The sequence below is a fragment of the Lissotriton vulgaris genome, chromosome 4_1 (genome assembly GCF_964263255.1).
Source record: "Lissotriton vulgaris chromosome 4_1, aLisVul1.2, whole genome shotgun sequence".
NCBI lineage: Eukaryota > Metazoa > Chordata > Amphibia > Caudata > Salamandridae > Lissotriton > Lissotriton vulgaris.
This window is the reverse complement of record NC_141691.1, coordinates 1,902,218,734-1,902,362,912: the sequence shown is the minus strand read 5'-3', so window position 1 is coordinate 1,902,362,912 and position 144,179 is coordinate 1,902,218,734.

Below are 144,179 nucleotides of genomic sequence, written 5' to 3'. Positions count from 1 at the left end.
GCTAAATCAGCACAATCCCATTCCATCCATGCCCTCCATGATGTTTAAGTTCAAGACACCCCACAGAAAGACTAGGCCCATGCTAGACTCAAATACCCCTGGTGAAAAGGCCACAAGTACAGCCCCAAAAAACGAAAATCACTGAAAAATCAGCACAATCCCAATCCATCCATGCCCTCCATGATGTTTAAGTTCAAGACAACCCACAGAAAGACTCAGTCCACCCACCACTGAGTACCCCTGGGCAAAAGGCCCCAAAACAGCCCAAAAATCGAAAATTCCAACATTTTAGTTGCAGCAACTGTAATGCCCCAAACAAACTTACTTGTAAAATTTCTAATCCAACATTGATCCAAAGAAAGTCAAAAAGGCCTCAAATCCAAATATCCAGCAGCATCCACAAAAAGTAATCCTTCCAGCTCCATATCCAAATGAAAAGTGACCAGGAGATGGACAAAGCACTGGGAGGAGCCTGCTGGACAGGAACAGGAAGTTGAAGACTGTGGGGCACTTCCTTCCTCCCACTCCCCTCCCCCCTCCCCAAAATGGACTCCTCGCTAAAAAAGTGCAGGCAAATGTCAACCTAAGGAGTTATTAAGATAAAAATCATCATTTCAAGAAGGTTTATGCTGCTTGCTGGTGGATTTCTTGTGCAGAATTGCAAATTTTATATTTTAGCTTGTGCAAGATTGTTGCTACTCGCCGCATCTCAAATCTCGCAATTGCGAAGTACCGCGAGACGTGATCTCGCCGTACTCGCGTTGACAAACTCTCGCTGTGCAAGTTGGCAAACCGCGATGACGTAATCGCGCTCGCCAAATTCCCGCGGGATCACACAGCAAGATCCAAAATGGCGCAGCACTCACAAAACGCCGCGCACCGCAAAAATTGTATCACCAACGCCGCGCGCCGCAAAAAAAATCCGCTGCGTGCGGATTTTGCGGGAAATTCGCAAATCTCGCGGATTGCGAATTTCCCGAAAATCCGCAAAATCCGTGAGCGTAACGGATTTTCCGCCCATGCTTAATTAGGAGGCAAGATTCATTTTGGTCCAGCATTTTTATTGCATCATACACTATGTGAGTCATAATTGATTCAATACTGTGGCCCAAGCAGAAGCGAGATTGAAAATGGTCCAGGAGGTGGATTGTTTGATGTCGTTGCAGAGTTGAGTGTGCACCCATATTTCCAGGAGCTTTGCCAGAGTAGGAATATTAGTGATTGGGCAGCAGTTGTTTAATCTGTGCGGTCCACTTATGTTTTATAGGATGGAGACACCTGTCCTAATGTTAGGCAGTCGGGGATAAGGCCTTGAAGTAGCGACGTATTAACAATCATGGTCCATAGTGGTAATAATAATGATTTGATCTCATTGAAGAAGTTTGAGGGCAGAGAGTCGATGAAGTAGTTGCTGGGTTTCAAAGCTGCAAGAACTATGTGGATTTTGCCTTTGTTGTAGGTTTTAAAGGATGACAATGAGGCATTGTTTTTGAGGGTGAGTCTGGGTGTACAAGTGGGAGGGACAGTGAGGTTGGGGAAAGGAAGGCACTGGAAGAGAGGGTATGCTGCTCCAACGTTCTCTGCAGGTTAGTCTTCACAAATTTGGGATTCTTGAGGAAGAAGGAGGCAACATCATTACAACTTTGTATCAAACTGGATCCAGATTGTGAATGCACAAGTTCAAATAGTTTATTTGGTCAGTTCTGAGCTTAATTGTTCCCATGAGGCACAGGGTCAGACTGATTTGCATATGGCCATGTCTGAACTGGGGTGGCAGAGTGAGCTAAAGAATGGTGATGGATTAAACCCAGATCGGTTGACTGGGGGTGAGTGTTTGATTTGCTCAAGCGCTCCTTCCATCATCCCCTTTTGTATCGCTTTGTTCGCCCTAAGTTGGCAGGGTATGCTCAGACGTGAGTCCCTTCCTTACTTGGCCACTGGATTCAAGTTAGCCTGGCTGATGAGGATTATGAATCCGAAACCGGTCCCAGGATGCTTGTTTCCGGTCCAGGGAAGACATGGCTTGGCAGTTCGGGCTGGGTTGTTCCCTTGAGGCACAGGGTCAGACTGATTTGCATATGGCCATGTTTGAACTGGGGTGGCTGAGTGAGCTAAAGAATGGTGATGGATTAAACCCAGATCAGTTCACTGGGGGTGAGTGTTTGATTTGCTCAAACGCCCCGTCTATCATCCCCTTTAGTATCGCTTTGTTCGCCCTAAGTTGGCAGGGTATGCTCAGACGTGAGTCCCTTGCTCACTTGGCTACTGGATTCAAGATAGCCTGGCTGATGAGGATTATGAATCTGAAACCGGTCCCAGGATGCTTGTTTCCGGTTCAGGGAAGACATGGCTTGGCAGTTCGGGCTAGACTGTTCCCATGAGGCACAGGGTCAGACTGATTTGCATATGGCCATGTCTGAACTGGGGTGGCTGAGTGAGCTAAAGAATGGTGGTGGATTAAACCCAGATCAGTTGACTAAGGGTGAGTGTTTGATTTGCTCAAACGCTCCGTCCATCATCCCCTTTTGTATCGCTTTGGTCGCCCTAAATTGGCAGGGTATGCTCAGACGTGAGACCCTTGCTCACTTGGCCACTGGATTCAAGATAGCCTGGCTGATGAGGATTATGAATCCGAAATCGGTCCCAGGATGCTTGTTTCCGGTCCAGGGAAGACATGGCTTGGCAGTTCTGGCTGGACTGTTCCCATGAGGCACAGGGTAAGACTGATATGCATATGGACATGTCTGAATTGGGGTGGCTGAGTGAGCTAAAGAATGGCGATGGACTAAACCCAGATCAGTTGACTGGGGGTGAGTGTTTGATTTGCTCAAACGCTCCGTCCATCATCCCCTTTTGTATCGCTTTGTTCACCCTAAGTTGGCAGGGTATGCTCAGATGTGAGTCCCTTGCTCACTTGGCCACTGGATTCAAGATAGCCTGGCTGATGAGGATTATGAATCCGAAACCGGTCCCAGGATGCTTGTTTCCGGTCCAGGGAAGACATGGCTTGGCAGTTCGGGCTGGGTTGTTCCCATGAGGCACAGGGTCAGACTGATTTGCATATGGCCATGTCTGAACTGGGGTGGCAGAGTGAGCTAAAGAATGGTGATGGATTAAACCCAGATCAGTTGACTGAGGGTGAGTGTTTGATTTGCTCAAACGCTCCGTCCATCATCCCCTTTTGTATCGCTTTGGTCGCCCTAAATTGGCAGGGTATGCTCAGACGTGAGACCCTTGCTCACTTGGCCACTGGATTCAAGATAGCCTGGCTGATGAGGATTATGAATCCGAAATCGGTCCCAGGATGCTTGTTTCCGTTCCAGGGAAGACATGGCTTGGCAGTTCGGGCTGGACTGTTCCCATGAGGCACAGGGTAATACTGATATGCATATGGACATGTCTGAATTGGGGTGGCTGAGGGAGCTAAAGAATGGTGATGGACTAAACCCAGATCAGTTGACCGGGGGTGAGTGTTTGATTTGCTCAAACGCTCCGTCCATCATCCCCTTTTGTATCGCTTTGTTCGCCCTAAGTTGGCTGGGTATGCTCAGACGTGAGTCCCTTGCTCACTTGGCCACTGGATTCAAGATAGCCTGGCTGATGAGAATTATGAATCCGAAACCGGTCCCAGGATGCTTGTTTCCGGTCCAGGGAAGACATGGCTTGGCAGTTCGGGTTGGGTTGTTCCCATGAGGCACAGGGTCAGACTGATTTGCATATGGCCATGTCTGAACTGGGGTGGCAGAGTGAGCTAAAGAATGGTGATGGATTAAACCCAGATCAGTTGACTGGGGGTGAGTGTTTGATTTGCTCAAACGCTCCGTCCATCATCCCCTTTTGTATCGCTTTGTTCGCCCTAAGTTGGCAGGGTATGCTCAGACGTGAGTCCCTTGCTCACTTGGTCACTGGATTCAAGATAGCCTGGCTGATGAGGATTATGAAGCCGAAACCGGTCCCAGGATGCTTGATTCCGGTCCAGGGAAGACATGGCTTGGCAGTTCGGGCTGGACTGTTCCCATGAGGCACAGGGTCAGACTGATTTGCATATGGCCATGTCTGAACTGGGGTGGCAGAGTGAGCTAAAGAATGGTGATGGATTAAATCCAGATCAGTTCACTGGGGGTGAGTGTTTGATTTGCTCAAACGCTCCGTCCATCATCCCCTTTTGTATCGCTTTGTTCACCCTAAGTTAGCAGGGTATGCTCAGACGTGAGTCCCTTGCTCACTTGGCCACTGGATTCAAGATAGCCTGGCTGATGAGGATCATGAATCCGAAACCGGTCCCAGGATGCTTGTTTCCGGTCCAGGGAAGACATGGCTTGGAAGTTCGGGCTGGACTGTTCCCATGAGGCACAGGGTCAGACTGATTTGCATATGGCCATGTCTGAACTGGGGTGGCAGAGTGAGCTAAAGAATGGTGATGGATTAAACCCAGATCAGTTGACTGGGGGTGAGTGTTTGATTTGCTCAAACGCTCCGTCCATCATCCCCTTTTGTATCGCTTTGTTCGCCCTAAGTTGGCAGGGTATGCTCAGACGTGAGTCCCTTGCTCACTTGGTCACTGGATTCAAGATAGCCTGGCTGATGAGGATTATGAAGCCGAAACCGGTCCCAGGATGCTTGATTCTGGTCCAGGGAAGACATGGCTTGGCAGTTCGGGCTGGACTGTTCCCATGAGGCACAGGATCAGACTGATTTGCATATGGCCATGTCTGAACTGAGGTGGCTGAGTGAGCTAATGAATGGTTATGGATTAAACCCAGATCAGTTGACTGGGGGTGAGTGTTTGATTTGCTCAAACGCTCCGTCCATCATCCCCTTTTGTATTGCTTTGTAAGTAAATCCAAGCAGGCGTTGAAGGTCAACTTTGAGTTGTTGGAGAGAGAGTGTGATCTCGTCAAGTCTCTGGTCTAGAGAGGAAGGAGTAGAGGTTATATGTTCTTGAGGCAGGGAGCGAGTGGGAGAGGGGAGATGGGGTTTGAAGAATTGGAATAGGAGTATCCTGGGCCTGTGGGGGCTAACAGAGAGGAAGGATGGTTAGATGGAGTGACAAAAATTGGGAGGGAGGGAGATGGCTCATTGCATGAAATATGGGAAAATGAGGGAGCTGGAGATATGTTTCTAGTACTATATGACAAGTCGAATTTAACACGTGTCGTAAGGAGCTGTGAGTAGGGGGTCTGCAGAGTAGTGCATGTGCGTGGATGAGTTTCAAGGCCATGAGATTCTGATGAAACGTAACTGGGTGTGAGATGCTGGTTAATGTGTCGCTGCATAGCAGGGGGCTCTGGTAATGATGTTGAATTTGAGATGAATGCAGCGTTTGAAAGACCTTGGGCAAAGGTTCCGACCTTTGTTGCCGTTTTCTTGATGAGAGGGAAAAAATCCTCAAATAATTCTAGGCTGCAGTTGGATGATTGTATGAGGATGATCCCATTGTTGGAAATGGTGATTGTTGCTGCTGATCCATACACTGATGAGGGCACAACCAAAAATCCAAGGCCATGCAGAGTTTTTCTGGAGGTGGAGATCGACAGCAAAGAGTACATGGCTTTTCTCCATTGCACTCTTCTCTTCATGTAAAGGATGAGGACACTGGTTAAGGTTCATTTGTTCATGGAGAAATAGGGATTTAAGACCTGGATCTCTGGCTGGGCTTTGAGAAATCTATGTTTAAAATTCTGGTTGCTTTTTTGACAGATTTGGTGGGTTAATAATGGTATAAGCATGGTGACCTGATGGCTGTAGTTTGGCATCCGTACTTTCCAGAAGATCCATATCAAGGACAGACTCTAGTTTGACACCCGTACTTTCCAGAAGATCCATAACAAGGACAGATTGCAAGAGGATAGAAGAAGAGAGGGGGAGAAGGTGACTAGGGTTTAATCAGGGGAAAGCAATATGTGGAACTATAACTGAAGTGCATCTAATGCAGGCTGCTTTGAGTTCAGGACAGCATGCTACAAAAACTAACAGGGATAGGTTTAGGGCCAAGGGGTGAGGCCGGAGGGTCACCTGAGAATGGGGAGATATGATTCCCTAAAGGATGTCCAGGTGAGAGGTAGCTTGGAGGGTGTTCAGAGAGAGAGAACCTATCCTAACTATATATCATAGGACCTCGTCATAGGTCTTTCAGAAGACTCTAGTTAAAAGTTAAATTAAGCGGACATTAGATTAATATACAATATGGCCAATCCGGGACCAATCCAGGGAACAAAAGAAAGTACTGACAGGGAAGAAAATGAGATTAATCCCCAGAAAGCCTAGGAAAGGAATGAAGTAGATTGATACACATGCAAGAATAGAGGAAAAGGGCAGATGTGAAGTAGATGGCTGTTAGAGAAGTAAAAATAGAGGAATAATACCATTACAAGATGTCTGCCCCATCACTTTTGCACATTACTGCACTATTCACTCCCCCTTTCCCTTTTGGGGCATCTCTGCACAAATGTATTGACAAATGTGCTGTCTTTTGAACAGGATAAAATATATGTTCAACTTGATTAAATATTTTCAGTATGAATGAGTATTGAGTCTAATTGATTTAACAGGTGATGATGATATTTATGTAACATTGTATTTCCACTGGGACCACCACCCTTTATGTACCACATCTTACCTAGGTCCCACTGTCGTGTCTGGCTCAACCCCATTGTTTTGTAACTGCAGAAGTTGGTGTGACCACCATTTAATTGAATACAGTGGTGCTTGTATGGCGAAATAGACGAGGGGGCACCCCCAAAATTGTGGGTAGTCCATGTCAAATGATAATGCTCAAGCACATAAGCTCCATAGATGTCATATAAATATGCTGCCAAAAATGCAAGATAGAATCCCTCAGCATCAGCGTTAATTAGCGCGCTGTCCGCGCTGTCAAAGCATTAGAAGGCAAAGAGGAGGGCACGTAAATATTTGGAAAAAGGGGACCCCTATATAATATAGTAGCACTTGCTATACATAGGGAAGAAACAGAGTTAGGAAAGGTCTATAGCAAAGTGACAGACATTGATTAGATAATACAATTTACGTTTTTTTGTAAATAAAAACCTAGAATGAAACAGTATATTAAGTCCACTTGTGTACAGAAACCAATGAGCAAAATAATTTCTGATAGAGCTTTATTGTTTATTGTTGTTGACTATTTTTCTTTTGTTTTCTACTGTTTTTTTTAAAATATATATAGTTTTTATAAGTGATTATGTGTTTAAATTTTATATAGTCTTGAATTAAAAAATACAAAAGAGAAAATACAAAATCAATAGACATGAAACATATATACAGTGATGAAGGCAAAGCGGTAGACACCACTACGCGCGTTTCGGCTCTTGAGCCTTCTTCAGGTGACCGTCTATTGTTAGAGTTTCAAAGAGTCCAGGACTCACAGTTAGGTGTGGCGTGGATACAAGGCTTGCATTCTAGCATACCGGTGTGTGGTCTTTTGGCGGTCGAGTACTGCTACCAGTCCTTTTCTACCAGGAGCATCACTATTTTCATCAAACCTCACGGGCGATGCTATGACCAGATCATCCTCCATAGTATTTTCCGCTCCTGGGACATCTTTTCTACTTTATCTTTAGGTGGATACAAAATATTCGTGCTAACAATTATACATCATTATTGCTCGCCTCCGGATATTTTATCAACTTGTGGAGATAAATACTCGTTTCCTTCACTATTGCTCTCATCACCTTACCATCTACTGACTGGAAGTTATCCTCGTGGAGGTTCTACAAATGTCAACACAAATAACGATCTGAATCTAAGCGACCTCCACTATACTGTTCTACCACCTCCTTTTCTCTGATGTCATAACATCATATGACAAGCTATAGGACTACATCGTTCCACATCTCAAGATCTTAAGAAGCTGCCTTTACCGACTGACCTTTTATATCCACGCCACACCTAACTGTGAGTCCTGGACTCTTTGAAACTCTAACAATAGACGGTCGCCTGAAGAAGGCTCAAGAGCCGAAACGCGCGTAGTGGTGTCTACCGCTTTGCCTTCATCACTGTATATATGTTTCATGTCTATTGATTTTGTATTTTCTCTTTTGTATTTTTTAATTCAAGACTATATAAAATTTAAACACATAATCACATATAAAAACTATATATATTTAAAAAAAACAGTAGAAAACAAAAGAAAAATAGTCAACAACAATAAACAATAAAGCTCTATCAGAAAGTATTTTGCTCATTGGTTTCTGTACACAAGAGGACTTAATATACTGTTTCATTCTAGGTTTTTATTTACAAAAAACCGTAAATTGTATTATCTAATCAATGTCTGTCAAGAGGAGGGCACGTGCCAGGGGGGCTTCACGACTGACAATGCCCCATAGTGGTCAATGCAGAAAACCGCGGGGCAAGGGCCCGTCCGGGCGGAGGGTAATGAGGATGAGAGGTCTGGTGGTTGTGGCCGGTACCAGGGGAGCAAGGAGAGTGCCACTGTCCAATGCCTCTCCTCCTCTGTAATATTAAACAAATGAGAGGAACTCTGACTTGCTGTGGCAGCTCCGCTGGGCTGAATATCTAGAGGGTGGGGTACGCCAATGTCTTGGCAGATCTGCCTCCTGTTGATCCCCAGCCTCACTTCCAGGCAATCTCTCAACCTCCCGAGAGCCGCACTCACCGATCACGACGAGTGGATTGAGGCAGGTGACCCGCAACCTCACTCAGAGCAGAAGTAGTCCGGAATGATGGCAGGAAATGTGACCTGAGGCTCTGACAGCACAACCTCTGGGACATCCAAGTGTTCATTCAGGAACAGGTGAGTAGATCTAGTTACACTTATATTGATACTGTGTTGCTTAAATATATCCACACGGGTGGGTATACATAACCATGAACAGTTGAACCTTCCAATAGGATCTAAGATACATGGAGGAGAGACAAGCAATGTGCCCAAAGGGGGCGGAGCAGTGAAAGATCAAGTGTGCATCTAAGGCCAGGCTTCCAGCACTGTGTGTGGGGTCCGACTGGAACAGATGAAGGAAGTGGACCACTCGGGTTGCTTGCAACCACCTGCTATGCCTTCCCAAGATTGAAGAGTCGGTCAGACAGTAGAGAATACAAACATACTTTTATCAGCAATACTCTGCAGAGGAGTCCAATCTGACCTGCACCATAATATATCTGCCGTGAGACTGACCCCCCAACAGTCTGCAACATGTAAGGATTCTTCCCTAGAGCCTCCAACCACGCCCACAATGGAAAGTTACCGGCCCGGGCCGAGCATGAACAAAGAAGGAACAGAGGGATGAGCTACCACCTGCCAGATTGGTACATGTAATCTGTAACTCAAGGTTACTGAGCTAAGCCTCAGCGTCTCCTAACATGGGAGCAGAACTACACACTCGGATAGGTATGCAAGGGCCGAATGGCCTATTCATTAGTAAGTCGGGAAGCAGCCTTGAACAGAAGAGAAAATAATATCGAAATACAGTGTTCTGCTGAGGCAAGCACTACTGAATAATGAGGCCTAGTTCGGGCACAGCCAAAGCAGCCTATTAGGGATTACGAAATACCAAATGGAGTCACACTTACTAACTGAAGCCTGCACATTACAGGGATAACTCAGTGGGTTGCATAGCGTGAGTACAAATGGCGTCTATTTAGCAGCACACTGCTTATCTACTATAGCATGAAACGAGTGCACTGCAGGAATGGGAAGATTAAACCTAACACAGAGTTGTTTCTGATGGGAGCAACACAGTGTCCAACACAAAGTGAAGAGTGCCAGTTCCAAGCATAGAGATCAGCACTTTCTTAAAGCTAAGCAGGAGGCATTGCAGTGTCCAGCACAAGTGTGGGTAGTGTGGCTAAAAGTGTAAGAAATAGGGATATGTGCATAGGGTTGAATTGGAACAGCCGAGGGTTTAGGGGGCATCACTGGGTCAAGGGCAGCAAAGAGGTTCTGCGAGTAGGAGCACAAGGTCAGAAAGGAAGCAGCAGAGGTTAAGGGGTATAGCATCCTAGAGATCCAAGAGGTAAGGGACTAGCATAGGTCAAAAGAGGTGGATTCTGTATAGGCTTTTGATCACGTAATCAGGGGCTCCTAAAAGAAGAGCATTACAATAGTCCGTTCTACTGAAAATCACACTCTGCACAATTAAGGCTTTAGCATGCGCTTGTAGGGCAGGGAACCGCTTTCTAAGGCCACGAAGCAGTGCACAGCAAACAACAGCCACTTTGTTAACATGTTTTTATTAAAAACAGATGATCAGTGAAGACAACTCTTAGACAGTCTCGTAGGTAATGGTCAAAGATTTGAGGGTAGTTACATTGGGATTTTATTCACTGAGCAATATAAAAATTCTGTCTTACCCCCATTTAGTTTAAATAAGTTTGCTCTCATACATTGTACAATGTCCACTAAACAAGTCTGAAAAGTTTTTAAAGTATCCAGCTGATTATTGTTGAGAGACAGAATCAGCTGCGTATCATCTGCATGGTTAACTCAGGAATGATTATTTGTTTTTATCAAAGAGATTAATGGCTTCTCACAAAAGTTGAACAGCACTGGACTGAGTGCCGATCCTTGTGGCACCCCATGTTTGATGCATCTAAAATCTGATTGATGCAACAAATGGATGCTTTACAATCCATGCAGTGCAATAGAAGCACTTATCAGTGTAAGACAATGTGGTGGAATGTATGGCATTCATGCCAGCTAATCTGGGAAAAATATAGACCACACTAAAGAGCTGTATTACAAAATTAACAAATATCGAGAAAGGCAAAAGGTCTGGGTTATTTTTGTTATAATGGCAGTAAGTGGGATGAAGAACATTTGCTGTATACTGTAATGCAAATTACAAGACCTACGGAAAATACTTGGCTCTGCTTTAGTTGTACAATTATTACTTTAACATGAAGATGCCTTAGTGAGAAAACCTTTACCCTGAGACATGTGCAGTTCTCCTTTTTAGTGCTTTATATTTTGTGCGTGCTTGTGTATCATGTTTATTGTCTTTTAATGTTTTTCTTGAGTCTATCTGTGTGTTGTGTTTGAGATGTGGTCTGCGTTGTCTTTGCTGTTTTGTTTTTTTGTGTGTTGTACTTGTGGAACTTGCCTCTTTTATGTTTATTTTGCATGTTTGGCTGTATTTTAGATGTGGTCTGTACAGTCTTTGCTGTTTTTTGTGTGTGTGTGTGTGCCTGTGTGTGGTATACTTGTGGGGCCTCATTTATGAAAAGTGACGCATCGCTGCGTGAAAACAGCGATGCGTCACTTTTCACTGCGCACTCCTTACGACATTCCTGATGCGTCATATTTAATGTATGACGCATTATGTCGCAAGGAGTTACAGATACGTCAGTATTTCTGACGTATCTGTAAGCACAAAAGTGACGCATTGCTGGAGTGTGTCACAAAAGTGACGCAACTCCAGCAATGCGTCCTTTCACATGGGGAAAGCCCCATGTGAAAGGGCTTGCGTCAGTCTTACACCTGCTGTGAGGCAGGCGCAAGATTTTGACGCAACAGCGTCCTAAAAGTGACGCAGTGAAATCTCATAGATTTCACTGCGTCACTATTACGAGGCTTTTTGCGGGGGAACGCCCCCTCTGCATACATTATACCTGACGCAGGTATAATGTGGCGCAGGGGTTTAAAAAGTGACGCATCTACCTAGATGCGTCACTTTTTAAATATGGCGCAACGAGGCGCATTTGTTACACCGCTGGTGCGTCACAAAAAGTGACGCACCGCCGGCGCAAAACTGACGCAAGGCCTTCATAAATAAGGCCCGTGGTGTCTTGTGTCTTGCATGTTTATAATGTATGTTTCACTCCATGTCTTGGTAGACTTGTTGTTGGGGGAAATGATGTGGATTATCTTCCGAACTGCATCTCTGACGACAGAAAGGACTGTGAAAGTCTTCAAGTTTCAGCCAAAATCTGCAACCTCACACAGTGCTCTTCTCTGTCTAAGGCCGGTCGGCATATTTCACTGCAAATGTTATTATTCAATGTGCAGGTGCGTGTCGTTGTGTCTGATATCTACGTTTTCGTTGTCTGGCGAGCCCCACTGTCAGAGTTTTAGACTAAATATACTGAGCATTGGTATGCGTCCAGATCCATTCGGAGATCTAGCGCATTGACGGACAGCCTTAGCCATTAATTCTGCTTGAGACATTGGTTTCACACAGTATTTTCAGAAACAAACTTACAGTGATAGGTCAACCTGTACTCTCTCCTATCAGCAGAGATTTTTGTTTCTATGTCCCTTCCCGTAAAGGGCCCAACAAAGCTGCCTTAGAGTTCACAGATGCACCTGTGCATTCTGCCGAGACCTAGGTATTCACAGCCTTTGTCCCAGGAGTGCTTTGAATGCCAGGGCTACTTCGCTCGGAATAATTTAAGAGGGAGAAAGGTCGAACACTGTGTTCTCAAAGAATGTGAGAGAACGATATTCAAAGCTGATCCTTCCATTAATATGAAGTTATTCAGCCAAGCCTGGATACAAAACCTCGCGCATTCGGGAAAGCAAACACTTCCTCAACTGTTCTGAAGCCTCTACCCTCTATGGCACAATAGGCCTCTGTGCTAAGACCTTGTACCTTTGCTATGACCTTGTCCCTGTACTGTGACACTTTTCAACAACTTTGTTTGACATCAAGCTGCTCTTTTGTACATGCAGGGAAAAACATCCAAGCTTTTGACCCCATTCAGTCTACAAGAAAGCTTTTCCTACCTCCAATTATGATTTTGTTGCCTTTGTTTTTGCTCCATAAAAATAGTGATTCACACATTGGCCCAATACTAAGGCCACACTTGCAACTAATCATTGTTGCACCTAATGAAACCTGTGAGCCTGCAGAGAAGAAGAAGGCGTGGGAGAATGTAGGTATTGTAAGTACAGAAACTCACTACTTCCCCTGGGGGCTTGCACAGTTTTTATAAGGATGTAGCACACGGACCCCATCCCCTGGGGCCCAGAGCAATGTTTATGGGGAGGGAATCACCCCCAGGGGCCCAGTGCAATTTTGAAGGGGGATTGGGCAAATGACCCCCACCTTGTCCCAATTTCAAGCCAGGGACCCCATCCCCCAGGGTCCAGCACTATATTTAAGGGGTAGCCTCCCTGGGCCAATTTCCACCCAGGGTCTCCATCCCCCGGGTGCCGGCCACTATATTGAAGGAGGGGGGAGAATGCTCCTCCCTCCCTGGGCCGATTTCAGATCCAGGAACCCCTTCCCTCGGATCCAGGCATTGAAATGAGGACCCCCCCACCCCGGCCGATTTTGACCTCAGGGAACTCCTCTCTCGGGTGCAGTAAAAGGTGGGAGCCCAGGTGCCAACCTATGGAACCCACCATGGTAACATTGGAGGCTGTGGGGGGTTGCCCCTGCATCCCCAACCGACTCCCTGGATCCAGTGGGAGCTGGCATTGCTCCCAACTTCAGGGAGCAGCTTCTAATGCTGCTCTCTGCGGGGGGAGAAATATTTAGTTCTGTTTTCTTGCTCTCATCACTGCGGGCAGGGAAACAGATCTAAAATCCGCTCCCCATAGAGTAAAATGAAGGAGAAAGTTGTACAGTCAAGTGCTGTAGAGTGTTTTGTAGTGGAATTGAGTCCAGTGTAGTAGAATGTAGTGGGGTAGAGTGGGAAACAGTGTTGTAGAGTGTTGTAGAGTGGAGCTGTATTGAGTACAGTACTGTGTTATACAACGGAGCTGTGTAGAGTGGATGATTGGACAGTGGCATAGAGCGAGGTAAAGTCTCATACGATAGAGTACACTGGGGTAGAGTTTAGTGAATTTGCATAATGTAGTGTGGAATAAAGTATAATACAGTGTGTTAATGTGTCATAAAGTAGAGTGGCTTGGAGTGTATTATAGAGTAGTTGCATACCGTATAGTCGAATAAACTCTTATAATTTGAAGTGGCGGCTCCCACAGTAGAGTAAAGTGCTGTATCAGAAAGTATTGAAAAGTCTGGTTTAGTGGAATTCAGTGTTGTACAATGGAGTGTACGGACATAGATTCGACTGTAGAGTTAGACAGTGGAGTGTACGTAGACAGGGTGAGGTAGAGTCTTCTAGAATGCCATAAAGTGCAGTATAGTTTTATAGAGTGCAGTTCAAGAGAGTAGATCAGTGAAGCCGCACAGAGTGCAGTGGCATACACTATCGTATCTTATCTTATCTTATCAAAGTTTTATAAAGCGCTCGCACACCCAAGGGTTTCATGGCGCTAACCAACAGGACACTAACTCTACTAAGGAGACCATCAAACATTAGGCCATAGCCTGGGTTAACAGCCATGTCTTTCAAAGCTTCCTGAATGGAAGGAAAGCAATGCAGGAGCGAATTTCCAAGGGGAGAGAGTTCCACAACTTGGGAGCAAGGGTAGCGAACCTGCGGCCTCCCTTGCGTGATAGCTTATAACGAGGAACAGTCAGGAGAATTTGGGAAGCAGACCGAAGGCTGCGAGAGGGGGTGTATCTGAGCAGGAGTTTCTGAATAAATTGAGGACTGCGAGTGTGTAGGGATTTGAAAATTATACAGGCCAATTTGAAGGTAACACGGTGTTGAATCGGAAGCCAGTGGAGTTGCCTCAAAAGAGGTCTGGCTGACTGCCATCGTGGGAGGCGGTGTATAAGTCGAGCCGCCTGATTTTGTGCCATCTGCAGACGTCTACTGAGTGTGACGGGAAGGCCTAGATAGATGGCATTGGTGTAGTATAAATGAGACAACACCAGTGCTCTTCCTACCTGGGTCAGAGCTGAGCGAGTGAGCATCTGACTGATCTTTTTTATTTTCCACAATTGGAAAAAGCAGGTGGACACAACTGAGTTGACCTGTGGTTTTAAAGAGAGCTCACCATCAATGAGTACCCCTAAGCTTTTGACTGATTTGGATGGCACAGGTGGGGGGCCCAATTTAGATGGCCAGTAATGAGGGCCCCAGAATAGTTGACTTTGCCAAACAGAACCAGTTCCGTCTTGCCCGGATTTAGCTTGAGTTGGTTTTCGTCCATCCACTGGCAGATGTGGAGCATGGTGTTCTGAAATTGATGGATCGAGTCAGGGGAATTATCAATTGTAAAGATGAGTTGCGGGTCATCTGCGTAGTTGAAAGTGGTAACTTTAAAGGAATGGAGGAACTGAAGCAGCGGGAGCATGTAAATGTTAAACAGAAGAGGTGACAGTGAGGAATCCTGGGGGACTCCACAGGTGGTCTGGAGTTTGTGAGAGGAGAAAGGGGGTCAACCGACGGCCTGCATGCGGTCGCAGAGAAAGGATCTGAGCCAATCATGGGCCAGGCCGCAGATGCCAGAGGATCTGACACGGTCGAGAAGAATGTTGTGGTCGACCGTGTCAAACGCGGCCGACAAATCAAGCAAGACCAGCGCCTGAGGGATTCCCAAATCTGCATTAAGACGCAGAGAGTCAAGGACCGCTACGATAACTGACTCGGTTGAATGTGCTGGACGGAAGCCGGACTGGGAAGGGTGTAAAACATCAGACTGTTCAGCAAAATTTGAAAGGTGGGAGGTGACATGCACTTCCAGTATTTTGGCCAGGTACGGGAGCAGGGATATAGGCCTGTAATTCGAGAGAGTAGTGGGATCCGCTCCCGTTTTTTTAAAAAGGGGCAACAAGACTGCATCCTTAAAGGATTTGGGTACTACCCCTTGGAGCAAAGAGGTGCTAAGAAGTCTTAACGCCGAAGTTGGAAAAGCGGCAAATACCGTCTTTAGTATATAAGGGGGGCAGCAGTCACGAGGAGAGCCTGATTTTACCCTATTCAGTAAACATGTTAAAGTTGGGACGTCCAGGGGGGAAAAAGGTCCAGAGATAGGGTGTTGGAGATATGATCAGGGACAGGCAGAGCAAGGGTAGTGACGCTATACTGTTCTGAAGTGGAGTACCATACAGTGGAGTAGCAGATAGTGGAATTGCATACTATAGAATATTGTATAGTCTAATAGCATACAGTGGAGTGTAGAAGTGTGGATTGTCAGAAAGTGGTATAGCGTACACTAGAGTGTCGTAGAGTAGAGTGCCATACACTGGAATAGCAAACAGTATAGTTGGGTACAGTGGAGTTGGGTACAGTGAATTAGTATACAGTGGAATGGGGTAGAGTGGAGTTGCATTGACTTGAGTGGAGTTCAGTGTAGTGGGATAAACTGGAATAGCATATAGGGTAGTGGAGTCCAATGGATTAGCATAGAATGGAGTGTCGTAGAGGGGTTTGGCTTACATGTGAGTGACATATAGAGGAGAGCTATACAGTGGAATATTATAGAGTGCTGTGGCATACTTTGGAGAGGCGTACACTAGAGCTATATAGGCCAGACTGGCATCCAGTGAAGTGCATACAGTGGAGTTGCATACATTGGAGTTGTGAATACTGCAGTGGGGTACAGTGGAGTGGGGTAGAGTGGAATGGCATATAGTGTAGCAAAGCGGCATGTGGTACAAGGGAATTGGGTAGAATGGAATGGAATAGAATGAAGTGGTGTACAGTGGAGTTGCTTACAATGGAGAGTCGTGTATTGGAATGCCAAACTATGAAATAGTGTAGAGTGGAGTGTCGTAGAGTGGAATGGCATAGAGTGGAATATTGTAGAGTATAGTGGCGTAGAGTTGAATAGCGTATAGTGGAGTTGCATGCAGTGTAATTACGTACAGTGATTTGGTATAAACTCCAGTGGAGCACAGTGGAATAGTGTAGAATTTAACAGGGTATAGAGTAGTGCTGTACAGTGTAGTGGATTCAGAAAAGCCCTGATCTTTGGACTGGGTAAGAGTGGTCTGCTTAATTCAGACACTCTGTTCATCACCACCCCCTTTTCTGAATCATTTTTGTCCACCATAAGCGTGGAAGGGTATACTCAGATGTGAGTCCCTTGCTCATTGCACCATCAGGATTCAAGCAAGCCTGGCCGAAGACGGCTGAAATGCCAGAAACCGGTCCCCGGAAGCTTGTTTCCTTCCCAGTATAAGAATTGGCTTGGTAGTTTGGTCTGCCCTGTTCCCATGATGCACTGGGCCAGGGTCAGACTAATTTGCATATAGCCAAGTTCTGAGCTGGGATGGTGCAGTGAGCTAAAAAACGGTGATGGATCAAGCCCTGATCTCTGGACTGGGTAAGAGTGGTCTGCTTAATTCAGGCACTCTGTTCATCACCACCCCCTTTTCTGAATCATTTCTGTCCACCATAAGCGTGGAAGGGTATACTCAGATGTGAGTCCCTTGCTCATTACACCATCAGGATTCAAGCAAGCCTGGCCGAAGACGGCTGAAATGCCAGAAACCGGTCCCCGGAAGCTTGTTTCCTTCCCAGTATAAGAATTGGCTTGGTAGTTTGGTCTGCCCTGTTCCCATGATGCACTGGGCCAGGGTCAGACTACTTTGCATATAGCCAAGTTCTGAGCTGGGATGGTGCAGTGAGCTAAAAAACGGTGATGGATCAAGCCCTGATCTTTGGACTGGGTAAGAGTGGTCTGCTTAATTCAGACACTCTGTTCATCACCACCCCCTTTTCTGAATCATTTTTGTCCACCATAAGTGTGGAAGGGTATACTCAGATGTGAGTCCCTTGCTCATTGCACCATCAGGATTCAAGCAAGCCTGGCCGAAGACGGCTGAAATGCCAGAAACCGATCCCCGGAAGCTTGTTTCCTTCCCAGTATAAGAATTGGCTTGGTAGTTTGGTCTGCCCTGTTCCCATGATGCACTGGGCCAGGGTCAGACTAATTTGCATATAGCCAAGTTCTGAGCTGGGATGGTGCAGTGAGCTAAAAAACGGTGATGGATCAAGCCCTGATCTTTCGACTGGGTAAGAGTGGTCTGCTTAATTCAGACACTCTGTTCATCACCACCCCCTTTTCTGAATCATTTTTGTCCATCATAAGCGTGGAAGGGTATACTCAGATGTGAGTCCCTTGCTCATTGCACCATCAGGATTCAAGCAAGCCTGGCCGAAGACGGCTGAAATGCCAGAAACCGGTCCCCGGAAGCTTGTTTCCTTCCCAGTATAAGAATTGGCTTGGTAGTTTGCTCTGCCCTGTTCCCATGATGCACTGGGCCAGGGTCAGACTAATTTGCATATAGCCAAGTTCTGAGCTGGGATGGTGCAGTGAGCTAAAAAACGGTGATGGATCAAGCCCTGATCTTTGGACTGGGTAAGAGTGGTCTGCTTAATTCAGACACTCTGTTCATCACCACCCCCTTTTCTGAATCATTTTTGTCCACCATAAGCGTGGAAGGATATACTCAGATGTGAGTCCCTTGCTCATTGTACCATCAGGATTCAAGCAAGCCTGGCCGAAGACGGCTGAAATGCCAGAAACCGGTCCCCGGAAAATTGTTTCCTTCCCAGTATAAGAATTGGCTTGGTAGTTTGGTCTGCCCTGTTCCCATGATGCACTGGGCCAGGGTCAGACTAATTTGCATATAGCCAAGTTCTGAGCTGGGATGGTGCAGTGAGCTAAAAAATGGTGATGGATCAAGCCCTGATCTTTGGACTGGGTAAGAGTGGTCTGCTTAATTCAGACACTCTGTTCATCACCACCCCCTTTTCTGAATCATTTTTGTCCACCATAAGCGTGGAAGGGTATACTCAGATGTGAGTCCCTTGCTCATTGCACCATCAGGATTCAAGCAAGCATGGCCGAAGACGGCTGAAACGCCAGAAACCGGTCCCCGGAAAATTGTTTCCTTCCCAGTATAAGAATTGGCTTGGTAGTTTGGTCTGCCCTGTTCCCATGATGCACTGGGCCAGGGTCAGACTAATTTGCATATAGCCAAGTTCTGAGCTGGGATGGTGCAGTGAGCTAAAAAACGGTGATGGATCAAGCCCTGATCTTTGGACTGGGTAAGAGTGGTCTGCTTAATTCAGACACTCTGTTCATCACCACCCCCTTTTCTGAATCATTTTTGTCCACCATAAGCGTGGAAGGGTATACTCAGATGTGAGTCCCTTGCTCATTGCACCATCAGGATTCAAGCAAGCATGGCCGAAGACGGCTGAAATGCCAGAAACCGGTCCCCGGAAGCTTGTTTCCTTCCCAGTATAAGAATTGGCTTGGTAGTTTGGTCTGCCCTGTTCCCATGATGCACTGGGCCAGGGTCAGACTAATTTGCATATAGCCAAGTTCTGAGCTGGGATGGTGCAGTGAGCTAAAAAACGGTGATGGATCAAGCCCTGATCTTTGGACTGGGTAAGAGTGGTCTGCTTAATTCAGACACTCTGTTCATCACCACCCCCTTTTCTGAATCATTTCTGTCCACCATAAGCGTGGAAGGGTATACCCAGATGTGAGTCCCTTGCTCATTGCACCATCAGGATTCAAGAAAGCCTGGCCGAAGACGGCTGAAATGCCAGAAACCGGTCCCCGGAAGCTTGTTTCCTTCCCAGTATAAGAATTGGCTTGGTAGTTCGGTCTGCCCTGTTCCCATGATGCACTGGGCCAGGGTCAGACTAATTTGCATATAGCCAAGTTCTGAGCTGGGATGGTGCAGTGAGCTAAACAACGGTGATGGATCAAGCCCTGATCTTTGGACTGGGTAAGAGTGGTCTGCTTAATTCAGACACTCTGTTCATCACCACCCCCTTTTCTGAATCGTACAGTGTAGTGGGGTATGTATGTACTTGAAATCTTGGAAGACTTTATAGTATGGTGTGCAGCATAACAGAAGTCGGCAACTTGCTTTGCATTGCGAATCAGTACATGTACTAATCAAAGCAGGCCGACACATGGTGGATTTGTATAGTTTGGCAAAAGTTACATAAATATTGCGTTGCCCTTGCAACAATATCCATAACGCAAGGGTAACACAAAAGAATCCCAAATGTATCCCCTAGTGCTACGCTGTGCCATGGCATACAGCGGAAAGTTAACAGTATCCCGTGGTACATAGTGGTAACAACGCAATCTATAATTGGATAATGTCTGCCTTTACACATTTGAAAGGCAGCCATAATCCTTTTAGTGAACTTTTAGATTAGGCCTGAAGCATAGGTAAGTAGTAGGGTTTATTGTTGTTCCACCTATTACCATTTTCTTAAAGTGGAAATAGGTATGTGAATTTAAAAAATATTTTTCTATATATACGAGTTAACGCAGTTCCGCCTTAGTACCCAGCACGTACCAATGTGTTTTACAGCATTTACCTTTTTAGTCATTTTTTCAGCAACGCAGTAATTTGTAGACATTACCGCGTTTTTTGACATAATAAAATATGGAAAAAAGCTTAAAGGTACTGGAGTTTGCTATAGATAGATAGATAGATAGATAGATAGATAGATAGATAGATAGATAGATAGATAGATAGATAGATAGATAGATAGATAGATAGATAGATAGATAGATAGATAGATAGATAGATAGATAGATAGATAGATAGATAGATATGTAGATAGATATGGCTGAAGTGGGCTGACACACTGCCACTTGATGCATGCTGGAGTGGGGAAAGTGTAATGTGAATACAAAACTACAGACTATTGGATGAAGAATAGATAGCTATAGGTAACTATTCTATACACATAAATTAGTAAAATCAAAAGGCCTTGGCTACTACAGGCCTACAGTCTGGCATTGGCTTATAGACTCTTGCCTTTCGGAAACAAGGAAACAAAGATTGGAAGAAAAACACGAGAATGAATAAATAAAAATGGAAAAAAGAAAGTAAGAACAAGAGCAAGCTAGAAAGAAAAATAAAAGAAGAAAACAAAGAAGGAATGAAAGACCTAGGAGAGAAAGAAAGAGAGGAGAAAAGAAAGAAACAAACTAAGAAACAAAGAAAGAACCAGAGAAACAAAAAAGACAAGAAGAAAACAAATAAGAAAATTAAAGGAAAAACAAAAAAGGAAGAAAGAAAATGACAATAAAGTGGGCTAGAAAGGAGGAAAGACAGAGGAAAGAAAGAAGGCAAGAAGGAAAGAGAGAGAAAGAACAAAGAAAGAAGGAAAGTAGTTAGGCAGGAAAGTAAGAAACAACAAAGAAAGACAGTCAGAAAAAGGAGGAAAGCAAGACAGAAGGCAAGAAGGAAAGGAAGAAAGAAGAAAAGAAAAAAGAAAATTCAAGAAAGTAGGGAAGTAAGAAAGAAAAGTTGTATTACGGATAGGGATAGCTCACTTTAAATCAACTCACTAATCTATTTTAGCAGCATGCATAGGTATTATTTATTCCACCTTAACGAGCTGTCTACCTGACTCATAAATTTATACATAATTACACTTTTAATTAGTTATCTCACCAACACCAAAAGTGTTAGCGATTCTATTCAAAATGAACTAGCTTACTGCAGCATGAAGAGAACTGTAATTAAGCTTTTAAGTTTTTTGTAAGGGTCACTGTTGGACTTGGCCCTTTTTGGCAGGTTCATCCCTAAACTTTTTGCATTCTCCTAGCCTTTTCTATGACCTGGTGTTGGTGGTTTTAGGCCTCTGGGCACTTTAGCACTGCTGTCCAGTTTAAAGTGCGTGCGCTCTCTGTGTTACATTGTTGAGATTGGCCTGCCCTCCCATAGTAATGAATTGGGGATTCCCTGGTCAGTGTGTGTCAGTGGTAATTCATGGTATGGGAGCAGCAGAGAGGTCGAGTTTAGTATGTATGGAATTGTGATAATAAATACTGTGCAATGGTGTGTGCAGATTTATTGTGGTATTTTAGAAATGCCACTTTTAGAAGTTGGCATTTTTGTGTGCTATTTGTCTGCCTGCCTGATGTGAATTGCATGTCTGGCTTGTGAGTGATCGGGGCTGGGAGGTGTGTGTGGCTCCTGGAGGGGCAGGGTGAGTCAGCACTAGGCTGAATGGGACATCTGTACTGGGGGTAGAGGGAGGAGTAATCCCAGGACTCTGAATAGGTCTGTGATCAGCCTGGATAATGCTGGCTCTGCCCCATGTGGTGTGTCTGATCCACTGCCCCAGCCTGACAAAGGGGAAGAGGAGCTTGGAAAACAAAGTGCCCCAATTCCCCCCTGAACCAGTTGCATCTGGCTCCCCATGCCCTGTACGACAGACAAAGGAATGTCTGGTATAAATACAGGGGCTGTGACCCCATGAAATTGTTCTTGCTCTGTGCTTGTTCCTGACCTTGCTGGGGCGTGCTGCTGCTAAGGCCCAGGAGGAACCGCTATGAGGTCTTGCCTCCCTGAGCCCAGGATTGCCCCTTCATCTCTAAGGACTTTTTGGGACCTTGTGCGCCCTGTGAGCGCTTTTATTTTTAATTATCCTGAAAGGGGAGCGCTGTGCTTTAATTTCCCCTTGAGAGACGAGCGCTGGAGCGTCTCAGCACTGGGCTGCACGTTGCTGCTGAGGGAATACCCAGTGTAGGGATTCCCCCATGATGGCGATGAGGCGGGAGCCCACCCCGCATTTATGCTGTGACGGCGGGTGGTCCAATACACGGAACACGATGACCCGGGGAGACAAGACGTGGCGCACGCTGCGTTTGACCTAATTTGGGCACTGACTGAGGGTTATCCGCTCCCGGCTGTGCAAGAAGTTTCCTGGATTTTTCAAAAAATGTGATTAGTTACAAGAGCGTTATTTACTTTGAGCAGCACCAAAACTACCAATCCACGTAGTCTCCACCTTTTCAGACTGCCCGGAGGACGCACACACACTGGGGTCTATCATTATGTCTTTAGACGTGATTAACTGGCTAAGGACGGTCACGGGCGCCGCCGGGTCGGAAATATCACCGGTGGAGCGACCTATACTGGGTTTACGCTGTACATGTAAGCCCTGAGGAGTCGTGAACACTCTGTTCCTAACGTGACGAAACACGTGTCGGCTGGTTGTGGAACGATTAATACCTTGAAATTCACGGATACCCAGTGTCAAGGAATCTGAATAATGTTGTTGTCTTTGGTTCGACAATAGTGTTTTTTGTTGTGTACAGACACAAATGTAAATGACCAGTGCGAGTGTGTGCATAGGCATTTTGTGTATTGCCCACCCCGCTTATACCCAGCTTTGACGGGAGCCTACCCGTATTGCCACCCCAAAAAGAGTAAAGAAACGGCCGCCGCAATTGCGTGGTGACCCGGAAGTCAAATGTTGCTTTTGCCTGGTTGTGGGAGAGGCCTTGCGGGCGGAAGAGCCAAGGGTAAGTCGGCTCCTGCTGGGCAGAGCTCCCATGTACCGGTGGGAGCCCTACTTGTGACCGATAGCTACGTGGAGGAGGGACGGCGGGAGCCTACCCCACCTCCCAGGGTGTCCCAGTGAAGAGAGGGGAGGGACGGCAGCTGAGCCTCGTGGGACTCCCGTGGTGAAGGGAGAGCCCCGCTTGTGCTGCACCAGCCTTGAGACCGGGCGAGTCCTGCTGCAGAGTAGTCCCGAGGATTGGGGGCTCTCCCAAAGTGCGCTGGTCCCGCAGCAGACAGGAGACCGGAAGAGTCCAGCCCCACGGAGAAACCGGTGAGTAGGGGCTTCTCCGTTGTGTATGCCGATCAAAGCACAGTGTCCGAGCCGTCCCTCCAGAGAGCAGGCCACTCCAATGAGGGGGCATATTTGTGTTAGACTGCCCAGAGGGGCATGTGCCTTCTAGTTTGGCCTTTCTCACAGCTGCCCCGCCTGACAGAGGGCAGCTGCACCAGTTGGGGCCATTTATTACACCAAGTACCGGAGTGGGGCTTAGATACATTTTGAGGCACATTGTCGGTGCCTGAGTGGTCCTCCAATGCGGGCCGCTCCAATGTTGAGGGGCCAATTTTATTTGGAGAGCCCCAGTGGGGCCCGAGGGCACAGTCGTGCCAGGGACCCTTCCTGTTATTCACAGCTGCGCCGCACCAGCGCGGGCAGCTGCAACGTTTTTGCACATTGGTTCCTAGGGCACAGTGAGTGACCAGTCCCACGTTCTATTGCACAGCTATTTCGTCAGCTGCTACGTTTAGGTCAACAGTTTTTTGGGGGCATTTTTGTTTGAGATAGGAGTGAGGTGCACTCCTCTGCCCTAGCGCAATTGCGCACGTGGATTCTGCTGCATTGGCAGCCGCTCTGACATTTTGAACATGGAGCATTTGAGCCCTCTGAGAAGGCCAGTTGGCCAGGGGGACTGTTAGTTTGATAGGGTGACAGGCCCTAATGTGATTTATGTGGTGCGCAGGAAATGTGATTCATGTACTGTGATTTATACACCCTAATTTATGCCTCTAATGTGGTTTGAATTTAGGAGGTTATTTTCATACTGTGGTTTATGCTTGTGAGGTTATCCTCTACTGTGAGTTATGCCCCTAATGTGAGATATGCTTAGGAGGTTATGGTCTAATATGTTTAGGCTTATGAAGTTGGCGCAGAATATATTTCATGCCTAATGTGATACTGTGCATAGTATGGTTTATGTTGCAGGACAATTCTGAGTACAGTGTTTGCTAGTAATTACTGGTTGTGTTCTATGTTTACGATATGTTCTATATTTACTAAGTTCACTTTGTGATGGTTCTGACAGAGGTCCAAGTGGCCCTGTCATGTATATATAATCCCCTGTAAATATTGCTTAGTGCCTGTTGGCACAGTGTATATTGTATGATTACTATTCTAATGTGTTTTATGATAATACAAAGGATATTATTTATATAACCTTTTGTGTAGTTCCTTTTGTGGTGTGCCTAGAATGTTGTGGTTGTGTGTGTGTTGCACAAACGCTTTACACTTTGCCTCCGGGATAAGCCTGTCTGCTCGTGCCAAGCTACCAAGGGGGTGAGCAGGGGTTATCTTTGGCATGTAACCTCCTTGCCCTGACTAGAGTGGTGGTTTCTACCTGCCTGGTTGGCTAAGGCACAAGCCTTAGCCAACATGAAATACCATTTCTAACAGTCACATTATAAATTATTGGATACTAAAACCCAAACTGTACCCCACCTACGTTTAATCAAAGTGTTGCAACTGTGCTGCAAATTAAACATGATAAAGCCCTGTTTTCTTGGTAGGCAACATTTATTAAAGAACCATAGGTGAAGCCAAGTCCATGATAAAAGTATTTTGCAGAATTGTCTGCTTATGAATTCACATCCTATACTATTGAAGCTTTTGATTTATGTATTATATTGGAATGGACAGATATAATTACTCTTCATTGTGTGAATAGTAAAAAGAGGCCAACTTAATACAGAACAGTTTCAAATGGACACAATCTGGTATACTGTGAAACAGCAGCAGTCATATAAACAAAGGCCACTCCAAAAGAATTTACAACAGCAATGGCAAGAGGAGGATCTCATAAAGCTGGAATGTGGCCAGTAAAATGCTGAAGTTTGTAAAAGTAGCAAATATTATTCTTTTGCAAGAATAAACTCCAGAAGCAACAGTCTACTCTTGAAAAATAAAAGAAAGCAATGGTCCAATGTGCTCAGAGATTTCTTCCTCAGCTTGAATCCAATGAGACATTACTCTGTTTAGAACAACCATCCTTCAGAATCTATATAGGGTGAAGTGAACATCACTATGACTAGACAGCCCTGGGTCAGGTGGGCCATCAGGTCGAAGGATCCAGCTGAGGCTTCGTCATCAGAATCTTTGTGGTTCCCCTATTAGTAAATGGGGTTGGTAAAATCCAAGATCGGAGGGCAGGAGCACCTGTTATGTTTGAGATCCCGTGTTCAAGGACAGATGTGAAACAATGGAGTGTGGAAGAGGGAGAGACTACAAAACCCAGTTAGCCATGAAGTCGGTAGGGCATCCCAGAAGGTGCAGGGTTTTTAGAGCCATGGCTTTTGGACCTTACTACAATATAGTACAATACAATACAATACAATACATTACCATAGAATGTATAAAGCGCACATCTGCCTCTGAAGAGGTGTCCGTCCGCTAGCGGCTTTGAAGTAAAACAAAGAGTTGAAGCAAGTCCAGAACAGGAGACCTATATATCAAACAGATGTGTATTCAGGAGTTTATTTAAGGCTGATTTGGTGAGCGTAAAGAGTTGAAGGGAAGGCGTTTCAGAGCTTGGTGGCTAAGAAGGAAAAGGAGAGACCACAGCCTTGCAGACCATAGGTACATGTAGAAGTATTTGTCCATTGGAGCATAGCGATTTCTCCTGATGGTAGGGATGCCATATTTTATTTAGATCGCAGGGGCCTTATTTTCACATGCTATGTAGGTGACTTTAAATATCATGCAGCTAACAATGGGCAGCCAATGCAGACTGCGTAAGGAGGCCACAACAGAAGAGTGGGCCGGAATCTTCAGAATCAGCCGAGCTGCAGCGCTCTGAATACTTTTCAGGCGGTGAAGTAGATATGTTGGTAGACTGTCCCAGAAGCACCCCATCCCAACAAACCCTATGTCCCTGAAAAATACAACTTCACAAAGATATATCCTCTGCTGAAGGTGAGAAATCCAACACCTAAACCCAACACAGAATTGGGTTTTCCTTCTCAATTCACATATGTAGGCAACCATTGTGAGACTTACATTCTAGACTGGGAGCTCCACAAATCTCCTGCACTTAAACACACCCTAATCTCTTCCATTCACTGACTGCACCCTGACTCAAATGACTCAAATGATGGGCACAACTGCTCAGCAGTGGTACAGATTACATATCTTGAATGTCCTGGTCCCCGAAGCCATGCAAGGAAGCCATAATGTGTATACAAAACTGAAATACTGGTGACTTATTTCAATCTACCATAGCTCCAGAAATCAACTAACAATGTTTGCAGGAGTCAGCCATCTTCATTTAAGTTGATCACTCGGTCTGATTTTCTTGTGAGTTCATGATCTTATATGTATTACCACAAATCATCGGAAGCTAAGTTAAATATTGGTCCACATTTACTAAGAAGATGAGGATATTTATGGTGGCCCATATCAGGCTAAAAACAACATTCTTGGTATTTAAATCGCTACGCTTAATATTTTTGTATTGCTGTACAATTAATGACCATGCAAAATCTGTGCTTTTGTTGTAACTTGATTAAACCGTTCCTATGTAAACTGCTTGTAAGCAGTGGTAATATGTCCTTATATAAAGCACTCCCACACAAATGGTGTATTGTTGACATTACTTAGAACTGCAAATAAATATTAAGGCACTGCCTATTTCTATTCGTGCTTTCTCAGCACTCACCAGTGATGAAGGCATATGACAGATCCTATTTCACACTGAAAGAAAGCCATCCACAGTCACCAACCAGGAAACATACCACTGAGAATCAATTAATCTACTCTCAACATCAAAGAAGACCTTCATTCCTTTGTTGACTTAGGACATCCTGAAACCTAGAGCCAGTAAATCAAGAATATGCAAGGCAGTGGAGCCTAAATGTACTGCATGTTAAACACTGCTTGCTGAATTCCTCTTAATCCACCCTTTCCCTACCTTCATGAAAATATGCTGTTATTTACACAGTCTTACTGGGTTGCATGCAACACAACTACTATACCCTTCAGAAAGAAACCAGTGGTAGGTGAGGTATGAAATGAGGAGGGTATGAGAGGGTATTTATATTGAGGAAGAAACACACATTCTGAGGAAGAGAAAAACATGTTCTCAAGCTCAATATGTGTCCACACTGGCAGTGACGTCACTCAAGCCACATTCATAAGTGACATGCAATCCTTTTCACTGTACTGCTCCTCACAGCACTTCAGCCTGGAGCCCCTAGGTGCTAGCTTCTTGCTTTGCCCCACTACCTTGCTGCCCTACTACAGCACCAAGTTTGAGGCAATGTAGTGCATAGTGGTGTGGCTCGTGGGGCGTCTCACGCTTTTATCCTCATGGGCCTGAGTCGAGCCACACAGCAACATGTTTATATTCAATTCAATGATGGTATTCAAATGTATTGTTGTAATATGAGGCCTGTGCCTGCAAGGATCGGTTGACGAACATTCCAGGCTGACAGTGTCAGTTTCTTCTGGGATCTGAGTTGGCCGGTCGCTGCCCATCGTGGGTGAAGTTCTTGCAGAATAGAGTCTTGTCAATCAGCTTTCCAGCTTCAGTGATACTTACCACAGGCAATCAGGCAGACATACAGCCTTTCCAGGAGCAAAGGAAGTAAAGGGCTTCAAGACAACAGGTGGCCCAGAGTTAAGAAAGGCAAAGGTCCATAATTGACATGATGTGGTTGTTCCTATTCTCTCCTACAATGGCATGTGCCTCTGGAGTGCATTCAACTTGTTTAGGACTGATGTAGTTCTAGTGACCTACTCTCCGACTACAAGAGAGAACGATACGCATCCCAGAAACAGCAGGGTAAAATCTCTGCAACTTCAGAACCCACTCTGGAGCAATGGCATCACTTCTAGTTCCAACTCCATGTAGAATAAGCACTCCTGGCTACAGTGGCATAACGCAAAATGTAGGTGACTCCCTACAGAATATGAAGAGGAGCCCTTGAGTCTCCCATACCTCACAGATATTCATCGGGGCTTCGGCAAAAATAGGGCACCCTGAAAGATTAAGTTGCCACTGAAGGGCTGTATTACCCCCTCCACTGCACAGCTGGGGCTGGAGGGGCCTGCATCACTCCCCTGCCTGGCTGTAGAAAAGCCAAAAACAAGAATAACTCACAAAATGGATAGCTAACCATAGATGGTTTCTTCTAGCTTTGGGTTTGTTTATGTATGAACTTGTGATTGTTCTGTGTACAGAAATTGCTTAATTTGAGAACTACACTCACACATGTTCCATTTTCTCTGTGATCAGTGATGCTAGTATGGCTGTGACAAGAGGAGAAGCGGTCACTCAGGAAAAAACCTGTACCCCCTCACAATTGCCAACTTATCAGACTGGTACACCAACATAAGCTAGTGCAATGGTTAAGCTACTTTCTTCCTGTTCCTGGAAAAGATCTGTAAAAGTATGAGAAGAGAATTACATCTTTGGCTGAATGTACTTTTACAGGTGTTTTTCTTTACACAAACTATCCCAGAAATGGGCGCCAGGCAGTAGTTTCCAGGTGTAATTGTGGGAATGTCATCTAACACCTCACACACGGTTCTATTCACCCTGTGCAGAATTCTAGAAAGGGTATTACAGTGCAGGGGTAGTCCCTTGTGCACACACACACTTTTTTTCTCCTTGGTAAAATATTGAGAAAGCCCTTTCTCTGCATTTCAACCACACGTGAGTGTGATCAGTCCCCCTTCCCATCCTGGAAGGTGAGTTACTCTAGCTCTAGATTGGCAGACATCACCCATTTCTATAGTGAAAGATGGTCAGATTGCAGTTCAAGAATACCCACAACTATTTACCTTTGTGGGCAGTCACACATATCCAAGGCAAACTATGGCTTAGCATACTCTTTCCACTCTTTGAGTGTGCAAGAAAGTGGATTATTAATGGGTGGGTGTATTCACCTTCAGCTAGTAATAATACCACTATAACTAATAGGCCCAGTCATGTCTCAATAAATGAACCCTTGCTCAAACCTTGGAAACTTGGCAATGAGCAGTCAGGTTTAACTTAGGAGATAGGTATATGTAAACCATTTAATATCACCAAAACAGTAACTGAGTGAAAAATACAACACATAATAATGGAAAATATTGTTTTATTTAAAATGACACCAAAATGACAAACATCCAATGTAGGGAACTGGAGATATTAATTTTTAAAGATTAAATATAAAATTGTGCATTCTAGCACCAAACATCTTAAAGCTTGTTCGATTCAATGATGGCAGCTTGCTGCAACATAATGCGGGAAGTCTCTAAAGTCTTTGTCCTTGACATCGATGGCAAGGAGCTCCAGAGTTTGCAGCTGGACAAACCAGCGTGGTCAGGCTGATTCACGGTTAGACATTGCTAGCTTGAATCTCGATGTCGAGCCAGTCTTCTCTTGGAGCTTTTATGCAAAACTTTGCAGAATGTGCTAGTGTCTAAATAAGTAATAGAGGTATCCATAAACTGGGTTGTGTTTATCCATGGTTTGTTGTGAAAGCGAAAACAGTAATGGTCAGTTATCTGGGCGAATAGATGGAGGCAGTGGCTGGAGTTTCTTCTATGCAATAAATCTAATGTAAGTTCATCTTTACTGCATGGAGGATTTCTTAAAGTTATTGGACTTCACACAGATCTTGTAGTTTCTTGGTTCCTTTGGGGGAAGGAAAGTGTACACTAGCTCAGTTGAAGGATTTAGGGGCATATGTATCATCCGTTTTTTTAGTCGCAAACACTGCAATTTGCAAAAAAGCAGCGACAAAAAATTCGGAAAATGCGATGTATGATTGAAATCGCATCGCAAACTTAAGGAATCGCAAAATTTGCGATTCCTTAATTTTGCGTTGGCATTTAAGGAATCACAAATTGCGATTCCTTAAATGCTATGTATGAAGCACCCAAGTTGTCAGATTTCTCATTAAGAAATCGCAAATTACCACCAACTTGAAGTTGGTGGTAATTTGCGATTTCTTTCACAAATGCACTTTTTGCCATTTGTGAAGATGCCGTGTGGCGCACATACATTCCCTCAGGGCATGTTTGTGCGCCATATGCGCACACATGTAAATTTCAGGGGTGCATCAGGGTGTCCTCACGACACCCTTGCATCCTTGAAATTATTCTCAATTTGCGATTCTCAAATTGAGAATCGCAAATTGGGAATAACTTCCTATTCATTCCTATGGGCCCTGTTCCCATGATGCACTGGGCCAGGGACAGACTGATTTGCATATAGCCAGGTTCTGAGCTGGGATGGGGCAGTGAGATAAATAACGGTGATGGATCAAGCCCTGATCTTTGGACTGGGTAAGAGTGGTCTGCTCAATTCAGACACTCTGTTCATCACCACCCCCTTTTGTAAATCGATTTTGGCCACTATAGGTGTGGCAGGGTATACTCAGACATGAGTCCCTTTCTCACTGCTCCATCAGGATTCAAGCAAGCCGGGCCGAAGAGGCTGAAATGCCAGAAACCGGTCCCCGGTAGCTTGGCTCCTTTCTGGTAAAGAATTGGCTTGGTAGTTTAGTCTGCCCTGTTCCCATGATGCACTGGGCCAGGGACAGACTGATTTGCATATAGCCAGGTTCTGAGCTGGGATGGGGCAGTGAGATAAATAACGGTGATGGATCAAGCCCTGATCTTTGGACTGGGTAAGAGTGGTCTGCTCAATTCAGACACTCTGTTCATCACCACCCCCTTTTGTAAATCGATTTTGGCCACTATAGGTGTGGCAGGGTATACTCAGACATGAGTCCCTTTCTCACTGCTCCATCAGGATTCAAGCAAGCCGGGCCGAAGAGGCTGAAATGCCAGAAACCGGTCCCCGGTAGCTTGGCTCCTTTCTGGTAAAGAATTGGCTTGGTAGTTTAGTCTGCCCTGTTCCCATGATGCACTGGGCCAGGGACAGACTGATTTGCATATAGCCAGGTTCTGAGCTGGGATGGGGCAGTGAGATAAATAACGGTGATGGATCAAGCCCTGATCTTTGGACTGGGTAAGAGTGGTCTGCTCAATTCAGACACTCTGTTCATCACCACCCCCTTTTGTAAATCGATTTTGGCCACTATAGGTGTGGCAGGGTATACTCAGACATGAGTCCCTTTCTCACTGCTCCATCAGGATTCAAGCAAGCCGGGCCGAAGAGGCTGAAATGCCAGAAACCGGTCCCCGGTAGCTTGGCTCCTTTCTGGTAAAGAATTGGCTTGGTAGTTTAGTCTGCCCTGTTCCCATGATGCACTGGGCCAGGGACAGACTGATTTGCATATAGCCAGGTTCTGAGCTGGGATGGGGCAGTGAGATAAATAACGGTGATGGATCAAGCCCTGATCTTTGGACTGGGTAAGAGTGGTCTGCTCAATTCAGACACTCTGTTCATCACCACCCCCTTTTGTAAATCGATTTTGGCCACTATAGGTGTGGCAGGGAATACTCAGACATGAGTCCCTTTCTCACTGCTCCATCAGGATTCAAGCAAGCCGGGCCGAAGAGGCTGAAATGCCAGAAACCGGTCCCCGGTAGCTTGGCTCCTTTCTGGTAAAGAATTGGCTTGGTAGTTTAGTCTGCCCTGTTCCCATGATGCACTGGGCCAGGGACAGACTGATTTGCATATAGCCAGGTTCTGAGCTGGGATGGGGCAGTGAGATAAATAACGGTGATGGATCAAGCCCTGATCTTTGGACTGGGTAAGAGTGGTCTGCTCAATTCAGACACTCTGTTCATCACCACCCCCTTTTGTAAATCGATTTTGGCCACTATAGGTGTGGCAGGGTATACTCAGACATGAGTCCCTTTCTCACTGCTCCATCAGGATTCAAGCAAGCCGGGCCGAAGAGGCTGAAATGCCAGAAACCGGTCCCCGGTAGCTTGGCTCCTTTCTGGTAAAGAATTGGCTTGGTAGTTTAGTCTGCCCTGTTCCCATGATGCACTGGGCCAGGGACAGACTGATTTGCATATAGCCAGGTTCTGAGCTGGGATGGGGCAGTGAGATAAATAACGGTGATGGATCAAGCCCTGATCTTTGGACTGGGTAAGAGTGGTCTGCTCAATTCAGACACTCTGTTCATCACCACCCCCTTTTGTAAATCGATTTTGGCCACTATAGGTGTGGCAGGGTATACTCAGACATGAGTCCCTTTCTCACTGCTCCATCAGGATTCAAGCAAGCCGGGCCAAAGAGGCTGAAATGCCAGAAACCGGTCCCCGGTAGCTTGGCTCCTTTCTGGTAAAGAATTGGCTTGGTAGTTTAGTCTGCCCTGTTCCCATGATGCACTGGGCCAGGGACAGACTGATTTGCATATAGCCAGGTTCTGAGCTGGGATGGGGCAGTGAGATAAATAACGGTGATGGATCAAGCCCTGATCTTTGGACTGGGTAAGAGTGGTCTGCTCAATTCAGACACTCTGTTCATCACCACCCCCTTTTGTAAATCGATTTTGGCCACTATAGGTGTGGCAGGGTATACTCAGACATGAGTCCCTTTCTCACTGCTCCATCAGGATTCAAGCAAGCCGGGCCGAAGAGGCTGAAATGCCAGAAACCGGTCCCCGGTAGCTTGGCTCCTTTCTGGTAAAGAATTGGCTTGGTATTTTAGTCTGCCCTGTTCCCATGATGCACTGGGCCAGGGACAGACTGATTTGCATATAGCCAGGTTCTGAGCTGGGATGGGGCAGTGAGATAAATAACGGTGATGGATCAAGCCCTGATCTTTGGACTGGGTAAGAGTGGTCTGCTCAATTCAGACACTCTGTTCATCACCACCCCCTTTTGTAAATCGATTTTGGCCACTATAGGTGTGGCAGGGTATACTCAGACATGAGTCCCTTTCTCACTGCTCCATCAGGATTCAAGCAAGCCGGGCCGAAGAGGCTGAAATGCCAGAAACCGGTCCCCGGTAGCTTGGCTCCTTTCTGGTAAAGAATTGGCTTGGTAGTTTAGTCTGCCCTGTTCCCATGATGCACTGGGCCAGGGACAGACTGATTTGCATATAGCCAGGTTCTGAGCTGGGATGGGGCAGTGAGATAAATAACGGTGATGGATCAAGCCCTGATCTTTGGACTGGGTAAGAGTGGTCTGCTCAATTCAGACACTCTGTTCATCACCACCCCCTTTTGTAAATCGATTTTGGCCACTATAGGTGTGGCAGGGTATACTCAGACATGAGTCCCTTTCTCACTGCTCCATCAGGATTCAAGCAAGCCGGGCCGAAGAGGCTGAAATGCCAGAAACCGGTCCCCGGTAGCTTGGCTCCTTTCTGGTAAAGAATTGGCTTGGTAGTTTAGTCTGCCCTGTTCCCATGATGCACTGGGCCAGGGACAGACTGATTTGCATATAGCCAGGTTCTGAGCTGGGATGGGGCAGTGAGATAAATAACGGTGATGGATCAAGCCCTGATCTTTGGACTGGGTAAGAGTGGTCTGCTCAATTCAGACACTCTGTTCATCACCACCCCCTTTTGTAAATCGATTTTGGCCACTATAGGTGTGGCAGGGTATACTCAGACATGAGTCCCTTTCTCACTGCTCCATCAGGATTCAAGCAAGCCGGGCCGAAGAGGCTGAAATGCCAGAAACCGGTCCCCGGTAGCTTGGCTCCTTTCTGGTAAAGAATTGGCTTGGTAGTTTAGTCTGCCCTGTTCCCATGATGCACTGGGCCAGGGACAGACTGATTTGCATATAGCCAGGTTCTGAGCTGGGATGGGGCAGTGAGATAAATAACGGTGATGGATCAAGCCCTGATCTTTGGACTGGGTAAGAGTGGTCTGCTCAATTCAGACACTCTGTTCATCACCACCCCCTTTTGTAAATCGATTTTGGCCACTATAGGTGTGGCAGGGTATACTCAGACATGAGTCCCTTTCTCACTGCTCCATCAGGATTCAAGCAAGCCGGGCCGAAGAGGCTGAAATGCCAGAAACCGGTCCCCGGTAGCTTGGCTCCTTTCTGGTAAAGAATTGGCTTGGTAGTTTAGTCTGCCCTGTTCCCATGATGCACTGGGCCAGGGACAGACTGATTTGCATATAGCCAGGTTCTGAGCTGGGATGGGGCAGTGAGATAAATAACGGTGATGGATCAAGCCCTGATCTTTGGACTGGGTAAGAGTGGTCTGCTCAATTCAGACACTCTGTTCATCACCACCCCCTTTTGTAAATCGATTTTGGCCACTATAGGTGTGGCAGGGTATACTCAGACATGAGTCCCTTTCTCACTGCTCCATCAGGATTCAAGCAAGCCGGGCCGAAGAGGCTGAAATGCCAGAAACCGGTCCCCGGTAGCTTGGCTCCTTTCTGGTAAAGAATTGGCTTGGTAGTTTAGTCTGCCCTGTTCCCATGATGCACTGGGCCAGGGACAGACTGATTTGCATATAGCCAGGTTCTGAGCTGGGATGGGGCAGTGAGATAAATAACGGTGATGGATCAAGCCCTGATCTTTGGACTGGGTAAGAGTGGTCTGCTCAATTCAGACACTCTGTTCATCACCACCCCCTTTTGTAAGTCTACAATAATGTGGCATCAGAAAGTGCTACCGAAAGACAGATTGAAAGAACAATCCCAACAATTGACAGAACTGCCTCTGGTTATTTCATCGACTTCGACAACTTTTCCGAGGATCAAAGCAACCCCGAAGTGATGCCAGAAACAAAAAAGACTTTTAAAGAAAAAGCAACAGAACTCTTTCAACAAGTCAAAGAAGTATATCTGGATGCACCACTGATTGAGCATTGGATTCTTTCAGGGGTATTTATACTCCTACTATCGCTAATTATAGTTTTAATTTTAGGAAAGTTTATCACAATTGAATGGACACAGCAAGTCAGAACATCAACTTAGTCCTCAAACCACACAGATCATCCCACGTGAAGAAAAGAGAACTGTCAACAGTAAATGTCACAGCCATTCCAATACCCGGTGGGTTGTATGGGAGAAAACTGACTATGAGATCTATGGTCAGGTCGAGATCCTGAAGTATCCTCATCAACTGAAGGTTTCCTTAAGTGACTTTGTAAAACCTAGTACATTCTCTGATGATTGGGACTTTAACAGTATTAATGATATGATGTCTGATTTAGTAATGTCAGCTAGATTCACAGAACATGAATATTTACAGGGTTCGTCTAGTTATGAACAGATGTTCTGTTTTACACATTATGGCGATCATTATTTGCATAAATCTGCACAACCTAGAAATGTTTTTAAGTATAATCAATGGGAACATTGTGCTACACCACCCGAAATCAGTTCTAAAACATTCTTTGAGAAATTCAAGTACTTCTCAGGGTTTAACACCAGTGATGCAGAAACGTTTTATTACAAACTGTTAGATAAAACAGGATTGAAAACAATGCTGACAAACACTAAATTAATATATTCAGAAGCATTTTATGAAAAAATGATGACATTTGGTTTTGATTATTGGAAAAATAACATTGAAACAAAAACCATTTGGGGTACGAAAGATTGGCAGGTACAAGGCATAGAAGCACTATTCAGAACCTGCATGATACCAGAACAAATGATGTTTTTAAATGACACAATTCACCAAACATCCTGTCTTGGCCTAGCTAAGATCAAAGACCTTAACAAACCGTCTATTTCGAAGCCAATACCTGAAAATGCAACAACAGATATTGAGATAGACATAACTAAAATTTTACATTTTAACAGAACACATCCTGATTGGAAAAAGTGGTTAATCTGGCCTACTGACACAAACAACTGTCAAGATAGATTCCTGAATAAAACACAGGGGTTAAAAATGACCAGACAAGACCCTAGATACTCCCAGAGACAACATCCAGGAATAGTAACAACATACAGTGTAGGGAAACTCTGCCTCGAATGGCTAGGATCATCCACACTGGCTGAAATTAAGCAACACTTGTCTTTACTTAAAGAGGGTGCTGATTTGCGCGATTTTATTATGGGACTACGCAAACAGCGTCAAAAGCGTTTCATAGCGGCCAGCATCTATGCTGCATACAACGAGGCTTGGAAAGTCACACAAATTGAAACAGCAGAAAAAAAACGAGAAATTGATCGTATTAATTTGGAAAAATCACTTTCTGTAGTGGACAATGGGTTAATGACTCTGTCCTCCAGAATATATTCGTTGGACAATATTGTATCCTCTGCCTTTGATATAATAGACAGAGACTTGCTAATGTTACAGCATGGACAGTCACAATTACGTTCTATTGTACAATTAGGCTGGACGCTGCAAAATCTTCGTTCAGGCTATGTGCCTTGGCGTTTAATCAACACAACGTCATTGTTGTCCATTTTAACCTTACTGATAAACAAATCAGCTTGGCACAAAAAGGAACAGACTATACAATCCTGAGCATCAAAAAACTTGAGAGATTACCATTGACAATGTCAGAAAGTCCTGCCATTGAATGGATAATACACGGAATTATCACTATTCCGATAACAACTTTCCGATTTAAAAAGTGCCTTGAATACATACCTACTGGCCAGTATGAACGATTAGGTAAAGGTTATGTTAAGTCAGCATGGAAATTACCATACACACATTCATGCTACAGTGACAGCGACAAAAATGTATTTCTTAGTGGTGAAAACTGTAAACGTTCACTAAGCGGTATACTTTTGTGCCAGGGTATTAATTTACACGGAGCCGGTGAAAGTAATTCTAACAACCTTTCATGCCACCAGCTTGTCACACCTGCAACGCAGATAGAGCCTTTCTTTATGCAACTCGCAAATGGGAGTTACATTCTAAGAACGGCTCACAGATGTTGTGCCTTTTGCCAGGAAAAGCGTATCTCGTAAGCGTAACTTCCATGGTCAAATGCTGTATGCAAGCATTGTACCCGAGCGGCCCTGGAGACATAGAGACTCCCATCTGGCCTCGTCTGCATTTCTCTTCTATACGAATTGATACTTTAAGCAAAATGAAGTCTGTGCTTTTGCAGACAACAGTGCCCATCACGTCATCAAAAGAGACGTATGATCTCCTAGTTGCAAGGACAGCTACGGAGGTTCATGACCTTTTATCAACAAATTGCCCCGTGCATTTCGTAGAAATGTTGAGCCAACTCCTTAACATGTGTAGTGCCACAGGCATCCCAGGCATATTTAAGACGATTTTTACGGGACTGCTAACACCATTTCAAGCAATTCTGGGAATCGTTCCAAATTTTGTCCACTCTGTTTTTGGCGGCATACCCCTATTTTTGGGACTTGTAGCAGGGATTTTATTTTTGACCCTCCTGCTTCGATATGGCAAGCCACAGCTCAGACATGACTCCTATGGGAATGGAAGAAACAATCCTAGCAATCCGCTACCAGGACAGAATAACTAGAGTCCTTGGATTGGCCAGGCTGAGAGATCTAAACATGACCTGGTTCCTTTCATTCAGACCGATATGGCAAAACTGCATCTTACCTGCACTACGATGTATGCTATGCGGAGATGAGTGCGTGTTGGACACTTGTCTTGCACTTCCATCAGCAGTACCAATGGATATCGATACTTTGCTCAGTTTGATAACGGCTCACGCATTGTGTTGTCCCCAGCGGCTACCAATCCTGATGACGGCATTCATTGAGACTCCTGTGCTACGGCTAGGTGGTAACAGTGGAGCGAGTGACAAAAGCAACATCACCCAGGTACGACCTCCTGTGAGCATTGCTGATCCAGCCTTTGATGATAGCAATCATTCTCACACCTGCCAAGTTACAGCACTAACGAATTTGGTCGAACTGTCACCTGATTTTGTTGACCAATTCTTTGAGAGCCTGTCTGATATGATGTTCTCACCCGAACAGAAACAATAACTTTAGAGAAGCATTCCGACACACAGCGTTCCCATGAACTCTGAATTCGGCCTTCAGTTTTGAACAACAAAAACAGCTAAAAGCGTTGGAACTCTATTTTCCCCGATCAAGCAATAATTCTTTTGAATTGAACACTTTTTAATATTCATCTTTTTGGCACGAAAAATTCTTTGCTTAAAGTAGAACTATTCATAGAGAACAGAAGCTTCTACTTCTATTTCTAAATACATCTAGAGACATAATAACTTTACACCAGCCTCTAGCACGTTTTACTGTAATGCATTTATATGTGATGAAATTATCTCGCCCTTCCTTTCTGTATTCAGAGATATTTTTGCAAAATCGTTCATTGATTTCATATGCTTTAATTTTTGAATGATTTCTATGCTTCAAAAACGTACAGTACCTAAATTTTCACGTATTACAAATATGCCTATTTCAAATGCATATATGTATTTTGGGGTGGGCAATGTTACACATGCATCTTATTGCTCAAGTTTTAGTAATTTGATGGACATGAATTCGTGGAGTGGGTGTAGCATTCTAATCTAGGACCCTGACCGATACTGTGACCTTATGCCCCTATACGGCTATAAATCCATTTATTCCCTATATTGGCATATCCGATCAAATGCAATATTCAGAAACTCGTCTCTGGCCTCACACGAACAGAGCCACATTTCAGAATCGCTTTCTCTGCCACTTCCTTTGCAGCCAATTAGTGCAATGACATAGCAGAAGTTACTATCTAAGATTCCTAGATTAACACTCCGAGTTCTTCAACAAGATAAAAACTCAGCAACCTGGGAAAACCCCCGCTTGCTATGTTTTGATTAGTAATAGAACTCTAATGAGCACTGATAGACGATCACTTCCTAGTGACATCTTTATTGACGTCTTATGTCCAACAACTTACGTCAAACAAGGCACCTTTCAGGTATAAATATTACCAACGTTGCCTTAAGCAAACGCTAGCTGCCTCAATGCTATCGCTGCTGACTAAGCTGCTGTTATGCTGATGATACCATAGCTGCTATCGCTACTGCTATCGCTGCTAACTAGCGAACGATGGTGTGGTGAACTTAGGAGCTGAACAGCCGTCCCCTGCAAGATCCCAGCAGATGCCAAGCTGCCTGCGGACGCTGCCCCTCCTCCTCCTCCTCGACGCGCTGAGAGAGACGCTGTCTTTTCTCCTGCAGAGAAATCCAGCTCCGGCGTTTCCAGGTTACCCTTGCGGGTGACTGGGATATCGACCCCCTGAAGGAGATACCAGACCTCCATTCTTCTATTCCAGAGGTTTGGTGTTGACTAAACCCTTAGAGAGAATTCTTGAAATAAACCTTGGCAAAACCAACTTAAAGCTACTTACTTACTCCCCTCCCAAGTATTAGGCTTAGGTCAGGTACACTGGGGTAGGCGTAGTTAGAAGCACCAGTTGAGTATTTTAGCCTAATGTATATATGAATGTATATATGTTTTATTCATTTTAAACAATTGTATGGCTAAGAAACCATATCAATGCTTTTACAGTATTATTTCGCAATACTCATCTTACTGTACATACTTTTTATAATAACAAGTCTTGCAATTGTGGCAATTCATTTCTCTTGTACGAGAAGAAAGACTGTTCAATAAATGTTACCCTTTATTGACAACGCCCGTCTCTCTATTTTCTACATATTGTGAAAGTAAACTGCACAACCACTGACTGAGTAAAATAACTGTCTATTGTTCACACGACTCTAGAGATTGACTCTTATCTGAGGAGCAAAGTTGTCATGTTGCACGGTTGTTGGAAAAATGAATCCCTTCTTGGCTGTGCCAGGGAAGCTGATCACTTCCTATTCAGTCAAGAAAGTTTCCAGTGACCTCTGAGCTAGTTGGTAACAAACCCAATTAAGTTCAGCATAGTCAGTAGAGGCCTGGAAGATCCGCACTTCTACGTCGATACTACTGTTTATGTTATTCCAATGCGCAGGGCCTATTGGGAAAATAGGAACTACACTACAGTATCACACAATACAGCAACTTTAATCCATACAATATAATACATGAGAACGCTATATAAATCACATAATTTTAATCTCAAAAGCTTGATTCTTCAATTGATTTTCGTTTGTGATGACTAGTCTTGTCATTCTCCAAAAACTAGCTTGAAGCTGAATCCCAATGCATTTCGGGCTCTATTGCAGTCCTTCATCAGTGGTATCTATAGACAAATACATACAAAAATTGTGTAATCAATCATTGGGAAATATCTGTAAAGAAAACTCACAGAGCCTCACTCTATGCCGGACATTCCTCGACATGAATACCCTTCAACCAAAGTAAGAGCCAAAAGGAAAAAAACTAAAATAAACAATGATATTGGTCGTGGAATCAAAATTCCATCAAGAAGTGATGTGCGTGCCCGCAATTCAAACAAACCACAATGGTAAAGTGACACATCGTGAAAAACTAACCCTGTACATGTGTTGCCAATCCAGTGTCAATCCAAACTAAGTGAACGGCCGGATTCATTTGTAATGAAATTCTGTATGCCCAAGATGTATTAGGAAATACCTTGAAAGTTTTCTTGCACTGTCAAAATAACAGTGATGAATGCCCGCTGTTAATGTCTATACGTCCAAATGTAATTTTGCTAATTAACCGGAATGAAAAAGTGAACAGTGATACTAACACTGTGTCCTGCTGACTATAGTGATAATGAAACCCGTTTTGCTAACGGAGAATCCAGTGAAATTTGCACATTGTCCTCAATGGATGTGAGGAATAAACTGTCCAAAAAGAAGGAAGTAAAGGGGAGAAACCAGAAACGAATCAAAAGTACGTACAACTGAATACCAGCTAAGTATGACCAAATCTACAACAGATTTTGGCTCACCCCAATTAGGTTGTTTCGGTTTCTGCTGACTAAAACTCTGTGTGCAGAAATAAGGTGTGGAAAGCGCGAATGAAATCTACCCAATGGTTTATATACAGAAAGAAATGAGACTATAGGGGTTGTGGACTTCCGTCAAAGAAATAGAAAAAACCCCACAAGTCTGGACAAACCAGCTAAAACAATATAGTTAGGTGAGTGAAAAAAGTTAGGTGATTGAAGAAAGATTAAATGAGTATAATATTGACCGAATAAAAAGGCTCAAGCCGTCTTATAATGGTTGCAGGTCCCGTTGTGTGTGGCAGCCCGGGATGAGACAGCTTCCTGGCCGCACACACAGCCGCACCCGAGAATTTCGCAGGTCTTTAAAAGACCATTTGCATGTTAATGAGGCTTTGTTGTTCTTTCACCCTGTAAAATAGTAATAAATTACAAGTTCTTGATGAAGGTTGAGTAGAAATAATGCAGGGTTATTGCATAGGAAAAGATCTCATCCATCCAGTTCCACAAGTCAGTTACAATTGACTCTCTGACTACTTTACAGTATTCCATCTCCTAGGAGCTACTCAAAGAACAACAGGTTCACCAGTACCTACTCCTTAAAGGAGAACACCACTATGTACAAGTTAAATAAATAAATAAGTAACACATTATTACACATCTTCCTTCCCCATGAAACAAAAGTTGACATGTACAACAGAATTAATCTTTAATATAGTCATTGAGTTTAGTTGGTGCTCTTACAATCCTTCTGCTTTTCCTTCTCAAAGAAATTGAAGGACACTTAACACCAGAATCAAAATTGTTCTTGTTCTTGTTAATATTGATCATAGGATTATTAATGACCACAACCCCATTGAGATTCAAGATCCTAGGAACTTCAGTTTAATTTGCATTAGTGAACACTATTTTAACTTCATGAACTTTTTTAATCAACTCAGAAGATTTGCGACCTATAGGAGCCCTGATCATTACCAGATCTCCTACCTTCACTTGGGTTTCTTAACAGCTTTCTTTATGTCGAAACTCAACTTCCGATCTCGAGCTTTGTCAGCCTCTCTTTTTCTCCATAACACATTAGAAGATTTTTCTCCATTTCTTTTAGCCAATTTCTTATTCACCCAGAAGGGAGTAATAAAAGTGTTCGGATGTATATTTTTAAGAAGAAGAAAGTGAGTACACCCAGTTGTTGCATGGAGTGTGATTCTATACATCTCAACAATTTTGTTAACTCCCTCCTTCCAATCAACATTGTTCTGTTTGAAAAGCAAAATTGATTCTTTAAGTACCCTTCCAAACCTTTCCACCATTCCATTGCTTTCTGGATGATATAAAGAACATCGCTTGTGCTTAATAGAACATTTTTCTAAAAAATCTTCCATCTCCTTAGAAACAAATTGTACTCCGTTATCTGTGAGAAGATATCCTGGGAGACCCTCTCTAGTGAAAATTTCCATTAAAAATGAAATAACATGTTTAGTGTCAATGCATTTTGTGACCTTAATTTCGGGCCACCTTGAAAACATGTCTATAAGAACAAACATGTAAACTTCACCATCTTTGCATTTCACAGGACTCACTATATCAAGGGCTAATTCTTCCCACGGGCATTTGGTCTATCCCTTATGACCATTGGTTGAACTCTTGGTTTTAAAGACTTTTCACTTAACGTGCAAAGAATACACTCTTGCACGAGTCTTTCAATATCTAAATCCATTCCAGCTCACCAATAATTAAGCTTAATACTTTCCTTGCTTTTAGAAATTCCTTGATGACCTTGATGTGCCAGTTTAATTAATTCTTCGCAAAAACACCTGGGTGGAATTAACCTAGTTCCGCGAAACATCAACCCATCAGACATGGACAACTCACTCCTCACATTCCAATATTTCTCTGAGACACGACCTTTCTTAAACTACCCATTATTAACAGGAGGGGATCATTCTTTGAGTTCTTCATCAATTTCACAATCTTCTTTCCATTTTTCTTCTTTAATGCCTCCACACTCAATGGCACATACCCACTCAAACTCTTCCTCATCTTTTTGATCAACATAAACATTGTCTTGTGTTACTAATCTGGACAGGGCATCTGCAGTATAATTGCGTACACCAGGAAGGTATTCAACATTAAAATTATAACCTTGTAAATCCACAACCCATCTTGAAATCCTGCTAGAAATGGCACCTGTTCCTTTCTTGTTAAAAACTTCCACTAAAGGTTTATGATCAGTACGAACTACAAAGTTGGTTCCCCGTAGTACATTTTTTTACTTCTTTGTGGCCCAATGTACAGCTAAAGCTTCCTTTTCAATCACGTAGCAGCGGAATTCAGCTCCCCTAAGACTGCTCGTCAGAAAAAGAATGGGTGGGTAAGCCTCTACTCCCCTGGACTCCATCAGACTCGAAACCAGGCATACACCCCAACCAGGCATACCCTTCTGCTTTCTCACAGGGCAAGAAGCAGAAACATAAAATGGAATTTAAAATACCATGTTATGTTTCTGCTTCTCGCACTGCGAGAAAGCAGTGAGGTGATGCACCTCCGCCCACATGGAGGAATGCCCCCAGGTTTGAGAACACACATGGTACAAAGCATAGAATTCAAATGAATAAATTGAGATGCAAAAATCATAAGAACATACCAATATGTGCCAACAATATTGCTGGGATTAAAATCATACTGCATAATAAGTAATAATGAAATTATAGAAACCATGCAAATTCTACCTTGTCATTCAAACCCCTAGAATTACGATGTCAAAGAATCGTATCCAATAAATCTCACATTGTGATAGTGTCTTAGTTGAATCCCTGCCTGGTAACTGTATCACTGTCTCTAATATGGTGAAATGCTTCTGAGCAAAGGTGTGATTGGCCCCCATCCAATGAGTTGCCATAGAAGAACTCAATGTTCTGGGATCTGATTCAACTTTTGTGCTCAGTAATTCTTGTTCCAATCTGCCTCTCAGTTTTGCCCACATGGGACACTTAATTGCATATATTACATGCTGCGAATTGCAATTTGCTGTAAAATTAAGTATGATGTGTTTGCCAGTCCATGGATGGGAAATGATGTTCTGTACACATTTGAACAGTTGTTGTAAGTTTGAAATCTAATATTGTTTATTCCCAATTTGTGACATCAGTAGTGCACACTGAGTCTAGGATCATGTTCTAGATACTTCCTTTATATAAAATTTGGGATGAGGGTGATGTCCCCTCGCAGGGTGCACACAAAGTGCACGCAACACGTTTACTTGAGTTAACTTTTGAGTACAACATTCACTTTGAGTGCAATTCCACATTCTTATTTTCACTTTTAGAAAGTTAGCATTTTCTTGTCCTAAGCATTTGGGGCTTGCAACTTGTTTCCTGGGTCACATGACTAGGTGCAGTTGGCCTTTGTGTATTGCTACCAGTTAGCCACACAATGGAGATACTGTATGTTGGCAGTATGGGCAATCCAAGTCAGGATGAGGGAGGGCAGAGCTGTGTACAGCCCTACCTGCACTTCAAAGGCTCCCTCTTAAGTTCACTTCTGGACCTGCTGCCTGTGGCCTGATGTGTACTTTAGAGGACTCTGTTGCCTAAAGCCTACTCTATGCTTTCAGATAACTTCCTTTCTGCTTGAGATCTGCTTTACTGCTTGAACCCAAGACATCCAGAGTGACTCCAAGGGCTATTTAGCTGGCCTCCTGATCAAAGCCTCAGAGACAGAAAAGGCTCCAACCAACTTGAACCCGCACATGGACCCAGCTTGAGTGAGTCCTGACCTTCCAAGTGGTGCCTCCCCCCAGTCCTGGTCTCTTGTCAGTGGTGCTAAATTTGCCCAGATAGCTCAAATCCGAACACTTCATACAAAGAAAGTTTCTATCAAAAGTGCTCTGAAATACGATCTGATTGCCGGTCGGTCTGACTTCACAGAAGTTCCCACTACGTTCTTTCCCAAAGCAGCAAATACTGTTCAACACCTCCTTGCTGAAGGGATATTCGGGCCCATAAAGCACTCATTGGGAACAGCTTGCAGCTTCATCCAGCTTAAGAGTTTCAACTTCCATAAAAGCTAGGACATAGAAATCTTCACCACAACTTCGTCCAGCGGCTTCCCCAAGATGACGTCTCCTCCTCGGACACTGGATGCCTTGCTCACTGAACTTTACCTAGCCAAATATTTTTCATTACATATTCTTCTTTGTCCGAAAGTACGCAAAGACTTTTCTCAATCCACCTCATGCATCCGAACCGTGCTCCAATGTGTTTGGTCATACCGTTTGACTTTTCCCCAGTCTTGTACAACTAGATGTCCGCGGTTGGCACTTTGATCTTTTAGGGGCTATTTTACACTTTAAACTTTCAAAATTCATAACTCCGATTCTACCGATTAGATTTTTTGCTGTTTTGGTTTCAAATACGATTTTAGACTTTACTCAATATTTATAATTGATATGGATTTTTTTACTATATCACTGTTTAAGTGTTGCATAATAATTTACTCATTGCCTCTACGTTAACCTTGACTGCTTTTGTGCCAAGCTACCAGAAGGTTAAGCTGAGGTTAGTATAGTGACTTTTTGTGGTTCACCCTGACAAGAATTGTGGCTGATGCTTCAGTAGGGTCCCTCCCCCCTCCAAGCAGCAATCCAATTTCTCACAATACCTTTGCAAAAAAGGCCACAAATGTCACAAAGGACAGCTATCAATAACCAATTGCTCATGAATGTGGGCCAATCATTGTGTGCATAGCAAAACAGGCAATGCCTGAAGGGGCTTAGCTTGCACCCCACTATCCTTCAGTAGCAGCACATAAAGCTGACTCCAGCCAGACATTTTAAAGTACCTAAAAAAGAAGCTAAATAAATGAGGTTGATTCACAAAGGTATTTAGGAGCATGGAACTATTACTAAAGGAGTACTCTTTTACATACTCTTACATATCTTTGTGAATCAGCTGCAAAACGGTCAACTCTATATAAGTAAATCCCTTGTATTTGTCCCGAATGTATGAGACTATTTCTCGAATAGTCCAGTTTAGTCTCATTTTAGATGTTTAAGGCCAATTCACAAAGGCATGTGAGATTTCGAAAAAGAGTACTACAGGAGTACTACTTTAGGTACTGTACAATGCCTTTGTGCACAGGTCCCTTTGTTATGTTATGTTATGTTAATTGATTTTTGTATAGCGCTAATCATCTGCAGGTCTCTAAGCACTTTTGAGAGAGTTGCCAAAGGTCGTAAACAGAGCATGGCTGCACAGGGAGGTAAGTTAAACAGTATCCAAGGCCTCCCTAAAAAGGATCGTTTTGAGCTGTTTCCTGAAGTGGAGGAGTGCTGGTTCCTTGCGCAGATAATCAGGCAGTTTGTTCCATAGTTTTTGGAGCAAGACATAGAAGGTTCTGCCCCCTTTAGATGCAGTATTGCATCCTGCAACGCCAGGCGGCAGGCCTAAGAAGACCGCAATGTGCAGCCCGGAACATAGATCTTCAGGCGTTTTTAATGTAGGTTGGGGCTTTGCCGTAAATTGTTTTATGGGCAGTGCAAAGACCCTTACATTTTGCTCTTTGCTTGATAGGAAGTCAGTGCAGTTTGCACAGCAGAGGGGAGGCGTGGGACCGTCTTGGCAGCTGAAAGATCAGCCTGGCTGCGTCGTTCAGTACCACCGGCAGTTTTATTAATACGTTTTTGGGGAAGGCCGATATATAAGGCATTACCGTAGTCTAGTCTAGAAACAATTGTGGCAGATAAAATCACTTGTAGAGAGGCAGTTGAAAGGAGGGGGACAAGTTTCCGTAGCTGTCTCATGAGCCCTAGACAAGTTTTGAATACTGTGGTGACTTGGTTGGTGATGGAGAGCTCAAAGTAAATTTTTATGCCTAGGCTTTTCACAGCAGATAGTGGTGTGGGGGTGGGACCCAGCTCCTGGGGCCAGAAACAATCGGTCCTAGGGTTGTATTTTGTGGGGATGACAAGGACTTCCGTTTTGTCAAGGTTGATTTTTTGTGAATTGGCAGTCATCCAAATCACTGTGAATCTGAAGATGTCTTGCGCCAGCTCCTGAGCATGAGTGGAGTTGTCAACCCGGAGGAGGAGCGGGGTGTTGTCCGCATAGTTCAAGACTCGGCAATCCATATGGGCTAGAGCTGTCACCAGAGGCTTTCGGTAAATGTTGAAGATTAGCGGGGACAATGCGGAGCGCTGAGGGATGCCGCAGGTAAGGGTGTCTCTGTCTGATAGCTGCTCCCCCAACTAGATCCTCTGGGACTGCTCTGACAGGAAGGATTCTAGCCACTGGTGTGCTGGCCCGTGAATGCCCATGTCTGTTATTCGATCTAGCAGCTGAGTATGATTGACCATATGATACGCCACTGATAGGTCTAATAAAATCGGGGTGTTTAGCTTTTTATTGTTGCCCATGATTCTGAGGTCAAAAAGAACAGATAGCATCACCAGTTCCATGCTGTGATGGGCTCTAAAACCGGCTTGTCGAGCCTGGAGTAGCTGGTGTTCCTCCAGGAAGGATTTAAGTGTCTTTAGGACGTGTTGTTCTACCACTTTCACCAGGAAGGGGAGCTGGGAGATGGGCCTATACTTCTTGAGATTAGCAGCATCTGCTCTAGGATTCTTTGGCAGGGGGTGACTCTGGCCTCCTTTAGGTTGGAGGGTAGGTAGCCAGTCTCCAAGAATCTGCCTTTCCAGCCCGGGAACAGCAATTTGAAAAATTCCTCGGGGCTAGGGTCTGTCAGAGAGAGCCCGATTTAGTGCAACCCATCAGTTGTGTCAGGAAAGACAGGATGATTAGTGGCAAGGCTTATCATGTGCAAAATGTTATCAACTATTCCCCTCAGTCAAGTCAAAACTATATATATATTGTGTGCTCCAAGGACGGGAACAGCCAGTCATATCCCCAGAATTGGACTAGTGAACCAGTCCAATAACAAAAACAATAATTTGTCCTGAGCACAACACTTGTGTATCAAAAGAGTCCAATCAGTCTTCTTTGTCCACAATGATTTTATTCCTTATGTTTTGATAAAATCTTCTCCAAATCACATATAGCCCACACGTGTTTCATCAGTTGTGATGCCTCCGCATCTCTAACTTCCTCAGGGCTATAAATAAATTAACAACATATATCTTAGTTGAGCTTAGAGTATTTACGCAAGATCACCTCCACCATCACACCCATGTGCTTAAAGGTGATCAAGAAATTTTAAATCATAAGTGCTCAACTCACTTATTAAGCCAACACATTAACTCTGGATGAGAACTTATGTCTCTTCGATCCGGTGCCACTTTATCTATGGCTCTGTGTAGGGTCTTTGTCAGGGCTTCACCCTCCTGGTCGAGATTCCCTGATTGGAATTTTGGTGGGGGGGAGTCTGAGTAGGGTATCTACTAGGTTATCAGCATCAATTTATTTCCAGCTTCGCACCTTTCTCCACTCTGGGGGTGGTTGCGATAGTTGGCCGTCCATTGGTAACCAGCTGCTAATTAACGTGTGGTCCGACCATGCATAGGGGCTGATGGCTATTAGACTGGCCCCTGGATGTGAAGTCCAGATAAGGTCCAGGATGTTCCCTTTTTTGAATGGGTGGGGCCATCTACCAATTGGTGGAGTCCCATCGCGCACGTTGCTGTCTCAAACTGGCTGACGAGCCGCTTTCTCTGTGCATTATCCCATTGATAGTTTAAGTCACCAGCCACTAGGAGTCATTTGTACTGTGAACAGAGTTTGGTAATAATCTCAGCGAAAAGATCATTAAAGCTGGCGGTTGACCGCGGGGGGCGGTACGCAACCAGAATTATGAGGCAGGAGGATTTAAATGAGATTTTGACCCCTAGCATGTCTGCATTATCAATGCTCTCTGCCACTGTTTTGGTTACCATTATCCACCTATTAAAGAGAATGGCCACGCCCCGTCTCTGCATCTTTTCTTGTCTGTTATGCCAGAAAGCGTCAAAGTCCCCTGGGAGGTCTGCAATGATGTCTGGGACTGATGTGTCACCCTACCAGGTTTCAGCGAGTGCATGGATGTCTATGTCTCCATCCTGGAGGAGTAAAAATACTTCCTGGTGGTGCTTCTGTAAGGAGCACGTGTAAAGAACTGCCACCTTCAAACCGGGTGGGTTGCTAGGTGTGGTGTTGTTTTGGGGGCTGGACACAGAGTGATAGGGCTTCCCGTTCCGATGCTTCTCAGAAGATTTTCAGCTCTCAGCTTATCTGTTAACTTTTTGCCTAGGACATAACTAACTGTGGCTAGAGTCCGTAGTTCTGCCCCTGAGTAAGTCTAAAATTGACCAGGGGTTCTGGCCCCTGGCCCCGGTTGGAGGCGGACGGGCGCAGACGGGCTTGCCTTAGGCACGCCCGCTATGCGCGTCCGCTACGCATCAACTCCAGCATGGCTATTGCCCTTTCGCCCACCAACCAATCAGCTCTGCGTAGCAGCAGCTGTTCTCCCCCTGAGCACTAGACCCCATCAGCAGAGCGTAAATGCTGAAACCTAGGTGGGTGATATCGGCAGGGATCAGGTAAAATGAGTGCAATTCAATTATTCAATTTTAAAAGGGCGCAGTTCAATTTTAAAAAAGCACTTTCTGATTCTGATTTAACACAGATATATTAGCAGCAAAGTAATGTTTTAAGACCAGTTGAATAAAAGCTTAAAACAGTGTTTCCAAAGACCAAACTGTTAAGATGCCACAGAGACCGCCTTCTGAGCTATGGCGTGTCTCTCACTCTCGCTGCGAGCCTGCTCCAGTGTGGCTATTTGGCTATTCCCCTTCCACCCACCAACCAATCAGCTCTGCGTGGCAGAAATAGAACGCGTCAGCAGAGCTGAAATCTAGGAGGGCGAAATCGGCGGGGAACAAGTAAAACAAGTGCAATTCTTCTTGCTTCTAAGGCCTAGATGTAGGTAATAGCAATTTACCGAATGGTAAATACCGAATTTTACAGATTCGGTATTCACTATTCGGTAATTGCTATGTAGGTAAAATAATCGGTAAAAATACCGAATCTGTAAGATTCGGTAATTACCGATTCTGTAATTACAGAATCGGTATTTGCCATTGATTCCTATGGGCCGTGAAGCCCACAGGAATCAATGGCAAATACCGATTCTGTAATTACAGAATCGGTAAAATTACCGATTTTGCAAGGGTGACAGGGTGTCACTTTGACACCCTGTTGCACCCCTGTTTATGGCTTGTGTGCCATGTGACACACAGACATGCCCTTAGGGCATGTCTGCGTGCCACATGGCACAGGTGTACATGCACAGATGTGCATGTACACTGGAATTCGTTATTTACCATGGAAAACTATTCCATGGTAAATAACGATTCGGTAAGGGCCTATGGCACTGATTACAGTGCCACCTACATCTTGATTTACAGAATCGGTATATTTACCGATTCGGTATTTTACCGATTCTGTATATTTACCGAATCGGTAAATATACCGATTCTGTAAATAAAATGCCCCCTACATCTCAAAAGCCAAATACCGGTCGGAAACGGCCGAAATCGGCCGTTTCCGACCGGTATTAAGGCTCCTACATCTGGCCCTGTGCCTCTATTTGTATTTTGTCCTTGCTGTCCTTTCATGCCTGTAAATATGATATGCTTGTGTTAATTAGATCTGTGGAGTAATTGCAATATTTGTCTCACAGTAATTAAGGGCCATATTATCAAGAAAGGGCGAATTCCCATAGAAGCCCAGGTTAACACCAGAACCTGGGCTTCTATGGGAATTCACAAGGGCATATTATCAAGCCAATTATCGCTGCTTTAGCGGCAGTTTCCTGCCGATGATAACGGCGATAATGTACCACCCTTTCTTGTTAATATGGCCCTATGTTTTTTTTTAAGTTTGTGAAGCTGGTAGGCAGCATTATTTTATGCATAACAAACAGATTTTCTGGTACATCACTTACATCATTTTAAATGCCCACAACAGAATTAACATTTATGTACTGTTTACATTTTATGCAGCTGGTTTAATTGGCAGTGACACTCAAAATGCTATGGTCCCATCAACATGCTGCCGTACTGTCATTTTCAAGCCTTCTAAGCCTTCTTCTCTTGTGGTGTGCAGGTATGTTTAATATCTATTGTCATTTTAAGAGAACTTATCCTCTTCTGACATTTTGTTTGACTCACTATGTAAATGTCACTTAACCTCACAAAATGAAAGCATTGATCTTCTTACTGTCAGACGCAAGAGAACTGTTTTGATTTTTGAATGAAAAGAAATGCTTGGGTTTTGTTTTGCACAGGAACGCAATCAGTTTTGCAAATAAATGAATCACTAACGTAGCTTTCAGTATATATAAGTCGTTTACAAACTTAATGACCGTTGAGTTAATTGAAGTAAGTATGCTAGTATAGTAGAGAAACATGAATCGATACTGCTGAAACTCTAAGTGTTGGTGTGTTATTTACTTTCCAGCCTGGGAAGTTGAGTACAAAGGGCATCCCATGCCTGGTCCATGTGCATTCACATGTTTTTTTAAGTAAAGGCCTATATACCAATGCTTTTTCTAGAATAACTATGTTAGACTCACCCAGACAGATTTGGGCCATGGTGGAACTGTGTCTGTGTTGTGCAAGGAAGCCAGAAAGTGCACCAGTGCATGGGTAGAGAGCAGTAGCATCATATCTTTGGAGATATGGTGCTGTCCTGCTCTTTCACCTTCATGCAATGCAGTGCATCACAAGTTTCCCTTTGGTCCTTGCCACATTTAGTACTAACTAGTAAAGTTACATGTGTTAACATAGAAAAGATATGAGAGATGGAAAAGGAGATATTCAGTTGGGGGAAATGAGAGGGACCCTTTTACGCCAAAGGAATAGGGTACAAAACAAAAATGTCACAAAGAGGGTTTCTTTTGGCCTAATAGCTACAAGTTTCCTATAACTAGCATTGTTTGCTCACAGACTCATCATCTTGGGAAGAATCAGATTAATAACTCAGGCTGTTCACACTTCACTTACACCATCCATTCAATGAGAGTAGAAAGTTAAACCCAAACTCAAAATACGCAATTTTGTTTGAAACGACAATATGACAATTTTTTCATTAATATGTATATAATAAGAGTTTGATACAAACAAATCAAAAAATAAAACCAATCTAAAATCAACAATCTATTACACAACAGATTAAAATGCAAACTACCTAAAGAGAGTACACTTAAGAGAAGACACCAGACTTTGTTGTAACACACGCATCCATGGTGAAACAATGAAAACTAACTAGAACCCAATGCTACAATTGATTGGTAATCTGTGGTTCCAGCAAGTCCGCTGATTGTGTAAGAAAGCCTTGACGCGTTTCGATGGAAAGAAAATTATTGCACCATCTTTGTCAAGACTGTATTTTGCGATTGTCTTGGTTCATAATGTTTGTCACAAAACAGTTAAAAACACACCTGTGTGATAAAATATATAAATCATTATGCATACAAAAGTTCTATATTCTATATTTCATTTAATCCTTATCTAAGACAGAGGACAATTCAGTTGTATGTATATCTTTTTCACAGTAGACATTATGATACTGTAACGGGGTGGGAAGACCTGTTCCGTGGTGGATTGTTGATTGTCCCTCCCCTCCTTCCCCTCAGTCTGAATGGAACACCAGTCCGTTGCTTTCCGAGGACGGTGGAGAAATACAGGAGGGCGCCTTTAACTGGACCTTCGCAGATAATGAGACCACGCCCCCTCATGACGTAGGAGGACCCGAATTGGACATAAGCCAGGAAGTCCTCTATTCGGGGTGTGTTTACACCCAGGAGGAAGCGGAGCGGAGAACGGGAGAGGAGCATCGAGAGGAGGACGGAGAGTCCAGGAGAGGACGGGAGAATACCGAAGGAGAGAGAGCGGGAGACGGTGGAAAGCCAGGAGGCCAACGACTCGGTGAACCGCCGTACCACACTCCAGAGGGAGGAGTGTGGCTGTCACAGGTACGGCGGTGTGGGCAGCTTGGGTCGGGGGCAAGGGGGCCCGTGTTACATAGTGTAAATAGTCCTCACCTTCCTGTACTGTCCCTCACTTCCTACCTTCCTAAAAACCACCCCTCGTACCTCACTATCTCCCGAGCACTGACATGAAACTGTGAAGCACGGGTGTTCCTTCACTGCACTCGGATCCAGGGGGTTGTTTAATACCAGATAGCGAAACTGACATTATCCCTCTGTTGGTTTCTCTTTTCTCGGAGCTGCCTGGATAGGAAGCCCATAAGGTTCCTTGAAGATATCCATACCATCAGGGGGGAAAGAGGACAGCCTCGTCATCCTCGATCAGAACGGACGCCACCACTGACCGGGCCAACTTTGCTAGAGAAAGACTGACTTTCAGGACTCGAAAATCCTTCATTAAAATAAAGCCCTCCTTACGCAGAATAAGTCTCCAGCCTGTTCCTACCTCCCCAGTAGTAAGACCTCCGCCTGTCCACACCCCCACGCTACAAGTGGTGTCAGAAGTAGGATTAGTCCCTTCCATCCAGAAGCTGGAGTGGGCTGTCAGTCTGCAAATCTCCACTGCCGATGCCGATAGGACTTTGTTCAGGAACACCATTACAGCTCAGATAGAAGGTCTGCAAAAAGTGGTACAGAACCCCAGCATCCCGGTGCCGGTGGAAAGGAGGAATTATGCACACCATCCTGCTGGGGTCTCTCTCCAATAGTATGTTCCAGGTGAGGACCCAGATGCTTTTCTCACCAACTTCGAGCGGGCGGCACGTGCCTGTGGGTGGCCCGAAGAAAAGTGGCCCTTCTTTCTGGCACCGCTACTGTCTGGAGAGGCACAAGCGGCGTACCAAGTCGCAAATCACGCAGGAACCACCTCGTATCATGACATAAAAGAAGTAATACTGGACCACTTGGGACTAGACGCGGAGGCATACAGGCTAAGGTTCAGAAGGGAGAAAGGGACCTCGGGGGAAAACCCAAAGACGTTTTTTCTGCGTCTCAAAATGGCTGCTGATAAGTGGCTGAAACCAGAAAGCCGCAGTAAGGAGGAGAACATGTCCAGCGTATACCTGGAGCAGTTTATGGAGGCCCTGCCTTTTGGCACGCAACGGTGGTTGAGGCAACACTCTGGCCTCACCGCTGGTCAGGCCATTGAGATGGCGTCCAACTATGCTAGGGCACAGCCACGAACCTTCCCTTGGGAAACGGAAAAGGGAGGCAAACCTGTTCTGGTAGCAAGGCAAGAAAAGAAAAATAAACCCATGCCCGAACCCATGAAGACAAGACCCCCCACAATGGACATGACGCCACCCGTGAAAGGCCCCCGGTGCTTTGAATGCGGGGAATGGGGACACATAGCGCAACTATGCCCAAGGAGAAGAAGCGGCGAAGAACCCATGGAGGTCAGCTACATTCCCAAGGCAGTGCTGTACACCGCAGAGATGGGGCCTTCTTTCTACGTAAGGGTCCTGGTCAATAACAGAGGGGTTAAGGCGCTTTTAGATTCAGGATGTAGGCAGTCTGTCATTCAGAAAAGGCTAGTACATTCCACCCAACTGAGTCCCAATTTCCTGGTACACATTAGATGCGTTCACGGGGACGTAAAACCCTATCCAGTGGCTAATCTCGTCCTTCATCCTGTAGGCAGATGTCCCTGTACGGTTAGGGTAGGGGTGGTGGACTCTCTACCAGAGGACCTTATCCTAGGAGTAGATAACCCTGACTTTTTGGCACTGTTTGGGAGGGAGATAAGAGAACAGACTGCAAAGCATCTGGCGGGTACCTATTTGACAACAGAGCCATGGGTTATAGACCGTAGCTTTAAATTTGCCAGGCCAACGACCCCACCCTACTAAATGCATGGGAAGTGGCTCATATCGCTCAGGACAACCCAGACACTCCATTTCCATGGTTTAGGATCGACAACGATCTGTTGTATAGGGAAGGGAAAGCAGAGGACTCACCTCAGCTGGTGGTACCACAGGACTTTAGGGAACAAATCCTATTTTTTGCCCACACTCACTTGACAGCAGGTCATTCGGGGCATGAGAAGACAACTCACAACATTGTGAAACTTTTCTTTTGGCCCGGTATATATAAAGAGGCCAAAACCTACTGTAAGCAATGTGAGGTATGTCAAAAGAAAAACATGAGTAGGCCAACAGCAGTTCCCCTCCAACCATTACTCATAATAGGGAACCCGTTCAAAAGGGTGGGAATGGACCTAATCGGACCCCTTCCACGCACCTCAAGGGGACATACGTATGCACTGGTAGTGGTGGACTACAATACTCGGTTCCCCGAGGCCTTTGCACTCAGTTCTCCAACAACAAAGAACGTGGCAGACAAGTTGATAGAACTATTTTCGTGGGTAGGTTTTCCCCGGGAGATCATAACGGACCAGGGGACACCCTTTGTCTCGAGGTTGATGAAGGAGGTTTGTAAAACCCTAGACCTCCGACAAATACGCACCTCCGCCTACCACCCACAAACAGATGGGTTGGTATAGCGTTACAACCGAACCTTGAAAACCACACTGAAAAAAATGTTGTCTGCCGAAAACAAGGAATGGGATAGGCTTCTGCCTCTGGCTCTATATGTCCTGCGCGCTCAGGTACAGAGCAGTATAGGGTACTCCCCATTTGAGCTCCTTTATGGTGGTCAGCCTCGGTCCCTCATGGAAATCACCAAAGAGGCCTGGGAGCGGGAGGAGGCCAACGAAGAGAGATCGTTGTTGGAATACACACAACAGTTGCAGTCCAGGTTGGGTAAGCTTAGAGACCTCGCCTATTCAATCCTTGAGCGAGCCCAGCAAAAACAAAAGCTTTATTATGACAAAGGAAAAAAATGGAGGACAATGGAGAAAGGTGACTGGGCCTTAGTGCTCCTTCCCTCCTCCACACAGAAATTCAGGCATGAATGGATGGGTCCGTATAAAATCACAGAGACCATAGGCAGAACCACCTACAAATTACAGATCACACCCAGTCGCCAACAGACCTTTCACATAAACATGCTGAAAAAATGGATAGGCCCCCGCCCCCCAAAACAAACCACTTAGTGTTGCCCACACGAGGGGAGGACTCAACTCTGAAACACCTCCCTACCAACCCGGAGTTGTCCGAGGTCAAACAAAGAGAATTACTCCACGCCTTACGTCCTTTTTCCGACATGTTTTCTGATACTCCAGGTCTCACCCATATGGCAGAACACTGCATTGATACGGCAGAGGGAAGGGTGATTAAACAGAAGGCCTACAGAATACCCGCTGCCAGAAGAGCAGACGTGAAAAAGGAAGTAAGGGACATGCTTGAACTCGGGGTCATAAGGCCGTCTAAGAGCAACTGGTCATCCCCGATAGTTATGGTTCCCAAACCCGATGGGTCCACCAGGTTTTGTATGGACTTCAGGGCCCTAAACGCAATATCCACCTTCGACACCTTCCCTATTCCAAGAGTGGACGAACTCATAGAAAGAATAGGCGGGGCCAGATACATCACCACGTTGGACCTGACCAAGGGCTATTGGCAGGTGCCATTAAGGGAAAAGGACAAGCCTAAAACAGCTTTCGCCACAGATGATGGCTTGTTCGAGTTTAACGTCCTGCCTTTCGGCCTTCACAGGGCCCCAGCAACCTTCCAGAGGCTGATGACGGAGGTGTTGGCCCGCACACCCAGTACAGTTCAGTCTACTTAGACGACATTATTATCTTTAGCACGACATGGAGGGAACACATGGATCACATAACCAAAGTCCTAACCGCCCTACAGAACGCCGGACTACACGTAAACGCAAAAAAATCTAGAGCTGCCTTTCCCAAGGTCAAATATCTGGGGTTTATGCTAGGTGAGGGAGTAATAGCATAACAGGAGGAAAAAATCAGGGCTATAACCAATACCCCCTTCCCCTCCACCAAAAGAGACCTAAGGGCGTTTTTAGGTCTCATTGGTTATTATAGGAGGTTCATTGAGAATTTTGCAGACGTAGCTACGCCTTTAACAGACCTCCTGAAAAAGAATGTAAAGAACATCCTCGTAAAACCACCCCCAGAAGAAGCGAGAAGGGTGTTTGAGACTCTAAAGAAAGCGATCACCTCCAGCCCAGTGTTGATTCCCCCAGACTTCGGGAAACCATTCTCCTTAGCCACAGACGCCTCTGACACAGGGATAGGAGCAGTGTTATCCCAAGAGGGGGAGGACGGGTTAGAGCACCCGATTCTGTACATTAGTAGGAAACTACACCCCAGAGAATGCAAATACCCTACAGTGGAAAAAGAATGTTTGGCGATAAGCTGGTCTGTAGAGAAACTAAGATACTATTTAGAAGGGCAGCCGTTCATATTGTATACAGACCACGCTCCCCTCAAATGGATGCAGAGAAACAAATCCCAAAACTCAAGAGTATTACGGTGGTTCCTCTTCCTACAGCCATATGCCTTTATGGTTGTGCATAGAAAGGGAGTGGAGAACGGTAATGCAGACTACCTATCCAGGACACCTGTTCTCCCCGATCAGGAGAAGCCAGGGGGGGAGGGGTGTAACGGTGTGGGAACACCTGTTCCGTGGGGGATTGTTGATTGTCCCTCCCCTCCTTCCCCTCAGTCCGAATGGAACACCAGTCCGTTGCTTTCCGAGGACGGTGGAGAGATAAAGGAGGGCGCCTTTAACTGGACCTTCGCAGATGATGAGACCACGCCCCCTCATGACGTAGGAGGACCCGATTGGATATAAGCCAGGAAGCCCTCTATTCGGGGTGTGTTTACACCCAGGAGGAAGCGGAGCGGAGAACGGGAGAGGAGCATCGAGAGGAGGACGGAGAGTCCAGGAGAGGACGGGAGAATACCGAAGGAGAGAGAGCGGGAGATGGTGGAAAGCCAGGAGGCCAACGACTCGGTGAACCGCCGTACCACACTCCAGAGGGAGGAGTGTGGCTGTCACAGGTACGGCGGTGTTGGGCAGCTTGGGTCGGGGGCAAGGGGGCCCGTGTTACATAGTGTAAATAGTCCTCACCTTCCTGTACTGTCCCTCACTTCCTACCTTCCTAAACCCCCCCCCCTCGTACCTCACTATCTCCCGAGCACCGAGCACCGGCATGAAACTGTGAAGCACGGGTGTTCCTTCACTGCACTCGGGTCCAGGGGGTTGTTTAATACCAGATAGCGAAACTGACATTATCCCTCTGTTGGTTTCTCTTTTCTCAGAGCTGCCTGGAATATGTAGCCCACAAGGTCCCTTGAAGATATCCATACCATCAGGGGGGAAAGAAGACGGCCTCGTCATCCTCGACCAGAATGGACGCCACCACAGACCGGGCCGACTTTGCGAGAGAAAGACTGATTGTCAGGACTCGAAAATCCTTCATTAAAATAAAGCCCTCCTTACGCAGAATAAGTCTCCAGCCTGTTCCTACTCCCCCAGTAGTAAGACCTCCGCCTGTCCACACCCCCACGCTACAGATACATTTCCAATTTTTTATAACATATTACTATAGACATCTGTAAAACACAACATAAAAAAACGAATTGCAATAGTTTTTGGTTTATGATGCTATTCCCATTTACATTCACTCAAACCTATGTATTTATAACCAAGGAGGGAGGAGAAAAAGGGGAAAAGAGGATGCGCCTTAAGGGTCCTTCCGATACGATGTATCTAACTCTTATTGTCATCATCCTCAGCCTGTAATGTCACTTACACCAAATCTCTTTCAAACCATCATTCGACCATGGGGCTTACAAATCCCCACCATACATGACTGAAACCAATATTGAATTATCATTCTCTGCTTCTTACCTGAAGTTTATTAAGGCAAGGAAGGATCTCCTTCGTGATTCGGGCAATATAATTAGTTCTTTTATTGCCTTATGGGATGAAGAATCCGGCCCTTTGGATAATAAAAAGACTTTGATCCCAAACTGTTTCTGAAAAATTAAAGTTACTCGAATTACTTCTATTTTTACCTTTCACCAGGGCTAGTTTTTCATGGCCACACTCGATACTCTTGGAGATGTTGTTATGTGAATTTCACACCTGCTTCTTTCTAATGCTTGGAACACAATATTATCCTTCTGTAGATTTGTCCAGAATATTGACTTTAGGATGAATTGATCAAGATGTAAGGATGGTAATCATCATTAGGTTCCCTTTACTTCAATGATTTTATATATTATTTTATCACAAACTACTAACAAGATAAATACCTCAAGCACACGTCTTGTTGCTCTGTATTACTTGATTCGTAAATACTGTTGATGCTGTCTCGGTCTTGGCAGTACCTTTACTATGATCAGGTCTGCAAAAAGCAGAGGAACATTGTTTACCACTCCTATTTGATTTTATGCAGTTTCTAAAAGATGACCCATGTGCCTCCAACACCCTCATGATCCTTCTCCCCTAATGAACAAGTAAAGATATTATACAGCCTGATAGTGTTTATTATCTATTAAGCTGAAAGAATTAGAGACAAAGAGAAAAAGAGAAAACAATGTATTTTAAACTCCTTACGACAATATCCCAATATCAAGGAGGTGAACATAGATGCCTCCACCTGCAAGTATAGCAGCCTGTATATCCCCGTGACGAATATATGTACACTGATGCCTATGGAACTACTGACGCCATAGTTTGTATAAGTTGGCACTCCTCAAGTTCCAAGGAGATAAGAATGGGCCCTATGGTCGAATGATAGTTTAAAAAAGTGATATTGCAGGCTGAGAAGGATGACAATAGGAGTTAGATACATCCTATCAGAAGGGCCCTTAAGGCGTATCCTTTTTCTCCCCCCTCCATGGTTCTAAATACACAGGTTTAAGTGTATGTAAATAGGAGTAGTCTTGACAAAGATGGTGCAATAATTTTCTTTCCATCGAAACACATCGACGCTTTCTTGCACAATTTGTGGACTTGCTGGAACCACAGATTACCAATCAAGTGTAGCATCGGGTTCTAGTTAGTTTTCATTGTTTCACCACGGATATGTGTGTCATGACAATGTATGGTGTCTTCTCTTATGTGTACTCTCTTCATGTAGTTTGATTTTTAATCTTTTGTGTAATAGATTTTTGATTTTAGATTGGTTTTATTTTTTGATTTGTTTGTATCAAATTCTTTTTAAATACATATTAATGAATAAATTGATATATTGTCGTTTTAAACAGAATTGCGTATTTTGAGTTTGGGTTTAACTTTCTACCCTCATTGTATGGATGGTGTAAGTGGAGTGTGAACAGCCTGAGTGAATATTCTGATTCTTCCCAAGATTATGAGTCTGCTAGCAAACAATGCTAGTTATAGGAAACGTATAGCTATTAGACCAAGGGAAACCCTCTTTGTGACAAAGGAGATATTCAGCCACAGGTTTGTGAACTGCATTATGTAATAACTACGTAGTACTACTTTAGTACTACTTTACGTAATATAAATGCACAGTTTGTGTATCAGGCCCATAGTCTTGATCTAAAGACAAGCTCTAAATAACATATGAATACAAACATAGTGATTTCCTCCACACATCTCAATCATATAACTCAATTAATATGGGCCTATATTTTGTTTTAAATCCCAGTTAGCATTGCTTCAAAAACCTTTTTAGAATCAACATTTTTTATTTTTTATACTAATCTTGCTGCTATGAAAAGCCAACTGTAAGTCTATCAGGATATGGCATTTTCCATTCTTAAGCACATACTATAATGATTCGTATTCCTCTAGCAAAATGATAATTTGTGTAATTTAGCAAAAGAATGAAAAAAGCTTTTGATATTCCTTTGTGTGGTGCTGTATTCTGAAGGCGAGCGAGCTTAGTAAAAAAAAGAAACTGTTTATGAAACGTTAGTATTTGATGTAATCAGTTTTTGAAAGTTAGTCTTTGAAATACATGGTATTTTCAGATTTTACATAGTATGCAGTAAGCTAAAAGTTCCACTCACTTGATTTGACTCTGTAGTACTTGATTTTTACTTATTTAGGGTCTCTGCTGACACTTTCTGTTGCTCTCCATTAGAATTCTATTTGGAAGTGATGCTGTCTCTAAAAGATCTTGTGCTCTAGTGGGGATATTCTCAAGGAAGTGGCGGTGAGAGACCTAACGCCTTTCACCGCCACTTCAGAAACGCGAGGCTTCATCCTATTCTCAAGAATGTGGTGCAGCCTGGCATTTCCCCCTGCGAATGCGCTAAATTTCTCGACTAAGCACCAATGCAGACATCCTTGCACCAGATTGCAAGAGTGTCTGTTTGCAGAGGAGGGTTGTTCATGTGCAGGAAGGTGCCCCTTCCTGCAGATGAACATTCCTGAAATACCATTTTGCTTTTCCCATGTGTGCTGCACAAGGCAGAACACATGGGAAAAGCAAAAAACGAGGAGAAATATAGCATTTTCCCTCGTTACGCCTACTTAAGACCAGGATTTTTCTGGTCTTAAGTTTGGGGCTGCCACCTATTATCATCGCCCGTGATAATAGGTGGCAGCGGTGGTCACAATGAGTGTTGTGGTGGAACGCCCTCCGCAACACCCACAGCACTCCCCATTCACGGAAAATTTAACGTGAAAGGGGCCTTATTCTCAAGGCAGTGTTAAGCCACTTAAAGCCACGTTAAGTGGGTTAACGCTGCATTGAGAATAAGGCGCTAACCGTATCGCCACAGGAATGTCAGAAAAAGTGACATTCCCGTGGGGATAGGGGCTTGAGAATAAGCCCCTAGGTGTGTTATTTTTCTGTTCAATGTGTTTGATGATTTTGAAAATGATCTTTTTAGGTATTTCCTCTTTGCCATTCTTTTGAAGAAATAAATCAGTGACAACTCAAGCTCTGATGATGGCTTAAACCATGTCCTCTCTGAGGTCTTTAGTTACACATTTCTGATTTAATTGATACCTCATCAGCCTTATCAGATATCATTATGGTTTCTTTTTGGGTTAGACCACGCTTTTGCAATGTACTTTCAGCTGTTATCAATGATAGACTGAAAAATAGTTTAGCATCATTTAAAAATCAGCTAGTTTGCTTTCATGAACAACCATGTTTTACTTTCTTTGGAACATATGTGATATTAAAGAATAAGAATAAAAATGATCTCATGGTGTAATATGGGTGTGATGGAGCACTCAGTAGGATGGTATATTATATGAATGCAGAGCAAGCTCTCATTCACCATGAAGAGAACCAGGTTTTATTCCTCTTCATTGCTTTTCTGAAAGTACTTAGATTGTAAATGTTTAGCGACATGGGACAGCAACTTGACCTTTGCAACCCATGATGGTGGAGAAAGGATAGTGTCTACAGATTGTGCCATTATGTGTGCTTCAACAATTGAAACTTGTGTATCTTCTTTTAAGATAATCGATACCTTACTTATGTTAAATATAATATAACAATTTCCTGGACTGGCAAGCTCTTTGACGTTCAAGGTAATAATAATACAGACTCCTGGTGTATTTGAAAAGCAATATCTCCTGAACTCTGCTTACCAAAAATAAATGTTGTGATTATATGTTATCCTGTTGATCATTTGGCTGGTACCAAAGAATATTAGTGAGTTTCGAAAGATTAGAAATATGTTAAATGTTAGCATAAATATGTGACCTATGTCTAAACCGAAGAATAGAGAAAAACAGATGAGTTGGTAACAGTAGGAAAAAGCAACTGATTGTCATTATTTCAGAGGTGTAAAAGTAGAAAATAGGAGAAATTGTGTTAAATGGGAATATTGAAGTATTGGTGCCAGTGAGGTCAAGTAATTAATTAGACATTTTTCATTGCACAAAAAATGTGTTACACCACTTTGTGTCAAAGGTTGTTACTAGGTTGGTTCAGCGCAATCAGCCATAGGTTTGAGGCAAGTCTTGATCTACTAAACCAAAGCTTAAAATAAAGCAAGCAAAAAAGAAGGTGAGTTGTCTTAATTTCTCAAGAAAGGTTGTGCTGCATGTGTGCTCAATTGCATAGCAACCTTCTGTGTTTGTCCACGCATAGCGATTTGTAATGGAAGTGCATGCTTCCAGTACAAACCCTATTCAAGACAGCACACACTCACTTCTGCACTCTGACAGGCTGTGCGTCATGCGAAAAATCATTGTTTGAGTGCTAGCACCGGGAATGACCCCAGCAGCAAACCACTATCTGTAGATATGGTATTTTAATGTGAATGTCCCATTGCACAAGGCAGTCCAGAAAATGTGGATGCTTCCCTGCATTGTATGAAAAGTTTGTAAATATGGGCCTTCATGTGAACTGCAACTAATATCCACCAAAACGTTTTATTAGGGGTGTTAAGTCCCTAATCTTACATATAACTTTTTTAATACACTGTACGCTGCCCTTTGCATTGTTTAAAACTGCTCACACAGGCCACAATGGCAGCCCTAAGATATGTTTGAGGACTACTTTTGTGGGTGAACCAATAAGTGATGCAAACCCACAAGTAGCATATAATTAGCTGGCCCTGGGTACATGTAGTAGCAATTTACTAGGGCTAACAAGCAAATTAAATGTGACAGTTGGGTATAAAGTCTTGACATGTGTGCTCTGTAGAAACAGGACCCACTCCTTCCTTGCACTCCTTTCTCTTTCACTCAATTCTTACTCCATGAATTCAAATACTTTTCCTTTGAAAATTTATTTTCATTTTCAAATCATTTTTGTAGCGAGTTTTTCAGTTCATTTACTTCATATATCTTTCATAATTTTTTACATGATTATGATTAGTCCCAATGCATTTCAAGCATTACGCTCTTCATAAGGGGGTTATTTTTCTGAAAATATAATACACATATTTAAGTACTGTGGTCCGGTAATGCAACAACTCCAACCGGAGCTAAATCATATAACAATTCTGTACATAGTTATTCTCTGTTACCCCATTTCCAAAACATCCTATGACCTTTCACCGCTCGTTAAAAATGTGTGCGTGTTCTACGTTCTAACTCATCACAACAATAAAGTACACTGACCTTCAATACTTCACGTAAGTTCTCAAAACTGCAAGAAAAAGAAGGACATTTCTCTCAATGAGTGTGTCTCTTAATCTAGTCATTAAACTTGCTCTGGGTTGCCCTGTATTGTTCTTACCTGGTGCACGGTCATGATAAACTTCCCTCGCTACCTTGGCGTTCGTCACTCTGGCCCTAAGTGCCCGTTACAACTCTATACTCCTGTTCCGCTCACGTGACTACGTGAAACTGCGTGCAAGTTTACGAATTTTTAAAGAGATAGGCTCTTGCTACGGTGCATTGGTCTATACTATCGTTCCGCTCACGTGACTACGTAAACAGACATGCAACTAGATTTCAAGAGCTCTTACTACGATACACAAAGAAATTAACCACATATAGTAAAAATACGTGTACAAACGTATTCTGCTCTTGCATTAGTTGTGAATAATTTTGTACTTTTGCGGTGTGGTTACACCTAACGTTAACCGAGTATGCATGGGGATTCATCTATACATATCCAAAATGGCACAATAATGCTGTCCCATGTGTCCTTACAAAAAACAATTTAAATCAGTTCGTTCATTGAGACCTTTCGGCTGCATGGTGCATAAAAAGTTTATCCAAAACACTTCTCTCCTGAGTAAATGATTGTCACTATCTCTTCCTGGAATATTCGCCGCTATTTCCAGTATGCAGAATTTCAATTGGCTTGCGTTGTGGTTAGCTTGATTGAAGTGGGTCGCCACTGTCGATTTTTGATTCTTCAAGCTGATGTTACTCTTATGTTCTATTATACGTGTCTTTATTTTCCTTTGTGTTTTGCCCACATAGGATAACCCACATGGACAGCGTAACATATATATCACATTTTCTGTGTTGCAAGTACCTGATACTTTCAGGTTTATGGGAGTACCTTTGCTTGGATGGTTGATGGTGTTTCCTTTGATAATGGCTGAACAGTTGCCACAATTGTAACATGGTAATGTCCCACTGTATTTGATTGTTTCCTGCATTTTTGGTTGCTTCAATAATTCCTTCAGATTACGTGTTCTTTCATATGCAAAAATAGGTGGTTTGGAGAAAATGCCTTTGAAATCTTCCTCTAATGCCAATAATGGCCAATGTTTCCTGATAATCTTTTTTATTTGACACTTCTAGTAGAGTATTTTGACACAAACACACTTCTTTTTTCTTCTTGTTTTGGTACGGATCTCGATAAATGTTGACGCTGTAATTTATCTGCTCTGTTAGCTGCAGATTCCAAAATGGGTTCAGGATAGCCCCTCCTTTTAAACTTGAGTAGTGTGGCCTGTTTATGTTTCAAATATAGTTCTTCTGTGGATGCTATTCGTTTGATTCTGAGAATTTGTGAAAATGGTAAATGATGTTTTAGCGAGTTTTGATGAAAGCTGTTATAATGAAGTAGATTGTTTCTGTCAGTGTTTTTAGTATAAACACTTGTGATGATTTTTCCTTCTGTGTTGGTTAATAACACATCCAAGAATGACAATTCTTTGTTGCTCATGGTGCTTGTAAACTGAATTCTGTCATCTTTTGAATTTATTTCATGCAATGCTTGTTTCAAGGTTATTTCACTTCCTCTCCAGAGTACAAAAATATCGTCAATGTATCTCTTGTATACTATTAAGTTGTTTTTCCATGTTTCATTTTCCAATATGTGCTCCACCTCAAATTTGTGCATAAAAATGTTCGCATAAGTCGGCGCGGCACAATTGCCCATGGAAGTACCAGATGCTTGTATATAGAATGTATCTTCCCACTTGAAATAGCTATGATATAGCGTGAAGTGCAACAGTTCCATTATAAATATCTTTAGATCTTAGGTTTTGTCTTCTCGTACCAACATGCTTTCAACTGCAGATAACCCCAAATCATGGGGAATTGAGGTATATAACGACTTCACGTCTATACTTGCCATGATCATGTCTTTGGTAAATTTTCCTTGTTCTTCTTTCAGAATGTTAAGGAAGTGGGTTGTATCTTTTATGTAGGTGCTTGTATTTTGCACTATATTCTGTAGGTGTTTGTCTATATACTTCCCTATAGGTTCATGGATCGATCCTATGGTTGACACAATTGGACCTAGTGGTGGCTGATTCAGATCTTTGTGTATTTTTGGCGTCATTTATATGTATGGCACAGTTGGATTGTCTTTAATGAGGTAGTCCTTCTCTTTTTGACCGATCGTTCCTTTGTGATCTCACCCCCCCTTCCCATCATTATCTCCTCATGGATCTCCTGATATCTGTTGCTTTCCATACCATTACCTCTAATTGGAAGCAGGCTGCCAATGTCTCATATTGCTCTTGGTGGAACGCGGTCTGTTTTCATCATCGCTTGGATACTAATTACGTTTCCCCTATCTCCCTAGCCATTAAACGGGACTTACTTTGGCTTCCCCTGGTAAATTATCTTTCCCCGCCTGCTCCCGCTATTGCTTCCCCAGACCCTGCTTCAGCTGAAGTACGCAAGCCACCTTGATTTCCCCCTTTGCCTTTTTCCCATCATAGGTAACTTTTTTCTTATTCTGTTATTTTATATCATTGCTTGTTTATTTTCTGGATTTGAATTTTTTATGCTTGCTGTTAAATTTTTCTCATTGATTTCTTTGTTATTGTAATTTATTCCCAGTGATATTTCTTTATTGTACATTCCCCCTTGCAATTGCAATTGTTTTCTCTGTATGATGTATACTGTTCTCATATCCCATTTCCTGTTTCTTCTCCCCCCTTCCTTTCTGATTTTATTTTTTCTCAAATAAATTCAAACTTAAAAAAAATAAGATGGAGTGGAAGCTGCAGTGATATTTAATACTGCAGGATACAGTACCACTCATTTAGTATACAATATCCCAACAGCCTTTGCCCACATAGCCTCTTCTGGATAAATGGTAGGCACTGGGTGAGGTCCTGCTTTCAATCACCCAATGCATATTGTTCTCTATAAAAAAGCCTATTTATAAGCCCCTTGCCACGCAAGTATGTCATTTTTTTCCATGTTAAAAGTGATGCACTGGCAGCGCATGGGTCTTGTATATAAGCCTTAAGTTGGTAGTAGGGGTGCAGGACAAGATGATCCATTCAAATCATGGTGCTGTTTCTGTGGCACAGACTAAACTATGTGTGCCTCAGCACATCCCCACAAAATGCCAATCACCCATCATGATATGCCCACACAACCAATGTCATATACCAACAAACCCATCAACATATGTCAATCAATCAATCAATCAATCAATCAATCAGTGAACTTGTAAAGCGCGCTACTTACCCGCAAGGGTCTCAATGCGCTGAGGGGGGGAGGGGTGCTGCTACTGCTCGAAGAGCCAGGTCTTGAGAAGCCGTCCGAAGGTTAGTAGGTCTTGGGTCTGTCGCAGATGGGTGGGGAAGGTGTTCCAGGTCTTGGCGGCGAGGAAGAAGAAGGATCTGCCGCTGGCGGTTGTTTATCTATATAACAAATATTGTATGCCAACATTCCTACATCCATCAACACAAAACCAATATCACATGCCAAAACAGCCTTCACCAAGTAAATGCTAATGCAGCAACCATCATACTGTCACCCAACCAGCATGATACGCAACACGTGCTCAGTCACAGAACCAGACATTCAATATGATATGCCATCTCTCCCTCTATCATATGCCAACACATAAAAACAAGTAAATTCTCGAAAAAGGAAAAGTTGGCAGGGAGCTGTGGTTGGCTAATATGTTAGCAGTGGCTTTGGCTTACAAACTGAAGTAATGAAATTCCAAAGCTAAAGGTATGCCTTCACCTTGTCAACCTACCCCACTGTATCAAGTCATCCTTAACTCTGGCCCCCTCCATACACTCTTCACAACATCAACCACAACATAACACACTACAAATTATACAACATCAGTGCTTATATAATATTGCAAAGTACAATAGAGTATCACATGTCTTATTCTGTGGTCAGTTTAATGCAGTTTTTCTTGCAATATTTTCTTGAGGAATGTTTACTGCACATTCGGCCTGTAGACTTTCCTGGTTGGTAGTACAGTCAGGGTCTTGCAACTTTTGAAACAAGTTCTGAAGTTTCTCCTGTTCAACAAAATGACCACAATGCTTAAATATAGTACAGTTACATAATACATCAGAAAGATGACCTATATTTGAATATGGTGGGATAGTTATGATCTTGCCCAATCAGGTTTCTCCCTTATTCATAGTTTTTGCTATCGGCACAACCAGAACAAGAAGCTTCCCAACCCAAACAGGAAGCATTGTTATCTGTGGTTAATGTTGGATGTGGGACTCATCCTTTTTATAGTTGACAGGCTACTAGTTCCTGGCTTGTGGACCTAGTGCAATTTTTCAATACGTCCCTTTAAATATACACTCTGATCACAAGGTGCGTGAGGCTAAGCATCACCTAATCATCTGCTAAAATTATCAATACATATTTGTAGGTGTGCCGAAAAGATTCTTTGTACAACTAGAGTACATAGTCTCATCCAGAAAGTGTTCAAGCCTAAACCCCGTAGTCCCATTGCATCTGAGAATGTTTTGGGGTTGGACATCTGGTTTGAGCCCCAAGACTTTTGGTACCGGTCCTTGGATTGTGTAACATTTCTTTTAAACTGGAGCACAACCTGCAATAGCAACAAGAAGACACCATTAGTGAATAGTTAACTCCTTAATTGTATTTTTGGTTATTCATTTAGCTGTTCAGAACCCACTCAATTGTATTCAATTTATTTACCAACACTTCAGTTTAAAGGACATTATTATTGATCTTTATAGAACAAACAAAAAAATGGAAAGGCTCTCTTGATAGTAAACTTCTCTATGGTCGCAAATAAAACTCGTTCTAATAGCTTCCTTCCTTCCTCCGTTTTTAGGTTGAACATTCGAGACCTCTTGTACATACTTTAGTATATACTTGTATATGCTTATATGTGTATGTACTTTGTGGGCTCTGGAGATCAGCCCAAGGATTTGTCTGCTTCCGCTTAGGGACTTTTTTCTGTTCAACTGCCTCTATTTAACTGTCTTGATAGAAAATGACCAGCAGAGGTCAGTAAAATACCAGAATTGTTCTCTGCTGAGGGACTTTCTTTTTTAAACATTTTCTGGCAACTGTCTCTATTTAACTTTCTTGATAGAAAATGACCAGCAGAGGTCAGTAAAGTACCAGAATCACTTTAGCATTCTCTAGATTCCAGTCCATAGAAATTGTCTTCCACAAGCACCTGGAGACAATAATATTTTTTTCAAATCTTGTATTTTCAGTGATCTGACCACCGAAAGCCCTGATTTTATGTTAAAAACAGAGCTTTGGACTATACAATTTCCCGCTGAAAGGCAATATTTCTCTCCATGTGTTCCAATCCCTGGTGTGGCATGTAGTTTGGTGCTTACTTTTCCCTTCATGTCAAAGAACAGTAGATGTTTCAGCACCCAGGCTAAGGTGCTGCATGGTTCAGTGACTTAATATCAAGGGACATAATATAGAATGTCCAAAATATCGACTCCAAAAACACCAAAGTACAGAATATAGAATCCCTATCTACAAACAGGTAAGTACTAAAATATTGAATCCAAAATATAGAATGTTAAAATATAGTTAACTAAAATATTGATTTTTTAAAATGTATTACAAATAATATAACATTAATTAAATATTAAAAAAATCTAATAAAACATACTTAAAGTAGGTAAAAAAGCATAAAATGTAAAAATAATAAATGTAATGTAAATAAAAGTAGAGAATCTGTTGGATAGTGAGAGGGTAAAAATTACTATTCCACTCCAGTGAGTGCAATAGTAGGGTAAAGCGTTGGATAGCGTATGGGTAAAAATTACTATTCCCACTCCAAAGAGTGCAAAAGTAGGGAAAGCGTTGGATAGCGGGTGGGTAAAAATTACTATTCCCACTCCAGTGAGTGCAACAGTAGGGAACGCGTTGGATAGAATAGGGGTAAAAATGAATATTCCCACTCCAGTGAGTGCAACAGTAGGGAAAACATTCGATAGCGTAGGGCTAAAAATTATTATTTCCACTCCAAAGAGTGCAACAGTACGGAAAGTGTTGGATTGCTGTGGGGTAAAAATTACTATTCCCACTCCAGAGAGTGCAACAGTAGGGAAAGCGTTGGATAGTGGGAGGGTAAAAATGACTATTCCCACTCCAGTGAGTGCAACAGTAGGGAAAGCGTTGTATAGCGTAGGGGTAAAAATTACTATTCCCACTCCAGAGAGTGCAACAGCAGAGAAAGCTTTGGATAGTGGGAGGGTAAAAATTACTATACCCACTCCAAAGAGTGCAACAGTAGGGAAAGCATTGGATAGCAGGGGGGGGGTAAAAATAACTATTCCCACTCCAGAGAGTGCAACAGTAGGGAAAGCGATGGATAGCATAGGGGTTAAAATTACTATTCCCACTCCAGTGAGTGCAACAGTAGGGAAAACTTTGGATAGCATAGGGGTAAAAATTACTATTCCCTCTCCAGAGAGTGCAACAGTAGGGAAAGTAATGATTTAATATTAAATTAAATTAAATTAATTATCAATACCAATAAAAAATGAATTAGAAATAATGACCAAATAATAAAAATTAATTACCAATTAAAAAAGTTAATTACCAATGAATAAAAATGTATTACCAATTAATGAATAGATATCAATTAATTATCAATACATATAAATAAAAACAAATATTAACTTTATTACAATTAAATGACTTTCCACCCTATTCCCCTATAAACCCACAACCTGCTCCATGTAATAAATAATACATATAACATAATCATCAATTAATCAGTTAAAATGTTTTTTACCAATTAATAATAATTAATTACCAATTAATAAAAATTCATTACCAATTAATAATTGATTATCAATTGATTAATTATCAATACATATAAATACAAAATAATATTAAATTTACTATAATTAAACTACTTTCCACCCTATTCCCCTATAAACTCACGACCTGCTACAGAATAAAATGATGCAAAACATAACATTCATTACTTTAAAAAAATCAAACAAACATTACAAAATTAACACAAAATTTTAACACATATACTACCATACATAACACTAAAAAAATCGATATTATGGAAATCGATATTTTAAATTCGATAATATGGAAATCGATATTTCCTACCCCAAATTCGATTTCCTGACTGACTATATTTTGGTAATTCGATATTCTGTTCTATCTATATTTTGGAGTCAATATTCTGTCCATTCAATATTTTGGATTCTATATTTTGGTTGTTTACCGTGCTGCATAGCTAAATACATGTAAGGCCTCAAAGGCGAGACTGATTGCATTGTAAATGCTTGTTTAGTATAATCAGCTGTTAGACCAGTCATCCTTCCACTTGTATCTTTTTGTTGGCCTTTGGACTCTGAGCACTTTACCACTGCTAACCAGTGCTAAAGGGCATGTGTGTCTCCCTAAACATGGTGACACTGGTGTATACCTGACTGGCATATTAAGTTTACCAGTAAGTCCCTTGTAAAATGGCATACCTTATACCCAGGGCCTGTAATCTAAATGCTACTGGTGGTCCTGTGGCACTGGTTGTGCCACAAAATACAAGTAGCCTTTCATCCCTATCTTAGGCCTGCCATTGCAGGGCCTTTGTGTGCAGTTTACTGCCACTTTGATTTGGCATGTAAAACCACTTGCCAAGTCTTAAACTCCCCTTTTATTACACATAGGTAAGCACTCAGATAGGCCCTATGTAGCCCTAAGGGCAGTGTGCTGTGTAAGAAAAAGATAGGTCATGTATTTTACACTTCACATGTCCTGGTAGTGACAAACAGCTGAATTCATTTTTCACTTCTGTGAGGCCTACTCCTCTCATAGGATAGCATTGGGAATTCCTTAAAACACTTTAAAGCTGTAATTCCAATTAGAAAGGAGTAGCTAAATCATGTTTCATATCTTTGGAATTAGTGGTAAATTTGGATATGTTATTACTATTTTAGAAATGCCACATTTAGAAAGAGGACATTTCTCTGCTCTTAACTTTGCTGTGTGCCTTCTGCCTGTCTCCACTTTGTACATTCCCTCTAGACAGCCATAAACACATAAAGGGTTGATGTGACAGAGGATTCATCTGCATTCATCTGCATTCTCACAGCTCATCTGAATAGGCTGTGTACTGTCCTCACACGAAGGACTGAGTACCCCCATATTAGCATGGCAAACAGGGCTGGGATGAAAGGGGACCTGTGCACTTCAAGGAGCTGAATTGAAGTAACCCCCCACTACAAAGACACACATGGGTATAAGTACTGGGGCTATGCCATAAGGATTTCCACTTTGCCTTGACAGACTGTTCTGTGGTACTGTTTCTCTGCTTTTCTGAGCAGTCCTACTGCCAGCTGATCTCTGCCCTGCTAGAGACAAGTACTGGACTCATCTCAGATGTAACTACAGTGACTCCAAGGGTTTGCAGGGCTGCTTCCTGTTTTCGGAGGTCTCAGGGACACAAAAGACTTCATACAATCCTGCTGGTGCTGCTGGACCTGGCCATCGGTGAGTCCTTCTCTTGCCTGAGGTGCCACCTCCAGTCCTGGGCCTCAGAGGTGGGTTCTGCAGCTGATTTTCTACAACACTGATGCATCATCACCACTGCTCTGGTCGGAACCAATGTATTGCCCTTCGATGCATAGGTTGTTGAATGACAGAGGTTAGACAGCCTGTGTGGCCCAATGACAACGCTCTGCACGGCTCAACGATGATGCATTTCCTCCGTTTTTACAGAACTCGGAGATGACGTAGGAATGCACTGCATTAATCAGAAACCAATACATTGTGCTCTCAATGACGATGCTTTTCTACACCAAGGTACTTTTTCAGAGGACCCAGCGTGGGTCCTTTATCCGGCATACTCTCTATCGCAGTCAGCCTGAACTTTGTATTTACCCATGTCTCTTCCGACCTCAAGTTATCTTTTAGCACTATTGACTTCTGAGCACTAGGATTGCATTTATTCTTCAAATTTTTTATTCTCTGCCGATTGTTTTTACTCACACAAATATTCTCAGTTTTTCTAAGTCTGTGTGGAGTCTTTTTGGTGGTGTTTGTTTTACTCTGTGTGTGTGTTGTACAAATTATTTATACATTGCCTCTTAAGTTAAGCCTGCCTGCTCTGTGGCAAGCTACCAAAGAGTGAGCACAAGTTAATTTAAAATGTGTATCTAGCTCACCCTGACTAGGATTTTTGTCCCTGCATGGACAGGGTGCATACCTCTGTCAACTAGAGACTTAGGGACTTATTTGCAAGCTCCTTGTGCAACCGTTTGCTGTGGGTGTTCACACGCAACACCCATGGAGCCTGACATATTTCCTGATTTACGAGAAATCAACAGGGGAGGCGTAAGGAGGCACAATAAGGAGAAAGTTATTCATTTCCCTTGTTCATGCATACTGCATTCTGTGGCACAGATAGAAAGAGGAAAACACCTCTCGTCATTGTTTTTGTGTAGGAAAGAACACCTTCCTGCACATAAACAATCATGAAAAAAAATGACGTTTTACAAGTTCTATGTGTGCTAATACAGCACACAAAGAAGTTGAAAAATGCCATTTTAGATTGTTTATGTGCAGGAAGCAACACCTTCCTGCACATAAAAAATCATTCCCATGACTCAGGCATCCTTGCACCATGGTGCAAGGGTGCCTGCGTGGGCAGCGCAGGGGAGAGCAAAGGGATCCGTCATTTCGTTGTAGATATGACACATCCATGGCTTTGAAATTGACGCAGTGTGGTGCAGCCAAAGGGCTTGAGGTGCCGTGCTGCAGCACTTTCTTGTAAATGAGGACCTAACATCAGCTATGCCCGAAACAAGAATTATAATATAATGTAATTGCAAGATTTAGTCACAGTGTGTAGCTTGACACTGCTGTCTATGCACAAAAGCCACTGCACAAACCAGATAGCAATGACATTTGGGGGGAATAGGTAAAAAATAAATCATTTGACTTTTAATGTGCACAGAATGGTTTGGGTACATGAGCAGTGGGACTTGGCCATCAGGTTGGGAGCATGTGCCAAAGGATTAGGCGGGGTTGTTAGAAGGTAGAAAGCAATTCTTTGTAATCGCCGCAACTTGTGGTTCAAACAAGAGATGAAAATCCACATTTACACTCAGGTTAAGTACTTGTGGACGTTAATTCACAGAATTGCAGACAATAGCAGAACAGACATCACAAAGCAGAACGCATTTAGAATATGTAGAGAGCATTCACAAAGCAGTGTGTTACAATAATTGTCAAAGGAGCAAATAAAGTAATGGAGTCGCATTAAATGAAAAAGGATTATACGTTGAATTGAGATTGATCAAATTATTTTTTAAAGTTTAAAGTGTCTGCAAATAATTTTCAATGCCACAACCAAACAACTTTTAAAAACAGCTGGCTAACAAGTTTTAACTCTCTGCTTCCCCAAGGGCTACAATTTAAATGAAAATTAGCACATTAAATAATGCAAAACCAACAATACATTAAGCAAAAAAAACTGAAAACAAATTAACATGCTTTATACAAATATACCGTTGGTCACTGGAAATGTTCATAAATGACATTACACTTCATAACACCAACATGATACTAAGTGCAAATCCCACTAGGAGCCGACTGTATTTAAAGGACAGGGATTACATGAACATTCATTTGTAATACATTCGTAAAAATATAATACATATCCAGACACATCAAAAACATTCCTAGCAATACTTCTTAATCAGGCACATTTATAAAGAACAATTGTTCCAAAAGTCTATAATTCAATTGAATTTCATTAGCATCATTAGTAGCGGTGAATCACAAATAAAACAGAACAAATCCAAACATAAGTGTACAACAATTTTAAAAAAATCTACATATTCAGCTACAAAAAAGCTACATATGTAATTTTTGGGTATGTACTTTCAGTTTGGAGGCATCAGTCTAGGTAGATAGCTCCATAAACCCGTCTGTGGGAAAAATCAGGTCTCAAAGCAGTGAAACAAGTGAAGTAGGTTTATAAACCTTTTACAAAAAGAAGAAGCTTGGAAGAAAATATTGTTGCCAACGAAATAACCCATGTTACTGTCAAACTCATCTAAAAATAATGATGACCAAACTTGAAATGAATGAAAACATTTCCAGTTAAATCTTATCCTGGCATCGATCCATTTTATGATGCATGCCTGCATATCAGCGACAAGAGCAACAGAGCAAAACACGAACACATCGAAAACGAATTAAAATACCATTTAAGAAGGGGAATAGCTTAGTTAGTGAGATTTGGATGGTGTGAATCTGAGATTTTGCAACAAATAAGCATCAGCTTGCATGGTGGAGGGTGAGATGACCAGTGTTCAGGATGGACTGTTTCCATGAGGAACAGGGGTGATTTGCTTTAGCTGGGCCTCTGTCTAGAGTGGCACAGTGGATAAGAAACAATGGGTTGCAATGCTACCCTGAGCGATTGTCACAGGTATTTGCAAGCATCCATCCCATCACCATTTGGGTATTTGATTGCTAGAAGTATGCCTGGAAACTTGAGATTAGTACAGATATCCAAGCCTACTACTGCTAACAAAGCGATACCAAAGGGGGATGAAGATGGAGTGCTTGAGCAAAGTAAACACTAACCCCCAGTCAACTGATCTGGGTTTAATCCATCATCATTCTTTAGCTCACTCCACTACCCCAGTTCAGACATGGCTAGGTGCAAATCAGTCTGACCCTGTGCCTTGTGGGAACAGTCCAGCCCGAACTGCCAAGCCATGTCTTCCCTGGACCGGAAACACGCATCCTGGGACCGGTTTCAGGTTCATAATTCTCATCAGGCAGGCTATCTTGAATCCAGTGACAGAGTGATCAAGGGACCCACGTCTGAGCATACCCTGCCAACTTCGGGCGAACAAAGCGATACAAAAGGGGGATTACTGCTAAGAATCATGAATTTCAAAAGGTTTTCACCCATTGAAGGATTTCTTCTGTGGGTGCAGATTTACTACTTTGTTTATAAACCAGTCACTCTGTATGTATTTGAGATCCAGATCCAAAAATGTAAAGTTAAAACCTTTTAGTAAAATGAGAACAACAAGAAAACCTGTTGTGTTGTTTTTCCAATCAAGAATAAAGAAATAACATTTTAATTGGCATCTTGAACTTCTTGTTATTTGATCATACTTTGAGGTGTGCTTTTCCCCAATTGGATTCAATGATTAAAAACAACAAAGGCATAGCAGACCCAAATCAGACCTCCAAGACCCAACTACCAAACTGAGAATGCATTTGAGGTGTCACACTACAAACACCTGCCCTGAAGCCTACCTCTGCCTATCCCACCTGGGCCTGGTAGTTCTCCCTGGGAACTTATGACTATGGTTATGTATAGCCCTTGCCATTGGACTACATATTTTGAATGCATTTATCACCACACACCCTTTCTTCATCTCTGCTGTGAGAAGTCTTGATGGTGGAATTGTCAATCCTGTGCATGTGGACAGGCCTCCATGTTTTATCGTCCTCCCCTTTTACAAATCATTTTATCAAGTGACTGATGGCCCCATGTCCTAATACCAAGCCTGAGTCACATTCAAATTAATAGGCCGAGCTGAGCCATGGGTCTGGCTTGTTTTCAAGTATGAGCCGAGTCATGAAAGCATTTGGCATGCATATCATGCAATAAACATAATGTAGAAATGTTATACAATCTCTTCAAAATAAAAATAAAACTGTCTTTTTTTAACGTGCAGAAGTGTTTCGGACATCTTGATTATATCAATGCAAAAAGTGACATTTATTAAGATTGTTTTGTATAAATATTTGTTGCTCACCTCAGTGCCTGATTTAGAGTACAGCTAAAAGGATACTCTGTTACAAAGGCGAAGGAGTATCTATTCCACTGCACTGAAGGTCCTCCCATCTCATTTAAAGTAGGCCGATCTTCGGTATATCAGTGGCGGAGACTATGCCATCTCTAACACCCGATGTAGTAAGGGCAATCAGAGGTTTCTCCATTTGTCTGTCCACCCTATTTACAGTGGGCAAGCAAATAGTAAGTTTTAACTTTCACTTACCGCCATCCGAAACGTGGTGATAATTAAAAGTACAAATATTTAAATGACCCCACACCATGGGAGAAAACTCTCATGGTGTTGCGGAGCAAGTCAGTAGTCTTTTGAACCCGAAATTTGGCCTAGATTCTTATTATAGATGGAATAACATCACAGGCTACTAAATCAAATATATGAGGTGATTGTACAGCGCACATCCTGAGCTCAAGTATTTAAATGTGCGCTCATCTGCAGTGCTTAATTTGAGCTAGTGGTTTCTGGTGGTCGGCGTCAGCACTTAATTGTCAACACCAACACCTATGACAGTCTGCCACATGAGTGTGCTGTTTGTCTGATTTAGAGATTAGCATTAAAACAGTTTTTAATTAATTCAATATACTTGAAAAATAACTAATATCTGCCACTCAAGTGTTTCCTATTGCTTTGGAGGAATGGAATCGTCTGAATTGTCTAACTTGTAGGAGTGTGATGGTTAGTAGGTATATTGGTACTGTCATTGGCAGCACTAGCAAGGGTAATAAGTGGACCAAGCTCCAGTGGTCTCCTGAAGCGGGCCCAGGCACTTATTTTGTTACAAATTAAGCACTGAATATGTGATTATAAAGCAAATGGAGGCTCTGTGAAATAATTTTTTTGTCTAGGATCACACAATTTTGAGAAGCAGGAATCCAGAATATGTCTTTCTCTTTCTCTATTTATCTCTCTCTCTACCTTCCAACTCCTCCCCCCAGTATCCACATCAATGGTCACTGTTTTGTCTCATTCCTGGCCATCACGCTAACAAACTGTCACAGAGATGGTCCCAGATCCAACTACCAAGCCAAGAATGCATTTATTTATTGAGATGCCACACCATAAACACCCCTCCAGAAGCTACGCCCCTGCATTTCAGGCCCTTATTTAGGAAACTGCCCCCAGTCGGCAGTAACTAGAGGCTAATAGAAAAGAATTGCTGACAAGTACCATCTTCCTAGCTCTTTACACTAAAAGAGATGAACATGAAACGTTCAGAGGTGCAAATATATTCAGTAAAAACAACTACTCGATGCCGGAAGCAATCAATTGTTACTCAGGGTCAACTTATAGTGCTTTTTACAAAAAGAGATGAAAATCAAATGTTCGACCGGACAAAAATATATGAAATATCGCGCTAATTATCCCAAATAGCATGGAAATAGGAGATTAAATATCATTTCATCACAGTGACCCAGTATAAATGAGTACAAGTGCCAGCGGGCACCCATTTAGTGTATTTTCAAGCTGAAAGGAATGTAAATCAAAAGTCAGAATGGACTGACACTTCAGGAAAGGAAGCAAAACCTCTTTATTTATTGGGGCCAACATAGTTACAGATGAAAAGGAAACATCAAAAATGTAAAATCAGTCACAACAGTTGAGATTACAAAATATAATCAAGTGCAAGGGAGGGTAAAGGACGCGCTCACTTTGCACCATTAAAACCATTTGCACAAGCCAAAGTGCAAACAGGGAAGTCCACATTTGTGTTATCTTCATGTAAAGTATGCATACCATATTCTAAACCATATTGATTGGACTGAGGATGTAGTTCTCAGCACACACACTGGTTCTAGAATAATGCAGTGCGATGCATGGAAAGGCCTCTGCTTCCTTCTGGAGTTAGTTGGGTGAAGACAGCTGTTTCTCTTTCATTTGCTTCACAGGGGTCCTTTTCAGTGCTGCTCTGCAGGGCAGTCACCTTCCTGGGGTGGTTGCATCTTGAGCTGAAGCTGGTGGGACCTCCATCCAGCACACTTTTCCAACTGCACTCTGGACGACTCCTTCCATCATTGTCTCCCATTAGTGTTTGGATTTGAGATTTATACTATTTTTTCATTGACACATAAGTGATGCATTACACTGGGGTTCTGTGCTTTTGTTGGGTCTTGTTTTTACTGATGTGGCATATCCTCTTCTAGTTAGGACTGGGACAAGGTAAGATGGGAGAGGTAATCAGATGATCACTCACAGGTCATCTTCATTACTCCGATCACGCTTCCTTGTCCTACTACTTATGTACCGCCTTCCCACCGATTGCCCTAGCCTCGAGTCCTGGTGCTTGTGAATGACAGGACACTTTGTGGGCCTCCATCCCCCTTTGGCGACACACAAGAGGGTCGAGTTGGGAAGGAGCCTAAAGGAGAGGATTTGAGGTTTATATGTATTAAGTTAGGCCACATGGTTCCTTGGAGAGGTGGGATCACCTCATTTACTAAGAACTGGGTGAGGTCAAATTTAGGAAGTAATGACAATGTAGAAGAATGATGCAAGGTGACTGTGGGCTGGAGCTTTGTTAGGGTGATGGGGGAAGAGTCAAGAAGAAGAATGTTAGCTGTTGTGAGGGAGCATCACTTCCCTCCTCTTGCCATGTATGAGGGTCAGGCTGGGGTCATGATTAGAGCTCGCACTATTGGCCTGATTACAAGTATAAGGGGTATTTATTGCATGTAATAATTAACAATACTATGTGGTAGTTTATTTAAAATCTGCATGCTATGTAAATATAGTATGGTTTTCCCCATACTGGATGCATCAAATATCCAACAACAATATGGTGCATCCCTATATTTCCCCAGGCTGGCGCTAAATTTAGCTGCCTAGCGCCAACGTAGGCACTCTTGCACCATAGTGCAAGAGTATCTGCACTGTAAGGGAAGATTGTTTATGTGCGGGAAGGTCCCTTTCAGTACATAAACAATCTTTAAATGGTGTTTTGTAACTTGTATGTGTGCTGCTTAATCAAGCACACATAGAAATGGCAAAACTTCATTTTTTATTGATTGTTTATGTGCAGGAAGGGACACCTTGATGCACATAAATAATTAATGGTGTATTGCTGTTTTGCTGCTTTGGGAAACAGCAAAAACAAGGAGAAATTAAACATTTCAGGTTACGCCAACCTTGTAAATATTAGGTACCGTCAAAATTAAGGAGTGTTGCAGTGGAATGAGGAAGGGGGCCTTATTTACAAGACAGCAGTAACCCACATTAAGTTGTAAATAAGGCAAAACCCCTATTGTCGCCACAGCATCGTGAAAAGTGACGCTGTGGTGGAGATACGGGCTTGTAAGTATGCCCTTTAGTCTTATTGTACATCAAAGCACTCTTGCTGGCGTGTTTCCTTTGTAGGAAAATTGCAAAAGAAAGCTTTCAACTAAAAAAATACATAGGTTACTTGCAGCTAGTGTTCAGCAGAATTAACATCTCTATAATTCCATTAAATAAAAATGTGTAGTAAGTAAAGAATTCATTAATTTAAGTGTAACAAATTCACACATCAGTAGTTCTTTCAATGGTAACCTGCCAACACATCAAAGACAAGGTGAAATTCAATCCCTGAAGAATGTAGGCTTTGTAGGGCTGTAATTAAATACTGGGAGGTCCGAAGTGGCACCAAATACAGAAAACTTGAAAGTACCTGAAAGAAGAGAGACAATGTTGTGATTTTCTGTTGAAAGCTAGTGCCGCTCTGTAGATTAGTGATGACGTCAGCCAAACTGATTGAGAGGGTCTGAGTTGTACCAGCTGGAGAGGGAAGCAGTGGTGAAGGTCCGTCTCTAAGCCAGCTCGCATACTTGCTTCCAGCAGGTAGACAGACCCCTCATCTTTCACCCTTATGAGTAAGTGAGGTGTCTAGTCCAGGCATTTTTCATTGTACCCTACGATTTGTAGTCCTGATTAGCCCAGTTCTAAACCAGTACCACAGGTCCCAGAATGCATTGAAAATACCTGGCCTCAGTCGGTTACTCACTCATGGAACTAGGAAACTTCTACCTAGATCACCTACATGCCGATAGCCCCAATTTAGTGAGTAGATTCCGCATTGTTTAGCCACGAATAGATATATTTAACTTTTCTCCCTCTCAAAGCATCGTCTACTTTAGTAGTGCAAGTTAAAAGGCAATTTAAATTCCCCAGAATATTGTTTCTAAATATCTCTCAGTACCAAACAGTTGGTTTTTATTAATAGTTCATGTACTTATTAGTTAGCAATCCAATGCTGCCATCTAATGGCACCTTGAAGAATCGTCGATATTGCAATTTGAATACCTCTTCGTTCACGCAGTTCCTGTCTACTCCTAAAATGCTGACCTAGCAGCCAGAGTCTTCTGCTTTATTCTCATTTTCTCTAAGCGTTTGTGTCCATATCAGAGCTGAATATCGCAATAGGTACCAGAGCTTAATTTGTTAAAGAATAAGTGCCAGGGCTCAGAGTTTTGCTTATCACTCCGCTGCCAGAGCTGTGAATCTCAGCCCAAGGCTGAGCGTCTTGATTCCACCGCATGCTCCTTTCTGTGACCAACAGAAACACTCAGGGGCAGATCTACAAGGAAGTGCCGCATCGTGGCAACGCAAGCCCTTTGGCTGAGCCACGCTGCGGCACATCCGAAGCACAGGAATGCAACATATCTACAATGATATGTTGCATCTCTGTGCTTCCCCCTGCGCTGGCGCACAAACAGTTACCATGCTCTGGCGCAGGCAACCTTGCACCATGGTGCAAGGATGCCTGCGCCATCGGGAGATTGTTTTTGTACAGGAAAGGGCACCTTCCTGCACAAAAACAATCACTACAAGCATTTTCCTCTTTCAATGTGTGCTGTAGAATGCAGTACGCTTTGAAAGAGGAAAAACGAGGAGAACTTAAAACCTTTCTCCTCGTTGCACCTCGCTACCATTGGCACGCATTTCCAGATGTACGATTCCTCGTAAATCTAGAGATGTGTCTCTTTCCACAGGTGTTGCGTTGGATCACCCACAGCAACACCCAAGGAATACCCCTTTCGCGCAAAGTTCTGCATGTGAAGGAGTCATATTTACCAGGAGAGGAAAATCCACACAGGGTGGCTTTTCCTCTCCTTGTAAATATGGAGAAGTGAAATGCGCCTCCAGTACGTCACAAAAAGTGACGTACTGGTGGCGCAGGGGGCTTATAAATCTGCCACTTTTGCGTCATTTTTAAAATTGGGAACAATGATGTACCGGTGGTGGAAGGAGCTTGTAAATAAGCCCCCTCAGGACCTTATTCATGAAGGCCTTGGCCGCTGGTACATCACTTTTAAAATGGGAAAAAGTGACGTCCCGGCGTCCCAAGGGGCTTCACTCCGTTTCCCTTTAGCATACTATTTCAGGTTCTTTTCTTCCCTGCCATTTGTCTCTGTATCTACATATATCTATTTCTTTCCAGAGGTGGCTGGCAAGTTCTGAAAGTGGTAGGTTTTGTAAAACTGCAATAGCTTATAACAGATGGTAAATGCTTTATAAATAGAATGTGTCCCGATCACCTTTGCAGTACAAATTTCATTTTTGCAGCAATAGGTGCTTAATGAGATTTGTATTGCAGAGGTGATCGGGGCACATTCTACTTATAAAGCATTTACCGTCTGTTATAAGCATGAAGACTGCCAAAAATATACATAAATCTAACCTTAGCACCTGGATTGTCCCACGTCGTGCATCACGGCCTATAGTGTGCGCATGCTGTTCCCACACAAGGTAAGCCCTAAGCAACCCAGCCCATTGAAGTACTGCTATAATGCTGCTTATCATACTAAACGGTATGAGAGCAGTGCCAGGATTGGCTGGGTCAGGCAAAGACAATGCTGCGTCAGACACTGATGTGGCTGTGTCTCTGCTGTGTCACCTCCCTGGGAACATTGCGTCTGGCAGCCTGAACTGCACATGGGAGGCTGGCCACATTGAAAACACCGGTCAAGTTCACATGAACAGCTCCGTTTACACTGCCTAGTGGTCATCCCAGCTTATCCTTGCAATTAAGAGCGCTGTTGGCCCAGGCCTCATAGGAAAAAGGTGAATGCCTGTTCAGGGGAAGAATAAATGGGTTTAAAAGGAGTCTGCCTCTGCTGCTGCAGCTCACAGTAGGGGGTCAGCGCCCCCCACGTTTCCATAAAGAAACCCCCCCCTGTTTCTAACCCCATTTTGTGCTCTTCTCTTTGCTGCTCTAGGTGAAAGTTTGAAGAGGTAAATTAAGGGGCCAATTTACAAGCCGCTTGTTTCACCTGTCCATCACTTTTTCCCCACTTAAAAGATGCCGCACTCGCCGCACAAGAGGCTTGTAAATAACTCTCTAAGTGTCGATTCACAAAGCTGAGTGCCAGTGGGCCCCACCTGCATACATCGGGGCATAGTCTCAAGGACTTATCGCCGAGTTACCGGCACTTTATCGCAGCCAAAGTGTCGATAAAATTAATGGCAATCAAGAAGAACTAGCTAATGTTAAGGAGCAATAAAAACTGTGTAATTTGTCAGAGAAAGAAAAACTTTTTGTTATGAAAGTCCTCACCCACCAACCTAGTTGGTGGCATGCTTCATCATCGGGCCCCACCCAGTGGCACCAAACGTGCCCCGGTGTTCTGTGATGCCTTTTGACAGCGGAGCGGCTTTTTGGGGAGTGATTGTGCTGTGATTGTGTGAGAGTGTAAGTTAAAAACTGTCCTCGGGTCCCATTACCCACGGGGGTTGTTTAATAAGTGGGCCTTTGGCAGAAACAAAAACAAGGCGGAGGATGTGTCTAGAGTTAGCAATAGTCTCCCACATCCATTGTGGTAGACATGTTTCAGCTAGGCCTTGAGACTGATCTGGCTTTCTTCAGGACCTAATGTGCATAAAGTGTGTGGTCAAAATGAACTTTAAATTACCAATTATGTGCTGCACTTGCTAAGGTGCACAATAGGTAGTACCCTCCCAAGATTAACCTGTAAGGAAGAAAAGAACATTTAAGATACGACAAACAAACACACAGTGTTCACGTTAACTGCTGATATGCATATTTGGTTTTCTGCACTCAATGCCGTCATGTCCGAGTTATACTCCGAAAATGGCGATTGGTGCGGTATCGAGGTGACGGTACATGGTTTTACTGGGGTATGAGCTATTCAGTGGTGAAATTCAATAGCGGAATCTAATAGTGCAATGAAAATTTAAATAAACAAATGAAAAATTAATGGTGCTCTTGAGTATAGGGCTCTTACTCTTGTGATTTACAAGGTGAACCTCATGAGTATCCGGCAACGGACGTTGCATCACCGCAGGAGGCACACGCCGCCACCGCCAGGGCAACCTCCAACCGCCAAATGCCAGTGTCAAAATGGTCGTACTTGCAGACTAACGGAGTTGCTCACACCTGTTGTGGATGCCATCATCTGCCTGATACCCTGCTCAGCACTCCAGGTGCAACTCTCAGTGCACCATGAGTCATCGTCCATTACTGTTTTGGTTATGTGCTGTGGCGAGTTCACGCATTAATGTCTCCTCAGGCGGTGTGGTAGGCCAGGGACGGTGATGGGTAAAATGATGCAGGTGTGACTCCCTCCACTGCCGCTGCATCAGGAATATCCCAGAGGGACTCATTCCTAGACAATTTGTTCACATGAGCGCAACCAGCTCTAGTGCCTCAACCTCAGTGCACTGCAACTCACAGACACTTCTGTTTAGTCATTGGGTGGACTCTGTACTTGCTCCGGCTACCACCATAATGCACCGCTGTTGTCTCTGCAATGCTGGTGTTTACTATTTCCGTCTTGATAGTGTTACCTATACAAGTTGTTGCCAACACCAACCACTCCGTGAGGGCTAGCTTACACTCACCCCACTACGTGAGGGCTAGCTTACACTCACCCCACACACATCCAGCACAGATGTCACTGTACATGTGACCCAATAAAGGGGCGGGGCTCACGTGCCCGTAGCCAGTTCCACAAACTATCTGCTGGGGTCTGTGTGGCCACGAAGTGTGCATGAGGTCCCCAGGCCCGACAACATTACATTGTGCTGTGTCCAGCGACACAGCCATGTCCTCGCAGGTAGCGTGTGTCAGTGCTTGGACATTTAGCTTTGTTGTCAGTCACTCATTAAGTAAGTGGTGTGTACTGGGCCATCGTATGGAGGTCCAGCGTGGGTGTGTGAATGGTAATTCTGGGGCTCTGGGCGTGGTTCAGTCCAAGAAATGTGCAAATGCATGTGTCTCTGTCGCAGTGTGGGTCTCCTTTGTGAGGTGCAGGTTTACCCTGATGGGACTTGGAGAACCCATATGTAATGTTATTCGGCTTCCATGAGCCCTGACCCCACCCGCACCTGTTGGGCCAACTCCTTTTGGCATTCTGACACATTGTGTTTGAATACGATGTGTGCCTCAGTGGTGTGTTGGGTGCCAGCCATGCTTGCGGGTGCTTCCTGCTATGTGGTCTGTGCAGGGGCCTGGTTCTCCTTTATGTAGATTGTCTACCCTGGTGATGGGTTGCCTGGTATGTCCATGAGCTGTTGTAGGGCATCAGTGTCGGATGTGTGGTGGCCCTCTCCAGCATCACTGATGGGTTGTTTGGTCTGGTCTGCTGGAGGTGTTGTTTTTCCTGTGAAGGGGAGATGCATGTTGACATTGTGTTGACATGTATGTTTGCACATTGTTCTTGTTGACATGCAGACTGTATGACAATGTACATTGTGACTGTTTGGGCGGAGTTGCCAATTTGATGCGGGACAGTGGACTTTTGGACTACGTGACTGATGTGAGGTTGTAAGTGTACGTACGAATCTAACGGTTTCCTGCTCTGTTCGATGTGTTGGGCCTGTTTCTGTGCTTGAGCAAATCCAGTTGTGTCCCCTGTTCTGCAGTGTCGGTGTTGCACTTTGTACAGCATTTTTGTGGGATGTGCTGTCATTGCTATGTGTGTGTGCTGCAGTGTGCCACAGGGATCAGGGGCATGCTCCAGGGTCATTGTGGGTGTGCAGTGTGCTACACATCGTTGTGCATGTGTGTCATTGTGCCCATCTCCCCCGTCCCCCAGTCCCTGGTCGTTGCTCACCCTGTTGATGTTGTGTCAGGTCCTCTCGAGCTGTATCCGGGCCTCTCGAGCTGTGTCCGGGCTCCCACCTCCTTACACCATCTCCACACTGATGACTGTGGCCTTCATTTCCACCAGGTCGTCCTGTGGCACAGGACTCCCACTTCCAGTCGCCGTTGCTGCCTTCATGTTGGCAGCTGGTTTGTGCTTGGTGTGGCTTTTCATATCATGCCAGTGCCTCATACCCTCCTCGACACTCCGACTGCATTCACGTTAATCTCATTGTGGGTCAGTTGATAGTAGTGTAATGTCACCTCCGTGACGCTGACCTAGATTTGCTGAGGACTGCACCCCATCTTCCTCTTCGCCTTGGCCTGCCCCGACCCGGGTTCCTTGCTGGTGGTCTTCGGGGCTTGTGGGGTTGGCTTTGGCCTCTGCACTGGGTTTGGGTACATCCATGTTGCTACGCACTTTGGATTGTTTCTGGTGTGTTCTTTTTGTTGCTTTTATAGTGCATTTTCCCACCAGATGCGTGGGATATGCAGGCCTGCCGCTGGTTTTGCTGCTTTTTGTATCCCGACTGGCCTCATTGCAACTTTTTGCGTTCGTGTTTCGCATTTTTGCGGCGTGGCATTGATTTTAACGTGGTCATTTGACACATTATCTGGTGACTATTGCATGATTCTGCTATGTTGTGAATCCTTAGTTAACACAGCGTAATTTTCCCGCGATGGACTGCGATGTTGAGAGTTGCGTTAAGTTACTTTTGCGATGGTTGTCACACGTTCTTGAGAATATACCCCATCGACTCACAGTTTGCAGGTAGACTAAGCATGCGTGCTGAGTGCCCAGGAAAACTTTGATGTTTATCTGTCAGAAAAAGCATCGAAATAGTCATCATGGAAAAATTAGACCTGTGTTATTACACGTAATTATCCACTTTCACCCATTTTTTTCTATTCTCCCTATTTCACACATTAACATGGTCTATGTACTGTTTTGTTCGCAAACACTTTTTGCACATAAAACTTCAGCATCAGGGCTTGCTGCACATGGATTTAGGGCCATATGTATGAAGCATTATTGCATTCGCAAACGCCGAAATTCGCTGAATTTCGGCGTTTGGGAATGCAATTTTGCAAAAAGGTATGTATCAAGGCAAAATAAGGAATTGCAACATTTGCGATTCCTTATTTTGCAAATGCATTTAAGGAATCGCAAATTTTGCGATTCCTTAAATGCAATGTAAGAAGCCCAAAAAAATGCAAATTGACTTTAAGGAATCGCAAATTACCACCAACTTCAAGTTGGTGGTAATGTGCGAATTTCTTGAAAAATGCAAATATTTGCGTTTTTAAATGTGCCATGTGACGCACATACATGCCCTTAGGGCATGTATTTGCACCACATGTGCACCCATGCTTATTTCAGGGGTGCAACAGGGTGTCCTTTGGACACCCCTGCACCCTTTGAAATATTCTCAATTTGCGATTAGCAAATTGCGAATCACAATTTTCCCTTTCATTTCTATGGGCCAGGAGGTCCATAGAAATGAATGGGAAGTATTCTTTAATTGCGAATTTGCAATTGTCGAATTCGCAATTAAGGAATATCAAGAAATCGCCAAAAAAATGCATTTTTCTTGATACATACCATTTTGCGATTCTGAAATAGCGATTTCTTAAAAATCGATATTACAGAATCGCAAAATGGTTCCTTGATACATATGGCCCTTAGTGACTAATGAAATACTGTATTAATTGAAGAAATGAAAATACCATTTCTCACAGAGATTCAATGCTAACATATTTAAATCGAAGCAAGGGATTTACAATGACACACAATTTGCGGTACAAATTAGATGTTAGTTTGAATACTAGAAACACAGGAGTAATGACAAAACTTGAAGTTGAAGATGTTTGAGTAAAATCTTGGCGAGTCTCATAACGATCAGTCATAGGGTGTCATCATCCAGGCAGCATAGATGGAAAATATAAGGCAACATTGGTGACCATTCTGCAATATCCATTATTTATCAGGCACAAAACACAATCCCTTATGTTCCTCATACAGAGTAGAAGGACAAAGTGAAGTGTGTTCTGCAATGGGCATCATTGGACAGGACATACTTGCTGTGGTTTTACCTGAACATTTGCCTTAAATCCTTAGAACTCTGCACACTTTACCACTGCTAACAAGACGAAAAGTGCTTTCCCCTAAAACATAGTTGAAATGGCTTACACCTGTTGGGCACATTTAGTGTACCTGTAGGTTCCTAGTAAGGTGGTACTACATGTACCCACAGCTTATTTAAATAATACTAGTGGCCATGCAGCATTGAATATGCCACCCACTCAAGTAGCTCTTTAAGTAGCTCTCAATGCAGCCTGTGTATACAGATTTAAACTGCCATTTTCATCTGGCAAAAAAAACTTTTGACATGTACACAGCTTCTTTTTTAATACATATAAGTCACCCCTATGGTAGGCCGTAAACAGCCTGTAGGACAGAGTGCAGTGTTATCAAAAAGTTGGACATATACTTTTAAGTTTTACGTGTCCTGGTAGTGAAAAACTACTCATTGTTGTTCAATATTTTGGGTTTACCTCTCCCTTAATATATCATTGTGCTCCATTATTACATTTAATAAGTGGTAATTTTCCTTTTGGAGCAGGTAGGAATATCGAGTTTGGTGTCTAAGAAATTGTAATTTAAAACCCTATTTTATAGTAAAGTCAGATTTTAAGTCTCAGTTCTGAAAATGCCACATTTTAGAAAGTTCCAATGCGAGAAAATATATTTCCTAGGCAATTATTAGATAATAATGACGTTACTGCTTGGAGGGCTCAACAAAAAATCAGAAATCAGAAAACCAATATTTAAAAAAAATATATATTCATATTTTATTAAATGTTATGTATCAACTCCAAACTGTTGGAGAAGTGTAACATAACAGTTCAAAACTACTTATTTTAGACAATACATAAAATCCATATAAGAAATACAGTAGTTGGATAATTACTACTGTATTGTATATTTTTAAACCGTTTTTCTTATATGGATTTTTAGCTTAGCTTTGGGATTACCAAAGATGGTGACAAGTGCTTGGTGATCTGTGATGATGGTAAAGTGTTTGCCATATACGAAAAGGTGGAAATGTTCGCAGGCCCACACCACCGCAAGACTCTCCTTCTCCGGTTGAGAGTATCGTTTCTCAGATATACGCGATGATGTGGCGTTGTTCTGAGTCTTCCTGATACTGCGCCAGGATAGCGCCGAGGCCCACCGGGCTGGCGTCAACAGTAATTTCAGTTAGTTTCTTTGCATCAAAGTAAGCCAGGTTGATGGCGGAGCTAACAGCGTGTTTGATTTTGTGGAATGAGTGTTCACAGGCATCTGTCCATGCAAAAGGTTGGCCCTGACGAGTGAGTTCTCTGAGAGGATGGCTGATGGTAGCGAAATCCTGAATATATCGTGCACAATAGCTTGCCATTCTGAGGAAGGAACGGAGGTCACTGACGTCTCGTGGTGTTGGGGTGTCCGCAAGGGCCGATACTTTGTCTGGATCCGGTTTCATGCCATCTTTGGAGAAGATGTGGTCATAGAATTTCAGGGTCGCCCTGTGAAACTCAAATTTTTCTGCATTCAGAGTCAAATTCGTCTAAAGTCGTGTCGTGTTCGGTCTGATCTTTTCCGAATACTAACAGATCATCGCTGTAGTTGAATGCATTGGGGATCCCTTGGATTACTTGTCTGATAGCTTCTTGAAAGATTTCAGCAGCAGAAGAAATGCAAAGGTTCAAACGCTTGTAACGGAAAAGTCCTTGATGGGTTGTAAAGGTAGTGATGTAGCGTGACTTGTCATGGAGCTCTAGCTGATGGTACCTTTATTGAGGTCGAGTTTCGAGAATACAGTGGCTCCGTTAAGGCGAGCGATCATATCACTAATGTGTGGTCCAGGGTGGCGCTCTCTCTCGATAGCCACATTAGGTACACGCATGTCTACACACAGGCGCACTTTGTTGTCTTGTCCCTTTTTAGGTACGACCACTACGGGCGACACCCATGGAGTTGGCCCTGAAGTGGGCTCGATGATGTCAGTCTTTAGCAGATCTTGGAGTTCGTTATCGACAGCTTGCTGTAGGTGGAACGGCACCTTCCTGTGGTGTTGCACCACTGGAGTCACACGCTCATCAATATGTAGTTTTACCTTGAATTGGTTTAACTTCCCTAGCCCCTTGAGATTTGGAAATTTCGCGACAATGTCCGGGTCATCTTCACTCATGTAGAGGAGTTCCACAAGCTTCAGTCTTTCAGCTGTTGGCAGGCTGAGCAGACAGCCGGCCACGTCTGGGCCTTCGACAAGGTGGATATAAGCTGGGATTTGTCGGTATTTGTATGATAAGGTCGTGCTGAAACGGCCTAGGCATGGCAGTGGCTTCCTGGAAATCCACGTGAATATTCGGAGAGCTGCAGGTTCTAATTTAGGTCGTGGTTTCATGATTTGGTATTCCAGTGCGCAGATGTAGTTTAGGGAGAATCCCGAGTCCAGGACAAACTTGGCCGGGTGTTCTCCTATCCGGATGTCTAGCTTCGGATATCTCTTCAGTCGGTCCGGGTCTGATACCATACAGATGTATTCGTCACTGTCTTGTGACACAGGCGTGCGTGACGACGACTCGCTGGATGTTGATTTCCGTGATCGATATGAGCTCACAGACCGGACACTCGACCGGGAAGAACTAGAGGAGCATTCTTCTCTCCCCTTCACTGCACAGGCGTGATGCTTTGTGGTGACTCGAGTTTTGGATGACCTTCGCCCCAAGCGTTGAGTCTGACAGACGATTTCGAAATGATTTTCCGTACCGCAGCGGTGGCATCTCTGACCGATAGCTGGGCATTGTCCTGAATGGGGGAAGCCTTGGCAGCATCTATAGCACGCGGGTGCATTTTGCTGGACTTGGTGTGTCGCGAATCATGCCGTGACGACAGCCTCCGGGAAGACGTAAAGTGTGTTGGCTTACTTGTTTTGTGATGATCGGTCCGGTGCTTCCTTTCCCTGTGTACTTGCATTCTGAATGCTTGCCATTTCTCCTGAATCAGGGACGCTCCGGATGGCCCTCCAGCAGTGCAGGCAGCTTTTGGCGGTTACCGGTCATTGTATTCTGGGGCAGCATTCAGGCGCGGCGTGTGGAGCGTTCTGTTTTCGCACTCTTCGCACGCTGTGCCGACACAGGCTGCAGACTCTCTGTTCTTTGGCCGTTCACGGACGGTAGGGGTCTTAGGCAATATGGGCTTCAGTACTTATCCCACCCTCGTCGCCAATGTCGCGCCTTCCCCAATTACCACAGGAGCCGGGAGCAGTGTATAACACGTCTTTATTCTCTACGTGTCTGCTCGCAACCAACTTCCCTCCTCTCATCCCCTTTCATCCCCACGCCCCTTCCTGTCTTGCGTGTCCTGTCGCAAACAGGGGTCAGGCAATGATGATATGACAAGGAGTGAGATCTACAGGCTATATGACAAGGTGAGAGCAAGCATAAAGACCAACTGCCAGCTACATCTAGTCAAGGTGCCCAGGATACAGGTTGCAGACACCAAATATTTAGAACTTGAAAATGCCACAGTTTTAGATGAAAATGGTGACTTAAAATCCAACTTTACCATTAAATAGAGTGTTAAATTAAAATTCTTTTGAGATCAAACTCAACTTTCCTACTTGCTCTCAATTTAAAATGAACACTTATTAAATGTAATATGGTACCACAATGTTATCTTACGGGAAAGGCTAGTATTACAGTAGTTAAAAACTAATTTGAGAGGTTTTCACTACCACAACATGTGGAAGTTAGAGATACATATTCAACTTCTGAAATACACTGCAAGCTGCCCTTTTATATGCATTAAAAGGGAAGGTTTGGGCCTGGCAAAAGGTTTAATATGCCAGGTCGAAATGGCAATTTAAAACTACACATAGAGGCTGCAGTGGCAGGCCTGGGACATGTTTTAAAAGGCTACTTAAGTGGGTGGCACAATGAGTGCTGCAGGCCCATTAGAGGCATTTAATTTACAGACCCTGGGTACATGTAATAACAGTAGGGACTTTCAAGTAAATTAGTTGTGCCAATTGGGTTTCAGTCAATTTCACCATGTTTAAAAAAGAGAGCATATTACACTTTGGTACTGTTTAGCAGTATTAAATATGCACAGAGTCCTAAAAGCAAATAAAAACGGGTTCAGAAAAAAAGGAAGATTAAGGCAAAAGGTTTCAGGATGACCTTCAGCGACGACTAAGTCCAATATACATCTTTTGAGTAGTGCCTAGTCTGCAGTATCGAGTCATTCTATAGCTCTTACATAAGCAACACCTTCCTAGGCATTGTTTTACTTTTTCACTTTACTAAAAATACAGTTTTTTAAATGCTTTAACTCACAAAATGTCTCATTTGAATTGTAATGTGTTTGCGCCACCACGTTATACTGTGTTACGATTGGTCAGCAGCAGAACCAATCAGCAGCAATTTTAGGGCAAAGCCAAATGGAGGGAGTTCAGCTCCAGGCTTACTTAATGAGAATCGTGGTGTGGACGAGCAGGTAACTCTTAAATAAGGGGCCCCTACCTAGGCATTTTGAACTTTTGCACTTTACTAAAAATACTGTTTCTTTAAATGTTTTAACTTGCAAAACCTCTCATCTGAATTGTACTGTGTTGGATCCATAACGTTATACAGTGTTAGGAGTGGTCAACAGGGAATCAATCAGCAGCAATTAAAGGGCAAAGGTTAATGCAGTGAGTTAAGCTCAATGCCAACTTAATGAGCATTATGGTGCAAACATGCTGGTAACTCTTGAATAAGCTGCACCTTCCTAAGCATTTTGCACTTTACTAAAAATGCTGTCTTATAAATGTTTTAGCTTGCAAAGGCTCTCACCCGAACTGTACTGTGTTTGCGCCTTAATTAAAATACTGTTTAGGATTGGTCAGCGGGGAACCAATCAGTGGCACATTTAGGCCAAAGGTGAACACGCCCGTCGGCGCCCGACCGGAGCCAGCGGCCAGTCCCTATGCCCAAATACTCACTTACTCCGATGTTTTTACTTGGTAAGCCTAAATATAGACCCTCCTCTTATTGAAAAATATGTAAATATGGTTTGTTAAACAACTGCACCTCTACTCCCATGGGTTTCAGTCTATCTGAACCCTCTTTGGTCACAAGACTTAATAGCTTCACCACCACTATTCACAGGCAGAACACCAATCACCTTAGGGTGATATACCTTAACACATGGTCTCTTGTTAAATACCAAACAGAAATATTCCATATATTGGACACTAAATCACCAGATATGCTGCTATTAACAGAAACATGGCTCATGGATGAATGTTCCCCATACATCTTATCCACCCTTTCAACAGGCTATTGCGTTTTACAAGCAAATAGAGCAGCAGGGAGAATGGGCAGTAGCGAAGCTTTAGTAGTTCGGAGATAAAATCAAATTCACCAAATTGGCCTCATTAAACCTCATGAAGGTCGAAAACCCAAACTTTATCCCTCCACATTCTATCTGACGTGTGCTCTTTTATGCAGACCACCAAGCTATGTGAAAAAGCGGAGTTAATCTCTCCCTTGATCATTGATTAAGCCAATATGCTGCTCATAGGTGATTTAAATTATTGGGCAAAGGAAGAAAATGGTGGGCAACAAGCTTTGGAACTAACCAACACACCTCCAACACTCTAAATTTAGAAAAGCGTGTATATCAGACAACACATATTAAAGGCCACACCCGTGACCAAGTTTGGACCACTACCCTTCCCACAAGAAATCTGAAAAGTGCCCCTTGTGTATGGTCTGATCACCATCTGATTAGATTTTCTTTATCTGAACTTACCCCCTGTAAACCTCTCTCATGCCATGGTACTCTCTTAAGGAACTGGTCAAGAGCTGACCTGAAGTTGTTTTGCAAATCCTTGGGATAAACCCTTCCACATCTAAGGAATATATGGACTGCTATGAGGAAGTGGTCACAGAGTGACTAGTCATCGCCAGTAATACACATGCTTCTCTCCATAAAACTAAACAGGTTAGACGCCCTAATGTCACTAAATGGTTCTCAGAAGAGTTGAAGACAGACAAATTCTAACTCCGTCATTGTGATTTCAAATGCCGGAATAACTGATTCCAAGGTTTATATAGCCCCTTTGGCCAAAATTGTTGAACCATTTGGGTTCGAAATAATCTCTTATGTTGATGATAGCAGGTATTCTTGCCATTTCAAAGTGGATGACGGAAAACTGCCTCCAGCTAAACACAGGAAAAACCGATCTTATACTCTTGGGTAAAGCATCTACCATCTGGATGGCTGACTGGTGGCCTGATCGGTTGGGAGGGCCCCCATCTCAACTTCCTCAGTAAAAAATTTGGGACTAAAACTGGGCCAAACCTTTACGATGAAGGACCACAATACAACTACTATTATTTCCTGCTACTATAGTCTATGCCTTCTGCGCAAGATACTACCGTTCTTGCCGGAGAAACATCAAAGAACCATGGTCCAGGCAATGGTTATAAGTCGCCTCGACTACGGAAATGCGCTATTGGCGGAAGTGGCCGAGACACTGTTAGCCAAGCTACAAGTGATTCAAAAACCTGCGGCAAGGATGATACTAAACAGTCCCCCCGGCTCTCCTCCACTCCCTTTACTGGGAGAGCTTCACTGGCTTCCAGTGAAAAAACTGCCCTTTTTTAAGATCTGTTGCCTCACATTTAATTCTCCGAGACCATCCAAAAGAGCATTCCCTTTAGTCCTTTGCACAATACTTTGTCATCTGGCACAAAGATCCATGTATTCATTCATTGTTCCCTGCAATCAGTAAGGGGGTCTTAATGGACCTACTGATAAAAGTTACATCGGGCTCCCCCAATGACACCTGCCCGCTGAGTGTATTAAAAGTGTATACACTGGCTTTCCTGATGCAGTTATATCCTTCCTCAATTTGTTCCTTAATAAAAACAAAATGTTCCTTCAAAGAGGCAATAGTAGTAGCTCTACAAAAGAAGGTAGGTGAGGATCCCCTTGATTTAAAAAACTATTGTCTAATTTCCCTGCTTCCTTTCCTACCAAAAATAATAAAGGCTCACGTAGCTCATAATCTTTGCTCTTTCCGAGAGAGTCAGATTATCTGGAGCCCTGCCAAGCTGGCTTCTGTTTGGCCCACTCCACAGAAGCTGTTATTCTCCCGGTTGTGGACAACATGCGAGAGGAGGTGGCCAGAGGCATTACTCAACCCATCCTCCTCCTTGATCTTCAGTAGCCTTTCACATGGTCAACCATAATCTTTTTGTGGACTGTGTCAGGGCTGCAGGACTCTGCAATCAAATGGATCATCTCTTTCTTAAAAGGTAGATCTCAATCGGTTCGACTCCCCCCTTCAATTCTCCTAAAGTACAACTAAATTGAGGGGAGCCAAAAGCCTCTTTCTTTTCACCACACCTCCTCAACCTATACATTTGATCTCTTGTGCACTCGCCTAAAAATATGCAAGTTAAAATATATAATTTTATGGCAAGACTGGAGGCTCCTATTATGCTTTTCTTATCTTGCATTTATTAGACAGCAGCCACAATAAGAGAAAAACTACAGTTCCCAGAGGCCCAGGTAAACAAATTGGCCAATGGGAACACAAGAGAAACGAGACCTAATAAAAAATCAGTAGATAACAGCCTATATAACGTCACATCTGACTGCGGAGCTTCCTCTTTTCTTGCTGCTCGCAGTCAGATAAGTGACTTATGTTTATATAATTTGTAGGTTTCTACTGTTTATGCATTTGGTCTATTGTTCACTGAAATTTCATTGTGCTTACGTGCTCCTGTTCAGCATTTCACTGCAGCCGCGCGGACCCGCTCCACTCCTTTACCCCCGCGGGTGTCATTTTGGTAGTTTCTGCCGTTGTGCACTTTGCCAGTCCGAGTTTCTCGAAAACGCTCGCGCTTACCTGACACGGCCTCCCTGTGTAGCGTAGGCTATTTTCTCCTTCGCTTCAGCGCTAAGTTTTAGTTTTCCCCTTCTGACTTCAGCCTGCCTCGAGACCGCATTTTGGAGCTCCGGTGAGCTCAAAGGCTGAGTCACGCCCCTGGGAGTTTTTTTCCCTTCGTGCCCCTCCCTCCTGCCTGCCTATTAACCCCTGGTTACCTCTCATTTATATTACACTGCTTTAACATGGAAATATACAGTTCTCCAGAACCTGTTCAGCTCAATGAGGAAGGCGAAGCCTTTAAACATTATTTAAGTAAGTTTATTAATTCCTCTGTGGAGAATGCAGTGGAGGTGTACATGAGGCACATGTCTAAGAGCATGGAAAATTCCATGTTGAGTCTCTTGTCCAATGTACTGGACCAGTCTGTGGGGGATAGCAGAAAAATAAAGGTGGTTTCCGCTGCTTCATTTCATGCTTCCAAAACTGCGTCACTATTGACTGGAGAGGTTTTATCACGCTTGAATGAGGACTAAGTGCCTCCCAGGCCTCCAGCGAAGGAGGGGATTTTAGGTACCGAGGGCAAACATATACATTAAGCGAAGCAAGCAGAGTTACCCAAGAAATTGGTTATTTCCACCATTTTGGACACTGATGACGACATGGATGACGCAGATGACCTCTTTGATCTTTCTGACACTCCCTTCCCTCCCTACAAAAAATCCAAGTCGGATTATTTTGCCTTTGACCCAGTTTCATACTCTGAAGTGGTTCCTATGTTTAACCCTTCATCAATACGTCATCCTAATTCCACTGAATGGTTGTCCACCCCTCATGTTGGAGAATACATTTCGGCCAGACTGTGCCTACCTTTGGATGCCTCAGTCAGGTCGAGGTTGAAATCAGAGTGCCCTAAACCCTCCTTGCCCAAAAAGGTTACCATGGTCCCTTCCATCAATCAACCTTTACTTACCTTCTTCTAAAAAATTGGTAAAGATCCTCGTAAGGGGGTGGACATGGCCTGGTCCACCTGTCAGGATAAACTGCTTGACATAGTGGGTCCTTTGGCGTGCATTTTCGACCTGGCCGAAGCTGCCCGTCTAGATGGTTCTGAACTGTCAGCCTAGGATGTCTCAATGTGGGTCCAGTAAGCCTTTTGTCTGCTTGGGAACGCCAATGCCACCATCAAACATGAACGCAGTAAAGGCCTTCTTATCAAGTTAGACCCCAAGCTGGCCAATCTAGCTCCCCAAGATCAGGGCAGGAAAGCTAATGGTCTTCTCTTCAGAGAATCTCTTGTTAAGGACCTCAGCAGGCTTGTGTCCACCTTTGCGTCATTAGACATGGCACAACAATCCATAAAAAAGGTATTTTCGCCCTGGGTGTTTGGACGGGCCAGCAGAGGCAGGAGTCGCTCTTCCGGTCATCCCTACCACAGTCGAAGGCTCCAGGGGGTCCTTCAACTCCTCCGCCCAAAAATACAAGCCTCAATTCTACCCTCAGGGGTGTAGGGGATTCAGAGGTCGAGGTCAGAAGAAACCTCACAACAACAACAGCAATCAACAAGGTATCTCTTTCGTCTCAGAGCATCGAGTTCTTGGGTTTCCTTGTAGATTCCGCCGCAGCTTCCCTTCTTCTCCCTCAGTCAAATGTCTCGACGATCAAGGCGGAGATTTCTTACGTCCTTCAGACCTCTCTCATCTCTCTGAGATCACTTGCGAGAACAGTCGGTCTTCTCTCCGCTTCAATTCAAGCCATCTTTCCGGGACCCTTTAGAGGACCTTTTGTGCCGTCCACTACACTGACAGTACAAACATGTCTTTGGCTTACCATAGTAGCAAAATGTGCATTGTAGCCTGTCACAATAAATCATTTTTGCCAGGTATAAAGCTTCCTTCTAAATATTATTAGGACACTCCTATGTAGGCCTTTTAGCCCACAAGGCAGGGCGCACTGTATTTAAAAGAAGGACATGTAGTTAATATGTCCTTAAAGTGACTAGAAGTCTAACATTGTGTTCACCGGAGGAATGCTGGCTGTCCCATAGTGAAACAATAGTTTATACTAATCCTATATCTTGGGAATGATTTTATAAATATTAAAGATATGTAATTTTTAGAAAGCTACCTTTTCCCTGCCTAACGTTCCAGAAGATGAATTTTTATTGACTGTCTAGCGCTCCAGTCAGTAAGTAGCCTTGAATATGCGCCAATAGGTGTGTAATGCCTTCCTGTAGAAAGCAATAGGCTGACCTGAATGGGCATAGATGGCTCCTTTGAAACTCACAGAATATGCATGGTGGAGGCTGTGAGCACCGTTTTTGACACTCCAATGTCAAATCCTGCTTGAGTGTCATATTCTGTTTTGCAGCTCTGCGGTGACCACATATACTACTTGTGGTTCACTTGAAAGGGGAAAGAACAGGATGCCAAGACAGTTCTTGTTGATCCTTGGTCTGATTGTTCAAGGACTCTGATTTTGTTCTACCAGACATGTGTGTCTGGGTTTAATAAAGACAAGGAAGCTAGCATTATGCATTAAACTTTTATTTCACACTTCTGAGCGATAGCATTAAAAGCTCATGGAATCTTACAATTTTAAAATGCTGATAAGCCACAAATTGATTCAAACTTCTTAAATGTATCACGGGTCTCCATCCTTTGTCCTTTTTTCTACCAATAATAAAGTGCTTATGTAACCTTTGTTTACTTCCTACACTCGCACAATCACATTTTTCTCCAACATCTGACACACCTCCTTCTACCAGCCCATCCATAATGCACTTTAGTTCATTCTTATTCTCTCAGGTAAAAATCCTGGATTTGCATTTCCCAAAAAACAAATGGCCCTTGAACACCAGCCACGTAATAATGTCAAATCCAAATCTAATTTTTTTAGATATGCCTCCTCCACTGCATCAAAATTCCTTGCCAGCGGTCGTAAAATGTCAAGAATTTTGTACTGACACTGTTTCAAGGATCTATCAAATCCTTTTCTTGGATTTCTACCCATCTTAAAAAGATATGTATTGAGCTCCGGGTCTATGTTGGGATTCATAGTCACCTTATCATCTATCATAGGTCTTGACCATTACGCTCTTAAAAAACTCCTCTCTTCCTTTTCTAAAGGCTTCCTTATTCTCACCTTTATGTAATCAGAAACATGTGCTAATGGCCAACAACCTTTCCTCTTGGATGCCTAATATCCCTTGGACTGAATAACTGCTCTCTAAAATGTTCCACCACAGTCTCCGTACTCTTTTCTCTACCACTGTATTTATTCTCTTCTCCCAAACCATCCTTATATTCCAAATTCAAGATATATTCATCTATATACATATCACTGTAATTGTTTACATCTCCTGACGCTTTCCCTCTAATTTCAGTGAAATATTGACTCTCCTCTGTACCGCGTCAGCTACCTTTCCTTTGCAAGCCGCTTGGGGCTCCTCTCTGCTTTGCTTTTGCATCAAAATGCTTTCTTTTAGATAGACATTTACCACGTTGACCTCTCTCGCTTTCCTCCTCCTCAGAAACAGAAAAATATTCTTCTTCCTTTTTAAGTAGAGCCTGTTTTACAGACTCCTGAATCACATCCTTTAGCTCTTTATTTATTATATTACTAATTATTTTTTCTTGTTCATCCTTATTTGTTTCCACGTTATCCATTCTATTCATTCATTTTATATTAAATTTCCCTCCTAAAAACAGTTCAAATTATCTTTTTTAATTATATAATAAATATCCTTCACTAAAACTCTTAAAATTCTCTTTTTCCACCTCCTTTCATACCTAACCGCCGACTCCCTGACATGAAGCTGTAACAACGCCTCGTTGTCAAGGAAACAGCTTCACAGAGCACTTTCCTTAGAAACACAACCAGTTGTTTCAATCTGTGCCCTATTTCCTCTCAAACGAAGACTGACTGCCAGCCAATCAGAGAGCGAATCAAACCACCAACGACATCCGACTCGCTCTCCGTCTTTCCTCCTCCTACTTCAACGCTTCTTTAAGCGCGAGACCACCCACAAGCTCAAGGTAAGCCTCCTTTAAATTCTTTTCAAACAAACAGCAACTTTAACCCACTTCGCTCACGTGCTGAGAAAAAATTGCACTAATGAAAGTCCAACTGTGTCCCATACAAACACATAAAAAAGTAACTGTCCTCTACCAAAATTTAAAATGTCTAAATCATTTTCTCCAATTAAAATACTCCATAAAAATACTCAACATTTATATAGTAATAGACTGCTAAAATACAATCCTCGATCAAATGTCTCATTCATACACCCAAGAATTGGGGATCAGTCAGAATTCTCAACAATCACACATACCCATTCTAATTAATATCTAAATAAATCAATACTTATCTGCTCAGCAGCAGCAAACAAAAGAGGAAGAAGATGGTGGTTGCGTGCTATTTATGGACTGGAAGATTCTTTTGATGATTGCGATGTTGTAAGATTCCATGAGCTTTTAATGGTGCTGCTCAGAAGTGGGAAATAAAAGTTTCATGCATAATGCAAGCCTCATGTCTTCACATAAAATGGTAGGCCTTGCAGTAGTGAAAAACTAATTGCAGAGTTTTTCACTACTAGGACATGTAAAAACTTAACGCCACATGTCCTACTTTTTAAATACTGTGCAACTTACCCTATTGGCTTTTAGGGCCTATCATATGGGTAATGTATTTGTATTAGAAAAGGAAAGTTTAGGCCTGGAACTAAAGATCTCCTTCAGCCGGTGGCACAAGGGGCGCTGCAGATCCACTAGTAGCATTTAATTTACAGGCACTGGGTACATGTAGTACCATAGACTGGGGACTTATTTGTAAATTAAATATGCTGATCAAGTGTGAGCCAATTGTAGAATGTTTTCGGGAGAGAGCACAATAACTTCAGCACTAGTTAGCAGTGGTAATGTACACAGAGTACTAAAGCCAACAAAACCAAAAACAGCAAAACAGGATGAGTCAAGGCAAAAAGGTTTTGGGGAAGGCCACAGCAAGGATGTCAGGTCTAACACGCATCTTTACAATCTGTCTAGATTTCCTCTAATTATATTCCCTAACAAACTCGAGATCCTCTTCACTCGAACTACGCGTGCCCATTTGTAGTCTTACGGGCTTTCAAATTAATGTGTGCAATCCTAATAAAATATTTAGGCTAATAATATGATTCCAAGAATATCAGAAATGGAAAGTGCTTGTGATCTCTCCTTCAAACATGGGAACATTGGAATCACTGATACAACATCGACTCTTATAACATCGAACTACAAAAATATCGAGCCAACAATATCGTATACAAAAATATCGACACACAATACACTTTTTTTTCAATTAAATTCAAATTTAATCGGTTTTCAATTTTGCGCACAAAAAAAACATAAAAGCACGAATTTTACAGTACCCTCTCACAATTATTGCACAATAGTCAATAAAAAGTTATTTTAAAAGGTGAGGACAGTTTTTTAACATTTCATATTGCCATTACTATTCAATTTAAAACATGAAAACAGTTTTTAACATTTTATATTGTCACTACTATACAAAGATTATAAAAGAGAATTAGTATAAAAATGTAAAACAAAGTTTACAGGTTTAAGAATATTTAAAAAGTAAGACATGGGTATCAATTTCATAGAGGGACATAGTTCAGAGATATTTCCTACATCTAATCGTACATTTCAGGAATGAGATAACTTTTCTTACAAGACGTTCATTATCTAAAAAAGAAGCGAGTGCAAGGTGGGCTGGACGGCATTGCCTCGTGACTCAAATTTTCAAAATGCACAAGGTTACAGTTTAAAGATTGTTAAAAATTAAGATCTGGGAGCATATTTTAAAGTAGGAAAAAATTCAGAGATGTTTCCTACATTGAATAATTTGTTTTAAAAACAAAACAATGTTTCTTACAAAACATTTGTTGTCTGAAAATTGCAGTGCAAAGTAGGCCGCACAACATTGCCTCATACCCCAGATTTTCAAGATGGGTTTCACCCAGCTCATCCATAGATTTTGATAAAATTTACAGAATAATACTGTGGATTGTTGATTGGGGCGAGACTCCATCATATGGACAATTTGGTATGGTTTTAGACCAGTCGGTTATGGTCTGAAAGCTTACCAAAGGATGAAATATATCAAGCCTGAGGCGTGTGAGAACAAATCTGTCATACCCTCTTGTTGTATATATTAAGTATGTTTGAATAGCGAGGGTAGAACGTATCAATTGGTTCCTTTGAACAGTGGGCTTTGTTGCCTCGCTGGCAAATCTGTTTGCCTCCATGTGGTTCATACATTGTTTTTTAAAGAGCTTTCTAGAAATTGTACCCATCGAGGAAGGATTGTGATAGTATTCAGGCTGGCCTAAATCAGTCATAAATTATTTTATATATTTCAACCACCAACTACCTAAGGCGTGTTCTAACTTAAGACTGTCATTTAACACGTGTCGGCTGAATGTCGTTTTTAACCCCTTCCATGCTGATGACGGAACCACTCCGTCATCAGCTACAGTTGAGCTGTGCTGATGACGGAGCGGTTCCGTCATGGCCCGGCCGCCGCGCCTGCGCGGCGCTGATTTCGCGCCTGCGCGGGCGTTCGAAAGAGCGGGGCGGGTCATGACGGAACCGCTCCGTCACCAGCACAGCTCAACTGTAGCTGGTGACGGAGCGGTTCTGTCACCAGCATGCGGTGGCCGCGCGGCCGCCCCGCCCCTTTAGCGCTGCGGCGGAATAGCCGCCGCAGCGAAGGGGTTAAGATGGTCCAGATCCGGTGCAACAATAAAACTGGTTGTACCTTTATTATATCTGTAATGTATGGTAGGCCCAACTCCGTGTAGCAAATATAAGTTGATGTGTATCGTGAAACAGCCAATAAATAGCTTAAAAATGCATTCTCAACCCTGTGTATTTCGTTTACATCACAATATCCCCATATTTCGGCCCCATAAATAGCTGTAATAACACACTTAGCTTTATACATTTTAATCAGCTCTACAGAGGATCTCTTTCCTAACTTTTGTGAGTAATTAACTAGGGCTGTTGTCGTTCTCATGAAAAGAAGTTTCCTAGCTTTGATGACCTGACAACATGATCCCTTGTGATCAATTAAAATTCCTAAATAGGAATACGTTGTACTGGTTTCTACCTTTTTGCTCTCTATGAAAACGTTCCTGTGCTTCCTTCCGCCCCTCCCACAGTTCATTATAAAGGTTTTAGTGGTATTTATTTTTAAATTTACATTTTTCATAAAATCATTGTAGGTACTGAGAGCCCGCTGTAGGCCTATAGGAGTTTGGACCATAATTACAGCGTCATCAGTGTAGAGTAGGGCAGGTACAGGACGTTTTTGCAACTGAGGTAGGTCCTGACACCCTTCCAGCATGGCTTTCTCCAAGCCATTTGTGTATAGCATTCCAGAACACAGCCTTGTCTAACCCCCCTCTCTACTTGGAACAACGCTGTGCATTTTCCATTGGGTCCATATCGTACCCGAGCTCTTGCATTTGTTTAAAGATCTCTTAAAAAATAAATTAAAGGTACCTCAACCCCATTGCCTCTAAAATACCCTACAATTTTCCATGGGATACACAATCAAATGCGGCAGTGAGGTCAACAAATGCCAGGTACATCTTTCCCTTTGTAGCTTTTGTATATTTACCCATTAAAATGGTTAAATTAAGACCCTGGTCTATTGTACCTAGACATTCCCGAAAACCAAATTGAAGGTCTGAAATTAAATTATTAACTGCGGCCAATTGTTGGAGCCAGTTGAGGAATATACGACCTGCCACTGTACCCACCGAATCCAGCAAAGAAATGGGAAGGTAACATGCTGGGTTCTGCCTGACACCTTTTTTGAAGATTGGTACCATGATGGACTCTGACCAAGTTTCTATAAGTTCAATCGTGCAGCAGGCGGTTAACACTTGTGTTAATAATGGACCCCATAGCTCTATATTACGTCTTCTGGACCCGGAGCCTTTCCCCCCTTACTAGCTTTTAAAGCAGATTGTACTTCTTCTAGAGTGACTGTTAGCTCTTTTGAAAAGTCTTGTAGTGGGAAACTGGGACTTGCAGCGCTTACAGCTCTGCCTACTTCCTCCCTTTCTTGTCCAAAGACCTTGGAAAAATGTTCCACCCCGTGTCGATGGCAATTTCTAAAGTAGGTGTAGTTTTGTGTTGTCAGAAAAGAGGATTTGACCACGCGCCAGAAGGCAGTACTGTCCTTATTGATACCTGCCTTATGCAGGTCGGCCCAGGTTTTGTTCCTAATTCTAATTTACGAGTTTTCACTACCTGATTATATGCCTTCCTACACTGCTTTATTTCAATTCTGTCCCTTTCCTTATTGTGTAATGGCAGTTTTACTTCTGTATAGGCTTTTGTACACTTAGAGGCCCATTAGGGTGGTGAGCGGACTTCTGTCCGCCCGCCACCCTAGCGGTGCTGGCACCATGCATTGTGGTGGGCGGTGCTCACAGCACCGCCAGCCACAATGAGGGAATGCACTGCTTGCATTGTCATGCACAAGTTGACAAACACCACGAGGTGCCTGCCACAATGTCCATGGCAATGCAGGGGGGTACCATAGGTACCCCCATGTGCATCCCCACCCCCCAATACCCTGAGGACCTGCAACGGGCCCCCGTTAGAAAATTCTGCATGACTTGAAAGGCATGTTTCCGCCCCCATGCTAATATGGATGGTGGTGTCTAGCAGCCACCTCCACCATATTAAACCCTTTTCCGCCCGGTCAACTTGTCAACCGGGCGGCAAAGCGGCAGACGGTCTTCCCTGCCGCCGTGGTACCCCCGCCATGCCAATATGGCTGAGGTAAATAGATGGCGGGCGGGGAAGGATGTAGGGCTGATGGCCACCGCCATGCGGGTGGTGGCGATCCGCCTACATCCTAATGGGCCCCGACCATTGAACAACCCCTTATTCTTTCTATTCCCCTTTTTTTATTTCTACTTTCAATGCATTCCTAATTATTTCTGTTACACAATACACAAAATAGAAATGACACAAACATCTCAATAAAAAAATATTTTATAAAATGACCTTGATGTCAAAAATATTAACAACAAAACTAAAGAACACAAAAATATTGATCACTTTAAAATAAAATGAAACACATCAAAAACATCGATATAAAAATATCTACAACACAAACGTTATTAAAATACATATAAACTTAATTGAAAATATCATTTATACATAAAAATATAATATTTAGAAATTTATAATAAAATAACATATACCAAATATTTTAAATAAACAATAAAATAATTACAAATTAATAACATTAAATAAATCAAATACACTAAAATTCCAAATACAAATAAATAAATAAACATTACAACATTGAGAATATATCACAACTACAGAAAAGAAACAAACATAAATATATATCATATATAAAATAATATATCACATTTATCTACATATACATTTAAATAGCAAAAATAAACTAAATAAAAACAATCATTAAATAAACATAATTAATATGAAACAAATTAAAAGGTAACAGCTAAAAAAATTCGAAAAAGCTATCTAAACCAACAAGTTAAACTACATTAACACAAACCAATTGAAAACTCAAACTAATTAAATAAACACTATAAAACAATAAATTAATTAACACACATTTTACCATATATCGCACAAACACGGAGGATGAGCGAACCTTTATGAGAGAGAACACAGAATGAAAAACAACTACACAAACATCTATTCTGAAAATCCCTCAATAAAGGTAAGAACAAAATTTTATAACTGAATAAATAACATTAGCTTTAAAAAAAAAAAACAATAACATGTTTTTCTTAACATACCACAGATTAAAGGTCACTAAAAATTCACCTAGAATATTCAACACAAAGATTTACATACACAACAAAAATAAAATCAACATTATAAAAAATATAACTTAATCAACAAATAAAGTAAAATATTTAAAAGTCATGCATTTAATAAAAATGCAAAACTTAATTAACAAATGCTTTTCTCTTAAAAGATTCTACAGAAGTCAACAAAACCACATCAATGAAAAACACTTCATCAGCTAAAAAGAGTAAGTATATTTTTTTCACAAATAAATTAAAATAGACACCTTGGGGGTCATTAGGATGGCGGCCCGCCATCCCATCGAGAAATGGGACCGCCCGCCATGAGGGCGGGGGGGATGCGCCTATCATAGTGGCGGGCGCATCCTGCTTACCTGACATTGTGGCGGGCAGTGCACTCAGCACCGCCCGCCACAATGCCAGGAAGTCATGTCGTGCACTTCCATGCACAACATGGCAGGCACCATACCATAGGTACCCCCATCTTCACCCCCCACACTGCACAGTGCTCAACCTACAACTCCTACATGTGACCACAATCAGAAGCATGTGGCAGACAATTCAAATAAAAAGGCACTCAGCTTAAGGGTTACACATGTGTGCAGTTGGCATTGCAGGGGCACACACACATCAAAACTACTGACAAAGTCACACCCTTCACACTTCATGACCACTCAAGTGCACACATACAAATGTACCCATGTGAATAGGAAGACAGGCCATCACAAGATGACCACACATCAACACCGGTGATTACCTATCAAGGAAGATCACACAGATATGATGGACCCTGACCAGCCCACAAGTAATCCTGTGTATAGGATTCCTTTTTGTTCTGGTGTTGCATCCTAACATGACGTGTACAATTTAGCAAACCTGAGCATAGAATAATTAGGATCACAGTAGATCATCACAAACAACCATCATTGCACCCTCAAGCCTCCAGAAGAACTAAAGTGCCTGTCACCTCTGGCAAACTCTGAAAAAGTAAGACAAGCAATTGGCAATGTTAAAGTGGCATACAGAGCATGTGTCACATGAAACCAACACATACATAAAACATTTTATTTAGCAAGGACCTTGACAAAACAGACAACAGGAGTTACTTTCTTTATGACATATCACCAAGATAGGCATTAAAACTAGACAAGAGCAAGGTCAGTGGCCAGTCCATAGTGCAAAGGAGGATACGTGTGTGCATGAGAACCTGAACAGGGAATGGGCACCCAAACGTACAAACAGCAAAGCCAGTGGCCAGTCCATAATTCAAAGGAGGCACAAGTGTGCATGAGAAACTGCACAGGGAATGGGCATCAAAAGTTACAAACAGCAAGGCCAGTGGCCAGTCCATAGTTCAAAGAAGGCACATGTGTGCATGAGAACTTGTACAGGGAATGGGCATCAAAAGTTACAAACAGCAAGGCCAGTGGCTAGTCCATAGTGCAAAGGAGTCACATGTGTGCATGAGACCCTGCATAGGGAATGGGCATCAAAAGTTACAAACAGTAAGGCCAGTGGCCAGTACATAGTTCAAAGGAGGCACATGTGTGCATGAGAACCTGCACAGGGGATGTGTGACACCGTACACTGCTATGGTAAGCCACACAGCTAGGGGGATAACAAAGGGCAGTCCAGGCACCGCTGTGGGAGAGACAGGTTTGGAAGGGGGACTTTGCCTCAGGCTTTGCTGACAGTCAAACTGCGAGGTGGCTGATTGTCGGTGCCAGTTGGAGGACTGGACCTGGGAGAGAGAGGACCAGCTGAAGTAGAGGTATCAGTGGCTTTGGGAGCTGGAGGGCTTTGTGGACCTGGTGGCGTGGTTGCATGGTGAGGTGGAGACAAGCTGCTGTGAGACACAGTGTGTGAGGGTGAATGTGGAGGGCTGCCTCTTCACTTCATGGGGATTCGATAACCCAGAACGGTCTTGGGCGGAGTGGGAAGTGGAGCGGGCACAACAGGCACACTCTCCCCCAAAGGTGCATCAGGTACAGGTGGTGGCCCTCCCTCTGGGGATCTGCTAGATCTGGCTGTATGCTTGGCCTGGCCTTGCCCTTTCCCCTTTATCTCCTGTTGACGAGGTGAACCCCCCCATAGTGCCCTCCTGTCCCATCTTCACAGGAGTGTGGGTGGGAGTTGAGGTTGTGGGTGAATCTGCCTTAGAGTGCTTTTTCTGCGGAACCTTTGCAGGCACCATCTTCAGCAGACAGGCAGGCAGGCAGGCATGGCAACTGTTTGCCTGTCTTTGGTAGCCGCTTTTGGGACGGAGAGTTCTTGGATGGAACTGATTTTGAGGCATGTGAGCCTGAGTCCTGCTTCTTGGCTTGATGCCCCTGAATTTTCCCTGAAGGGCTTTTGCCTTTGAGCTCCTGTGTGGTTTTTGTTTGTTTGGGGGATGGTGTCTCCACTCTACACCGCTTGGGGTGCTGCTGTTGTGTTCTGCGTGTGGAGTACCTAGAGTCTGTGGTAGTTTCCATAGTCATGGAAGGCATTCAGGAGAGTTGTCTGACCCACACACAGCTGGCATGGAAGGTCCACAGCCTCGACACTGCGGGCAGCAGGGGAGACAGGGGCAGGGGCACCGGTGCATGGGGTGAAGGACACACTTCCCTTCTTACTGCTGCGGGCACATGCAGCACTTGTGGAAGTAGCTGGGAGGGTGGGCACTAGATGATGTGTGGTAGAAGGGGAGTCAGATTTCCCACTCACTCTGCCCACCAACATCGAGGAGTCACCGCTGGCAACAGATAACGTTTAGGGTGGTGTTTCTGGGCGTGATTCTTCAAGGGCACTCCTGTCCCCCTCCGAGGTGCTGGTCACATCAGTGTCAGTGTGATCATGTGTTGCAGTTGTGCAAGATGCCTCTCCACTGGTGTCCGTCCCCTGTCCTTCTGTGCCCTCTGTAGATTCTGCATAGACAGAGACGTAGGTATTGATTAGTGCCATATTTACAATAATCTTATGGAAACAAAGCACAAAACAAGATGATGATACTCCAATCTTGCACACCACCCTGTGCAGTCTGCATGTGCAACCTTAATGCACAAATCAAAATATGCATGGTAACATGCATACTTGGCATTAATTACCCGTGGGATGTTCACACAGTCAAATACCTTGCCCGTGCCTTCATGTACCCTGACGTACAGATTCCTGTAAGCATACAGATGTCCCTGTAGGTGACAAAGATGTACAGTCACATAAGGAGGCCCTTTTTTGGGGCCAACACAGATCCAGACTCCCAAATGTCCTTTTGAAATGGCCATAAGCTTCTGCTATCCACCATGTCGTGCTTTGAAGCACAACTAGAGTTGCACAGTGGTGTCAGATGTGTAGTTCTGACAATTTCGAGGTCAGGCACTGCACACTAAGATGAAGCACATTGCTGTTCACTGCCCAGTGATGTCAATGACTCCCCTAATGCAGCAGATGCCCTAAGGCCACATCTCAGCATGCAACGTCAAGTGCCATTACATTAAACACATGAGGAAGTACATATGGCGTGAATGCATGACAGCTGCACTCAACACAGAGGCCACTTACAAGCCATTGCATAATACTAGAAACATCACAGTGCTCCGCACTGGCTCAGGTTTGGGATACATGCAGTCACTCACACCCAGTCACCCTTCTCAGAATTCTCACCCCAATTTGCTGCTAATGGACTCTCAAACGTCCATCCAGCTCTGGCTGTGTCACAGCCAAGATGCAGGCCATTAGTGATGTCATGCTCCTGTGCGCCAACCTGCCAGTCCAAGGGAGCAGCCCATGCGTCATCTCTGCCACGATTTTACGCAGATGTCAGCCCACCTCTTGTTACAGTGTGTGTTCCGTCGATTGGAGTCACCCAGAGCCCGCACCTTTCGTGCAATGGCCCTCCATAAGGCCTTACGCTGGTGAACTTTATGCTGCAGGCATGGGAGTCAAGAGGAGGAAATATCAGTAACACTGGGTTAAGTCAAAATGTGTCTCAGTACAAGAGCATGCATCAATGAAGCACAGCTATTCAGATATGTCCAGCAGAGGCTATACAGCATGACAAGTAGTACATTAGCATTAGACAATCTGACCTAAATGAAAGGTGTGAGGATGGACACAGTACCTGGCCATCTCATGCACATGTTCAATTTCAGCACAGAAATCAATGTGAGAAAGGCCCTCATCTGTAATAAAGTTTGTGAGTGAGCAAGACATACATTACATTGGAAATTATGTTTCTGGGGAGACTCACTGTGTCCAACAATGCACATCCTTTAATATCAATATCCTTGGCCTGTGAATGGCTCACTGTGTCATGGAGGTCACATTTAGGGACAGGACCTTTTCACAAAGTATGTCTTGTGCAATCCACAGGCCTAAGATAGCTCATTGAAAAATAGGGTGGCAGAAAACACATATGTCTCACTCTGTCCATTTAGTGATGGGTCCCTATCAAATTGGGCAGTAACTGTGCAGGCCAGGGGGGCTTACACTGATGTTAAATGTGGGCCATCAGAACAGTCACATGAATGTACAAAATGAAAGGGCAAACAGTGCCTACACATGCGAGTCTGTACACATAAGGGAAAGGATGGAAGGGGTATGTTTCTGAAGTACAACAATCTGCTGTGTCATATGTGAATTTCCACCAAGAGTGTCACCCTCAATCATTTCACCCTTGTGCATACTGTTCCCAGATCAATGGTGGCAATACCAAGTCAAACATACTTCCATCAGCACCCTCCGGATGAAAGGTCATTTTAATGTCACAAATGAGCATGAGGAAACCTCATGGACTCAAACATCCATTAGCCCAGGCAATATCTGTTCTGACTTCCACTTTACAAACTAGCAGTGTCACTGTGTGGCTGCAAAAACACTACATGTTCCTTCCATCCTGAAATGCAGCACAGGAAATGAGTGAAATAGACAAGAAACCCCATTTTCCTGAAGTCAGCATGCTAGGCAGTGTATCACACAAACCCACACTCTCAGGCACATACTGCAGCAGATCAACTTCATGTGTGCACTCCCTGCTCTCCCCTAATTTCACTCTGAAACAATTACCATGACTTCAGGAGCAACATATAGCCTCACATACTGTGAGAGCACCTCGTCCGCCAGAACCACCAGATCCTCTGTGGTGAAGGGACGGGCCCTGATGTTCTCAGTCCTCGCCATCCTTGGGTCCATGAGCCAGGACCAGCAGCAGTTGGTGGTGAAGAGTGGCAGTGAGCAGTGTCTGGAAGCAGTGGAAATGTGTGGCTCTCTCCAACACATATATAGACTCCTGGTGTAGTTTCAGTGATACTAAGCTACTTCCATTGATGTTCCAGGTCAGCTTTTTCTAAGGCTACCATGACCAACCCACGATTTTCAAAAGTGCATTTGTCTATCGCGATTGCAGTTCCCATTGGCTGCAAGTTCATGGGCATTGGCGGTGACACACTGCAGAGGACAGGCGGTCGCTAGCGCGATCGTACATCTTTCAATTGTATCCAATGACCAGCCCTGCGGTAGCAGAGCACGTCTACAGCGATTTTCAATAGCGCATTCGTCTACCGCAATTGCGGTTCCCATTGGCTGCAAGGGGCCAGGTGGTTGCTACTGCGATGTGACAGCATGAAATTTGTGCCTATGTCCGTGATTGTGGTGGTGATTGTGGTGGCGAAGCACGCCAACCGACATTTAGCAATGTATATATCACTACTGCGATTGCGGTTCCCATTGGTTGAATGGGCATGGGCATTGGCGGTGACATACTGCGGAGCACATTTACGGCACCTATGAATACATCATGCTGTTGCAATGGCAATGGCCAGTTCTCAACATTGAACAGTGGACACTTATTATGAATCATGCCACTAGATATTTCAAGAAAAAGGTATTGTTACATTTGACTCACTGATGACTACACATGCCATGTCAGGGCACAGGATTACATGCATTTGCATGTACTCCCTCACATGTCACATATGATACTGTTGTGCATGTACACAGATCTTTGGTGTGATGGACTCTCAAATATATACCTATTTAACAAACCACCAAAATATCGAGTACAAAATATAGTCATTTATAAATATCGAAGGACAAAATATTGAAAGACAAAATATAGAAAGACATAATATCGTCACACAGAAAGATAAACAGCACTCAACTAAAATATTGACATCAAAATTATAGTTAGTACAAACATCGAAAATTAAAAAATATCGACTATGTAAAAATGTACCAAAATATATAATATTAAGAAATATATATAAATATATATATATATATATATATATATATATATATATATATATATATATATATATATATATATATTTTATAAAATAATACACTCTACAATAAATATCTAACTTATAATACTAATTAAATAACAAACAACACTACACTGTAACACCAAAAACTTCCAAAAACAAATAAATGAATAAGACATAGCATAATTCCAAAAAACAATTTTAAAAATAATATCACATATATTTTAACAATAAAAACACTATAAGTATGTTTTCACAATATTTTGTAACTTACTAGCACCTACTCTACACAAAATAACCCAATTAAGGGAAAATAATTCAAACCTGCCAATGAAAAGCTCCCATTCTTCATTACACCATTCAAACACAACAACTAATCAAAAGACACAGTATAAAAGGAAATACTTTCAAGGGTAACTTCCTACTTCTAACTCTAAAGAAGAAGGTGACATGCTGCCCAACTTTCTCCAGAAAGAACTACTCTTCCTGAGAAGAATATTACAAACATACACAAAGTAAGTTAACCTATTTTTAATTTTTACTAAACTAAAAGGTTAAAAACAAATTTATTTTATCAAACATTGCATCTTACATTTGTTTAACACTATTTATATCTCCTCTACAAACACCTCCAAAATACAGCACTAAACCTTTCATATCTTTTTAGAAGAAATAAGTATTTTCTTGATTTTCTAACGTAACAAACAACGATTATTTAAAAGCAAAATTGTAATGCAAATGCTATTTGTGTTCTACTTCCTTCACAGAACATTCATACACACCAAAAAACGATATTTTCCAATTAAAGAACAACACAAATTAACAATGTAAGTATATATTTTACTGATTACTAAAACATACCAAGTGCGTTCTTTAAATGCTAAATTGTAATGCATATTTTATTTCTTTACAATCTCCTTAACAGAAACTTCATAAAAAGCCAAAACATAATAGTTGCAAATACAGAACTCTACAAATTGCCAAAGTAAGTATAGATGTTGAATATTAGGAAACAGACGTAATGCATTTTTGAAAACTAAATTGTAATGCACATTTTATTCTTGTTCTATCTCCTAAACAGAAAATCTATACACACCCAAAACCTACTCATTCAAAGTAAAGAACTCTACAAATTACCCACGTAAGTATATATTTTAAATAATACTAAACAACACAAACTCCTTTCTTTAATGCTAAATTGTAATGTATATTTTATTTCTCTACTTTCTCCTTAACAGAAAATGTATAAATACCCTCAACCTACTGCCTTCAAATAATTTACTCCACAAATTTCCTAAGTATATATTTTGAATAATGGAAAACAAACCTACTACATTTTTAAACACAAATTCTAATTAACATTTTATTGTCATTCTATCTCCTTAACAGAAATTGTATACACCCCCCAAAACCTACTTCTTCGAATTAAAGAACTCTTCAAAATATGAAAGTAAATATATATTTTAAATAATACCAAGACACACCTAATGTATTTTTCAAAACAAAATATTAATGCATATATTTTTTTACGATCTCCTTAACAGATAATTTATACATACTCATAACCAACTCCTTAAAAATAAAGAAAAACACAAATTGCCAAAGTATCTATTTTTAAAAATGTAACAAATTAAAATGGTAACTGGAAAAAAGATTGCCTTCTAAAACCATCTCAAAATTACATAAAAGAATACAAGACCTAAATATTATTTTTCTCCCACCAACAGAAAATACATCATCAAAATACAAGTAAAAGCTGTAGAAAATATACTGAACATTTGACATTGCACCAAAGATGAAAAGTAAGTATAATAATTGAAAATAAAATGCTTTTACAAAATTGTTAACATCATTTATACTTAAAATCTGTTTCTTTCTACTCTTTCATAGCACAACCAATACAAACATGACTAAAGGTGAAGAGTTTGTCATGTCTCAAAAAACCAAACTTTTACTATGTTATATGGGATATGTCGATAATCAAGAAAGACAGACAGGATACAAAGGGGCCCATTAGGATGTCAGGCGGATTTCCTCCGCCAGGGTAGCGGTGGCCACCGCCACCCTGGCGGAGGCAATCCGCCCGACATCCTTCCCTGCATTCCCCCCTGCCATATTACAATGGCAGAGGGGACCGCAGCAGTGGGGAACACCGCCCGCCTGTTTTCCGCCCCGGTTGCCTTGCGGCCGGGGTGGAAAAGGGATAACATGGTGGCAGTGTCTATCAGACACCGCCAGCCATATTAGAATAGGCATTTTTCAATGCCTGTCCGTGGCGGCAAAGCCGCCACGGAAAGGCATGCGGTGTTCACTCTTGGGGGCCCCCGTGGGCCCCCAGAGTGATGGCCAAAGGGGGGTGGCACACGGGGGGTACCTGTGGTACCCCTTGCATTTGCATAATCGCAGCGGCAGGCACCGCGCGATGCCTGCCGCTTCGATAATGCAAATCCGTGCATTTGTTTTTAACATTGTGGCGGGCGGTGCAGTGAGCACCGCCCGCCACAATGTTAATTTGAGGAATGCGCCCACCACTGTGGCAGGCGCATCCTAATGCCAATGTCGGGACCCCCGCCCTTTAGTCGGGCGGTCCCGATTTACGATGGGATGACGGGCGGGCAAAGTCCGCCCGTCATCCTAAAGGAGCCCAAAGTATTTTGGAAATGCACTAAATACTATTCCAATAAATGCTATGGCAGGGTTATAACTGAAGAAGCCAGAGTACTAAGTACAAGAGAATATAATCACCCCCCAATATCACAGAAATAGAAATAAGAGATCCCCTTGAAAGCATAAAAGAGGCAAGTACGAGCACTGACAAACCTACAACCCAAATATTAGAGGAGGAACTCTTAAAAGTTCCTCAGCACGCCTCAGGACAACTACCCTGTATTGACTCCCTTAAAAAAATAATTCAAAGACAAAAAAGAGTAACTAGTACAAGTCTACCAAATCCTAAAACACTACAAGAAGTTGTCATACCCCCTGAATTGAGTATAACTCACAATAAAGACCAATTCTTGCTTTATGACAACAAAGACCCTACAAACAGAATTATAATGTTTGCTACTGGTAACAATATTAGAAAATTACAAGACTGCCACCACTGGATGATGGATGGGACTTTTAAAACATGCCCAAAACCATTTTACCAACTATACACCATACATGGATGATACCATCATTCCAATATACCTTTCATATATTGCCTTTTACCAAACAAACAACAGAATACCTAAATAGAGGTACTAAACATAATTAAACAGGAAACAAATAATTATTTTCCACAGAAAATAATTATTGATTTTTATTTAATGTTATTTATTTTATTTAATGGTTTTTATAAAGCGCGTAGTAACTCAAAAGAGCATCCCAGCGCTGACCTGCTTCTCCAAGGGTTTCAGCCAACTAATGAAATTATATTTGCGGGAAAAGGAGGGTCTTTAAGATTTTTCTGAACAGAAGGTAGTTCGATTCTGTCCTGAGTTTCCGTGGTAAATGGTTCCAGCGTTTGGCCGTGTGAACCGAAAAGCGACGGCCACCGGTCTTGGCTTTTCTGACTCTAGGGACTACAATAAGATTTTCTACATTAGACCGGAGATCTCTCTCTGCTTTGTATGGGATTAAGAGTTCTTTCAGGAGTGGGGGGCCGTTGTTGTTGAGGGTTTTATGGGCCAGACAGAGGGCCTTGAAAACGACCCTTTCTCTGACTGGGAGCCAGTGGAGAGATTTGAGGGCCGGCCTGGCGGAGGATCTTCCTGGTGTGCCCGTGAGTAGACGGGTGGCGGCGTTTTGGACTTTCTGCAGTGAGTTCAGGGTGGCTTCAGGGGCTCCCAGGTATATGGCGTTACAGTAGTCTAATCTCGCCAGGATTAGACCCTGAATGAGGAGCCTCCTTGCTGTATCGGGAAGCAGGGGAAAGATCTTCCTGCAGGCTCTGAGTAGGCCAAAACATGTCCCTGCGGTTCTTTTAGCCTGGGTTTTAAAACTCATGTCCTTCTCAATCCACACACCAAGGCTCTTGACCTCTTCCTTGGGTGCGGGAGTGTCCCCTAGGCACCTAGGCCAAAGGTGAGATGGCAGAGAGGGCCCCTTGTGGCCCATCAGGAGGATCTCAGTCTTGGACCCGTTCAATTTCAATGAGGAGAGATTCATCCATCGGTGGACTTCGGAGAGGCAGCTGTGGAGATCGGATGGGGCGTGGTGAGGGTGAGAAAGGGTTACGACCAGCTGGGTGTCGTCGGCGTAGTTGATAACTGACACGCCGTACGAGCTGACCCTCTTCTCCAGTGGGGCCATGTACACGTTGAAAAGTGTAGGGCTCAAAGATGAGCCCTGCGGTACTCCACACCGGAGGGGGATGGTGGATGAACAGCTGTCGTTTTCCCGCACCTGGAAGGAGCGTCCTGTTAAAAAGGATTCTAGCCATTTCAAGGCCATACCCTTTAGTCCGATCTCTCCCAGTCGGTGGATTAGGGTGGGATGGTCTACAGTGTCGAAGGCCGCACTGAGATCTAGGAGGATCACTGCCACTGATCCTCCCATGTCCAGAATGCTTCTGGCCTTCTCCACTGCTGTCAGGAGGGCGATGTCCGTGCCCTGACCTGGACGGAATCCTGTCTGGGAGGCCGCTAAGAGGTTGTTGCTTTCCAGGTAAAGCGATAATTGCTTATTTACCAGCTTCTCTGCGATCTTGCTGTTTCCAGGGAGAAGGGATATGGGCCTGTAGTTGGCGAAATCCTGCGGGTCTAAGGAGGGTTTTTTCAGTAGACCTTTGACTGCTGCCGCTTTCCAGCTGGGGGGGACAATGCCCTCCGAGAGAGAGGAATTAATCAGGGCCGTGAGGGGAGGGATGATGGTACTTGACACTTTTTTCGAGGGGGGAACCACTTTTGATTGCGGCCAGCGTTGCTCCTACTTCTTCCGTTGTTACGGGACCGAAAGCGTCCAGGGAGGGTTGGGGGGCTGGCAGCAGAGGAGGATTGGTGGTGATGATGGTAGGATCCTGTTGTATGGGGTCCTGTTCGGGGGGGGTATGGTAAGAAGAATGTTTTGAATCTTCTCGTCAAAGAAGGTGGCTAATTTGTTACATTTAGTTTCAGCTTCTTTGGGATCGAGGGGTTTGAGTGGGGGATCAGGGGCGTGAAGTAGTTCTTTAAGAACTGAATTGGTTTCATGGGCCGAGCAGGCAGCGTTTTTAATTCTGTTCTCGTAGAAACTAGTTTTGATGTTGCGGAACTCTTTTTTGTAGGATTTTACGGAGGTGCGGAATGATTCTTTCCGTTCCTCGGTTTTTTCCTTCCTCCAGATACGTTCATTTCTTTTGCAAGCCTTACGTAGCAGGTTGAGTTCCGGGGTATACCAGGGTGAGGGATTAACTCTCTTGATGTGTCTGAGAGAGTGGGTTTTGGGCAGAATGGCGTCGAGCGAATGGGTGATCCAGGTACTGAATTTTTTGTCCCCTTCTAAGGTGTCATGGGGGGGATGGGGAACGTTTTCTCTGAGTTTGGCTGCCCAGACGTCTGGTTCTAGTTTCTGCCATCGTCTGGTATACGTTCTGATTTTTGGGGGTGGAGGGGGCAGAGTGATGATGTCCCATACTAGGGGGACCAAGAAGTGGTCCGTCCAGGGAAGGGGGATATGGTCAAGGGTTCTCAGGTTGGGGATGTTGGAGAGAATGGGGTCAAGCAGTTGCCCTTTTTCGTGAGTGGCCTGTGGGTTTTTAAGGTCAAGGCCCATTGAGGTGAGATCCTGGAGTAGTTCATTGGCCTGCTTGTCGTCTGGGTCCGGGAAATGTACATTCAGGTCTCCTAATAATAGGTAGTTAGTAGTGGACGTGCATTTGGAGGAGGTCTGGTCAGTAATTTTGGTCGGAAAGTCTCCTAGATTGCCTGGTGGACGATATATCAGCGTTCCTGACAACGAAGTGACAGGGGAGATAATAATAGTATAGTGGCAGCTTTCATATCCCTTGATGTTGCCATCAGACGTTCTACAGGTGAGGGTGTCTTTGAAGATTATTGCAAGTCCACCTCCCCTACCCTCTGGTCTGTTCTGTGAGCACATGACGTACCCGGGGGGGAGTGCTAGGACGATGTCTGGGCCACTACTGGAAGTAAGCCAGGTTTCTGTTAAAAACAGAATGTCTAAGGCATTATTAGTGATTAGGAGGTTCACTTCCTGTGCGTGTTTCACGAGCGACCTGCAGTTAAGAAGGCCTAGGTGCAAACCCTTTGATGCCGTGGTCTGATTGGCGGGGTCGCAGCGGTCACAGCCGGAGAATTGATTGTCTCCATTCAAGATGCGCGAGCAGGAGGGATGTTTGTTGGGGTTCAAGGCTAACAAGTCAGCCCGAGTGTAGGTCAGGTCGTTACGGGCTGCAGAGGGCAGAGTGGCTGGGCCTAGGGCCGGCTGGGCCCGGACGGGCCCAGATGGGCTTGCCTTTGGCGCACCTTTGGCGCGCTGACGGCGCGCCCGCTGCGCGCGTCCGCTGATTGCACATCCTTATAGGTGGAAAGGGGGCGGGTGGGCGTGGCCTGAGAGTAGGCGTGGCCTCAACTCCTCGCCGTCAATGGCGGCAAAATGTTTGTTTTTCCTTGTTCGGTGCAGCGAAGGGGTCGCTGTTTAGGCGTGTCTCGAGCCCGTTGCAGAGGTGCCAGCCGGGTGAGTGCGCTATTAAAATACAGGTTATTCAATTTAGTGACATAAGAAAGTTACAATTTTAAAAATCGGTCGTCTCCCGGCTTCCGCCTCAGGAGATTAGCAGGGTTCTGGTTGGTTTACGCTGTTGACAGTGCTTTTGTACTGTGGCGGGTGGGCGTGGCCTGAGAGTAGGCGTGGCCTCAATTCCTCGCCGTCAATGGCGGCAAAATGTTTGTTTTTCCTTGTTCGGTGCAGCGAAGGGGTCGCTGTTTAGGCGTGTCTCGAGCCCGTTGCAGAGGTGCCAGCCGGGTGAGTGCGCTATTAAAATACAGGTTATTCAATTTAGTGACATAAGAAAGTTACAATTTTAAAAATCGGTCGTCTCCCGGCTTCCGCCTCAGGAGATTAGCAGGGTTCTGGTTGGTTTACGCTGTTGACAGCGCTTTTGTACTGTGGCGGGTGGGCGTGGCCTGAGAGTAGGCGTGGCCTCAATTCCTCGCCGTCAATGGCGGCAAAATGTTTGTTTTTCCTTGTTCGGTGCAGCGAAGGGGTCGCTGTTTAGGCGTGTCTCGAGCCCGTTGCAGAGGTGCCAGCCGGGTGAGTGCGCTATTAAAATACAGGTTATTCAATTTAGTGACATAAGAAAGTTACAATTTTAAAAATCGGTCGTCTCCCGGCTTCCGCCTCAGGAGATTAGCAGGGTTCTGGTTGGTTTACGCTGTTGACAGCGCTTTTGTACTGTGGCGGGTGGGCGTGGCCTGAGAGTAGGCGTGGCCTCAATTCCTCGCCGTCAATGGCGGCAAAATGTTTGTTTTTCCTTGTTTGGTGCAGCGAAGGGGTCGCTGTTTAGGCGTGTCTCGAGCCCGTTGCAGAGGTGCCAGCCGGGTGAGTGCGCTATTAAAATACAGGTTATTCAATTTAGTGACACAAGAGAGTTACAATTTTAAAAATAGGTCGTCTCCCGGCTTCCGCCTCAGGAGATTAGCAGGGTTCTGGTTGGTTTACGCTGTTGACAGCGCTTTTGTACTGTGGCGGGTGGGCGTGGCCTGAGAGTAGGCGTGGCCTCAATTCCTCGCCGTCAATGGCGGCAAAATGTTTGTTTTTCCTTGTTCGGTGCAGCGAAGGGGTCGCTGTTTAGGCGTGTCTCGAGCCCGTTGCAGAGGTGCCAGCCGGGTGAGTGCGCTATTAAAATACAGGTTATTCAATTTAGTGACATAAGAAAGTTACAATTTTAAAAATCGGTCGTCTCCCGGCTTCCGCCTCAGGAGATTAGCAGGGTTCTGGTTGGTTTACGCTGTTGACAGCGCTTTTGTACTGTGGCTGGTGGGCGTGGCCTGAGAGTAGGCGTGGCCTCAATTCCTCACCGTCAATGGCGGCAAAATGTTTGTTTTTCCTTGTTCGGTGCAGCGAAGGGGTCGCTGTTTAGGCGTGTCTCGAGCCCGTTGCAGAGGTGCCAGCCGGGTGAGTGCGCTATTAAAATACAGGTTATTCAATTTAGTGACATAAGAAAGTTACAATTTTAAAAATCGGTCGTCTCCCGGCTTCCGCCTCAGGAGATTAGCAGGGTTCTGGTTGGTTTACGCTGTTGACAGTGCTTTTGTACTGTGGCGGGTGGGCGTGGCCTGAGAGTAGGCGTGGCCTCAATTCCTCGCCGTCAATGGCGGCAAAATGTTTGTTTTTCCTTGTTCGGTGCAGCGAAGGGGTCGCTGTTTAGGCGTGTCTCGAGCCCGTTGCAGAGGTGCCAGCCGGGTGAGTGCGCTATTAAAATACAGGTTATTCAATTTAGTGACATAAGAAAGTTACAATTTTAAAAATCGGTCGTCTCCCGGCTTCCGCCTCAGGAGATTAGCAGGGTTCTGGTTGGTTTACGCTGTTGACAGCGCTTTTGTACTGTGGCGGGTGGGCGTGGCCTGAGAGTAGGCGTGGCCTCAATTCCTCGCCGTCAATGGCGGCAAAATGTTTGTTTTTCCTTGTTCGGTGCAGCGAAGGGGTCGCTGTTTAGGCGTGTCTCGAGCCCGTTGCAGAGGTGCCAGCCGGGTGAGTGCGCTATTAAAATACAGGTTATTCAATTTAGTGACATAAGAAAGTTACAATTTTAAAAATCAGTCGTCTCCCGGCTTCCGCCTCAGGAGATTAGCAGGGTTCTGGTTGGTTTACGCTGTTGACAGTGCTTTTGTACTGTGGCGGGTGGGCGTGGCCTGAGAGTAGGCGTGGCCTCAATTCCTCGCCGTCAATGGCGGCAAAATGTTTGTTTTTCCTTGTTCGGTGCAGCGAAGGGGTCGCTGTTTAGGCGTGTCTCGAGCCCGTTGCAGAGGTGCCAGCCGGGTGAGTGCGCTATTAAAATACAGGTTATTCAATTTAGTGACATAAGAAAGTTACAATTTTAAAAATCGGTCGTCTCCCGGCTTCCGCCTCAGGAGATTAGCAGGGTTCTGGTTGGTTTACGCTGTTGACAGCGCTTTTGTACTGTGGCGGGTGGGCGTGGCCTGAGAGTAGGCGTGGCCTCAATTCCTCGCCGTCAATGGCGGCAAAATGTTTGTTTTTCCTTGTTCGGTGCAGCGAAGGGGTCGCTGTTTAGGCGTGTCTCGAGCCCGTTGCAGAGGTGCCAGCCGGGTGAGTGCGCTATTAAAATACAGGTTATTCAATTTAGTGACATAAGAAAGTTACAATTTTAAAAATCGGTCGTCTCCCGGCTTCCGCCTCAGGAGATTAGCAGGGTTCTGGTTGGTTTATGCTGTTGACAGCGCTTTTCTACTGTGGCGGGTGGGCGTGGCCTGAGAGTAGGCGTGGCCTCAATTCCTCGCCGTCAATGGCGGCAAAATGTTTGTTTTTCCTTGTTTGGTGCAGCGAAGGGGTCGCTGTTTAGGCGTGTCTCGAGCCCGTTGCAGAGGTGCCAGCCGGGTGAGTGCGCTATTAAAATACAGGTTATTCAATTTAGTGACACAAGAGAGTTACAATTTTAAAAATAGGTCGTCTCCCGGCTTCCGCCTCAGGAGATTAGCAGGGTTCTGGTTGGTTTACGCTGTTGACAGCGCTTTTGTACTGTGGCGGGTGGGCGTGGCCTGAGAGTAGGCGTGGCCTCAATTCCTCGCCGTCAATGGCGGCAAAATGTTTGTTTTTCCTTGTTCGGTGCAGCGAAGGGGTCGCTGTTTAGGCGTGTCTCGAGCCCGTTGCAGAGGTGCCAGCCGGGTGAGTGCGCTATTAAAATACAGGTTATTCAATTTAGTGACATAAGAAAGTTACAATTTTAAAAATCGGTCGTCTCCCGGCTTCCGCCTCAGGAGATTAGCAGGGTTCTGGTTGGTTTACGCTGTTGACAGCGCTTTTGTACTGTGGCGGGTGGGCGTGGCCTGAGAGTAGGCGTGGCCTCAATTCCTCACCGTCAATGGCGGCAAAATGTTTGTTTTTCCTTGTTCGGTGCAGCGAAGGGGTCGCTGTTTAGGCGTGTCTCGAGCCCGTTGCAGAGGTGCCAGCCGGGTGAGTGCGCTATTAAAATACAGGTTATTCAATTTAGTGACATAAGAAAGTTACAATTTTAAAAATCGGTCGTCTCCCGGCTTCCGCCTCAGGAGATTAGCAGGGTTCTGGTTGGTTTACGCTGTTGACAGCGCTTTTCTACTGTGGCGGGTGGGCGTGGCCTGAGAGTAGGCGTGGCCTCAATTCCTCGCCGTCAATGGCGGCAAAATGTTTGTTTTTCCTTGTTTGGTGCAGCGAAGGGGTCGCTGTTTAGGCGTGTCTCGAGCCCGTTGCAGAGGTGCCAGCCGGGTGAGTGCGCTATTAAAATACAGGTTATTCAATTTAGTGACACAAGAGAGTTACAATTTTAAAAATAGGTCGTCTCCCGGCTTCCGCCTCAGGAGATTAGCAGGGTTCTGGTTGGTTTACGCTGTTGACAGCGCTTTTGTACTGTGGCGGGTGGGCGTGGCCTGAGAGTAGGCGTGGCCTCAATTCCTCGCCGTCAATGGCGGCAAAATGTTTGTTTTTCCTTGTTCGGTGCAGCGAAGGGGTCGCTGTTTAGGCGTGTCTCGAGCCCGTTGCAGAGGTGCCAGCCGGGTGAGTGCGCTATTAAAATACAGGTTATTCAATTTAGTGACATAAGAAAGTTACAATTTTAAAAATCGGTCGTCTCCCGGCTTCCGCCTCAGGAGATTAGCAGGGTTCTGGTTGGTTTACGCTGTTGACAGCGCTTTTGTACTGTGGCGGGTGGGCGTGGCCTGAGAGTAGGCGTGGCCTCAATTCCTCACCGTCAATGGCGGCAAAATGTTTGTTTTTCCTTGTTCGGTGCAGCGAAGGGGTCGCTGTTTAGGCGTGTCTCGAGCCCGTTGCAGAGGTGCCAGCCGGGTGAGTGCGCTATTAAAATACAGGTTATTCAATTTAGTGACATAAGAAAGTTACAATTTTAAAAATCGGTCGTCTCCCGGCTTCCGCCTCAGGAGATTAGCAGGGTTCTGGTTGGTTTACGCTGTTGACAGCGCTTTTGTACTGTGGCGGGTGGGCGTGGCCTGAAAGTAGGCGTGGCCTCAATTCCTCGCCGTCAATGGCGGCAAAATGTTTTGAATTAGCCATGATTAATTCCATTCTAAAAACGTATCCACACACAGCAATACAAGGTTGTTATTATCATTTCAACCAAAGCATTTGGAGACACCTCCAAAAATCTACATTCAGCATTCAATATGCTACAGATAGCACATTTCCTTACCAAGTGAAAAAATTAATTGTTCTAGCATATGTCCCTGTCACTGATGTAGCGGAAGATTATAATACATTAATTGATAGCCCATACTACAAATAAATGAGGAAAACTATCACCTCTCCTCGACTACTTTGAGGATACATGGGTGGGAAGGTTATACCGCTCAGGAGATAGACGCCAACCAAAATTTCACATTGCTTGGTGGAATGTATATTTAAGCACACTTAACCAAGAAGCAAGAAATAACAACAGCGTAGAAGTATGGCACAATGCCTTCCAGGCAACCAGTAGCAGAGGAAAACCTACTGTCCAAAAATTACTAGAAGCTTTACAAAGAGAACAGAGCTACCAAGAACTACGCATACAGCAATCAATAACTCAATTAAGACCTAAACTAACTAAACAAAGTAAACAAATGTTTAGACTACTTCAAAGTCAGATAACCTTATATGCTTCTACAAAAGGTCTAGACTATCTGTCTCTCAAAGCTAAAAGCCTCCTGTAAATTTCATATACACACATAAAAATACTCAATATAATACAATAAAATCATTTAACCCACATAAATATATGTTTAAAAATAATATATAATTGCCATACATATTTATTGCCATGCAGTAAATATATAGACAATTGAATAATATTTTGAAACATAGACAAAAAATAGAACACAATTACAATAACATTTCCCACCCAAATAAATGTAAAAAGAACGAACTTACAATTCATGTAGCAGTCCAAGATGTAATCCATCAACTGGTAATCCATGAACTGCAGTGGTAATACAATATGAATCCAAAGTTTAGAAACCCTCAAAATCCCGAAAAATTGTCAAAATTTAAAAAAACGCTCCAGGAAATCACGAAAAAAAAAGTGTGGTAACTTTATTCAGTAAAGAATAAAACACACACTTTTAATTGGAAAAAAACGCTCTTCTTCTCCAACATCAAATCAAAACCCTTAAAAACCCGAAAATAAGTTAAAAAAAATGAACATCGCTCCAGGAAATCCCAACAAAGTGTGTACACCTAAATAAATAAATAACATATACACACTTTTAGTATAAATAAAGGCTTGTTCATCTGCAACATCAATCGGAAACCCTTAAAACCCGAAAATAAATTAAATAAATGAAGAACAGATCCAGGAAACTCTGAAAAAAGGGAACAGAGTGTACAACTATTAGTTTAATAAACTAAAACACTCTTCTCTCTAAAAAAAAACTGCATCCTTCCCTGAAACGGAACAGCGAAAACTAGGAACCTGTAAACAAATAACAGAAACAAACCCACCCACACAAAACACGGAAAACATTTCAAAACACATATTAACATTAATATATCATCTACAAATAAACATAACTTTAATTTAACGAAACACACTAGGCCTAAAACACTCCGTCACAACACTTCTGTTTACACCTGAAACATACCGAAACCACAACTAAATAATTAAACTAATACTAAACACATCCCAACTACAGTCAAACATTAGTAATCTCTAACAAATAGTATTTAAAAATAACCTTACCATTACCAACGCGACGCAGCATCCAACCGCAAGCTTCTCCACTCCTGAATAAAGCACAATAACATTACGCGGTTAGAAAGTAGTCCCTGCAAAACAAAACCATTAACTTAAACATATTAAATACAATGTTATACAAAATATAAAACATAATACTAGACTCTAAAAATCTGAAATATTTTTGTATGGGTTTATAAATTATTATATGTTTAATTATCCTTTGTAAATTAATAATAATGTATTACACATTATTAATAATACTTTATTTAATCTGTGAAAATACCACAAAAAATATATGACAAATTACATATCAATGTATATATAATTTACATTTTTATTTAACATTGAAAAATGCCTATATAATAATTGAACATTTGTAAATTAATAATACTTATTAATAAAAGCATTATTAATTATTATTAATAATATATATGATATGAATACATTAGAAAACAATACATTTAAACATTAGACTTCAATATGTATATTATTTGAAATTTTTTGTTACTTAAAAATTACTGTACAAGTAATGTACCTTTGTATATTAATAATAATAATATTTAATACCAAATATTAATTATTATTATTAATACTTTTTAGAATGTAGATAAATATTGGAAAAATAGATATCAAGCATTATACCTGTCTGTATGCATACAATTGATTTTTCTATGACTGTACAAATTTCTTTACAATTAACCACCATTTGTAAATTAATAATAATAATTTATTATTATTATTAATACGTTCTATATATGTTAATGTTTATAATATATATCTATTTTTGTTAATATAATATATAAATATTAAAATTAATATATATTATATATTAATAATATTAATTAAATATTTAAAGAAAAACATCAGGAAATATATGTAACACTGTTAATGATTGTTTTGCAAAATTATAAATGTTAAGAAATCTGTAAAATGCAAACTAAACTGTATGTATATTTCAAAAATGCAATGTAATAAAAAGATATTGTATTTGAAAGAACAAACATTTATGAATAAAAATAAATGTAATGTAAAAACTTTGTTTTACCAAAAACTCTAACATAAATAAAATATTCTTTTATTATCCTATGTACCATCACGAATATAAATAAATCATGTTAAAAAAATATTCAAACTAATTTCTTTTTTATCGAACAATAAAAAAATGTTTTAAACAATTGTGATCTCTCTTTTCATACTTATATATTTAAATGTTATATTATATTTACAAACTTTTAAAATGCATTTTTAATTTATCAACACAAATGTTTTATAAATATTTTGCTCATTTAAACATAAAAAACAGATAACTTACAATTCCAACTCAAAACAACTGAAAATATGCTGGACACTGACACAATCTAATTTATTATTCCAACTCCAGTCAAGTGAAAGTCAGAGAAGGTGCTGGACAGTGACACAATATAATGTATTATTCCAACTCCAATCATGTGAAAAAAGGGAAGGTGCTGGACACTGACCAAATACAATTTACTATTCCAACTCTAGTCAGGTGAAAGTCAGGGAAGGTGCTGGACAATGACCCAACATAATTTACTATTCCAACTCCAGTCAAGTGAAAGTCAGGGAAGGTGCTGGACACTAACCCAATATAATTTACTATTCCAACTCCAGTCAGGTGAAAATCAGGGAAGTTGCTGGACACAGACCAAATACAATTTACTACTCCAACTCTAGTCAGGTGAAACTCAGGGAAGGTGCTGGACAGTGACCCAATATAATTTACTATTCCAACTCCAGTCAGATGAAAATCAAGGAAGGTGATGGACACTGACCAAATAAAATTTACTATTCAAACTCCAGTCAGGTGAAAGTCAGGGAAGGTGCTGGACACTGACCCAACATAATTTAATATTCCAACTCCAGTCAAGCGAAAGTCAGGGAAGGTGCTGGACACTGACCCAACATAATTTACTGTTCCAACTCCAGTCAAATGAAAGTCAGGGAAAGTGCTGGACACTGACCCAATATAATTTACAATTCCAACTCGGGTCAGGTGAAAATCAGGGAAGGTGCTGGACACTGACCAAATACAATTTACTATTCCAACTCCAGTCAGGTGAAACTCAGGGAAGGTCCTAGATAGTGACCAAATATAATTTACTATTCCAACTCCAGTCAGATGAAAATCAGGGAAGGTGCTGGACACTGACCAAATACAATTTACTATTCCAACTCCAGTCAGGTGAAAGTCAGGGAAAGTGCTGGACACTGACCCAACATAATTTAATATTCCAACTCCAGTCAAGTGAAAGTCAGGGAAGGTGCTGGACACTGACCCAACATAATGTACTATTCCAACTCCAGTCAGGTAAAAGTCAGGGAAGGTGCTGGACACTGACCCAACATAATTAACTATTCCAACTCCAGTCAAGTGAAAGTCAGGGAAGGTGCTGGACACTGACCCAATATAATTTACTAGTCCAACTCCAGTCAGGTGAAAATCAGGGAAGGTGCTGGACACTGACCAAGTACAATCTACTATTCCAACTCCAGTCAGGTCAAACTCAGGGAAGGTGCTGGACAGTGACCCAATATAATTTACTATTCCAACTCCAGTAAGGTGAAAATCAGGGAAGTTGCTGGACACTGACCAAATACAATTTACTATTCCAACTCCAGTCATGTGAAAGCCAAGGAAGGTGCTGGACACTGACCCAACATAATTTAATATTCCAACTCCATTCAAGTGAAAGTCAGGGAAGGTGCTGGATACTGACCCAATATAATGTACTATTCCAACTCCAATCAAATGAAAGTCAGGAAAGGTACTGGACTGTAAGGCAATATAATTTACTATTCCAATTTTCAATCCATATACCAAAATACATCACACTTAGAATTTTACTATGAAATTATTAAACAAAATTAACAAATTCTAATGTATTACTCACTATTGTAAAACACTCCCCACCTTAACCCCTATTAACACATCATCCCACTCCTAAATAAAGATTAATAAAATCCGACATTTTAAATTCAATTTCAAATTTTGATTACATTTCGAATTTTAAAATAAAAATTCAATTTTTAAAATTTATTACCATTTTTTTTAAACACTGCCCACCCTTAACCCCTATTAACCCAGCATTGCACTCCTAAATAAAATGTATTGAAATTCGAAAATATTAATTCAATTGAACAAATTTAATTAATTTAAAATTTTTATAAAAATTTACAAATTTTAAAAATTATTACTAATTAATTTAAAACACTACACACCCATATCCCCTATTAACCCAACATCCCACTCCTAAACAAACTTTTATAAAAATTTACAATTTTAATTATATTTCAAATTTTAAAATTATTTCAATTTTTTTAATAAAAATTCGTATTTAACAAATTATTACTAATTATTTGTATACACTCCCCACCCTTATCCCCTATTAACCCAATATCCCACTCCTAAATAAAATTTATATAAATTCGACATTTTTAATTACATTTCTAAATTTAAATTAATTCAGTTTTTTTTTATTTTTTACATATTTTACAAATTATTACTCATTATTTTAAAACACTCCCCACCCTTATCCCCTATTAACCAAACATCCCACTCCTAAACAAACTTTTATGAAAATCGCAATTTTTATTTTTATTTCAAAATTTTAATTATTTTTGAATTTTAAATGAAAATTTCATATTTTAAAAAATTTTTAGAATTATTTTAATACACTCCCGAACCCTTATCCCCTATTAACCCAACATCCCACTTCTAAATAAACATTATTTATAATCGAATTTTTTAATTCAATTTCAAAAAAATAAATATTTTCGATTTTTATAACAAATTTACATATTTTAAAAATTATTACTAAATATTTTAAAATACTCCCCACCCTTATCCCCAATAAACCAACATCCTGCTCCTAAAACACAATATTAATTACTAAAAATATGACATACAACATATATATTTGATTTATATAATGATACAAATATTATTACTAGTTAAAAAAATGTATATTATTATAACTATATTTTTGCAATATTTTATACTTTCGATATTATGTCTTTCGATATTTTTGACAGTCTATATATTACAATTCGATATTTCTAACAACACTGCCAAAACAATATTTTGCTAAAACGATATTCTAAACTCGATATTATGACCAACAATATTTATTACTTAATATTCAAAACGATATTTCTATTGTCGATATACTCACAGTCAATATTGTGGGAGTCTCGATATTCTGACTTGGATATTACATCCAGTCGATAACTCAGATTCAATATTTTGTCCATTTACCATGTACACATGTCAAAGTGTGATATGGCTAAGCAACACACAGTGATGAAGGTCAGACTCCATAATGTGCCTAATTCACTGTGTACATAGCTTTGCTCATGTACACACTTCATCTTTTTGCACAGACTGTGCTTATTGTGTTCTTAATTTGAGCCCTGTTCGACTTACGCAAGAAGTTGTGGCAGGTACATTAGCTACGTAGAAGCCAGCAGTGTTGCTGTTTTTCACATATGCTGTATCTACTACTCTCAGGGCTGGTTACACAAGATGTTGAAATGGACCTTTTGGCATTCACATACTCTGAATCTGTTTTGGGGGGACTCACTGTGTGAATGAATACTGGACAAGTGTACGACTAATTTAGCTCAAGGTGTCCCTACATGTAAGTTGTACTGTAAGGCGCATTTTGATGCCAATCACTGGTGGCGCAGTGTCAGTCAAAACGTAAGATGTTGGACACATCTCAAAGGGGGATTAAATTGACTTGTGTCCCCTTTCATCTCACCTAGGAGGCGACCAAATGTGCATTGTCCATTCACATTGCTTGCAGATGTGGAGGATGAGGATACCATAGGTAAATTCAGTTTGGATCTACCTAACCTTCAAGCCCCATATGGTCAGTTGGAGCCACATCTGAGGCCTCGCAGGACCTATTCGACTGCTTTAACACCAGTGCGTAAGGTGATGGCGGCCCTACATTTGTTTCCATTTGTTTCATTCCACTGCACGGTTTCCAGCGCAGGTGGGATGTCCCAACCAATGTTCAGCATGCTGCTACATTATGTCACGTCCGCTATGATGACCTATAAGGACAGCTACATCCATTTCCCCAGGAGACATGAATTGGCACCTGTGAAGGGTGATTTTTATGATCTTGCCCACATCCATAATGTTGTTGGTGCCATTGACTGCACACATGTTTGCCTGGTTCCGCCACATGCATTTGAGCACATTTACAGGAACAGGAAGCATTTCTATTCCATTAATGTGCAAGTGGTATGCCGAGCAAATGTGATAATCTCCCATGCCTGTGCCAAATATCCTGGATCAGTCCATGACTCCTACATCCTCCATAACAGCATTGTACCACAGCTGATGGCAAATCTGCATCCTGAGCGTGCGTGGATTATGGGTGAATACGCAGAGTCAAGTGGCGTGCTGTACGTTTGACATGCTGTCCCCTGCCACAGTTATGTTACAGATTTATTCTGTGTATCGCACACCTAGGTGACTCTGCATATCCCAACCGGCCTTGTTTTCTGAGCCCACTGAGGACTCCCAGGAACCCGGGTGAAGTCCGCTATAATGATGCCCATGGGAGGACACGTTGTGTGGTGGAGCGTACCTTTGGTCTACTTAAGTCACAATTTTGCTGCCTGGACAAGACCAGAGGTGCATTGATGTACTTTCCCCAAAAGGTGTGTCAGATCGTAGTTGCATGCTGCATGCTCCTCAACCTGGCCTTGCACAAAGAGATCCCCTGAACCTGGGTGATGATGAGCAGCCAAGGCCCCCACCTGCAAACCCACACATGTCCAGTGACGAGGATAGTGGAGATGAGGAAGGTGTCGACCTGCGTCAACAGCTCATCAACCACTACTTCCTTTGAACGTGAGTGAAAGCGTAGAACGGTGCCATTGTCCGCTGATTTTGTTGATGGTGAAAAGGCCCGGGTGAGCTTTGTGACTGCTGCATGTTGTTGGCTCTGTGGTTGCTGCTAATGTTTCTGGGAAAGGGTAGTCATGCACAGCAACAGGATGTCTATATCGGTACTGTTGCTCATTGTAATGTGTGCCGATTTGACAACCTTGATGACAAGGGTTGTGTAATGGCTGTGATGCCATTACCTGAAAAGTGAATATTATTCTCCTGTGTTTTTTCTAGGTCCCTGCAGCCTCTCAATGCCTCAAAACAATCAGTGCTCCTGTACATTGTAATCAGAGCCAACATTGTACATCCTGTGATTAACATGGAGCTGACACAAAAATATAGGTGTGTAAAGAAGGTTTATTTACAGTGGGTAAATATGAAAGGGAACTGAATATATACAAAAAAGGTAAAAAGAGAATCAATGAGTTGTCAGTGATGGTAGATGAGACAATTGAGCATTCACCACATTGATGTGGTGACACAGTCCAAAGGATGCCTGCCATCAACATGGCAGGGTGGGTAAGGATAGCCATCATGGCTGGCTCCTTGACTGGCATTTGTCTGGTGCTTTGCCATGTGATCCTCCATTGGTTTTCCTTGGACGGCCCCTTGAGCATTTGGCAAAGGGGGCCTCTGCTGCGGGCTCAGCGGTGTCTGAGGAATCACCCCTCTCTGTGGCCGCAGGGGAGGTTGTGGGATTGTCATCCTGCGGACCCCTGGAAGGAGGTTGAGTTGTACTTTGGGCCCCAGGCCTATCTCTCAGGACATGCACAAGCTGGCCTAAGAGGTCCACCATTTGGCCCACACTTGTGTCTATGAACCTCAGCAGCAGGCGGAGCTCACATGATTCTTCCAGAGCCTGGCCTGTGTGTCCCTGGGCTTACTCATATGCCCGAAGAACTCTGGTGATGTTGGCCAGGGCTTTGGTCCCAGTGTCCTGTTGATTTTGTCACCCAGTTGCCCTACCACCTGCCCTGCTGTCCCAGACCTGTTGGGTCACCACTCGACTAACCCGCGCACTCTCCCTGCCCTCCTCAGATTGCGGGGTGGTGTGGGCATCCTCTGAGGCAGGGACAGTGTTGCAGGCGCAGCACTGGTGGTGGTGATGGTTGTGGAGGCCACACAGGATATTATAGCAAGGGTCAGCACAGTTGTTGTTGCTGAGGTGGTGTCGGCGGGGACAGTGGGGCCCTAGGACCTATTGCGCCTGATGGTCTGCTTCTGGCTCCGCATCCAAGGAATTTAGGGAGACTGCATCAGAAAGTCCATGTTCCGGGGGGAGGGAAGACTGGGTCTGCAGGTTGGTGTTCTGTTTTGCAGCTGTCAGTTCTTGGCCACCTGTGGAACAGAGGGGTAATGGCTATTAAAGTGCACCCCACATACTTGGTGTTAGAGGTTTGGCTGCTACATGTTATACACCACACAGTTTACATTGACATCACTTTGTATGGCTGCACGGTACTGAGCATCATGACATTATGTGGAGGTACATACATTACTTGTCCATGGTATGACATGTCAATAGATACCATGCACCATGTACAGATTGTGTGATCGTCATCTAACAACTAGCAGCACAAGAACTTTATGTGAAGCATCTTTGTTGTTTACTCTGCATGGAAGACATTACATTTGAGCATGAACTAGCCATTGTAATCTCATGCATACCTTTGTCAAATCATGTGTTTTGTTTTCTTTTTACCACTGACCATGCTTGTTTTGTTTTCATATGTGCCTTGATGCACTGCCCCCATGGCACTTACAGATAGCATTCAGTACTGTGCATAATTGTGCCTTGATTTTCTTGATTTGGTGAGTCACACTTTGGTTTCGGTGACATTTACATACACTTACCTGCCTGTACACTGGAAGTGGCAATTGGATCTATGCCAAGTTTGGTGGGATGTGAGGGTTGGTGTTATAATTTGTAAGGGTGGGCGTAAAATCCGTTTCGCGGGCGAATTTGCGGATTTTCCACGATTTCGCGATCCGCGAATCTCGCGAAATCGCGTTAAAATCCGCGAATCAGCGGGGACGAATTTTCAGCCAAGCAAGGGTTACAGCAGCAGGTGCAAAAGTTGAACCTAATTTCTTTGTAACCTTTTACAAAAGGGTTACAAACAAATTATCTTCAACTTGGACACCTGCTGCTAATTGCTTCCTGGCGCCTCGTTGCCTACTTGCAAGTATTCCATGACCCTGCTCTGACCCTTGAAGCAGGGTCAGAGAATAGTTACAAGTAGGCAACGAGGCACCTGTCCAAGGAATTAAACCTTATCAAGAAGCACTTACAGATATAAAAAACAGGAAGAAGGGAGAGGATGGCAAATTCACCCATTTTGAGTTGTCAGGAGGGGTTAAACTAAAAGAGACCTTTACAGCACAATTTTCATATGCATTTTGCTAAAAATAAAAAGCTGTATGTTCTGTAGGGGCCACTTAGGAATCTGGCCCTTCAGAGATCCGGCCTCTCTTTCTTTCTCTCGTTCTCTCTCTCCCTCTCTCTTTCCCTCTCTTTCTCTCTCTTTCTATTTATCTATCTATCTATCTATCTATCTATCTATCTATCTATCTATCTATCTATCTCTCCCTCTCCCATAAACGACTGCATGGGTAACTTTGCTAAGCAAGCGGCTCGCGAACACGCAAAAAAACCCTGCAAACACGCAAAAAAACCAAAAATCCGCAAATTTGCACAAATTCGCGAATTTTGCGGATCGGGAATTCGCAAATCTGCAAATTCACGGATCGCGAATTCGCAAAATTCGCCCATGCTTAGTCATTTGGCAAAATGCTTTTTTATAGAAATGGCGGGGTGCATACACTGTCTACTTACCTGTTCTGTGGCACATTTGAGGGGAATTTCCGACTCATCTTTCTGAATGTGTGGTGGAGTGCTTCATCTTGCTAAGCTTTGGGTGGGGTGGAGTGCTCCACCATGCTGAGCTGTGAGACAAGGGGGCCTGGTGGGATTTATAGTGCAGGCTTCCTCACCACAAACCCCCCTCCCTGTGAAGATGGCTACCCACCTGTAATTTTGGTTGGTGATATACAACGGCTGCCACATGCTTCCCGGTGGGGTGGAGTACTCCAACTTGCAGAGCTGTGGGACAAGGTGGCCTGATATGAGTTGGAGTGCTGGCCCCCCACCCACAAACACCCCTCCCCGTTGAGATGGCTGACTACCCGTTAGGTGAAGGTGAGCAATAGAATGTCTGCCACATGGTTGTGGGTGGGAGAGTGTTGCATCCTGCTCAGCTGTGGGACAAGGTGCCCTGGTGGGATTTGGAGTGCTGGTCTCCCTCCCAAAAATACCCCTTCAAGTTATGATTGCTACCTACCTGTAAGTTTGATGTGAGCAAACCCTCCTCCCTGTTAAGATGGCTACCTCAGTTTATTGAGGACAATGTAATGGCTGCCACCTGCTTCTGGGTGGGGTGTAGTGCTCCATCTTGCTGAGCTGTGGGACAAGGGGACCTGGTGGGAGTTGGAGTGCTGGCTGGCTGCCTGTACACATGCTCCCATTGTAATGTTGCTAGCTACCTTTGGGGTGAATAAGAGGGAGAAAATGTTGGATCTGTGAGACATGTGTTGGAGAGAGTGTGGAGCACATGAATGGAATTGGGCCTACAAGGTGTAGCTTTGTAGTTGTGCAAGACAGTACATAGGAGTGTGATGGTAGACATTTGTTTGTACTTACCAGCCTCCACTCCCCCGGGTATTCCTGTGAGACTCTCTGGATGCAGTATGGCAAGAACCTTCTCTTCCCATGCAGTGAATATTCTTGGTGGAATGAGAGGGCCACCACCAGTCATCTGAGCCAGCTGACGGTTCTTGTTGTTCCTCTCTTTCACCTTGCTCTTGAGGTCATGCCACTGCTTCACTATCTCCTTCTTGGAGCGTGGGGTGATCCCTACTGCATTGACCTTGCTGACAATCCTTGCCCACATTTGTGTTCTGGTGGCTAATGGTGTCTGTTGGACCAGGTTACCAAACAATTGTTTACTCTGATTATCTCATCTACCATGACTGACAACTCACTGTCAGTGAATTTGGACATTTTCTTCTGTGCCATGGTGTGTGATGTGCAAACATGTTAAAGGTGCAGGTGTGAGAGTGTGGGTGGTGATGTGAGTGGTGTGTGTGTGTGTGTTGTTGTGCTGGTGGGATGTGTGGTGGTTTGCCTCTCCTGTGTGATGTAGGATTTGTTCCTTCAGGGGTGGAGTATTGCAAAGAATTCTGAGCAGGGAAGGGACTGGTTTTATACTCAGCTGCGTGGGTGTGTTAAAATGGAGTATTGCAGTCAGGTGTGTTGTGTGGGTTGTCCTGGGATTTGTATTTTTTTAGTTGCCATGGGGATGTGTCATTGAGGTGTGATAGTTGTTTTTGGGGGATGAGTTAGTTCGATGTGTATACATGGTGGCCTTGTTGTGTGTTTTTTTGTCGGCCGTCAAATTTGTCCCGAAGCGTATGCGGTGATGGGTATGCAACCGCTCTTAGTTCGGCTCTCCTATTCATCATTGTTTGCAATTGCGGCGGTCAGAAACAGCTGATCGTTCCGCTGTCACCTCAATGGTACCCTAATTGGACATGTGGTCAATCCGCTGGCCGTGCGGCTGTTTGGGATGTTTCCACCGCAAATCCAACGACCGTAGATGGATTTTCACCTGTTCCACCCACTACCATCGGTCTTTTGTGGCATCGTTCTGCCGCGGTTGGTTTTTTCTGGTGGTTGATCCTAATCTGGCCACCGGTTTTGCCATGTACGTGGGAACGTTAATTTTCGCTACTACGGCGGTTGGACTGGTTTTCCGCCCGACAACCTAATTGACCCCATACTTCTTGAAAGCCCTTTCTGTCAAGCAAACAAAACTAAACCAACTCCCTTCCTAGACTACTTTGAAGACACTTGGGTAGGAAGGCTACATAGGTCAGGGCACCGTAGACAGCCAAAATTCCAAATCCCCTGATGGAATGTCTACAATAGCACTCTAGCTCAAAAAGTTGAAACTAACAATGCAGTGGAAGGATGGCATAAGGCCTTCCAAACCACATAAGGAAGAGGACAACCAACCCTACACAAACTAATAGAAACTTTAAAAAAAGAACAAGAGATATCAAGAGCTAAGGCTAGAGCAATCCCTAACTAAAATTGGCCCTAAAGTCAGAAAACAAACAAAAACAATGTACGAATACCTACAACACAAAACTCAACTTTTTCCAATCATCAAAGGGCTAGAATACATAGATATGATTGCTAAATCTATACTTTAAACAGAAAAGCAATGCTAAACCTCATAAGCATTTTAAAATAACAAAACATTTAAACAACATAATTCTACTCTTTTTTAAATTAATAATTATAATTATGTCATTAACAATTTAAAAACTAACACAAAAATATATGACAAAATATAATTATTAAAGCAAACACATTTCTTATTAAAATAAAAAAGAAACAAACAAAATAATGTAACCAAAACATTTCCCACCCATAATAATAAAAAAGAACTTACATTTATGTCGCAGTGGACGATCCTCGAAAACGAAAAAATCCATAGTAGATAAATTGAAAGATGAATCCATTCCAAAATAAAGCCCACAAAAAAAATGCAAAAATACAACTGTAGAAAAAAGGCTAGAACGACGCAATCCTCTCAATAATGAAACCCTCAAAAACACGGCTAGTAGCTAAAAGAAAAAGTGCACCAAAACCCTAAAAATAAAAGGAAATATATATAATTTATTATAAAAAACAAAATACATTTTCCTTTAAAAAAATAATAAAAACATGTTGTCAGAACCATCTGTTCACAAAACAGGAAACCTGTAAAGAAAAAAGAAGAACACCCTCCCACAATAACATTTACAAACCCGCACACATCAATATCAGCATCAAATACAAGATAACAGAATTAAACAGCACATAACTAACACTAGATAACACTCTACCTTTATCCAACACTACGTCAAACACAAAACTACCAAAACAGCACCTAACTACTCCAAAACTACCTTGAAAGTAAATTAAATTAAACTTACCTTAACCGCTGTAACACAGCTCCTAACTGTGAGGTTTGTTCTTCCAAAATGACCTAAAAACAAAACAGATAGACAGAAAAGTGAGGACATGAGAAAAAAAATGGCTGTGTAATAAAAATGAAAAAAGGACTGATGCCCCATAGACAAGTATGGAGCAATATTAAAAAATCCTCAAAAATTAAATGTATATATTTATTTATTGTAGCAAAAATCAAATGTTCAAAAAATATACAAAAATGTGTAAAATGTATATTATCAAAAAACAAAAATATATTTAAAATATGTTAAAATATATGTTTGTTTCATGTTCTGTAAATGTGCAAACAATATGAAAATGTTTAATAATGAATATATGATAACAAATTATTACTAGACTGTAGTTCAGAAAAATGTACAATTTTGAAATCTGTTAAAACAAATGCAGGTAAAAACATATTTTTGATCATACAATTGTACATAAAAAATGTATGTTAAAATATATTATTGCTCTTTAATAAAATCTAAATAACATCAACATTTCTGAATCATGTTTTTAATATTGTGAAAAAAGTATAACAAAAACAATGTAATTGTGAACAACAAAAATACATGGTTTTTCAGATAAAAATATTCACAATAAAAAAACATAGATTTCCTTTCTTATTTCAATGTACAAATTAACTAATAAAATTAATTTACTAGTCCAACTCCAAAACCAACTAAACTCAGGGAAAATGCTGGATGATAAACCCGAAAAAATACTATTCCTACTCCAAAACCAACTAAACTCAGAGAAAGTGCTGAGCAATAAACCCCCAGAAATTACTATTCCAACTCCAAAACCAACTAAACTCAGGGAAAGTGCTGGATAGTAATACCCAAACAAATACTATTCCAACTCAAAAACCAACTAAACTCAGGGACAGTGCTGGATAATAAACCCCCAAAAATTACTACTGCAACTCCAAAATCAACTAAACTCAGGGAAAATGCTGGATAATAAACCACAAAAAATTACTATTCCAACTCCAAAACAGACTAAACTCAGAGAAAGTGCTGGATAATAAACCATAATAAATTACTATTCCAACTCCAACAAAGCTCAGGGAAAGTGCTGGATAATAAACCTAAACACATTACTATTCAAACTCTAAAACCAAGTAAACTCAGGAACAGTGCTGGATAATAAACCCCCCAAAAATTACTATTCCAAAACCAAAACCAACTAAACTCAGGAAAAGTGCTGGATATTAAAAACAAAAACATAACTTTTCCAACTCCAAAGCCAACTAAACTCAGGGATAGTGCTGGATAATAAACCCACAAAAAATACTATTCCAACTACAGAACCAACTAAACTCAGGGAAAGTACTGGATAATAAATCCTTATAAATCTCCTCTTCATAAATCCAAAACAAAAAATAAATAAAAATAACACTTAATTAAAAGAAATATATAGAAAAATAAATAATAATTTGGAAAAAAATACATGTATAAAAATGTACATTTCTTTAACAAATTTAAAAACACAATTTTTTTTACATTTCTAACAAAAAATGTCAAGAATAAAATGTGAAATAAATAATTATTAAAAATTAGAATTATTAAACAATTGTAAGTATTAACTTGAGACACCCCTTCTCACAAAAATAAAAAAAAATTAAATATGGCATTCTAAATTAAAGATACATTTACATATCTACACATACAAAATTATCCAATTTTTAAACTTTTTTCAACTAAAAATAATTACAAAATATATATATATATTTTCAATAAATTTAAAAAAATAAACACATCATATCTTTAGATCAATTATTTATTAATTAAAAAAATATTTCTGAAATATTTTACACAATGTACTAAAAACTTTAGCAACTAAAAATAAATTCAACATTTTTTTTAAACATTTCAACATTTACATTTATTTAAAAAAATGATTTAAGGGCAAGATGGCATCTGAGTAGCAGCTACTCGCTGCAGCTCCGCTGGTCCGACCCCTAGCTAGGTCCAAAATGCTTTCATGTGGCAGTGACTGCATCAGAAAAGAAGCCGGAATGTTGTAATTTGTACCAATTACCTTATTGCATGGAACGGCTGCTCTTTATGACTATGGTCTCGCTCTCGGCAAAGTCAGCAAAGGAACGCGCCCAGAGCGGGTGGCGAGGCAAGATGCTCTTGACAGCACCCTCCCAAACAGCGAGCCGGCTGTTTCAGGCTTCCTCTTTTCACTCTGCCCTGCAGCGGAACCCAACGCTGTCCTGTCTCGAGGCAGCGCTATCAGAGATCTATAATGCTCTGATGGCCTCACAAGACATGGAGAAGAGAGGCAGCTACTGTTGCTGGATTCAACGGATGATACACTGTGTACAGAGTTCATGGAGAAAGCAGGAAAGACAAGTAAGGATGGCGGGCCATGTGGGAAAAAACATTAAAGCCAAAAGAAGTCAGCCATTAGCTCCCTTTTCAACCAAATCAGCGCAGTTTCCCACCCAGAAATCCTACCATATCACCCAGAAACGCGGGGCTGAGAAGCAGAGATCAAGAGGTGGGAATTATTCCAAAAGACAGGGGTGAACAAGGGGCCAAGCAAATTAAGCAAAGTAAAAAAAATCAAGGAAAAAGCACCAACACCCCTGCCAAAATCCCTAACTCTCAACCATTAACTCTAATTTGTTTGGCCCAACAGAGGTGGGGAAAGTGCAAAATGAGCTTGTGGAAGCGGCATTGGAAGATCAGTTTGCTCTAACCGTTCTAGGGGCATCCCTTGCAAGCATAAACGATCCTGGCAGCTTTTCTTCAGGCACTCCAGCAATACCGGTTGCAAGTCCCCTCATACCAATGGGAATAGCTGGGGAATTAGGGGCAAAAGTTGGTAATGTACAGTTAGGAACTGCCCAGTCTGAGATTTTATGATCTCCATCACCCCCTGACTCAAGAACCTCAGGGATAGAGTCTTACACCAATAGGTGGTAGCAGATGTAATCACTGCAAACACGTGCCTTGAAAATTAACCAACACCAGCAAATCTAATAAACACTCAGCCAGACAATTTTGATAACCCCGGTAACCAGGATAAGTCAGTTACCATTGGAAAACCCTATTCGGTGACAGATGAGTCAGAGCTATATGAGACTGGCATTTATACATCTAGTGAAGGCGAAGCCAATGGTAAGAAGCAGGATTGGGGAACTAGTACGGACTCAGGGACCTCAGGGCAAATCAATGTGCAAAAGAAGAACTCGGGAATGTACTGAAAAAAAAGGAAAAAAATCAAAGCAGACACAAAAGTGGGGAGACTATGGAACAAGGAAGCAGTGCCGCGCTTAGATGGGTTTATTCCTACTCCCAGTTTGCGACTCCATCAGATTACACTATTCGCTCAGGTGGCAATTTCTCGGCTATGGGAGATTTGGGCAGCGAGAAATCTGGAATCCCAAGAAGTAAAGAAGAACCCACCCTCGCTGAAGTCCTACAGTCAATCAAGGGCTTCCAAGAAGAGGTAAAGCTGGACAATCGTAAAAACCAACAAGCTGCACAGAAACTGCAGGGCACAATTAGGAAAGTGGGTCGTACTTGCACTGAAATCGCTGACAGAATGTCATCTGTCAAAGTGCGCACTGAGAATCTGGAGCTAGATGTCTCTGCACTAAAAGTAAAAGGAGACGCACATGATTGTATAGTCGAGGATCTAAAGGCAAAGGTCAAGGAGCAGGAGAGTAGACTGTGACAGAATAATCTTCGCATTCTTGGTGTTCCAGAAGGAGTGGAGGGGAGCGATCCTAGGGCCTATATAATTTCACTTTTCAAAGGAGCATTTCCTGAGTTGTAATCCTGGGACTGGGACAAGGAAATTCAACAGGCTCATCGCTTCCCGCTAACACTTTCTAAACGGTCTTTGTCTCCAGTGAAATACCCCGCGCATTGCTAGTACATTTTGGTAAGTTTCTTTTATGCCAGGCACTTTTTGATTTAGCAAGACCTACAAGTTGAGGGAGTTTAATGTTGTTACTTTTTTCAGCAGGCCTGACTTTGCTCATGCCACAGTGGAGCAACGATGGAGGCTGAGGCAGCTATTTGCTCCTTTTCAATAAATAGGGGCAACGGTCTATCTGCAGAACCCAGAGCGCTTAAAAATGAATCTTAATGGAGTCACACGTAGCTTTATTCCTAAAGTCTAAAGTGCAAGCTCACGCTTATTTGAAAGAAGCTACAGAAAAAAGAAGAGAAAGAACCAAGGTTTAAATATTTAGATATTTATTGGCATAAAGGTTGTGTTTACACTAATGAATATTTGTTACATTGGTTATTATAATTTGCAATCACACTGCTAGGGTGGTTATCCTAGGGAAGGGGCTGGACCGGAGCGGGGTACAGGGTTCTGTTTGCTCAGATGTCCATACCCTGGTTCGCGGTAAACCAGGCTGCCCATATGAGTGGTAGCGGGCGGGGAGGGATCCATATGGGTTGGGATAGGGAGGGGGAAGGGAAGGGTTCGGCATTGAGAGAGTTGACTCAAATTCTTGGTTTTCACTATTTATTTTATTTGCATAGAAGGAGTTTGGTCATTTTTAATGAGTAAACTACACATAGCAACATCTAATGTTGTTGGGCTCAATGATTCCATTAAACGATGGAATACCGCAGCAGCTCTTCGGCTACTTAATCCCGACATTCTATGTTTACAAGAAACGCACATAGAACACAGATCAATCTTTTGGATTCACTTGGTTATACAGTAGTAAGGGCCACAACACAATGTGCTAGGGTTCGGGGTGGCAGTATTATCCGCAAAGTGCTCAATTAAATTTAAACGGACACTAGTTGATCAACATGGGAGGTAGGTTATCGTCGAATGTTGAGGGAAAATGGGGATTTACTCGCAATATGTTCTTTATATGACAGTACCGCAGATGACCCAGCAATTTTTGATTTCATGAATAATGAGTTGGCTAAATGGCTGTTTCCATCAATCATTTGTGGTTAATTTGCCTGCCAACAAAAACATTTCTCTAAATAAAGATTGGATTTATTGTGGGCGAAAAACGAAGGTTTTTAAAGCCTTGAGGACATTATGTTCCGAACAGGCACTGATCCATATTTGGCATGCACAACATCCCACCGATACTGGCCGTACTTTATATTCTTTTCCACACAATAGGATGGTAAGATTAGATTTTGTGTTTGCAACTCACACAATTCTCCAATCATGTTCAATCAAAAAGACTCCATGTATCATTTTAGATCACAATTCCCTAGTGGTGAAAATAAAGGGGGTCATAGGTGGCACCAGAGAACTGTCTAACTGGACCTTCGAACGATCCCTTCTCTTAAATGATGACTCCTATAAACGTATGAAACTTTGGATCCCGCAATTTATCAAGGATAATTTAGGCAGTACAGGGATCGAGATTGTATGGGACACACTAAAAGCTGCAATCAGGGGAGAAACATTGAGTTTTTCTCTTACCCTAAATAGGGATAAGCGTCAACTCTTGGACAACCTGAAAGCCCAACTGGCAGTTGCAAAGGAGAATTTAATCATTGCTATTAGAGATGGAAAGGAGTCAGCAGAAGCACTTGCCAAAATAATGCCGTCAAAATCATCTGTGTTAGAACAAATCGAAAAAAAAGCTGCAGATAGAATATTAACCTGGGGGAAGGAAGCATAGCGAGCATGTTGGACACTGCCTCGTGGTTAGAGCAAGGCAAAAAAACACCAGGAATATTATTACAGAAATGAAAGATACCACTCATAATACAATTGCAGACCCCAAAGGTATTCGGAATGTATTCCATACTTATTATCAAATTCCATATCGCAAAACTAACATGGCGCACAAGACATTAATACATACCTTAACCAAATTCCAGCGGTACAGTTAGTGCAAGATGACCAGGCGCTACTTGATGAGCCTCCTCAATGGATAGACGCCTTATTATGTATAATAACCTTTCCAATGGTAAAGCTACTAGCAGTGGCTGCTCCCCCATTGGGGCGTGGGGGTGTCGCCCCACTGCTTTCTTGCTGTGCGAGAAGGCAGAAGCATAAATGGTAATTTTATGTTTCTGCCTTCTTGCACGGCTAGAAAGCATAAGTGCCTGGTTGGGGTGGGCGGTCCAGCTCGAGGGCAGGGGGGAGTGGCTTGCTCACTGTTGTGGATACGGACTGTTTGGCTGACCAAACAGTCAATACCCACAACAGTGGGCAAGCCACTCCCCCCTGCCCAGAGCAGGACCACCCACGCTCCCTTTTACTCTATGTAGGCTGCTGCAGCAGCCTACAGAGAGAAAATGGCCCAGGTAGGGCGCGCTCCCATGCGCCTCACCAATCGCAGTGCTGCCATTGCAGCATTGTGATTGGCGGAGGGGAGGAAAGGAGGGAGGCTGCATTTCCTTGATGGCGAGGGCTGCTGCAGGAATTGGAAACGGTGGACTTCGGGAGCGGGAGTCGGACTCGGGACCCATTCAGAAGTGGGACTGTAAGTTTTCAATATTTTTCTTTAAACCCCTCCCGCCTCCTCCCCCTATCCCCCGCGATGAGCCCATTTGCACCGCCCTCCCACCCGCCCGTCATGCCGGCTGCGACTGGTGCTGTGCCTAATTTACAGTATAGTTAGGCTCTGTTTTTGAAGCGCGCACCCATTTAGGAAGAAGGGTGCCTCAGCCTGGCTAAACATAATTGTTTGGGAGCTGCACTCTTCTAACTCTTAACTTGGCTATGTTCACTGTGTGCAGCATTCCTCTAACTTGTGCGGTTGATTGTGTCTTTATGAAGTTGACCTGGTTTCTGGAAGGTTAAATGACACTATTCGAATCACTTTCCGTTTAAATATTCTTCTGGAAGAATCATAAAGCGCATTTAACAACGTAATCCTTTGCCAGAATTGCTTGCAGACGTTTCTGGACAGGATAACATGGCAATCGGTCAGGAGAAATTGCAGATAAAAGTCAGATCCTTGTGAACAATGTGTACTTTTAAATTTTTCCGTCAGGGGAACCTATGCGAGTGGAATTCCGTTTTTATCCCCGATTATTTGTGCATGCGAGCCAGCACAATGCTGGCTCACAAGGCCTACCATCTTACTGGGTTGGAAGGTTGATTAAGGGAAACATTTGCATAAAACTTGACAGACGTCGGATTTGTCGCTCAAAAACTTTAATATACCCAGTAAATTCCTGCAGTCCCGGCTGTCTCATCGGCAGAGCTGTGCCGCAGAAACACAACTGATATTCTGTCTGCAAGAGAGATAAGTAGATGCTCTATTATATATTTTTTGTGTGAGTCTGGCTAGGCTGACTAGGATGGATGTATGTTTTATGCTCACCACTTTCAAATGTCACCAGTCGCTACTGGCTACTGGGCTGGAAAATATTCCTGTGGAATTCTGTAAAAAGTTCTCTACTGAACTAAAAGAGGTTATGCTCAATTTGCTCATTCATGTGTTTAAGGGGAGG